General features: G+C 48.4%; 4 long non-coding RNA genes and 1 other non-coding gene across 6 annotated transcripts; 2 read left to right on the top strand and 3 right to left on the bottom strand.

Moving 5' to 3' along the window:
- Positions 1–28,635: 28,635 nt before the first annotated feature.
- Positions 28,636–30,480, bottom strand: LOC123329059. The gene is made up of 3 exons (XR_006544200.2): positions 29,929–30,480; positions 29,511–29,607; positions 28,636–29,129 (listed from the first exon to the last, which is right to left on the bottom strand). It is a non-coding gene; the product is annotated as an uncharacterized LOC123329059 (long non-coding RNA).
- Positions 30,481–91,521: 61,041 nt separating this feature from the next.
- LOC123329136 lies at positions 91,522–110,634 on the bottom strand. The gene is made up of 2 exons (XR_006544319.2): positions 110,506–110,634; positions 91,522–91,960 (listed from the first exon to the last, which is right to left on the bottom strand). It is a non-coding gene; the product is annotated as an uncharacterized LOC123329136 (long non-coding RNA).
- A 326-nt stretch (positions 110,635–110,960) lies between these two features.
- On the top strand, positions 110,961–115,275 carry LOC123329135. 2 transcript variants are annotated; one of them, XR_006544318.2, is made up of 3 exons: positions 110,961–111,093; positions 111,560–111,761; positions 114,738–115,275. It is a non-coding gene; the product is annotated as an uncharacterized LOC123329135 (long non-coding RNA). The 2 variants fall into 2 exon arrangements; XR_006544317.2 differs by lacking the exon at positions 110,961–111,093 and having other exon boundaries at positions 111,296–111,761.
- Positions 115,276–135,595: 20,320 nt separating this feature from the next.
- On the top strand, positions 135,596–142,390 carry LOC123329134. Its single transcript, XR_006544316.2, has 2 exons — positions 135,596–136,029; positions 141,806–142,390. It is a non-coding gene; the product is annotated as an uncharacterized LOC123329134 (long non-coding RNA).
- On the bottom strand, positions 137,247–137,318 carry TRNAC-GCA. The gene has a single exon. It is a non-coding gene; the product is annotated as a tRNA-Cys (tRNA).
- Positions 142,391–144,179: the final 1,789 nt, after the last annotated feature.

Genomic DNA, 144,179 nt, shown 5'->3' with positions numbered 1-144,179 from the left:
GCCCCTGGATCCATCTGCACCTGAAGCTTTATCTCTGAGTTGTTCAATTACAAGAGCCAACTCATTTTCTTTTTGCTACTTTTATTATGGTTAGGTTTCTCTCACAATTTAATACATCAAAATGTATAGCTTCTGTATAACAAAGGATTGCCTCAACAAAGATAAGGAGGAGGTATCTGGCTTATACACAACAAAGGATTAATTTGATATGCTTCCATAAAATAATAAGAAAAATATAAATAGTTTGCTAAAAAAATTGACTCAGGGATATGAATGAATAGTGTACAGAAGAGATATGCAAATGATCAATAAACATATGAAAAGATGAGAACTTGATCTTTAATTAGACAAAGGAAAATTACAAATATCCTTTTTTTTTTTTTGCACTTGTCAGATGGGCAAAGCAAAGCTTGCCAGGCTGTAAACAGATACACTTACTCCTATTGGTCTGACCAAATAAGAATAGGCACTTTGGCAGGTATTTGGCAATAGTTATCAAATTAAAATAAGAATGCTCATACTTTTTGTGTAAATCAGGGTCCAAGCAGGAAAAGAGAAACCATTCTAATGTGAAAAACAAACAGCAAGAATCAGTTAGCGATATAAATAAAAATTGTAAAGTTCCAAAAATGACATAAAGGGAAAGTCATTTACATCATATCCTTTGGGGGCAGGAGAGAGGGGGAGAGTTATATGAATTTAGCATGGCCAGACTTACTGCCACGATTGCCTCCTGGGGTCAGACCTGGGACCCCAGGCCACGGCGCTGAGTGGGAACTCAGAGCCCCGCCAACCCCATCAGGCTTGCCAAGAGATCCTCACAGCCACGGGCATGTCCCCTGGGCAGCCTAAGGCAGGACAGGCTGGCACTCCCCACCCTGCATGGCCTGGGCCTCAGTGACCCCTTTCAGGTCCCCTTTTGTGACTCCCGAGACACAGCCAGCATGTAGGGGCTGTCACAGAAAGAGCCCCCACGCCACAGGACTGGCGGGTCCCCTCCTGCCTTGGAGTAAAGCCCCCATTTCACCTTTGTTTGTCAATGGCCGGGACCCTCACAGTGAACAGGCCAGCTGCTGTTGGCTTGAAACCACAGCCCCTTCCCTGTCTGTGATCCGCGTCCAGCAGGGCCTTGGCTCGGTGCACAGACAGCCCTGGGGAGCCGGTGTCCTGGACCAGATGCAGCTGCAGGTCCCCACGTGGCCAGCCGCGGTTTAAGTTTCTCTGGTTGAGCTACACCTGTAAATAAATATCCAAGTACATGCATGGACCCTTGCTTGCTTTGGATCCTACCCACAACTAGTCTGTCCAAAGTAACTGAGACTGGAATCATTAAGATGGGGGTAGACCTCTGACTGTGGGCCACTTGCATGAGGGCAAAAGTCCTCACTGAGACAGTCACTGTATAGCTTCTTCATTGCATTTATCCTGTGCCTGTCTCATTCCCCTGCCCAGCTCCAGGCTCTGTAAGAACTAAACTGGGTGCTTTCAATTTATCCTCATTCTTATCCCTTCCCATTCCACACAAAGGTTATTGTCCCTCAAAGACAGGCGGGTCTGAGTCTTATTAAAAATGTAGCTTCTCAAATCACACCCCTAAATATTAAAGTCAGCCTGGGGAATCAGATATTCCCATGAGCTCTTCAAGTAATTCACAAGTATGTCTATTTGAAATACTTCTCAGTAGGTAAGAAACAGATCCGTGTTTTACCACCCATGAAAACTAAGACTGGTCCTTCTCTTTGGGAATTTAATCTGTTTACTTTGACACAATTATTCCTATGTGTGCTAAGTCACTTCAGTCATGTCCAACTCTTTGTGATCCTGTGAACTATAGCCCACCAGGTTTCTCTGACCATGGGATTTCCCAGGCAAGAATACTGGAGTGAGTTGCCATTTCCCTCTCCAGGGGATCTTCCTGACCCAGGGTTTGAATCTGTGTCTCTTATTGTATTGTCTCCTGTATTGGCAGGTGGGTACTTTAGCACTAGTGCCTCTTATGATCCAACCTTATCTTCTTATTAGAGGATTTCCCTGCTTCCTGAAAATAGAGCCTTCTCATGAAATGGCACAAAGTGAAGAAGCGATTACGTTAGAGCCCATCTTGCTAACTGGTGCACAAAATAATTTGAAATAAAGCAGAGATTCTCACAGACAGTTCAAGGCTACTGGGCTTGATACTGAGATTCTGAAAATGCTTCCTAGGCTTCTCTCTCCCTGCTCTGGGTGTGCCCTGACTCTATCAAGGTTTGCTGCAGGACATAGTATTTTGGCTATTCTCATTTTACACTATTTTTGTAAGAGTGAAGATCCTCGTTGGATTTCTTTCAGTAAGCAAAAAACAGGTAGGTCTTTTGTAAAAAAAAAAAAAAAAAAAAGTGGCATAAATCAAACTTTCTAAAAGTGGGGGATACTTGTATTGATTTTCTAATTCTTTCTCTTTTTTTTTCCTCTTCTTTCCTACCGTATTTTATTTATTTTGGCCATGTTGCCTGGCTTGTGGGATCTTAGTTCCCTAACCACTGAACCACCAAGGAGTTTCCTCTTGCCTTCTTTTATATTAATCAGTAACAATTATTACTATTATATGCAATTGTCAACTTTACAGCATTCTTTAGTGGATAACCTATGCTGCTGCTGCTGCTGCTAAGTCGCTTCAGTTGTGTCCAACTCTGTGTGACCCCGTAGATGGCAGCCCACCAGGCTCCCCCGTCCCTGGGATTCTCCAGGCAAGAACACTGGAGTGGGTTGCCATTTCCTGCTCCAGTGCATGAAAGTGAAAAGTGAAAGTGAAGTCGCTCAGTCGTGTCTGATTCCTAGCGACCCCGTGGACTGCAGCCCACCAGGCCCCTCCATCCATGGGATTTTCCAGGCAAGAGTACTGGAGTGGGGTGCCATTGCCCTCTCTGGATAACCTATAGATGACAACATATTTTCTCAACTTACTGGGGTCTACATTAAATTACATCCTTAACACTTGGACAGTGGGAAACTTTGAGAATGCTTTAAAACCATTTAATCTCCTCTGGCTGTTGTGTCATCCATGGCAAGTACTTTAATGTGACATACACTGTAGACCTCCATAGGTTATTATTATTATTGGTATTTTATGTACTCATGGTTAAAATAAAGTTTCCAACATATTTACCCTTTCTACTGTTCTTTATTTTTCTGTAGTCTTCATTTAAAAGTATTTTCCTTCTTCCTAAAGAACTCCATTTAATATTTATTTTAAAGCAGATCCACAGGGGCCCAGGGTGTACATCTATCTGCTAGTTGTGTAATTAAAAATTAATTATAAAATTTCAAAAATGGTGAAAACAGAAAGATCTGCTGACAGTGAAGTAGCTGCTTTTGCTTCTATGAGAATATTTATTTATATTCACCTTCAAAGGATAATTTTAATGACATAAAGTTCTAGACTGGCAGTTGTTTTCTTTCAGATATGTATTTCTTTCTGCCTAGCATGCCAGGGGTTCTGTGACTTTAATCTCTCATCAACTTTGAGGAATCCTCCAGCTATATATCTTCGCATAGCACTTCTGATTTTCTCTTCCTTCTCTTATTAGGATTTAAGTTGTACGTATGTTGGAACCACTCCCATGTTCCTTGTGGCTTCATGCCCTTTTGTGTACAAGCATACCTCAGAGATATTGTGGTTCTGGTTTCCAGACCACCACAATGAATCAAATATCACAATAAAGCTAGTCACACAAATTTTTGGCTTCTCGGTGCGTATCAAAGGGAATGTTGGGCTGGTTTGATCTTCTATTCAGACCACTAAAAATCTCTCCATATCCGCCATCAGCTTCTTTCATTTTCTTATCACTCGTGTGTTCACTGAAGTAGCACTTTAAACCTTCCTTTGAGCACTTCTCCTTTGCATTCACAACTGAGATAATGGGCACAAGAGGCCAAGATTCCAGCCTGTGTAGGCTTTTGACATGCCTTCCTCACTAAGCTTAATCATTTCTAGCTTCCCACTTAAAGTGAGAGACACGCGGCTCTACTTTGCACTCAGAGGCCCTTCTAGGATTATTAATCAGCCTAATTTCAGTGTCGTTCCAGAGGAGAGGGAGGAAGTCAAGGGAAAGATCCAGCAGCAGAGCAGCCAGAGCACACACATGTACCAAGTTCCTCACCTTTCGTGGGCACAGTTCACAGGGCCCTAAGACAGTTACAATAAAGCCCCCGCAATCACTGATCACAGACCACAACAGCAGATGTAATAGTGAAAAGCTTTGAAATATTGTGAGAATTACCAAAATGTGACACAGAGATGTGAAGTGAGCGAATATTGTTGGAAAAATGGTGCCAACAGACTTGCTTGAAGTGGGGTTATCACAAACCTTCAATTTGTGAAAAATGCAATATCTGCAAGGCACAGTAAAACTAGTTGTGCCTGTATATGCAATCCTTTTTTGTCTCCATGCTTCAAAAAGGATATTTTCAAAAAACCTATCAAAATCTTTGCCTGACACACCAATCTATTATATTTTTCATTTTAATTATTATATTTTCTAGTTAGCAAATACTCATGTGAGTCCTTCTTAGATATTCCATTTCTCTAATAAAATTCTCCATCGTTTGAGCTTTTTATTGAATATGTTGATAATAAATGTTTTACAGTTTATCTCTGATAGACTCTGATAATCCATCAACTGTGATTTTTTTCCTTGTTTATCATTTTTTCTTCTTGGTTTTTGGTTATTAGGTGTTCTTTCTGATATATCTGGTAATATTTTTTTGAATGCTGGCAAGGCATTTTGTTTGAAACATTGTACTATCTATGGATAATGTTCTATTTCCCCAGAGGATTCTAATTTATCTTTTCATTTCTTTTCTCTGATAGCCACTATAGTGAGGACAGATTATTATGACTGTAATGATTCAAGACTGATTTTCTGCTTTATGGTCTGGTTTATTTTGATTTGTCCTTGCTTCCTAGAACAAGTTCTTTGAGAGACTGAATATATACCACTGTTTATTTTCCAAGACTCCACCTATTTGGCAATCACTGAGCTCCAAGTTCTGCTGTATAGCATCATGATATTGGTGAAAGCTTTGCTGAGTTTCTTAGCCTTTCAGCTGCTTACTTTCTGCTTGTATTCTGAGCCCCTTGGTACAGCTTGCTGCTGCTGCTAAATTGCTTCAGTCATGTCTGACTCTGTGCGACCCCAGAGACGGCAGCCCACCAGGCTCCCCCCGTCCCTGGGATTCTCCAGGCAAGAACACTGGAGTGGGTTGCCATTTCCTTCTCCGATGCAGGAAAGTGAAAAGTGAAAGTGAAGTCGCTTAGAAATCTGCAAATGCTTCAAAAGGGAGAGAACGGCAGTAAGGCAGACTCACTGCTAGGGGCTTCTCTGAAATCTTGGGCCCTCAAACCCTGGTTTCCTTGGTAACCCCAAATATCAAAATTTATGTCCCCAGAACCATGAGCTTGTTGGAAAACGCTCAGTTTTCTGTGAATCTTGGCTCCTCTCTACTTACAAATTGGCAAATTCCTCAAAGAGAAAAGAGGTGGACAATGTAAAGCTCAACTCAAAGCATTTCCCTCTGTCTGCATGGTCAGCCCCTAAAATCGTGGCAGCCTCAGTTGCTCTCTAATGTATTCAAATAGGTTTGTCCCCTCGTATATATCTACTTTTTCTCTTGGATTTCTTGAAAGATGGGGTTCTCTTTTTTAATACTACAGGCTTTCTTAAGAGAAAAATTATAAAGCATCTTGTATATGTCTGTGTGTGTGTGTTGGGGGGGTGTGCTCAGTTGCTCAGCCATGTCCATCTCTTTGCAACTCCATGGACTATAGCCTGTGCACCAGGTTCCTCTGTCCATGGAATTTTCCAGGCAAGAATACTGGAGTGGGTCACCATTTCCTACTTCAAGGGATCTTCCCTTCCTGACTCAGGGATCGAACCCGAGTCTCCTCCATCTCCTACATTGGCAGGTGGATTCTTTGCCACTACACCACCTGGGAAGCCCTATAAATCATCTTAGTAACTAGTATCTCATGGAAGCAATAAGAATTAATAATATTCCAAAGATGGATATTCTCAGAGAACATCTAGCCAGCACTTCCAATTTTTAAATATGTATGTTCTATGTTTATGGAAAAAAATACAAATTATTTCAATTTAACTACCTAATTACTTTTGAAACACTGTGTTCAGAAAAAATATTCAAGGATTAAAAAGTTTAAGAAATTGTAACATAGATGTTAAAGCATGGATTTGGACGTCAAACCACTTGGGTTCAAACCCTGCCTTTGCCCCTGCCAAGCAGGTGACCCAGGGTAAGTCATTCAACCCCTTGCGATCAGAATTTCCCAGTTTATAAAATGGATTGCTAAGACAATTAATCTCATAGGGTGGAAGAGAACATTAGAAACATTCATATACAGGAAACACATAGAACTCAAGATCATATGTCTAGAAAAGTGTTCATTAATCAAATAAACAAAACAGTGTGCAGGACAGATTGACTCTCTAAGCTGATTGCAGCCCACAGGCCCCATTTTGAAGCATCTGCCCTGGTCTATCTCCTTACTCTGCAGATGGGGGCATGTTTGAGCACAGAAAGGGGAGGGGCCCTGCAAACACAGAGCTGCTTACTCCTAAGACTGGGTGCAGAGCTGGAATTTCCTCTTGAGCATGTTATCGATTAAATCTGTGCCCTGGAAGCCAAGCAGCTAATTTCCGTAGAAGGCAGAGGTGTCAAAGCCCTCTCAAACTGTGGATAAATCTCTAATTGCCACGTCTGCCCAACTTGGTTGTGATCATTAGCAGAGCCCCTCGTGCTCTGGCTGAGAGAGGAGAGGGAGGCCAGACGTATCACCGCTCATCTAAATTTTTAATAATGCTCCAATCTTCAGATCATCGGGTAATCAAACCCAAATTAGCCTGATACTCAGAGCCAAGAATAACAAGGGGAGTGAAAGAGAAAAATGTTTCTTTAATGAAATTTTCATCGATGCAGATTCCTCATTGCATATTAAGGTCTTGGCTTGAAGCCAGCATCAGAGCCGACTGCTGTGACATTGACCTTTGCCCCTCGGGGGAGACGCAGGGCAGAGTCTGGCTGCCCAGCCCTCGGCCGGAGGGTCTGTGTAAACCACACTCAGAGCACGGCCCTCCTCCGCTCAGACCCGCCAGTGCTCGGGTCACACACAGTGAAGCCAGCATCCCTTTAGGGGTCTGCAAGGCGAACACAGACCCGGCCCGTCTCCTCCCTGATCTCGGGCCCGCCACCTCCCGGCCACCTCCCCGCAGCCACCCTGGCCCCGCCGCCCCTCACACCCGCAGGTGCTGCCCCGTCCGTGCCCTCAGCCTGGAGCCCCCTCCCCAGGATCCAGGAGCCCGGGTTGTGTCTCCGGGACCCCTGTCCCATGTGATCATCTCGGCAGGTCTCCCCTGCAGCCTCTCTGGCTCCTGTCCCTCCCACCCCCGCGGCTCATCCTGCTGTGCTCTCCTCTCTGTGGCGGTCACCCCCAGACTGCACATCCCGGCCATTCTCAGGCTCAGCGTCTCCCGGCTGATGAGGGAGCTCCGGGAACAGGGACCAGGCTTGCTGTCCTTTCCGCTGCCCAGGGGAGAGCTCAGCACAGGGAGGCGTCCCGCATGACTAGCTGGGCGAACGCACACACGAAGGGCAGGGTCTGTCATGCTTTCTAGATCAAGTTCACAGTGTTAATGGAGCAGCCGCCAAGCACGGGGCTGGGTCACGCCCTGGGATGCCCCAGAGAACAAGCGAGAAAGGGCCCTTCCCTGACCTCCAGCATCTGGACGGACATGGAACAAGCCAGCACGTGGGGACCAGGCAGGGCAACAGAGCCCCTGGGCATGTGCTCCTTTGAGGGGCCGTCTGAGCTGAGCTCCAGAGAAGGAGAAAAACCCTTCACATGAAGACTGGGGGAGAAGCAAAGGTTTACAATTTTCCAGAAAGAGGGAGGAGGCCTTGCCCCCCAGCACAGTGATGGCAGGGGGCGGGGAGAGGCCATAGGAGGCCTCACAAGGATGATACAGCTGATGCCCCTGGTTGTACCCCACGAGTCACTTTACACACAGTGTCTCACTGAATCCCCACAAGCACCTGACAAGGCAGGTGCTGATGCCATGAGTCCCCTTTGACAGATGGGGGAACGGAGAGCGCAATTCAGCGCCCAGTGTCACGTGTCTATTTCTCAGCCATTGCCCCGATAACAATCCAAAACTAAACACCCGAACTCAGTGACTCTCCACATCCCACACATCTGAGCCACCCCCTGCAGCCTTGCAGTCAGGGCCACAGAGGATGGACCTGCTCCTGGTGGTGCCTCCTTCATCACAGACACAGGCAGTTGGTCCCCAAGATGCATCCTGACAGCATCCAGGAATGAACATCAGCCTGTGTCTAAGAACCTCGGGCCTTCTTGCTGCAGAGTCATTGTACCTGCTGCTGTTGTTCAGTCGCTGAGTCACAGCCAACTCTTTGCAACCCCATGGTCTGCAGCACACCGGGCTCCTCTGTCCTTCACCATTTCCTGGAGTCTGCTCAGATTTGTTCCTTTGAGTTGGTAATGCTATCTAACCATTTCATCCTCTGCTGTCCCCTTCTCCTTTTGCCTTCGATCTTTCCCAGGGTCTGTCTCTTCCAGTGAGTCAGCTCTTCACATCAGGTGGCCAAAGTATTTGTTGTTTAGTCGCTCAGTCGTGTCTGACTCTTTGCAACCCCATAGACCGCAGCACACCAGGCTTCCCTATTCTTCACCATCTCCCGGAGCTTACTCAAACTCAGGTCCATTGAGTTGGGTGATGCCATCCAACTATCTCATCCTTTGTCATCCCCTTCTCCTCCTGCCTTCAATCTTTCCCAGTATCAGTGTCTTTTCCAATGAGTCAACTCTTTACATCAGGTGGCCAAAATCTTGGAGTTTCAGCACCAGTCCTTACAATGAATATTCAGGGTTGATCTCCATTAGGATTGACTGGTTTGACCTCCTTGCTGTCCAAGGGACTCTCAAGAGTCTTCTCCAACACCACAGTTTGAAAGCATGAATTCTTTGGTGCTCAGCCTTCTATATGAGTCCAACTCACATCCATATATGACTACTAGAAAAACCATAGCTTTGACTATAGGGGCCTTTGTTGGCAAAGTGATGTCTCTGCTTTTTAATACGCTGTCTGGGTTTGTCATAGCTTTTCTTCCAACAAGCAAACATCTAATTTCATGGCTGCAGGCACCATCTGCAGTGATTGTGAAGTCCAAGAAAATAGAGTCTGTCACTGTTTCCATTGTTTCCCCATCTATTTGCCATGAAGTGATGGGACCAGACACCATGATTTTAGTTTTTTGAATATTGAGTTTTAAACCAGCTTTTTCACTCTCCTCTTTCACTTTCACCAAGAGGTGCTTTAGTTCCTCTTCACTTTCTGCCATAAGGGTGGTGTCATCTGCATATCTGAGGTTATTAATATTTTTCCCAGCAATCTTGATTCCAGCTTGTGATTCATTCAGCCCAGCATTTCGCATGATGTAGTCTGCATATAAGTTAAATAAGCAGGGGGACAATATACAGCCTTGTCATATTCCTTTCCTAATTTTGAACCAGTCCATTGTTCCATATCCGGTATTAACTGTTGCTTCTTGACTCGCGTACAGGTTTCTCAGGAGTTAGGTCAGGTGGTCTGGTGTTCCCACCTCTTTAAGAATTTTCCACAGTTTGTTATGATCCACACAGTCAAAGGCTTTAGCATAGTCAATGAAGCAGAAGTTTTTCTGGAACTCTCTTTCCTTTTCTATGATCCAACAGATGTTGGCAATTTGATCTCTGGTTCCTTGGCCTTTTCTAAATCCAGCTTGTACATCTGGAAGTTCTCAGTTCACATACTCTTGAAGCCTAGCTTGGAGGATTTTGAGCATTACCTTGTTAGCATGTGAAGTGAATGCAATTGTGTGATAGTTTGAAAATTCTTTGGCATTGCCTTTCTTTGGGATAGGAATGAAAACTGACCTTTTCCAGTCCTGTGGAACTGGAAAAGCTCCCTGGCAAAAAAAAGAATTACAACCAAAAAAGTGAATATGGACAATGCTGTAGGGCTTTCTTGGAGAAGGTGATGGCACCCCACTCCAGTACTCTTGCCTGGAAAATCCCATGGACAGAGGAGCCTTGTAGGCTGCAGTCCATGGGGTTGAGAAGAGTCGGACACAACTGAGCGACTTCACTTTCACTTTTCACTTTCATGCCTTGAAGGAGGAAATGGCAACCCACTCCAGTGTTCTTGTTGGAGAATCCCAGGGACGGGGGAGCCTGGTGGGCTGCCGTCTATGGGGTTGCACAGAGTCGGACACGACTGAAGCGACTTAGCAGCAGCAGCAGCAGTAGGGCTTCCTTGATACACACACAAAGCAGTGAACCATCACTGTTCACTTTGAGCAGAGCCCCAGCTTCAGTGAAGTCAGTTTTCTACATTCTTCTGAGACTCTTCTTACAACATCTTTGTCTTGCAGGAAAATTGCAATTTTTGCTCTCACAACTCTGCTCCCTAACAGCCCTGGATGGAAAGACAGGAATGCTTGAAGGCATTCCTTCCCTCTGATATGTGCATACAATATATATTTTCAAGGTCCATTTCATTCCTTCTAGAAAAAAATGGATTTCATAATGCAATAGTAGAATTGATAGAGGTTATTGAGGAAGGTGATAGGGATTATTTTTTAAACACTTTTATGCTTCATGGCTACAAACTATGAAGTAAATAAGAAAGGACATGAACATAACTCTAAAACAGAAGGGAAGTCACTGTTTTCTAAGACAATATGTAAACAGTAAGAGAATACAGAACAGTATGTGTTGATGGATTCCGGATCTTGCCAAAATGAAAATGCTTTTTAAGAAACCATTTGAAGCATCGCTCTATATCTTGATACATCATGTTCAGATGTCTTGAGTAGACATGGGACCATAAGGGAATTCAAAGCAATATTTAGGAAGGAATAAAAAAGCTGAACTGGCATCACTTTTTAAAATTCCATAATGAATATGAAGAGAATATTTGGACTGTAAAAAGGAAGCCCAGACAAAACAATACGCATTTTGAAATTTCAAAGAAATTAAGATTTTAATTTTATGTATCTTTTTCTGCCAAACATTAATAATTATGCATGTTGTGTTTCTTCCTCTTATAGGAAAAGATAAAGAGCAATGTATTTCAGACTTGGGTCAGCCTATGAAGTTTCCATTTTCACAGGAAGCCTCTGCCAGATTTCCACAGCATGCAGAGCTCAGCCACCACACCAGGACCCAAACAAGTGTTATTTAAATAAGGGTTTACCCTGAATATTCATTGGAAGGACTGATGCTGAAGCTCCAGTACTTTGGTCACTTGATGCGAAGAGCTAACTCATTGGAAAAGACCCTGATGCTGGGAAAGATTGGTGGCAGGAGGAGAAGGGGACAACAGAGGATGAGATGGTTGGATGGCATCACTGACTCAATGGATCTGAGTCTGAGCAAACTCCAGGAGATGATGAAGGATGGGGAAGCCATGGGGTCTCAAAGAGCTGGGCATGAACTAGTGACTCAACAACAATACAATACATAACATTAGAAAACTGAAAACGGGGAACCAAAAACCAGCTTGTTACTTCACATGGCATTGGGCAGTTGTTGGTAGTTAAGTTGCAAGCTCTACAGCTAAATGACTGATATTGGTTTAAAATTTGTTGGGATGTAACAGCAAAAACCAGCCCTCAGATTCAAGGCTAGGGGCCACAGACCCCACCCCTCATGGGAGGAGCATCCAAAAAGCATGCTTCCCTCACGGCTCAGATGGTAAAGAGTCTGTCTGCAGTGCGGGAGACCCTGGTTCGATCCCTGGGTCAGGTAGATCCCCTGGAGAAGGAAATTGGAACCCACTCCAGTACTCGTGCCCGGAAAATCCCATGGATAGAAGAGCCTGGCGGGCTACAGTCCATGGAGTCGCACAGAGTCGGACATGACTGAGTGATTTCACTTTCACTTTTCATGTTTTAAGACCATCATACGTGACAATCAGCTTTGCATCCTAAGATTGGCTTTTCCTCTTTTCCCACTTCACTCTTTCCAGTCCACTGACCCCTGCCCTAAATAAGCTACCTGCCTACAAGCTTGCATCTCCAGCTGTGCTTAAGGGGGAAACCCAAGCAAACACCCAGTCCGTAACCTCGGAGGGTCTCCAGGCTTATCAGATGAAATTTAGTGCAGATACACATGTGTTTTAAGTTGAATTTTCTTCAGTTAGAGTGTGAGGTCGTCTTTGGGAGAAAAGCAAGCTCCCCCAGGAGTCAATTTCCACCTTAACACATCTACCGCTTTCTTCCATAAGACAACTTTATCTTGCACTTTTAAAATCTCTCCTGTTCCAGGCTGTGTGCATTCCCTGAAATTCACATCATTTAGAAGAGCTTTTTAATGACCTTTTAATTCTTTCTCAACTTCCTGATGCATCAGCATGTGTAAAGGGAATGTGAAAAACTGCTCCCTCTTCCTGATTCAGATTCATAGTCCCTTCGTCACCACGCAGCAGAGTCTGGTTTGACTCAAACCTCTCCATAGCTGAGTGGCCCCACTACAAAGAAATCCCCTGGGAGCAGGAATTTGCTTTCTCTGCTGTTGATTCACTTCACCCCTGTCTACATGGAACATGAACAGTTCAGAACTCGGTCAAACACAGAACTGGTTTATTTCAAAGTATTCACCGTTTACTTGGGGCCTGGTCTTCTCAGCCTCTGTTCTCCCCCCTCTCCTCTAAAAGCAGCAACCTGTGAATTTTCAGCTCTAAAGAACAGTTTAAACATGCTTAAGATCCTCAGTGATTTAGAAGTCATTTCAAAGAAAGCCTCTGCTTGATTTATTTGATCTTACTTAGGGGAAGCACGTTTTAAAATGGGTATGTCAGGGAATTCCCTAGTGGTTCAGTGGTTAGGGCTCCACGCGTTCACTGCCAGGGCCTGGGTTCAATCCCTGGTCAGGGAACTAAGATCCCACAAGCTATGTGGTATGGCCAAAAATAAACGTGTATGTCATAAGCTAGCGGTAGTGTGAGGACACCCCAGGACACGAAGACCCCCAACTCACCAGGTGGATACGTGAGGCGCAGGACAGTGTCCCCATGCTGACTGGACTCCTATAGAGCCACCAAAAGGCACCGTGGGTTGAGAGGATTCTGCCTGATCTCAACACTAGGAAACCTGAACCAACAGCATCATTGGGGGAGGCATAAATTAGGAATTTGGGATTAACATATACACACCATATATATAAACTAGATAACCAACAAGGCCCTACCGTATAGCACAGGGAACTACACTATCTTGTAATAATCTATATGGGAAAAGAATCAGAAAATATAAATATATGTGTGTGTGTGTGTGTGTGTGTGTGTGCGTGTGTGTGTGTGTGTACACATATATAGTGGTGTAGTGATAGCTCAGTCAGTAAAGAATCTGCCTGCAATGCAGGAGACCCGAGTTCGATTCCTGGGTCGGGAAGATCTCCTGGAGAAGGAAATGGCAACCCACTCCAGTATTCTTACCTGGAAAATCCCATGGAAGAGGAGCCTGGCAAGCTACAGTCCCTGGGGTCGCAAGAGTCGAACACGCCTTAGTGACTAAACCACCACCAGAGGTAAAAAATCCACCTGACAATGCAGGACATGCAAGAGACACGGGTTTGATCCCTGAGTCAAGAATATTCCCTGGAGAAGGGAATGGCTACCCACTCCAGTATTTTTGCCTGGAGAATTCCATGGGCAGAGGAGCCTGGTGGGCTACAGTCCATGGGGCCTCAAGAGTCAGACACAACTTAGCAACTAAACCACCACAACCATGTACCAAATACTGAGTGGTTCTGAATTTTATCTAGCAACCTTGCTGCTAAGTTGCTTCAGTCAGGTCCGACTCTGTGCAACCCCATAGACGGAAGCCTACCAGGCTCCCCCATCCCTGGGATTCTCCAGGCAAGAACACTGGAGTAGGTTGCCATTTCCTTCTCCAATGCATGAAAGTGAAAAGTGAAAGTGAAGTCGCTCAGTCGCATCCGACTCTTAGCGACCCCATGGACTGCAGCCTACCAGGCTTTGCCATCCATGGGACTTTCCAGGCAAGAGAACTAGAGTGGGGTGCCATTGCCTTCTCCGATCTAGCAACCTTAGACTCTGTCAGCCAGAAAGAAGGGGTACAGCTGTTGGAGAGACATGTGACTGAATCTCCAGTGCTGAGAACATGGCCTGGCACTAACTGCCAGAGAGGACCTGGGATGAATCAATGGCGTGGCTGGAGGGACTCATTTCGTCACCATGGAGACCTGTAAATAGTATGATGGAGCAAGACCAAGAGGACAGAAAGAACTGCTTGAATCATGTGACTACTTCTAGAAACAAAGCAGTGACCAGTGTCCTAATGAGGGCACTGGTCACCTAAATCCATGCTCCAGAGTGGTCCTTCCCACCACAAATGGACGAAAGCTCTGGGTAGTAGGCATCTTACCAGGAGGGTTTGCTCTTGACATCCATGGGACAAACTGGAGGTCCTCTCAAGTTTTCTCAATCCTTCTACCCAAAGCAAGTCAGCTGGGTTCACAAACTTTCTCTTGGGGCAGGCAGTGTCTAGCAACCTTCTCCCACACTGGATGACCCAAGAAGAAAAAGATGGAGGAGAGGCTATTCCCCAGGTCACTCCATCCCCATCTTCTTTGTCTTTGCTCCCAAAATAAATAACTCAGGACCATTTTCACCCTGATCATCTGAGACAAGACAGAGAAGGGTGTAGACATGAATGTATCGATTTAGGCGCTGTTCACAGACCTGCTTCCTTTTTCTGCGAGCAGCTGTAATTAGACCGCTGTGATTTTCAAGTCAGGAAAATGCTAAATGGAAGCACGTCAGCTGGTTATAAAAGAGCTACCCAAAATAACATCACAGGGAATGGATCTTTTGATAAAATATTCCTAAAGGGTTTTAAGCTATAAAATATTTTCTCCCCCAAATTGGCAGTTTTTGCCTCCCATTTCCAGATTTGACATTCCAGATTGTGTTTTTTTTTTATGTTGCAAAATCTGCTTACTTGCCCCTCTGCAAAAAGTGTCTCTTTTATGTTTTTTACTTAATTTTAAACCTGAGACTGATAACTTTTTTAATGCTGAGTCACTGATATAGGAATGGCCCCGTTGTCAGCTCTCCAGGCAGAGATAGGGGCCTGGAACCAGTTAAAAAAAAAAAAGCAACTCTCAGCATATCCCCTAAGAGACTAACAAACCCTGCTGGTCAATGCTCTCTGAGGAAGATTCTCCTTGTGTAGCTTTTCCTGTTGGCAGAGGAAGAGTGTCTTCCTGGCCACCTGTCTGAATTTTAATGAGTCAAGAAATATTTCTTAAGTGTCCAGGGAACATTTTAGGGATTATGAAAGAAACATGGGAGAAATCTCTCTCTTCAAGGAACCCATAAGATTTAGATGAAGTTGAGATTTTAAGACCTACAAGAAGGATGTGTGCATGTGTTGTATTTGTGCCAGAGGAACACAAAAATTCAGCTTCCCATCGCTTGACCTCCAGAAAAGTGCTTCCGTTATGAATAGTGCTTTAATGAAGTGTCCTTACTTCCCCAACTGGACCACAGATGCTGAAACTTCAGGGTCTAATGTGTGGTGGTCTTAACAGCATCTACTACCTCTTGGGGGCATCCCCAGTGATTCAAATCCACCTACAATGCAGGAAACATGGGTTCAATCCCTGGGTCGGGAAGATGCCCTGGAGAAGGAAATTGCAACGCACTCCAGTATTCTTGCCTGGAAAATCTCACAGACAGAGGAGCCTGGCGGGTTACAGTCCATGGGGTCACAAAGAGTCAGACACGAATGAGCATCTAAACAATGACGACAATCTCTTGAATCCAAGAATAAGACATCCTGTCAGTTCTGGCTGGCAACTTAATGAGCAATTCTAGAGAGCCCGAGAAGACAGAACACCATGTGGACTGCAAGAGTTTTAAAGGAGGAGAAGTCTTCATTTCAGGAGGAATCATAATGTTCCCTTGCACGGGGTTTTATTTCCTCAGAAGCTGACATGACTTTTAGGCATGAGACCCAGGAGTGAAATATGATGTATGTTTCCTGTTGAATCCAAGAGTGACCCAAGTGAAAACTCAAGCTGGGCCATCAGTTTGTGCCTGGTCAGATGCAACTGCTTGAAAACGCCCCGACCCTACCAGTCGGAAATGATTTGTAGTCTCACTTAGAGGAAAAAGTGGAGTGATCTTTCAATATTAACATTTGGAGACCCTACACATACACACACCCACACACACATGCACGCACATGCGTGCTTTTGGACACATCTCCACCCTGAACTGATCTGAGCAGGAATTTCAGGCTCCAAAGCGAAGCCCCATGAGCACAGGTAAATCGGACAGTTGCCAACTCTCTCATTTATACTGTACAGGAGACCTGGCAACAAAAAAACGTAAACTGACCAAGGAAATTAATAAAGAAAAAGGTGGTGGTTTAGTCGCTAAGTCGCATTTGGCTCTCGTGACCTCGAATGGACTGTAGCCTGCCGGGCTCCTCTGTCCATGGGATTCTCCAGGCGAGAATACTGGAGTGGGTTGCCATTTCCTTCTCCAAAAGGAAAAAGCGAAAACCTGAGAATGACGCGTGTTTCGTTGGCGCTGAGTGTGGCACCAAGTCAACATGCCTACATCACTGCCCTCATCTTCTCCCCTCCCTGTTCACAAACCTCCAGACCACCTGAAATCTCCCTCTTAAGGCACCGCCTGCTTTCCCAGGCTCCCCAAAGCCTGCCTCCATCCGCCCAGGGGCGGCCTCTCCCGTGTGGGTCCCAAGGCCGGGGGAAGAGCCTGGAAGGGATGGAGTTGTCTGCACTCCTGGCTGTAGGTTGGGGCACCGGCCGTGGGTGGAGCCACAGGTTCCATGAGCCAGTTGGTCTGCATCTTCCCCCCCCTCCACTGCTTTTCCTGGGTCCTGACCACCAAGGACCGCCTCTCCCAGGCTCCCTGCCCCCTGGGGTCTGGTCATGGTCAGTCTGCAGGAGACACTCTGGAGGGGAAGGAGGACTCGTGTCCTTTCTCCACGTGCTCCCTGCTGTGCCCAGGGTGCAGCTCCCGTGGGCAGCCTGTGCCCTGCACGGCTCTCCCTCCCCAGACACCCTGCTCCCCTCCCTTGCTCCATCAGCCCCAGGGACGCCAGCACCTCCCCTCTAGCTGTTCTCTGGTGCTTCCATCCCGGAGGGAGTTCCTTTCATTCTTCTTGAAGCCCCCCAGCCCCATCCAGAGTAAGCCTGTCTTTCCTGCTGGGGCTGTACCCCATAGAAACCTCTGGACAAGAGCCCTGAAGACCACCAGTAGCAGAGATGCTTGTCTGATCTTGGGGGCTCGGCGCAGAGCAGAAGCCTGAGTCTGTAGCAGAAGCCAGCGGCGCCCCAGCTCCTCCTGCTGCCCAAACACACAGGACCCCAGGGACCACTGCTGGTCACTTTCTCTGTTGCTAAAGCAAGGGGCGGTGAGCATCTGGTCTTCAGCCCAGGAACGTGCTTGTCATGGAGCAAATGTTTGTTGAGTGAATTGAGGAGTTATTTCATCTGTCTCATCTCCCCAGCTGGATCGTGAGCTTGGGGAAGAGGCCTGGGGGTCATATTCTCTGTGTTGCCCACGCCCCTCAGCTCACGGCCAGCGCACATTCAATTAAGTGACCAATCCGGTCAGCCCCCTGCCGTGTCTGCATTGATCTTGGTGAAAATAAAAATGCAAAAGCAGAAAATCCAGACAGAAAAGGAATATAGGAGGGACATTCAGGGGACAAATGGCTGAGCGGGTTTGATCACAGCCTGACGTCATCATTGAATCCTGTCAAAATTAGAGGGATTGAAGAGTTGGGGGCATTTGGGCAAATGCCTCTGCCTGTGGGCATTTCCTCAGGTCAGCGCTCCAGAAAGACGGCGATGCTGCCAAATGGCAACCCACTCCAGTATTCCTGCCTAGTGAATCCTGTGGACAGGGGAGCCTGGTAGGCTGCTGTCTATGGGGTCGCACAGAGTCGGACACGACTGAAGCGACTTAGCAGCAGCAGCAGCAGCAGCCCTTCTGAATGAGTTGCAAAAAGGCAGCCCAGTCAGAGAAAAAACTGCCTCTCTCTACATCTTCTCCGATGTTGATTGGATTACGAAGAGATGATTGTTGGGTGGAGAGGAGCAGGGAGGGGCCCAGAAGTCAGCCAAGCCCGAGGCCTGTTCAAAAACACATTAGTCACTCAAGTCCTGGAGGTGATGGGTATTGATTTCTCCTCCGGCTGATGTGCTGGGACTCAGAGCCCTGACTCCAGAGGGCTTAACCCGAGCCACCCCGAGTGCCCTGGCGAGGCTCTGACTGCTCCACGGACCTGCTGAAATCTGGGCCTGGGTCTTCCTCGGCCTGCCAGGGGCCCTCGCTGCAGATGGGGACGAGGGCTGACTCAGTGGGCAGGTGGGCACGGAAGCAGAGGGTGATGGCCGATTGTCATCATCTGAGCTTATGCCTGCAGCTCAGCCTCCACTTGGGGTTGACTCAAGCCTCATCCTGTCCCTGGAGCTCAGTCTCCCCATTAGCCAATCTGGGGTCCTAGGGTTCCACACTCAACACCTGCATCACCACTCTTCTGTGACCCCAGCTGCGTCCTGGAGTCAGAGCCAGGTGAGGTCACCTCTATTCGCACTTCAAAACAGGTCAAGGGGAGAAACTCAGTGGAAAAACGGGGACCTCTCACCCATCGTTTGACTCTCAGTCTAGGGGTGTTTCTGATAAACTGTGAATGTGCATCAAAAACTTCAGGGCCAGGATTTCTTCGATCATTCCATTTCAACATGGACAGAAGGTCCTGGTTAACACAGGCATACCTCTCTCTATCGTGCTTTGCAGATATTACAGCTTTTGCTGTTGTTGTTGCTAACTGAAGGCTTGTGGCTACCGTGCAGAGTGCAAGTCTGTTCGCGCTATTTTCACAAGACCATTGCTGCTGCTTGTCTCTGTCACGTTCTGGTAATCCCCACAATATTTCAAACCCTCCGCCAGTTGAAAGATTACAACTAGCTGAAGGCTCAGATGATGGTCAGCATTTTTAGCAATAAAGTACTTATAATTAAGGTATGTAGTTATTTTTCAACATAATGCTATTGTACACTTAATAGACTATAGTATAGTGTAAACGTAACTTTTATATGCACTGGGAAACCAAAGAATTTGTGACTGGCTTTATTGAGATATTCATTTTATTGCAGGTGGCCTGGAACCAAACCTACAATATCGTCAAAATCTGCTTGTAACAATAATAGCAGTGATAACTGTCTTAGCCCAAGTTCCCCAGAAAAGAGATGAGTAAAAAGTTGATGTGCTAAAACTTGGGGGAGGGCAATCCCAAGAGGCAGGAGAATGAGGCAGGGAAGGAAGATAAGAAAATACAAACAGTGGTTAAGACTTCCACCTTCCAATGCAGGGGGTGCAGCTTTGATCCCTGGTCAGGGAGCCAAGATCCCACATGCCTCACGGCCAAAAAATCAAAATATAAAACAGAAGCAGTATTGTAACAAATTCAATAAAGACTTTAAAAATGGTCCACATCAAAAAAAAAAGGTTGGGGGGAGCGGGGAGAAATTACAAATGTTTCACCCAGCTGGATGCAGATCCGGGCCAGCCTCTCTTCTGGGTCTTTTTGGCCATGCTTGGAGCTCCTGCGTGTGCTGCTATAAAGGATCCTTGGGGTGGGACAAGGAAGGGTAACAAGTAGGGATAACCACCTCTTTGGGCAACCTCATGGGCACGGCTCCCACAGAGTACAATGTCAGTGATCCCACCAGAGCCATCCAACACGGTGACCCCATGATGGTGCCCTCGGGGACCACGTGACAACATGAAGAAATGAATGCGGGGAGGGGAAGGGAGGGGACGGAGACAAACTGAGGGTTCCCAGGCCCCCTTTAAAGAAGTACTTACCCCTCAGCTGGAGAAGGAAATGGCACCCCACTCCAGGACTCTTGCCTGGAAACTGCAGTCCATGGGGTCGCTAAGAGTCAGACACAACTGAAGTGACTTAGCAGCAGTACCCCTCAGCGGCTGCCCATGGTTGCACAGAAAGAGCCTGGGCCCACCTTCTACAATATTACCCTTTTTTAATGTGTCTGAAATTGGGACTTTCCCCCTTTTAACTTGATATATGTCTTGACTGTGTGCCACTAGATTACTTTTTCTCGTGCAATTTTAATCGAGATAGAATTCATACACCATAAAATTCAACATTTTAAAGTGTAATGTTTAGTGACTTTTAATATTTTCCCAAAGTTGCACAGTAATCACCTCTATTTGATTCCGGAACATATAAAATCACCCCCCCCAAATAAACCCCATACCCATTGGCAGTCATTTCCTACTCCCATCTCCCCCCACCCAGCCAGCCTGGCAACCACTGATCTATTGTCTGTCTCTATGAGCAAGCCTATTCTGGACAGGAACTCATGCTACATGTGGCCTTTTTTGACTTGCTTCTTTCACTTAGCGTAATGTTTTCGGGGTTCATTTATGTCATAGTAGTAATACTTCATTCATTTTCGTGGCTGAATATTATATAGAATGGATTTGCTTATTCATTCATCAATCAATGGACAGTACTAAATTCCTTAAAGAGAGTTTCTGAAACAAATTCAGCTGTCCCTTCCATACGAGTGTGAGGCTGGCTTCACACTACGGCTGTCACCGAGTGCAGAGGGGGACGGCCACAAGTATTCATCAGCATTGGCTGATCTCGGGAGGGCAGAGGTGGAGACGGCTACAGAGTTTATCGGTGATGCTAAAGTGACTTTGGTGCCATTTCAAAGACCTGTGTCTTGGTCATGACTTTTGCAGAGTGATTTACAGGAACCGTTTCATTGGCCCCCTCTGTCCCCTTCCAGGGACAGTGTAGGTGAGTTGCAGCCCCCACAAGAGAGGCGACTCCCAGGCACAAAGTAGCACTATCAACTGAGGGGTGGAGTCCTGAGCGTGAACTCTGAAAGTCAGCACGGGGGCTGTGACGTTAAGCCCACCCATTACTGAAGACAGAGGGGTGGGGGTGCCTGCTGCTCTCACAGCCCTAAATCTTCTCTGAAAGGGGCAGAATCCCCCTAGTCTTTCCCGCTGATTTAATCTGACTCAGAGGCACAGGGTGGGTCGAACAGGGGTTGAGTGGGCTGCAGGTGGTCAGGGTAGCACCTGAGTCTTTGGAGGCTGGTGAATGAGTGGGCATGCACCCAGCCACTTCTTCCACCTCTAGCACGATGCTGGAGACATTTATTTATGCCACCCTCTCAAAAGCCCTTTCGTCACTGCCTTACCTGTACTCACAACAGCATATCACCTTCAGAACACTGTCACAGGGGCAGCCTTTTTGGAGAATGGCCTCAGGGAAAGAAGTGATCCCATCTTCTCCTGCTTCTCAGCTCTATTTCCCTCAGTTCAGCTCAAAGCAACGTGTGCTAAGATACCCAGAAGTCTCACCAGGGATAAATACAAGCGAATATCTTAGAAGCAGGACCGTTTGGAAATCGGGAGGACAAATGTCTTACTCTCTGAGGGCTGAAGACAGTTTTCCACCTTGTCCCACAACACTCAGAGAGCTAACAGATAGAGCTGCCAACTGGCAGAAAATAGGTGATCCCTCCGGACCGGGAACTCAGCACTCGCCGAGCTCAGCACCATTCATCACGGCGAGCCTGTCTCTCGGGTGTCACAGCCAAGCTGGCCGCTCAACTTTCCACTCCTCGGTTATCTCCCTGAAACAAATTCCCTAAAACTGACTCTGTTGAGTCCCGTTCCAGAACTTGCCATCATTTCTCAAGAACACAAGTCTCCTTAAGAATTTTTAAAATTGGCCACCAGCGTCACGGTTTCACAGCTGCCCCCATGACAAATTTCACAGGTTTCCAGACCTTCATTGATGGAAACTGAAAAGATCTGAGCTTAAAATCGAAAGAACCAAATCATCATGCTCTCTGAAGCTCAGAGAAGCATTTAATTGGGATAATGGTTGTAGAGAAAGAAATGCACCTTTGAGGTCTTTTTAATTTTATGCACTTGTAGAGGAAAATTGAAAAGGAATTAATTGATCAGTTATACAGTCATTCTGCAAGCATTTGTTAAACAACTACTCTGTGCAAAATGCTGCTAGGTGTGATGAAGTGTGCCAAGAAGTATAATGAGATTCCATTAAATGAGGCAAATAATGATGAGTTCCTGCCATGCACTGAGAATCCTGCTAGACTCTGAGACACACACAGATCTGATCAATGTAGGGATGATGGAGCAAAGCAGTGCATCCACTAAGCGACCCTAATGTAATAAAGGCTTCGTGGAGAGTAGGAGATGAGGTCACGCTGGATGCAGGTGAAGGTGGGAAGTGCCTTCATTTCCTGCAGGTTGGCTCAAGGGACTGCGGTCCGGGTGTGAACGTCATGGGTGAGCACGGGCCCTGGTTCAGAGCCCTCAGGACAAAGCCAGCTCTGCCCACGTGAACAGGACGTAGAAACGCTCCATTCCTCGGGTGCCCAGTCTCCGAGAACTGGGCACTCGGACCTCGCACTGAGACACTGCGAGTCCAGAGATGCTGAGAGCTGTGCCTGGAGCACAGAGGGGAGGTGTGGCTGTCACTCCTGCAGGGTCACAGCAGGTGTCCACCAAGCAGGACCCCCTCCTGGTGAGAGGGTCCCCCCGGGAGGCCCGGTGTCTGCAGCTGAGGCCCCCTCTGTGACCAGGAGGTGGAAATCAAGGGTGGAGCTGGGAAGCGCGTCCTGGGCCCTGACAAGCCTGGGCTGCCCAGAGAGCTGCCCGGCCCCTCCTGCATCCGAACCCCTGACCCGGGACCACCAGCCCCTGGTCAGCACCGCTCCCATAGCTGGGTCTTCATTTCCTGCCCCAGAACCCCTGATGTCCCCAGCTCATCGCTACTTGCCCCTCAGGTCTCAGCTCGGATGCTGCCTCCTCAGGGACCCCTTCCTGGGTTCCTCAGGTGAGAGACACCTTCCTGAGTGACCATCACCCTGGGTCATGCTCTGTTGTGGACAAGCCCAGAGGACAGGGAAAGGAACGATTCCCCACTGTGTCCCCCATGCCCAGTACATGGGAAGGCTTGGGGAGTCAGGGCTGAAGGGCCAGGGACGGGGGGACGCAGTGCTGGGCCGGGGTGAGGTGATGGCAGGGGCGTGTCCTGCCCCTCAGCCCCTGGCAGGGCCCAAACTCTGTTGATTTTCAATTTGTTGAGTTTCTGTCACTAACAAGTTCTAATTAGGCCCCTTGGACCATCTGTCCACTTCCCTCACTCACAGATGACAAGCCCTCCCACCCCGAAAATCACATCTCACCAGAGAAACCCCAAAGGAGGTCCCAGGAAAGCAGGTATGCAGCCCCCACCTGACCGTTTTCCTGGGATCATTTTCCATCTTTCTCCCGGGTGACCCCCTGGTCCCTCCGACAGTCCAACCGTTACTGCCTCGGTCTGCAGACTGGAGCCAGGGGTCCAGCACGACTTGAGTTTCTCAGGTGCTAGCAAGACTCTGGACCCACTGAGGGGCTTGTTAAAACTCAGATGCTGGCCCAGCTCAGAGGTTCTGACTGAGCGAGTCTGGGGTGATGATGAGAACTGGCAATTCTAACAGGGTCCCAGGAGGCTGATGCTGCTGACCTTGGAATGACACCCTGAGAACCACGCTCTCCACTAAGCCTGTCTACCCCAGATGGTGACCACTGGGTCAAGACTCACCTTCTCTCTGCCTCACTTGGGACCCCTCCTGTTTGCAAGGCCCTGCAGGGTGGGGTAACTTGGTGCCCAGGCTCCGCCACTCTCAGCCCCCTTCACTCCTCCAGCTGCACAGCCTCCTTGCTGCTCCTCCCCAAGGATCAGGGTCTCTCCTGCCTCAGGCCCTTTGCACCTGCTCTTCCTTCTGCTTGGTGTACTCTTCCCAGGGCTCGCTCACCTCCTCCGAGAGGCCATCCCTGCCCACTTATATGAGCTTGTCCATCAGCTCTGTTTCCTGTCTAGCAGCTATCACCTCCCTACATGCCTTACAATGGTTGATTCAGTGGCTATTGCTTGTCCTCCAGACTAGACAGTGACTTCCATGAGAATGGGGATTTTGCTCAGTTCCCAGCACCCAGAGCAGGGCCAGGTGCTCAATACATACCCGTTAACTCAGTGACTTGGAGGAGTCCTTCCGTCTAATCTCATAGGCCGCCCTTCTCTTGTCAGTTTTGAATGGGGTTTCCTGCATCACCACTTTCCTTGTTGATTCTTAGATCGTAGAGCCTCAGAGAGCTGCTGGGCAAAAAACACACGTTTTCAAAATGGAATCTAGAAGGTGGCTTCCCTTGCGAGGGGACGAGTAAGAAAGGCCCCTCCCCCTCCTGAGAAGGGGTGTCAACCCATGGGGTTCAGGCTCCATACAGGGCCCCGCGGTGTCTGCTCTCATTCGTTTATTTTTCCCTTTTCTGGTTCTCAGCAAGGCGGCAGCTCTCTCCTGGCTTTCATTTCCATCCATTTAAGTTGGAGGAAAATTAAAAAGAAATGAAACGCACTTAAGAGAACGCCTTGAAAGGTTAGCAGACCACCCAGGGGAAGAGAAGGGGCTCCTTCTGGTGTCTTTGTGATGATCAATTATTTATTGAGCCCTGATTATGTTCCTTGCATCACCAAAACAGAAGATAGGATCCCTGCCAAGGTGGGGGGGGAGGGTTTCCAGGGGAAAAGGGCAGTTCTTCGGGGCTTAAAAATTTATCATCGAAACAGATTCATTTTGCCCAATGCATAGCAAGCCAAACTGCTAAGATGCTGAGGTTTGCATCAAAGATGGTGTAGTCAAAGGCAGTCAAACGCTGAGAGGTGAGAACAAATCTCATAATCTATCTTCCTGAAGGCCAGGAGCTTGTGGGTATTTATGGGATAACGAAAAAAGCAGGAGGGCAGTCTGAGCGTGGGGAGCACGGGAAAGGATGATTGGGAAAAGGTGTAGTAATTGTCATTCTTTGCAGGTGTAACTAAGCTACCGGCCTCTGCAGCACCTGAGGGTGGGGTTTTGGCCCTCTGACATCAAAAGGTCACAAAGTAGGGACACTCACGCATGCCCAGTTGGAAATCAGGGGTCCCATCCAGTCTTAACCAGCTCAGCTTAAACTATGTACAGCCAACTCCAAGCTCCTGGAAAACAACTTGGGCAAACATCTTATTGCTTAGGCTATGTGCCGCGTGGAGGACATGCCGGGCTTAAAATGACCTTGATTAGTGAAGGCAGGTGAAATGGATTTGACTAATCTTGCAGCATGATTTCAAAATGTTCCAGCTGAAAAGACAGTGACATATTATGGCTCAAGGCTGCTCTATGCCTTTATTATATTTTTTATTTTTAAATATGTCTTTTTTCTGACATTAAAGGTAATTGAAAGTTCATAAAACAGTTCTATAAAATAGAGAAAAAACTCAACTCCAGTATTTACTGCATGTACAGAAAGTCTACTTGGTTTATAAAATTAGAATTTAAATATGCAGCCTTCAGATCCTGCCTTGATTTCTCCCTCACAGTATATTGTATACGTTTCTCTGTAACATAAAGTCCTCTTCAGGGACCTCAGTGCTTAGAATTTGGAATATTCCATCATGTTTATGAACAATGATTCTTCTATTGCTGGACTGTAAGGTTGGTTTTCTCATTTCTTTTACCTTTTTTGTATGGAGTTAGTGTAAATAACACAGCCATGAACGTTCTTAGTTAGGAATCTTGAGTTACTCTGGAGATAATTTAAGTCCCTAATGGCGAAGAAGGAAAACCCAGGTTGGATGTAATCCAGGTGCTCTCAGGGCTCCGTTTATGGAGAGGCATGAAGGCATGTCTGGATGCCCAGGAGCCTCACCTGGGCCCTCCCCGAGGACGTCACCCGGGGCTGCGTCTCAAGTGCAAACCAGCAGGGTGCAGGTGCCTGCTAGACTTGACCTTCCAGTCCAGGAACCACTGGGCCATGGGAAATTCGAAATAATTTGGTGCAAATTTATCTTTTAAAACGGTGCATCTCACAGGACTTTTCAGGAGATCCCATGGTTAAGATTCCACACTTCCACTGCAGGGGGAGCAATTTTGATCTCTGGGCGCACTTCCCAGGTGGCACTAGCCGTGAAGAATACACCTGTCAGTGCAGGAGACGTAGAGATGCAGGTTCCAGCCCTAGGTCGGGAAGGCCTCTGGAGGACAGCATGGCAAGCCCTGGCAGTATTCTTGCCTGGACAATCCCCAGGGACAGAGGAGCCTGGCAGGCTACAGCCCATAGGGCCACACAGAAGAGGACATGAGTGAAGCAACTTAGCGTGCGTGAGGAACGAAGATTCCACATGCCACGCAGTGTGGCCAGAAAGTAAAGTAAATAAACAATTTTTAAATAAAATGAAACATCCAGGGGTGTTCTTATTTTCTCACTCAATACAACAGAGTATCTTTGGGGGACCAAGTCCACGAGGCTGAGCTCCACCCGAGCACAGAAGGTCCACTGAAGCGGAAATGAGCCTCCATTCTTGTATTTCCACCAAGAGAGGATGGAGGGGACATGGGACGCCTCAGCATCGCTGGTCAGGAGTCTGCCTCACCAGGGACGTTTCTCTTGCCCACTTCTTCATAGCAGACTGAAGAGTGGCAGGGTATTGGACATCTCCAGGTTATAGTTGACACGGAACTAAAAAGCCTCTTGATGAAAGTGAGAGAGTGAAAAAGTTGGCTTAAAGCTCAACATTCAGAAAACTAAGATCATGGCATCCGGTCCCATCACTTCATGGGAAGTAGATGGGGAAACAGTGGAAACAGTGTCAGACTTTATTTTGAGGGGCTCCAAAATCACTGCAGATGGTGACTGCAGCCATGAAATTAAAAGGCGCTTACTCCTTGGAAGAAAAGTTATGACCAACCTAGACAGCATATTGAAAAGCAGAGACATTACTTTGCCAACAAAGGTCCGTCTAGTCAAGGCTATGGTTTTTCCAGTGGTCATGTATGGATGTGACAGTTGGACTGTGAAGAAAGCTGAGCTCCGAAGAACTGATGCTTTTGAACTGTGGTGTTGGAGAAGACTCTTGAGAGTCCCTTGGACTGCAAGGAGAGCCAACCAGTCCATTCTAAAGGAGATCAGCCCTGGGTGTTCTTTGGAAGGAATGATGCTAAAGCTGAAACTCCAGTACTTTGGCCACCTCATGCGAAGAGTTGACTCATTGGAAAAGACTCTGATGCAGGGAAGGATTGGAGGCAGGAGGAAAAGGGGATGACAGAGGATGAGATGGCTGGATGGCATCACTGACTCGATGGACATGAGTTTGACTGAACTCTGGGAGTTGGTGATGGACAGGGAGGCCTGGCATGCTGCAATTCATGGGTTGCAAAGAGTCAGACACGACTGAGCGTCTGAACTGAACTGAAGGCTCTTTGTTCTATGAAGCTAGCTTATATATTTTGAATCTCATTTTGATTTAATATAAAAGTTCAAACTTTCAGCCTGAGAGCTTAAAATTGTCTCTTCTATAGAATTATCCATGAATGCCTCTTCATAAGTTGTCTTTCCCCTTTCAAAAGCTGCTCTGGCCCTGGCTCTGCACCATCTTCACCACAATTTCTACTTCTAGGAGGAAAAAATGGTTCTCCAAGACTTTATAGTCCTTAGGTCCTTTGTCATGGATCCTAGGTAGATGAGCCAGGTTGACTGGACACAACATCGTTTTCTTTGATCCATGATTCCAGAAAGTTCAGATGACTATGAGTCAGGAATGAGTATGAGTTAGAAATCTTTGCAAATAATAGGAACACAACCCAGCTTTAAGAAAAAGCTTTTAAAGAAACGCATGGGTTTCATGACACAGACAGAGCAGTCGGCCCCACGGCACCTGTGGAGGAAGCACTTGGTGGTGAGTGTTTTCTGCTGCGTCTCTCGTAATCCTAGCAGGCAGGAATTTTGCCCCCAGCCCCACTTCCACCCCCAAAGATGAGCAACTGCTATTGCTGCTGCTGGTTCCGTAATAATAAGCTCCACGATGAGAAGAGTCATCCGACGGGGACACAGAGTCCCTCCAGCGAAGACCTCAGGGTGAAGGAGAAAGCAGAGTGATGTGTGAGGCCAGTGGGCAGCGCATCCTGCTGTGGGCTGGTCGTGGGGAAGAGGCTGCCCCTGGGGACTGACAAATGCTTAGTGAAAAATGATGGGAAGAGTAGACCGATGAACTGACATCATGATGTTTGAAAGGTTTACTCAGAGTTCCTGGGATTTGATGAGCCTTTGGATACGAGAGGAAAAAAGAAACAAACATGGGCCTATAGTGACAAAGCTCCATGAACAGGGACCAGAAGGTCCTGGTGCCCATCCCCTGGAAAGCGTGCCAGCAAGAGACGGCAGTCAGCGATGTGCAGCTAATGTGAAGATGCCGATGGACAGAGGGACGTGTGGTGTGTGGTGGCCGGGGTGGGGGGGGAGACGGGCTGTTTCCCTGAGGGCAGGTGGTGCGGGCGCTCCGACGGGTGCACTGTGCTCGCTCATGGGGGTCTGTATGTGCTAGCTATTGTCCCAATCAAGCTGTGTAACAAAGCAGCCCACAACTCAGTTGCAAACAATAAGTGTTTACTTCTCATTCTCACGTCTACTGTAGTTCATCACATCTAGGCTGGGCCTGACTTTGCTGGGCTTCAAGCTAAGGCTTGAGTCCAGGTCTGCTCTCGGGTCTCTCATCTTTCCAGGACTGATGACCACCAGAGGCAGATTCTTCTCATAGAGAAGGCAGGAGCACAAGAGGTCAGGACCAGCTGCGTAGGCACCGTCAGGCCTCTGCCCACATCCCACCAGCCAAAGAGAATCACATAACCGAATCCAACCTCAGGGAGACAGAGACTCCACACCTAGAGGAGAAAACTACCAAGTCACGTGACAAAGGGCAAGGATGCAGGGAAGGAGGCTGAAGAATCAGGACAGTGATCCCCAACAGTGGGGCCTCCCACAGGCGTCGAAATTCCCAGCCTGGGCGTACTTCCCAGGAAACAGACTCCTGACCCAGGGTGTGGGAGCAGGTGATTTCTCTTCTCCCTGATGAAGTCTCCCCATCTGTAAAACAGGAGTAGTGATGTCACATCAAGTCCTATCACGTACATTTGCTTAAAGTTTAAACAGCGAATCCCTGAAACATGCTTAAAACAGAGCCAGGCACAGCGGGGCAGATGTTAGTATCAGCTATTAGCATTTCTGTTGATGCTCAAAGTGGTAGAAATTCCTTGAACGTCTCATTAGAGAATCGCCCCCTTGACAATTTACATTCCCTCTTTAATGTGAGGAAACGCTCATTGTCACGGGCTGGATGCTCCCTCTGAGGAGTGTGTAGAAGGGGGCGGGGCCCTGTGGACCACACAGTCCTGGGTTGCAGTCCCATCCCTGCCCCAAGCAGTGAGGATCTTAAGCAGGTCATCAGCCCCTCGAAACCTCACTTACTCATCTGTAGAATGGGTATAATCTCGGGCTCCTGTGTCTGGGTGAAGCACGCTGAGGTTGAAAGGCTGAGAGCGGGCCTGGCCCCTGACGAGTGATGCTGGGGGCAGAGAGGGCGCTGAGGGAGGGGTTGGAGCTGGGACCTCACATGCCGGCGCTGCCACCCATCGCCCGGGGTGGGGGGGCGCAGAGGAGGCCCTCTGCCCCCTGAGCCTCTCCTGCCCCACATACAAGGAGGTGCACCAGTCAGGTGCCCCTGAATCTCTCCTGTGGCCTTTTACCGCACCATCTGGGCACTGTTCACCGTGTCCAATGCAGGACAGACCCTGGACCAGGGCCAGGCTCCCAGCCCCCACCCGACCCCACCGCCTCCCCCCCCCACCACCCCCCCGAGCCTAGGGCAGCCGCATTTAACTGGTACCTGGGGTCGAATTTCTGCAACAAAGGCTGAGATTCACAGACAAGATTTCCAGGGGTTTTCTTTCTTCACTGAGGCCTCCTTCTCTCTTCTGGGGGCAGGTGTTCAGACCTCTGCCTGCAGGGGCCTCTCAGAGAACAAAACAGGGGGATCAACGCTCAGCTGTGGTGAGGCCTCTGTCCTGTGGCCTGGGGCTGCCCTCCCTGAGGGACGTCCCTCCAGGGACCCCGCACCCCAGCCAGGGGAGAGGGGAGCCAGCCAGCCAGGCAGGCAGCGTCAGTTCTTCCCAGGCACCCAGCCCCAGGCTGACAGAAAAAATGCGGAATTGCTGTTTGGGTCTGGCTGAGAGGCTGTTCTCAGGAGGAGAAAACAAACACCCCTGTGCCCCTGCCACCCTGCATCCTGATATTTTTCCAACACTCCCGCTTGTCTGCTCCAGATAAGCCCTCCTGCTGGCCTGTGACATTGAAATCCCAGTCGTTAGAGGGGATGACTGGCCCCTCCGGCTGGAGTTCCCCCGCAGACTCACGCCCCTGGCTTGAAGAGAGGTGGCTGCCTGGCTGCTCTCCCCCAATCAGCTTGTTGGGGGGACCGGCCTGCTCTGAACACGGTGATGGTCAGCACGGCTCTAAGGCGCTCCCGCCTCCTTAGGAGGGAATTTCTAGGTCGACTTGAGACCCATAGCTGTGACTTTGATTTCAACTCAGTGAGAGACACATGTTGGCCCGTTAACCATCTCAGTGGCATCTCTGGTCACCGTTTCCCACGGACCTCATCTCTGGTATTCATGCTGAAACAGTACAGCAATGTGTCCCCAAGTGATGGTAAATGGTCCATTTTAATAATAGCTTCCTGAGCCCCAGATTATGTTTATTACAATTTGCTAGTGAGTCTATTAAGAAGAGGTAGTCAGTTCTGGGGCATCAATGATTCTGGTTTTTAATAACTTTATAATAACTCAGAGGAGGCAGAGATCAGTCCTCAGGAGCGTGAGTCAGAGGAGAGCTGGCCTGGAATAGGCTCTAACTGGATGGTTTGCACACTTCCCCGGGGCATCCCCCACCAAGGCGGTAAATGACAGGTGTCTGCTCACGACACCTGCTACGGCTTCTGGAGGATGTGATGGACCAATTCAGGCTCCACTTGATGCATCGTCAGTAGGTGGTGATGATCCCTGGAATCATGGGCACAGGTGGGGTCCAGACAGTTGGAGCAAAGATTCCAGCCTGGGGTGAATTTGCCCCCAGGGCCTATTTGGTTATTTCTGGAAACATGCTTGGTTGTCACAACCAAAGGAGGGAGGGAGGCTGCTGGTCTCTCGTGGGGAGAGGTCAGGGGTGCTGCTAAACCTCCCATAAAGCTCAGGACAGTCCCCACAACAAAGACCAGTCCCGCCCAGAATGTCAAGCTTGCTGAGGGTGAGACACTTTGATTTACAGCCGCAGTGAACATTTCATTCCATCGTCTGGATGTCGCCAGAAATGATACATGGCTGGAGGCCTGGCTTTTCATCTGGGTATCGCCGGCTTCTCGCAGAACCAAAACCATGCATAAATCAATTCTCCTATTTGCTCTCTGGCTTCTTCCTATTGTAATTTTCTCCTTCCCACTTTAATTATTCTGTTACTGGAGAAAAGGTGAAAAAAAATCAAGTGGGCTAGAGAGTCGCTAAAATTTTCTCTTCTTCAGTTAAAAAGAAATAAATTGGAAGTAACTCATGGAAAGCAAAGAACCAATGAGAAAGAAGACATGGGGTTCATCAAACAGTTAATCATCCTGGAAGAGGAGCAGAGAAAAGTCTCCTGATGAGAGCTGCCCAGTTTCAGGAGAGTCACCCTACTGATAGGAGCTGGAGGCAGGTGGGGATAGGCTGGGAGGCGGGGAGCCCAGAGGAGCAGGTCTGAGCCGGGCTTGCGCCGAGCTTTCCAAAGGGCACATCAAGCCACCCTAGCGGGGACCGACATCTATTCTGTGAGTCTCAACTAGCATTTAAAAACGTGAAACAGCAGAATTGAGTGGAAACTGTCAAAGGGTATTGCTTGTAATGAAATCGATATTGTTTTGTAAAATGTTAGCTCCGCGTATTGCGTATGCAAGTGCATGCATGTATGTACATGTGTGTGTGCCAGGCCTTGTTGTAAAATATATTTTTTTATGATGAGTTATGGCCCAAACAACTTAGAAAACACTGGACTGGATGAAATGATGGAGGATTTGGAGACAACAAAGTATCTGTAAGCAATTTTGTAAGTGGAAGCAAGGAAATGATTAACTCTGGGAAAACAAGAGATGCATAAGAAAGAAAATGTAACCACATCAGAAAAATGGGCTCTGCCGTGAATATTATCCACCTGGTCACATGATGCCCATGATGATTATGACGTAATCATTGTGATTTGCCCTTGGAGGGCGGTGGGAGGTATGGTGGGGGAGGGGAGCTGACCCCTCGTCAGGGGTGCAGACATTTGAAAGAGACCAACCCAGCTTGAAAGCTCCATGACTAACTCACTCTTACAAAAATCTGGAAGAAACTTGCATACACAGCTGAAGAAATAGAATAGAGGTCTCTGGAAAGAGATGGGCAGGGAACAGATTAAATGGTCTTTGATTTGGTGTGGTGATCATGTATCTTTAAAAAGGGGCTCACACACAGGGGAACAGGACCAATGAGGGCCTTGTGGGGCCCCTGAAGAGAGTCTGGGGACCCAGGTGGTTCGGGCTCCATCATTTAAAGCTGTGTCACCTCAAACATGTCCTCTCCCAGCTTTTTGACCCCTCGTGACCTGTCTCTAAAACATAGACGGATGAGGGAAGCTCAGTGTCTATTTGAAAGTTACCAGTAGGGTAGATCTTAAAAGTCCTCATGAGAAGAAGAAAAAAAAAGATGTATCTTTGTGTGGTGATGGATATTAACTAAACTTATTTTGGTGATCATTTCATAATATATACATACAGATTGTACATCTAACTAAAACTAATACAATGTTTCATGTCAATTACATCTCAATAAAATTTTTTTAAAAAGCAAAAAATAAATAAAACACAAGCGGGGCCAAATCATACTGACCTCTCGTTCAGCCCTGTGTCTGCAGCTTGCTGTGAAGAGTCCAGGACGCCGAGCACGCCTCACCTGGTCTCCGGGTCAAGTAACGTTGACTCCATGAGCACGAGGCGCAGGGGAGGAGTCAGGAAACGTGTTGGGTTTCCGCAGGCGCTAGAGGAACCTCAGGCAGCCTCCACTCCCCAGGCTGAGGGAGGTCCCCAGGGTTGCTCACCCCCACCCCCGGAGCAGTGTCAGGAGGAGGCTCTCCTCAAAGGCTTGTTCTCACCACCTGCGGGGTGCATGCCCTGGTGGAGAGGAGATGATCTCAGGGGCCCACAGAAGGGGCAGAGGCTACTGGCCGTCCCCCGTGTCCATCACCTCCTTCCTGGAATGCTGGAAATTCCCGTGTTCAGCTGAGCACACAGCCACCCGGGCTGTAGCTGAACCTCCCATCCTACCTGGCAGTGCATCTTCCCAGGGCGCCCACAGACGATGGGTGCTCCCCGCCCTTCTCCCCTCCCCTCCTGCCTGATGGGACCTGCGCCTGCTTAGGTCAGGTGGACGACAAGAGCATCCAAAGGTGAGGAAGCAGTGGGACAGAAGAAGGTCAAGGTCAACCCCATGCAGCTGTGCGCCCAGGTCTGGGCCTCGATGCCGAGGCTGTTACCCTGTGAGAAGCAGACTTCTGCCTCGCTGAAGCCTCCGGGAGGCTCAGCACCAGTTGGTGAGCTGATACACCAGTAGGTGAGGGAGTAGGCTTTTACTCTAATAGTTACTTATTCACTTTAATGGGATTTAGGGGGAAATTTCAGTTTGCCCTTCAAACCGGTGATTCCATTAAGATGGGGGATGCAGTTAAAGGAAGTGGCACCAAAATGAATGGATTTATTTAAGAAAGCCGGGAATCCATCTGGCTGAAAGGTAAATATCAAATAAGATAATAGCAAGGGCATTACGAGGGCAATGACCATGCATGTGGCCCCCGAGGGACCCAAGCTTGGGAAACGCTGTGCCCGTCAGCTCCTGACTTCTGCTCAGTGGCTCCATGGATGGCCTCTCCCTGGGATCCACGTCCACCTGGGAAAGGTGACGTGAGGGACCTGGGAGCCTCAGGGTCACCAGGTGAGGGGTCAGGGCACAGACGCCGTCTCAGGACAGCACGAGCAAACCTACAGCCCAGGAAACACTGAGGGCCCCGCAGGCACCATCTCAGCTCCTGACACCTTTGGGGGTGCAGGGGGTGCAGCAAAAATCCCCCCGACGCCAGGCTGACCCGACTCCTAGACCAGCATCGCTGACCACCCACCGTACTAGGGAGGTGCTATTCCAGCGCCCGCTTTGCTGTGCTGGGGCCCAGCCCCCCAGGGCCCGTCTCCAAACTGCTCTCAGGCCTTTGCCGCAGACCCTGCAGGGAAGCCTTGTCATGCACCTCCCATCCCCACCCCGCTGGTCCTCCATTCACTGCATCCGCACAAAAGCTTCATTGTCCCCTAGCGCCTGACTCAGAGGCACACTGGCCTTTGGTTTCACAAATGCCCACCTCTGACCTGGGGTCAGAGGTCATCCTAAGCATCCACTGCATCTGGGGTGGCGAGTTTGCTCCAGCGACCCCAAATTCTATGTGATCCAGCAGCCCCAGGAAGCCCAGGCCCCACGGAACCCGAAAGGGTGCAGAAGTGGGCCAGAGGCTCCGCAGGTGGGGGACGGTGGGGCATCTCAGAACAGCGGGGCGGGTGAGCCAGTCCTTTTTACTCCACCTCAGTCCCTCCCCAAGCCTCAGGTGATGCGGGGCCTTTACTGACTGTGTCTGACACTGTCCCGGAGGCGGGGGGCAAAGGGAGTCTCCCTAGGGACAGAGATCTCCACCCTCGCTCCAGCTGGAGATCTGAAACCCCTTCAGGTACGTCCTTTAATCCACAGGCGCCGAGGTATGTGTTACATTGGGCTCCGTGTGACCTGGGCAGTCCCACACTCGTGTCCATCACCTGTGAAGCGGGGGCAGCTGGAAGCCAGGAACCACTGCCCCGGGGGCCAGACTGGATTTCCCTAAAGAGGCTGGTGTTCTGGCAGCAGCATGGGGTGAGCTGATGGTGAGGAAGGGAAGCGAGTTCTCGGGGCCCTGGGGAAGGCCCCCTGGTGCCCAGAGGGCTCTCCTGGGGGCAGGGGCACAGCCCGCCTGGCCTTCCCGCCCCTGGTGAAAGCCCCCGGAACAGTCCCCATCGGGTGAGTCCAGCAGGTGGAGAGAGGACTTCCAGGATCCCTGGCCTTGCTCCTGAAGCTCTGGGTACGTCCCGCCTCCTCCAGTCCGCCTGCCCCTCGTCTCAGGGATGGACTGCGGGCCGGTTTCCACGGTTCCCTGGTGTCACAGGAGCCCGAGCTCCAGCGAAACACGTTCGCCGGGAGCCACCGAGCTCAGGGTGAAGGGAGATGCCCCGAGAGCCCGCCTGCGAGGACGGCACAGCGTGACTTTATTGGATGAAATTAGCAGCCTCAGCGACATGAACGCATTTCTCCCAGGGACTGTGACGTTGTTTGGTAAAAGGGATCATTAGATGTATGCAAACATCCCACGTGCTGCAGAAGGGCCTCAGGCTCTGACAAATGATAAATGAGAAAATTAGAGGCTTCAGGAAAATGCAAATATCATCCTTTGTAAATCTGTCCCTCGGCAGGAAAAAAAGCTGTTTCCCCAAAGTGCTGCGGCCCCTTCTATTCTTTTCCCACCAGGGCAGTGCCGGGGCTGTTTCACATACTTGGACATGTCTGCGTTTGTCTTCCATGTTCCTATCAGGGTCTTGGCAAAATGTGGGAGGAAAAGGCTGCAGTTTCTACTGATTTTCCTCTAATTCAGTGTTTCTCAAACTCTATTTCATGATCACCCCCTGAGGAGCCATTTCAGACTTTTTTTTCTTAATTGCCCCTCATGAAAGTTTAATGTCACAGAAATACCAGACAACGGTATATGTTCTGTAGGTACATCTGTGTTTTTATATAAAGCGGGTAACATCTTTTCAAGCCCATGAACCAAGTTTGCCCCCTGAGGGCAGTATGGCCCCACTGAGAATGCATGATCTCATTCCTTCATTCACCCAAACACACAGCAAGTGTGTGCCCAGCATCTACTCCGGGCACTGGGTACGCAGCCCTGAGCAGAGCAGGTGTCCCCGGTCCCTGAGGAGCTGACACTGTGGTCAGAACAGGGACAATGACAGAACACAGGGGAACACAAGGCAGGTTGTGCCGTGGAGACACTGAAGCAGAACAACCAGAGAGGGGGCACACGGGTGGGTTCCCGGTTGACCAGGTGCTCAGGGAAGGCCGGGTCCTCAGGTGACATTTGAGCTGAAACAGGAAGAGGGCAGGGAGCTGCATGGAGTTTGGCAGGACAGGGTGTTGCCGGCAGAGGGAACTGCTGGTTCCAGATCCATCTCTGCTACAGCTCCAGGCACACTCTGAGAACCCTCAGTCCCTGAGGGTATCGATAAGAGAATATCAGTCTTATTTCCAAACCTTATTTCCATTGCTGTTCTCTGTTTATTTCGGTAATCGCCTCTCTTGTAATTTCTCCTAAGACAAGGACACATGCACTCATCTCTCCTGGTGACCATGAGAGGCTGACTCCAGATTTGGATCCTGTGTGGTGTGGTCAGTGTGCAGCACTCGGGGGCAAAGCAGCCAGGAACCAGGAAGAGACTGCAGCTCTGCTGAGGTTCGTGTCTCATGCGGGTGAGAGCTCTCTCTCTCTCAAGGTCTCAGACCAGGTTGAAACTGCTCATCAAGATAATAGCAGTCCTTTCAAGTCTGCATGGCTCCTACAGTACAGACTCTGTGTTGAATTTTTATGGTAAGACGACTGCAATTTAGGCCTTTTGGTTTCTCCTGAGCTGTTGACAGTGAGAACTTATATGATAGATGTTCAGCATTGACCCTCCTTCCAAAGCCACTTGGACATTCCCTTACCTCTGAATCCAATCAGAACAGCTTAAGTTCTGATTTCATAGTTGAGTCTTTGGGGGAGGGAAAATCATCTTATAACCAGCTTTTAATTAATTAATAAGACAATGATGCCAAATTGACTTAAAGGAAAAATTTAGAAAAATCATCCATTTAGTTACAGGATGGCATCGTTAAGACTGGGAGATTTGGAATCTGGGAGATGGGTATTCAAATCCTGGCTCCATCACACACCTGCCTTGTGACCCTGGGGATGTCACTTAGCTGACCATTCATTCACCTGAGAGGTCACTTACCTTGTCTGAGCTGGTCTCCCTCAGCTCAAAGATTGTCATGAAGGTTCAACATCAAAATCCAAGTGTGGCCTGTAGACCAGCAGCATATTCATTGCCTGGAAGCTAAAAATGCAGACTTTCAGGTCCCATCCATGTCCTACTGAGCTGGAATTTCTAACGAGCTTTCCAGGCGGCTCGTGCGCATGTGAGCGTGAGAGGCAGTGTCTCGGGGTGGTGAGCTGGTGGCCAGGCTCTCAGGGCGGAGCCCGGTGTGGTCTGGACATGGATGGAGGCTCATCCCGCTTTGTACTCGTGTCTCAGGTGGCAGCACTCTCATGCTTCGTTTTACAGTTTCCATGATAGTTCCCTTCACCGTGGTGACGTGTTTGCAGAAGGCAGAGTCTTTGCAGATGTAATCAAGGATTTTGAGGTGAGGTGACTTACTAGATTAACCGGGTGAGCCCTAAACGCCATCACAAATGCTCCTGTAAGACAGAGGCAAAGAGAGCTAACAGCTGGAGGAGGTGGCCAGGTGAGGAGGGAGGCAGAAATGGGGGTGATGTGGCCCCAAGCCCAGGAATTTCCCCAGGCAGCCGCCAGAGGCTGCAGAAAAACGGGAATAGATTCTCCATAGGGAAGATGGCCCTGTGGATTTCTGCCTTCCAGCCTCCAAAACAATGAGAAGAAATACCTGGTGTTTTAAGGTACCGACTTCGTGGTAATTTGTGGCCGTGATAGGAAACAGCTTCCATCAGAAGATAAAGCTGCCTTAACTTGGTCTGATAAATAGGTGAGGCGGGAAGTGAGTGCACAGGCCTCTGCTCCCTGCTAAAGCGGAAAGGGCTTTGCTACTCAGCCCTTGGTGAGGTCCTTCATCCTGAGAGCATCTCGGGGGCAGGTGGTGAGGAAGGCCACTGAGATAGAAAATAAGGCTTCTTACAGGGCCATTTGGAATTTAACCACAAGGGAAACACAAAGAGCCAGGGACCCAGAGGCCCCTCGGGGGTTCAGAACATGAGGTTTCATCTAAGGCTGGCCTCTGTTTCATTCGTCCATTATTTTCTGGGCAAATATCTGCATAGTCACTCAGTCATGTCTGACACTTTGGACTGTAGCCCACCAGGCTCCTCTGTCCATGGGATTTCCCAGGCAAGAACACTGGAGTAGGTTGACATTTCCTCCTCCAGAAGACCTTTCCAATCCAGGGATCAAACCCTTGTCTCCTGTGTCTCCTGCATTGCAGGCAGATTCTTTACCCTCTGAGCCACTGGGGAAGCCTGAGCAAATATCATGGCAGGGGAATATCTAGGTCCTGGAAGACGGCCCTGACCTGATACTTGGCCTTAGAGGGAGAAAGTGAAAGCCGCTCAGTGGTGTCCGACTCTTTGCGACCCCATGGACTATATACAGTCCATGGAATTCTCCAGGCCAGAATACTGGAGTGGGTAGACTTTCCCTTCTCCAGGGGATCTTCCCAACCCAGGGATCGAACCCAGGTCTCCCACACTGCAGGTGGATTCTTTACCAGCTGAGCCACCAGGGAAGCCCTTAGAGGGAGAACCTTCTAATAAACGAAACACAATAAACATGTTAATAAAAAACCAAGATGGATAAGCAGGGCGAAATTTCTGTACAGGAAATAAACTGAGGGTTAAAGTGGGGAATAGAGGCCAAGCTAGACAAGGAGTCCTAATCCATGTCTCACCTGGGAAAGGCAGGCAGTTGATTCATGTAAGTCCACCCAGAACAGAGCTGATAGCAAATGAGGTGGTGATATTTGGGAGCAAAAACCTACTTTGTTAGTTCAACAGAAATCCAGGAAATGTTCTTAAAATGCTCACACACATTCACCTTCTAAAGCAATTGCTGGAAGCTGGCTCCACTGGTCCCATACCCCAGGCTGAATTTATTAGAAACCTGACCTCCCCTGCAAGCTTGCCCAGTGGCAGCCACTTGTCCTTCCAGGAGGAGGGAATTCAGATGTGACACGTGAGGCAGCAGACAAATCCAGAAAGAAGGGCACCCAGGGGGCCACTGATCCTGGAACTAGCCAGGCTGGAGCATGAAAAATCAACTGAAGGGAGCAGTCACGTGAACTGAGAGACTTTGTAGACTTAATCACATTCCGGGCAGCCCTTGTTTGAATTCTGATTCTGGGAAAGCAATGAGAAAACAGCGTCTATGAGACTTGAACTTTAGAGGTGATAAGGGTGTTGTAGCTATGTTAGAAAACACTCACAAGAGGTCTGGGATTTGCTTTAAATATGTTGGCAGAAAGAAGGGAGTGAACTGGAAGGGGTGGAGCAGGGCCTGGTAATTGTTCAATCTGGTGATGGGTAGATGGCAGTTCATCATATTTTGGTTGAAATACTCATAATTGTCTAATTGTACTCAGTTTATTATGTGATCACTGTTTACTTGAGGAAGAATTGCACGATATTGCAAAATGACCAGAAATCTCCATTGTCATTTTGGCACATCCCCACGCTAACCCGCCAGGAACAGGGCTTTTCCTGAGGGCCTGAGCATTGACTGTACACATTCCCACTGCTTCTGCAGACAGAACTCTGTAAATCTTCAGCCAAGCCCCACACACTGGGAAGGGATTTTATTTACCATCTGAAGCTAGCAGCTTGCTCATTACGGAAGTCCACTGGCTGCTGGCGATTTTATGCAGAACTGACCATAACAGGCGGGGCCTGTCACCCCAGCTCTCAAGTGAAGATCCGGGGGTGTTTTCAAGCAGAAATGATGGACCATTGCAGCTTTTTAGAGAGATATGATTTATCTCTGGGACAACATCCAGGCTGGAGCCGCAGGACAACCCCAGGCTCCATGGCCAGCAGCCTGTCTGCAGAGGGGGGCCAGCGAGGCTCTGCCTGCTGGGGTGACCCGGAGTTGGGGTGACCTGTACCAGGCACAGAAACACACCCTCACGGAGAGTGCAGATGTGGGAAATTTCTGTTGAATTTGAACCACATGCTGGCAAACTGGGCGACTCAGTCCAGGTGGAACGTTCGCAGGATCAAGTGGTTTGGGCACCTTCATTACTCTAGAGCAGGAATCTGTGTTTGCAAAGATGCGAACCATGTACATTTGATTGAAAACAGCTGCACACAAATGCAAGCCTTTTTCGCCAGTTAATTGGACTGGGACAGACACTGCCAGGTGTCCACCCAGGGCCCTTCTTTCTCGCTAACTGGACCCTGATGGTTGCATGCTCCCCCAGCCTTGTTCAGCCCCCCAGCTGCTGTGCCCATGACCCCCTTCTAGCCCCAAGGCCGAGGCAGGCAGCTGCAGGGAGAAATCTCTGTCGATGGAACTCTGAGGGGCAGGGATCTCAGGGGACTCTGCTAAACCGAAGCTGCTGCCTCCTTGCAGGGACGAAATGAGCTGAGAGCCCAGAGACAATCCTTTCGCCGAGGTGGCAACAGGAGAGACAGGATCGCCTCCACGACTCGCCTCAAACAAACTGCAAGGATTGGGTCCCAGCGAGGCTGGGCAGGGTGGCTCCTCACAGCCTTTCCGTCCACAGAACAACCTCCATGGACAATGCCCGGCCACTTCTGCAGCTGCTGCTTCGCTGCTTTCTGAGGGCTCCTGTCCACACCAGGCCTTGGGATGAGGTCCACGTTCTAATTCTCCAACTCAGTGCTTTGTGGGCACCAGGCCTCTCCCAGCCTGGCAGCAAGTGGTCCCTCGGGCTTCACGCGCCTCCCCTTTTTGCGGCCTCAACTTATTCCAGGCCCTGTAATTCACGGTCACCCAAAGATGGTATGTTTCCATGAACTAAGGCCTGGCCCTTCCCCTGCACATGCCACGACTGTTACATTTCCTGCTCTGTTTGCTTGCGGCTTCTGTTATTCTCTGAGATTGTCTTGGGCATTGATTTACTTACCTCCTTCGCTGCCGTCTGCTTCCCAGACAAGAACACGCACTCCCTGGGTCGGGCTGCATCTGCCTCCTTCTCTCTCGCTTTCCTGGAGCCCGTGGTGCCCAGGAGGAGCTGAGGGAGTGAGGGATGACTCAGACCAGGGACTGAAGAGTGAACACACGAGTGAGGACGTGCAGACCTTTGTCAAAGCTGGAGTGTTTATTTCTCACTTTCTTCTTGCCTGGCACCTCCTTCCAACCTGATGTCTTGTTGGACTCAAAATCTAGTCTGTCTGGCCAGCATTGTCCAAGAGCTCTGGGAGGATGAAGACGTTGCATATCCATGCTGTCCAATATGGTAACCACTAGTCACATATGACTAGTTCAGTTCAGTTCTGTCGCTCAGTTGTGTCCGACTCTTTGCAACCCCATGAACGGTAGCACACCTGGCCTCCCTGTCCATCACCAACTCCTGGGGTCTACCCAAACTCCTGTCCACTGAGTCGGTAATGCTATCCAACCATCTCATCCTCTGTCATCCCCTTCTCCTCCCGCCTTCAATGTTTCCCAGCATCAGGGTCTTTTCCAATGAGTCAGTTCTTCGCATCAAGTGGCCAAAGTATTGGAGTTTCAGCTTCAACATCAGTCCTTTCAATGAACACCCGGGACTGATCTCCTTTGGGATATACTGGTTGGACCTCCTAGACATATGACTAAGGGCACTTGAAATGAGACCAGTGTGACTTGGGAGCTGAATTTTTAAGTTTATTTAGTTTTATTCAGATGAACTTAAATAGCTATTGTGAAGGACAGCACAGGACTCCATCCTTAGGTTCATTCCTGGCTGTGTTCTCCAGGTCTCATCTCCTGTCTGCCTGCCTGGCCCTCCTAGACTCCCAGTTCTCACCCTCTGTCTTCAGCCTGAGGGTCACAACCTTCTCCCAGGTGGGCAGCTCATTCGCCTTTGGTTCAGGGGCCACAGAGACTGGCACCAGGTCCCAAGCTGATGAGACTCTCCGAGGCCATCTCAGTCTGGACACAGGTCAAAGATTTCCCAAGAGTACAGGATACATAGGAACTTCCTTCTGCCAGCCTGGCCTTCCCTGCAAAAGACCCCCAAAGCTCTAGAAATCTCTGAGACTAAAAGAGGGGCTGAGGGGTGTCAACCAAGACTCTTGATCAAAAGGAACAGAACGCTGTGCAAACCAGCATGAGGTGAAATTAAAACTCTCTGCAGGAGTGGCGTGGCCCATCACTACCAGGCTATAGGCATGGCTGGATCCCAAGGCAAAACGGTGTGATCAGGAAGACGGCTCTTCCATCCTTCAGGTCCCTTCCTGCTGGGTCAACTCCATTCTCAGTCACGAAGTGTTTCTCACAAGATGGCAAAGAAGCCCCACATTCCAGACTTCCATCCCACTGGCCCAGCAAGGACGGCAGAAAGAGAAGCCTCTTTCTGAATATTCCAGCAAAAGTCCGGGACTGACTCAGATCAGACAAGCTGGCCTAAGAGGCCCCCCTCCTGACAGTAAACATCCCTCCTCCGCCTGTTCATCATTTCCTGCTCCCCTTCCCTGATCCCCTAGGACTGGTGCCATCATCCTAACCACAGAGGACAAAAGGGGAGTGAAGCCAGGAGGGTGTTTCCACCCACAGGCCCTTCTGCTAACAGTCCATGGGTATTTCTTGCCACGTGTTGGGAGAAAGAAGGTCAGATCCTAACAGCTCTTGGGAGGCAGTGTGTTTATGTCCAAGCCCACCAGGGGACCACTGGTCCACTTCTCAGCCTGGGTGAGAGTGAGAAGCAGGACCGCTCGCATTCCTGGGGCCTCTGAAGGCCAAATCCTGTACTCTGGGCTTGACAGACGGTAAATGAACTTCGAAGGTCAAAGTGGTTGAACACAGGCAACTTCACCCAGAACCCTCGATGTGACCGCCCTCACTTCTCTAAACCCCTCCCGTGGCCTCCCGCTCCTGCCACAGGTATTTACTTAGCTGCTGCCAGGGCTGGGCTGGCCCTGGAGGTGGTAGAGTGACCGACAGACACGGCCCGACCTCCCCTCCCGGGGCTCGGAAGGAAGGAAGCAGGTCAACGGCAACTCCATGCCCAGGTGATCCAGGCTCCCTTCACGGAGCCCACAGTCAAGGCACGGAGACACCCTCTGCTGTGCGCATCTTATAAACCTCGATGACTTAAAAGCAACACAGAGGGACTTCCCAGGAGGTCCAAGGGTTAAGACTTTGCCTTCTAATGCAGGACGTGCAGGTTCAATCCCTCGTCAGGAAGATAAGATCCCACATGCCTCACAGCCAAAAAACCATAAGACACAAGCAATGTCATAACAAATTCAACAAAGACTTTGAAAACGGTCCACATAAACATTTTTCTAAATAAATAAATGTAACATGTAACCAACAGTGGTGGGGTGGGGCAAGGGGAAAGGATTGTGAAGAAAGACCAAGAACAGGTCGGAGACACCAATCTCCCCACCAAGAGCTGTGGGCAGATGGTCCTCAGGTCTACGCTTAGTGGACGGGGAAAGAGGGCCTTCCATTTCCCAAGGTTCTAGAGCTGGCCAACAGAAGAACTTAGAATAAAAATGTACTTAATACATCACAGGATGGTGAAAGAAGGGTGAGCTGCCACAGAGGAATGAAAATTTTCATCTTTCATAGCAGAAGAGCCAATATATATTATCCAGAGATGGCAAAGCTAGAAATCGGCATATGTATCATGGAGAATTGTGGCAATAAATGCCAGACAGCCCCCAAGCAGCAGAGGTTACCGGGAATAAAAAGCCTGCAAGGAAGGAAGAATTTCACTTCTCCTTTACTACCACACTCTGCTGTGCAGTTTTTCGTAGTCATTTATTTGCATGTTAGTTTTATAAGTGAACAAAACTGAAAGTGGTACATGTTCTGTGTAAATGCTGAGACTGGTCTACAAGTGTGAGAAGTGGGTAATTCCCATCTCCGGTGCATCTAATACCCCTTCCCCCACCATCCCCACCACGTATCAGCCCACCAAGAGCAATGTGGTGTCTAGTGGGATAGATCAGGCAATAGAGAAACACTGTTCTGTCCTCCATACGCATTTAAGGAGTGACTGCTTTGTGCCCTGAACTGAGTCCAGTCCCCCCACTCCATGTCACCCCCTTCCACCTTGGTACTGAAAGCTAGCAGCTCCCAGGCTCTGCCCATCTTGCTCTTCCACCTTCCTGGGCTGGTGCTTTTATGCCAGCCCCCAGATGGCCTAGCACTGGGTCTGTCTTCTAGCCAGGGGGGAGGGGAAAAGAAGGAAGGGGAAGATTCAGGGTGAGGGGCACAGACTAGAAATCAGACCCAGTGCTCCTCTCTTAGCCCATTGGCCAGAACTCAGACGGGCACCATCCCAACCTGAGGGGCTCTTCCGGGCAGACCTGAGTCCAGGTAAGATCTGAAGTTCTGTCCCTGTAAGAGAAAGGAAGGACTGATGCTGAAGCTGAAGCTCCAATCCTTTGGCCACCTGATGAAAAGAGTCAACTCATTGAAAAAGACCTGATGCTGGGAAAGATTGAGGGCAGGAGAAGGGGACGACAGAGGATGAGATGGTTGGATGGCATCACCGACTCAACCAATAGACATGAGTTTGAGCAATCTCCAGGAGAGACTGAAGGACAGGGACGCCTGGTGTGCTGCAGATCATGGGGTCGCAAGGAGTTGGACATGACTTGGCAGCTGAACAACAAAAACAACCCTATAAAAGAAGGGAGCAGGGACATCGAGGGGCGGGAGGCATCCTGCTCAGAAGCCTTTGGCAAGATAGATGATCTCCCCACAGGACCACCCAGGCCTGGCCAAGTTCAAGGGAAATTAAAACAAACATCCCATGAAGGGTCAAGCCCCTTTCCTGCCCATTTTCAGCTGGAGCCGCGCCTGCGCAGACGCTGTCTCTCCATCCAGGCTGGAACACACTTAGCTCCGCCACTGGCTGCTATGTGACCACAGGAAGGTAACCAAGCCTCTCTGTGCCTGTTTCCTTATCTGTAGAACGCAGATGATAACAACCACAGGCGGTTGTGGTTATGAGTGAGTTCATTCATTTGAAACATTAGAACAGGCCAAACGTTGTTCAGTTCTGAGTGCTCGATCCTAGCGACACAGGCTTCCCTGGGCCAGTGGCAGAGACACTGACGAGGGGGCTCCCTCCCCTTCGATCCCCTCTCAGTTCAGCCCGTGTGAAATGAGGCTGTTGGAGCCTCCTGTTCTGTTTGGCTTGTATAGTTTCCAAACAAGACACAAAGGCAGAACATATGCATAATGCATAATTATGACCCTTGGGTTTGTTTAACTTTATCCCTGCAATTTCTCAAATATTCATGCAGTTAAAAAGCACCTTTGCATAATAAGACTCTCGCAGGACAGTGACAGAATGACGGCCCACAGCAACGAAAGAGGCTTTACCGAGTTATTCGTTCAGTCCTGTGTGCGTATGCACATCTCATCAGTGGGCACACCCGTAACAGCACCACCAGACTCACTGGTCCCCTTGTGTGTTTAGACAACATGTCCTTTGCATCACAAAGAGGCCCAGTGATGTCAGAGGCGCCGGGATCACAGTGCAGGCACTGGGCCTGGTATCCAAGAGCCAGCAGCCTTGGCTGCTGCTAAGTCATCATCCCCGCTGTGAGAACTGGTGGCCGTATTGGAGCCTCCAGCTGAAGGGAACTAAATTACATCTAGAATGACCCACATTGTGCTGCAGCCAATGACCCAGTTAACCTCTGGTTCATTTGCTGCTTCTCCGTGTCCTGGGAACGGGTGGTGTTTACTCGGGTCGGGACAAACCTTCATTACCCGGTGTTACCCGGCCAGCACGCTGGCTGTCCTGGGCCCAGCGCTTCAATAGAACCGGCGGTGGGCCAGGGCCCCGCGGAAGCTGCAGAGTAAGAATGAGTCCTTTTCTTTACCCTCTCTCCTCTGACCTGATTTGCATGACTAAGCTTTCAGGCGTTTTCTTTTTTTTTTAATGTATTTGTTTGTTGATTATTGATCTGTCTCCTATGGAGGAACAAATTATTTGCCCACCGGGCAGTGGCCTAACTTTGGCAGAAGCCTCAACTGTGTCTGCGGCAAACTGGACGGAGCCCAACAGCCCCGCTAGTCCTGGTCGAGGCCATCCCAGGGGCGAGATTTCCAGGGATGTAACCATCAGAATTACATTGGTTTCCAGCTGACTCCTGAAGGGGGATCTTGGCAAAGGAAGGCTTGATGGATAAGGTGGAAAGAAAAGATCCTCTTTTGTGGTTAAAAAAACCATCCAGCTCAATTTAACAGCTCAAAAGTGTCTCTAAAGGAGGCTGCAACTTCCCTGGGGAAAGAGAAGACTTGCTAATTTGTTAAAATGTGGGTCTCAATTCTACCAGAGCCAAGGTCACCTTTTTTAAACAAATATTTTATAATTTCCACTTCAGTATCTTGAAACGAAATTCATAGATAGTATAACCTTACCTACATGTTTTTAAAAAATTCAATGCCCTAACTGTAATATAAAGAGAAATATAAGAAAATGCAATTTATACACAGTGATTTGCAATAAAACAATGCATATTTCAACATGCAAATGCTCTGGCACGACCACACTAGAACTGATGAAGCTGTAAAAGCAGACTGGTATCAAGCGTGTTGAGTGAGCTTCTCAAATGCCGTGAGACACGTCGGAGCGAGTGATGTGATGGTTCAAAGGGATGAACCACCATGGGCAAATATTGTGAACAAAACAAATACAAGCTTCCCTTGATTTACACCCTGGTGGGTGTCCCCAGAAACTCAGGGGATGTGAAAACAATGCCAAAAAAATCATTATTATTGCTTCCATGTAAAATGGATTTCCCTTTGAGGGCTCAGAGCATAATAAATAGGGTTTATTCACATGAGTGTCCAGTGGCACCCTCAAAACTGGTGCAAGAAGCAAGACAGCTCTGCAGGGGGTGGGCCTGGCCTGTGTATTGTGGTCTCCCGATGTGGCCACTCCCACCCACTGAATGCCCATTGCACACAGCCCATCGCGGTGCCACTCACACCAACTCTTAGGGAGCGACACTCCTGTTTGGTAACCATGGCCTCACAGGTCAGCACACACATATCAGAGGCTGAAACCTACTGTTGTCCCATCTGAAGTGCTCCTTGTGTATGGCCTTCCCCTGGCTGGCTGTCCACCCCTCCCAGAAGGAGTCAGGCAACCCAAGGCACCTCAGCTACCTCAGGGCTCCCGCCCCGACCCCAGCAAAGAGAAGCAAGGTCCTTAAACCCTGTCCCTACAAGAGGGAGCTGCCTCTTGGTGTCTGAGGGTTCAAGAACAAGCTTCCCTCAGTATCTGCAGGGCATTTGTTCCAGGCCCCTTGGCAGAGACTAGAACCCCAGGATGCTCAAGTTCTCTGCAGACCATCCTCCATATCCACGGGTTCCATCCAAGGTGGGCTGAACTCACCAATTCCAAGAGAGGGGCCTGAAAAACCTCCCTCCCATAAACACTGACTTGGGAAACCCCTCAACACCAATTGTGCCTGCCATGCAGGTCCTAAGGATCTCTACCAAGGGGCCACTTTCTAATTATTTATCAGTTTATATGCATGCTTATTTTTATTACCAAAACTTTATCACAATAACTGCACATGTCAAGGTAAGCATCAACCCAGCCACACCCTCACCGACACGGTGCATTCCCATGAACGGGGTCAGTTTTCAGAAGCAGACTCTGATTGTCCACCATTTTTTCCCAATATTCAGCCTTTCCCAGTCTGCGCCCATGTTCACCCACCATGCCCGTCCTCTCCCTGCCCCACTCCCAGAGTGAGCAGCCAACCTGCCCTCTTCCCCAGCCTCCTACACATGCCCACATTCACATCCAAATGCATACACACTGCTAGAGGTTCTCTGACCTCTTTTTGTAAAGATCTGGGGCGGGTCTCCTCCAAATACAATTTCACTACATAAATTACTCTACATTGTGCTTTCTCAGTTCTAATATATTGTGGCCCTTTTCTGGACCAACAGCTCAAAGTTCAACTCAACACGTTGAACCAGCTGTCCAAGAGCCCATAGTGTGAATGTGCTACACTTGAATTAGGTGGTTTGTGGGGCTTCCCCAAAGGCTTAGAAGGTAAAGAATACCCCTGCAATACAGGAGACACAGGAAACGCGGGTTCAATCCCTGGGTCTGCAAGATGGTTGCATGGCAACCCACTCCAGTATTCTTGCTTGGAAGATTCCATGGACAGAGGAGCCTGGCGGAGTACAGTCCAAAGGGTCACAAAGAGTTGGACATGACTTAGACTAAGCAAGCATGCTCAGAGTCTGTGATCAACTGTAATCAATGGTCAGGATTGTAATAACTATCTTAGAATACACAACCTTGTACCGGGGAGCGTTTGTTTCTACGGGCCTCGTTCCTAATCCACTGGGTGAAAGAATATGCACGTGTTTAAGTCAGACGTGATGGAATGATGTGTTCTTCTGGGCGGCAGGACACGGTAGGGTTGGTGTTGGAAAAGGTTCTGAGGCTGGCTTATGAAGGACAAAGAAGGCGTGTGGCCTGGAGAGAGTGGCCCCTAAGGCAGGTGACAGAAGCCCACTGTGCAGTAAATGAGATTCACAAAGAGCCTTCTGAACCAGTTCCAGGGTGGAAACAGCACTTTTTTGGAAACTGGAAGAACTGGATTCCAGCTCATCGTCTGCAATTACCTGTCTGGTGATCTTGGGTGCATCCTCTCCCCCTCTGGATTCCAGTTTCCTCATCAAATGAAGCAGCTGGACCAGATGACCCTTTAGACATCTTCCTTGTGAACTTTCTATGATGAAATGAGAACCGTGTGTGTGATAGTTTTCTGGACCCTAAAGTATGTGGTTATAATGGATTCTTCCTTGATGATGACCTACATCCATTGGGTTAAATCTGACGCTGCTCTTCCTTAGGCTCCCCTGACCTTCCCTGCCTTCCTCCTCCCTCCCATCTTCTCTTCATTTCTTCCTTCTTTCCTTCTACAAACATTTGTGGGATGCCTCCTATAAGTGAAGAAATGTCCAGGAAGCTGTGTGAAAAAACAGATGTACTTCTGCCATCATGAGCATGGAGACCACCCATCTGAGAGCTTTCTCTTGGTCTGTGGTGCATGGGAATCGGGAAATAATGATCAGGACTCTGCCCTAGCTGCCCCAGTGGGAAAGCCCCGGCTCCTCCCCTCTCCTGGTGTGCTTCCTGGGACCACCCCACACATGGACAACTTACACTAAAACCCCTGTCTGGGGGTTGGTCTGCTTCTGGGAAACCCAACTGAAGCCACAAAGAAATCAAATGGGAACCCAGGACAAGATGATAGAGAGGAAGCCAGGTGAGTGGGGAGCTGTCAGCGAGGACTGTCCCCAGGGCACACGGAAGCTGCAGGGTGAAGATCTGGGAGAAGGGTGCTCTAAGCTGAGGGGTCTGCAAGGGCGAAGACCCTGAGGCTGGGACGAGGTTAGCGTATTGGCCAATTCTCGTGCAAAATGCATCTAGACAGGACAGACACTAATAATAACAGCAGACGGTGCACACAAGGCACGGACTGCAGGCCTGTCACTGTTCTAAGCTCTTCTGGTGTGTCCTCCTGACAGCCTCATGGAGGAAGTGCCATTATCGTCCCATTATCTGGAGGAGAAAACTGAGGCACAGAGAGGTTGAGGGCTGGGAACAACTGAGCCCAGATTCCAGTCTAAGAAAATCTGACTCGAGAGACCTTGCTTATAACTGCTGTACATACACACACGTGTGTGCACATACACGTTGGAGCACACACACATGAGTGAATGTGAGGCATGCACACACACGTGTACACACAGAAGATGAGGGAATTAAATCCCAAGGGCTCAAGGGTTCTTCAGCTGGTTACGTAGTTCTTTAAGCAGAACCAGAATTTAGTCCTAGTGAGGTAATTGGGGAGGGACCCCATTTGGAGCAGAATAAAACAACTAATCAAGCACTGAAATGATAAATATCAGGCTTCTGTGATCCTCTCCTCCATACTCATATGTGAATGTAAATCAAAGAACTGAAATCCAATCAGGCACCATCATCACAAAGCAGGCTCACAGATCTTACTGGTGATGCTCTGAACAGGTTGGAGGTCAATGCTCTTCTCAGTGGTGTTTGCTTGCTCAGTGTCCTCATCTGTGAAATGGGGCCAAGAGCACCCTCCGCACCCAGGGCTGCTGTGAGAATTTAATGAGCTGACACCTGTGAGTGCCTAGAGCCAGGCATGGCACACAGTAGGTGCTCGACACCTGCTGGCTGATATAATTATTGCCCCGAGGCTAAGCGGGCCCCTCCCGACACCCCCGCTGCCCTTCCTGAAAGAGAGTCACACTGGTCACTGTTTCACAGCCTCCTGGCTCCAAGCACCCAATGAACCATCACAACCAGAGACTCGCCAGGCTTTATCTCACTGGTCTGGGCTGATGTGACCCAGCACCCTTATTCTTTCCTTTGCCTGTTCCTTTCCTGTGAGGATCAACAGTAAGATAACAGCTGCACCTGGATCTTGTGTTTTCCCAATTTTAATAACGCACAGGATATTGGGTGGCTTAGGGACGCGGCATCAGAGGGCAAGCTGTCACTGTGTGGACAGACCAGGTGGAAGACAGAGGGTCAAGGGCAGGAAGGAGAAGGACCCTCTGGGATGGGAACAGGATAACTTGATAGGTTCCAAGGGCCCAAATTAAATTAAATTCTGCGAGTGCTTTCTCCTTGTCAGCAGTTCCCAGTAAGAGGAGGCACCAGCACCTCCCAGCAGTGATTTGGAAACAAAGGATTTGGCCCCTTGTTTTCCCTTTGGGGACAGAGCGTCTCCCCATGGGGGCTGCGAGCCTGATCCAGCCCCACCGCCTCCCAGACTGACTGCGGCTGTACCCTGAGACACACCCAGGGGACATCCCCTCCCCAGACTCTGTCCTTGCTGCCCCCCCAGCCCCATCTCCACGTGCCAGGCTTTGCCTCCACTCCTTGCCTCAGCTCTAACAGTGGGTCAGAGGGACACAGTGTCTTAGGGGTCCCACTTTGCGGATCCACTGCCCTGCTCTACAGACATCTCAGATGTGACGTGATGTGAACTGTAAGGGGCTTGAAGAGCTGATAATCATTATCTAGAAAGTCTGGTCACTTTGGGGGCATCCCAAACAGAGCACTTTTCCTCTGGTATCAGATCTTTGGTCTTGTATTTTTCCATCACGCATATTTTAAGCCAGTCAAAAAATATAAAGAAGAATATGATGAACGACCAATGGCACCCCACTCCAGTACTCTGGCCTGGAAAATCCCATGGATGGAGGAGCCCGGTGGGCTGCAGTCCATGGGGTCGCTAAGAGTTGGACACGACTGAGCGACTTCACTTTCACTTTTCACTTTCATGCACTGGAGAAGGCAATGGCAACCCACTCCAGTGTTCCTGCCTGGAGAATCCCAGGGACGGGGGAACCTGGTGGGCTGCCGTCTATGCGGTCGCACAGAGTCGGACACGACTGGAGCAACTTAGCAGCAGCAGCAGCATGATTCCATCAGCCAGCTCCGTGAAATCTTATCAGACTGCGTTTGCGTCAGATGTTTTTCTTCTAAAATAAAACGCACAGCTTGATTAAAGCCCCCGGGCCCCTTCCATACCGCAGCCCCTTTTCCCTCTGCCCACAAGACTCCACTTGGTGCTTGTCATTCCCCTGCAGAGCTTTATGACTTACCACATCTCTGTGTCTGCAAATATTGTACCGCATGGTTTGTGTGCTTCAAACAGTGTGTGAGTGCCATGTGGCTTTCTGCAGTTGCTTTGTTGTTTAGACCTAAATACCATAAAGCATTCCCTGGATCTATGTGTAATAAGCACATAAAAATAGACATGCTACATAGCAACAGGACATGAGAAGTAGAATGGAGAGCAATCAAGTGGGCTGCAGGGATTGAGGGGGAATTGGGGGGTGTGATTTTAGAGGGCGATTGGGGAAAGCTCAATTTGAAAAGCAGACATTTAGGCAGACATCTGAATGAAGTGAGGGTGTAAATCCAGCTGACGGCGACCGACTGATCCCAGTTTTCCAGAAACGTTTTCAGCATTGAAAGTCCCAAAAAAACGAGGACTCCAGCATGGAAAGTCCCAAACAAACCAGGCCTCCCTAAGGGAAGAGCACTCCAGGGGAGGGAATAGTGAACGGGAAAAATCAGAAGTGAGCAAGCTTGGCATATTGGAGGAAGAAAAGAGCCCAGGCTGGCTGAGTGGGATAAGGATTTCAGAGAGCGAAGCTGATGAAGTCCAAGGGTGTCCCGGGGGAGCACACAGAGGTCTGCACACATACTTCACATACAGGGACTGACTCCCGGAGACTTTTTTTTCAGATTTTTTTTTTTTTTAATGTGAACCATTTTTAAAGTCTTTATTGAAGTTGTTACAGTACGGTTTCTGTTTCATGATTTGGTTTTTTGGCCACAAGTCATGTGGGATCTTAACTCCCCAACCAGGAATCAAACCCACACCCCATGCATTGGAGGCAAAGTCTTAACCACTGGACCACCAGCAAAGTCCCCTGGAGACTTCGAAAAAATTTTTTTAATTATCATCCAGGAAAATTGATAATTTTTTTCTATGTGTACATTTCTAATAACTTTAACGCATGTAGAGATACATACAACCACCACTTCCATCAGGATCCAAAACAGTTCCATCATCTCCCCAAATTTCCTCCTGCTGGGCCTTTAATGAACCCTTGATAAGTCTTGGTCTGTTTCCCATCACTGTCATTTTGTCTTTCTGGGAACATCAACTAAATGGGACCATCAAAGTTCATAAATTTGGGGGACTGGCTCCTCTGTCCCCAACACAATGCTGATGAGACTCATCTAAATTGCAGTCTGCAGCAATATTTCCTTCCTTTTTACAACTGCATAGTATTCCATGGTTGGTTTATTAATCCCTTGATCCAGTCGAGAATATTCAGGCTGTTTTCAGCTTTTGGATTTTGTATCTGTGGGTTATTTTTGAGAATTTCTCAGCATGTGTACTCTGGATATTATAATGCCTGTGGAAGGTGCATTAGACAGGAGCTCTAATCTGTATTAGAAAAATCTCCTGCATTGATTAAGATCTTAGGGTTACAGGGAGGATATCTTCTCTCCTCTACCTTCTGGTGGCAACCCCCTGATCTGGTAGGAGGTTCACTTTAAATAACAGAGAATAAAATATTTCCAACCCTATTTCTAGCTCTACTGCATACCTTAGGTAATATTTTCTGCCCCACCCTTTTAAAAGGACCAGGGCTATTCAAAAAATAATACATTGTATTATGTAAGGAACCTTAAAATAAGAACAAAATCCGAAGATTAAAGAAGGGTCCCTTGTGCTCCAAGCAGTCCAATCAGAATACCTAGAAAATAAGAAATTCTCCCCACCCCCTGCTATCCGGATGGAAGGATTTGGGGTTACAAAGGGACCCTCAGAATCTCACCACTAAGTCTTTTCTGCTTCTGAGCTTACTCCGTCAGGCCCTGGTGGGTTTGGTTTTGTTTGAGGTTTAACAGGATTTCAGACTTTGGGGGTGGTCTCTTTGGATTTTCTCCTCCTTTTTCCTTTTGATGCTTAAAAATACCCCCTTGACACCAAAGAAACAACCGTGGCTGAGAAGATTGGAATTACACAGAATGTAATTCCCTTTCACATAAATGTCAAAGCGTGTCGCCCCTCGGGGTGTGTGTGTGACTTTCCTGGCTCCAGAGGCAAAAAAAAAAAAGTGAGGTTTGTTTAAATAAAGATGCAGACTTGGCTATGTCTGAGTCCAATAAGTGTGAGTACGTATCTATCTGTCTCCCTGCACTAGGATAAAAGCTGCATGAGGGCAGGACTATGCCTGACTTGCTCATTAGGAGTCCTGATGCCTTGAATGGTGTTGGCGTGTATAGAAACCCCATGGACAGAATTGAGTTACTGATTCTGGATCATGTTGCCATACAAACACATCCATAAATGTAACTGCCATGTAGAAAAATTCCCACGTGCCATCTAACTCATTTCACCAAGCACCAGTGGCAAGCAGATCACGACTTTGGGAAGCATCACCCCAGCCCCAGATCCCTACTTCCGTTCACTTTGGTGGACCCACCCACGCCAGCGAGCCTTATTTCCATCTCAGGCCCCACCCCGCCTTTCCCATCTAGCTGTTTCCAGGTGCAGGACTACTCATTGCCTGAGGCTAAGCCCACCTGGGACCAAATCCAGTTCCCAGGGCTCCTGCCCCTTTCAGTGTGACCCGTCCCTCCTGCTTTCTCAGTCCAGGGCTCTCATCCTGACAGACTCCCTCAGAGCTGGAGATGCTGACATAATTAGCATTCTGCATTTCACCTAGATTTGCATAATCATGCATATTTAGTGACCTCATCTGCACTGTAATTACTGACTTTGATCTGACATTCCAAACTTCAACTTCACGTGCACATGTCTCTTCTCCCTCCTGCATTTACTGCAGTGGGATTTTTACAGTGGTTTTCACAGACCCCTGGCTTTTCCAGACATGATTTTGGCTACAAAAATGCAAAAGGATCAAGACCTCTTTATGCAAGCATTTCCATCTCTAAAATCAGTGGTGAGTGGGGTGAAGTTTGATGCCATCATGTTTAATACCTGTAGGCAGAGAGAAAGAATCCTGTCATATTTTCCATGAAAGCATATGCTCCCTGAAAACACACAAGCCCCTCCTTTCCCCCTGCAGAGAGAGAAGCGTGTCTTGGTCCCAGTGAATCTGATAGGACTCCGTGGCCAAGATTTCCATAATAGCTGAGTCAGAGGAGTTTGCAAGCGATGGTCCTACTGACTTTGAAAAAGATGGGTGGGCAAATTCTCTACAGCAGGCTCTTACACACTTTCCTGACTCTTATGGACCCAACCTAGACAGCATATTAAAAAGCAGAGACATTACTTTGCTGACAAAGGTCCATCTAGTCAAAGCCATAGTTTTTCCAGTAATCATGTATGGATGTGAGAGTTGGACCATAAAGAAAGCTGAGCACCGAAGAATTGATGCTTTTGAACTTCTGTATTGGAGAAGACTCTTAAAAGTCCCTTGGACTGCAAGGAGATCAGATCAGCCAATTGTAAAGGATATCAGTCCTGAATATTCATTGAAAGGACTGATGCTGAAGCTGAAACTTCAATACTTGGGCCACCTGATGTGAAGAACTGACTCATTGGAAAAGACCCTGATGCTGGGAAAGATTGAATGCAGGAGGAGAAGGGGGCAACAGAGGATGAGATGTTTGGACGGCATCACCAACTTGATGGACATGAGTTTGAGTGAGCTCCAGGAGTTGGTGAAGGACAGGGAAGCCTGGCATTCTGCAGTCCATGGGGTCACAAAGAGTCGGACACGACTGAGCGACTGAACTGAACTGATGGACTCAATATTTATGTCCTCTGCAAATTCCTAGGTTGAAATCTTAACTTCCAGTATGGTTGGATTTGGAGAAGGGGGTCCTTAAGAAAGTAATTACGATACAATGAGGTTGTAAGGGTGGAGTCCTGATCTGACAAGATGGTGGTCTGATAAAAAGATACACTAGAAAGCTGGTGAAGAAGGCAATGGCACCCCACTCCAATACTCTTGCCTGATGGAGGAGCCTGGTAGGCTGCAGTCCATGGGGTCGCTAAGAGTCGGACACGACTGAGCGACTTCACTTTCACTTTTCACTTTCATGCATTGGAGAAGGCAATGGCAACCCACTCCAGTGTTCCTGCCTGGAGAATCCCAGGGACGGGGGACCCTGGTGGGCTGCCGTCTATGGGGTTGCACAGAGTCAGACACGACTGAAGCGACTTAGCAGCAGCAGCAGCAGAAAGCACGTTCCTTTTCTCTCCATGTGCACACACAGAGGAAAGGCCGTGTGAGCACACACAGAGAGAAGGTGGCTATCTGCAACTCAGGAGAGCCCTGACCAGACGTCAGCCCTGCCAGAAACTTGATTTTTCACTTCCAGGCCCCAGACCTGTGAGAAAATAAATGTCTCTTGTCCAAGACCCTCCAGCCTGTGGTCCTTTGCTTTGGTAGCTGAGCTGACCAAGGCAGTGACCCACAGTTGGAGATGCGTATTTTCTCACACATGATGCAAGCACACTTATGCATTCTCACACACACACACACACACTGCACGAAACAAGAGCACCTTACCTATACACAGGCACGAGGTATTTTCTGCTGCATCCCATCCCATTCCATTCTGCTATATTCCCTTCCATTTTATATTTTTAAAAGGCTGATTGTTGTTGTTTGGTCGCTAAGTCCTGTCCAACTCTGAGACTCCATGGACTAGAGTTTGCCAGGCTCTTTTGTCCATGGGATTTCACAGGCAAGAATATTGGAGTAGGTTGCTATTTCCTTTTCCAGGGGATCTTCCCCACCCAGGGATCAAATCCAAGTCTCCTGCATTGGCAGGCAGATTGTTTACCACTGAGCTACAAGGGAAGCCCAAAATGCTGATTATGACCAACTAAATTGATTTCACGATCCATTAAGTGGCCGCAATTCCAGTCTGAGAACTTTGCTCTATGATGGCACTGTACTTCTTTTGGTTTCTGAAAGACAAGCCCCTCCAGGGGCTTCCCTGGAAGAGACCCCAGGAGGCAAGCTGAGCACTTTTCCTCCAGACACCTGGCATCAGAACATCGTGCAATAATAGAATTTTTCAATGAAAAGCGCCTACATCCCCAGAGATGCAACTAGCAAACTCCACAGTGCAAGAAATGATTCAATTTTCTTCAAAAAATAAATATCAAGGGGGAAAAAAAGGATGTGATACACTGGTGCTGTCCAATGCAGCGGCCATCAGCCATCTGACCACTGAGCCCTGAAATGTGGCTGGCCTGAACTGAGACATGTTCTAAGTATAAGATACACACTTGATTTTAAAGACTTACTATGAAAAAATTTCATGAGATATCTCAATAATTTTTACATTCATTACATGTTAAAAATAACATTTGGATACATTGGGTTAAATAAAATACATCAGCATTCATTTCACCTGTTTCTTTTTTAAAAATTTGCTATCTATGAAATTCAAAATTACACATGTGGCTTGTCTGGTACTTTTATTGAATGCTGCTTTTATAAACTAAAACAAAGTCAAGCCACATCAACCAAGGGAAATTTGGATCCTAATTCAAAGAAACTGAAAAAAAAAATGAGACAATTGAAAAAATTTGTAAACTGATTGCATACTTGATGATAGTAAAGATATTAAAAATTAAATTTTAGGGGTGACAAATGTGTTACAGAAGAGAGCTTTTTTAAGAAATATGTACAAATGAAGTACTATAATATTTGGGATTTGCTTCCAAATAAATGAGAGGAAAAAACAAGGAGAGGGAGTATAGACGAAATAAGTTTGGCCACAGGTGTTGAGGAGTTTATTACATCATTCTCTTTCACATATGTTTTAAATTTTCCAAACTATGAAAACCTTTAAAGGCTGGAAAAATGTACTACCTAAGAAATTGTAAGCAAAATCAAAGCAAACCCCAGACAGACAGCATATGTATCCCATGTGGTAAACAATGGCTAAAAGGGCAGATTCCAGAAAAGGACTGCCAGGGTTCAGATCTGCACTTCCCCCACCAGTAAGCTGTGTGATCTCGGGCAAGTGACTTAGCCTCTCTGTGCTTCAGGTTCCTCCTTTCTGAATACAGATAAGAGTATCATGATATGGATGTTCATTTCCAATGGCTGCTGTTACTGATGATCACAAATTTGGCGGCATAAAAAGACGCGTTAGTATTTTATGGCTCCAAAGGTCAGATGTCTAGTCCACAGGGCTGCGCTCCTTCCACGGTACAGCAACAACCCGCTTCCTTACCATTTCCACCTTCCACAGGCCCAAGACGCCGTCTTCCATCTTCAAAGCAAGCACCGTGGATCCTCCTCTTTTCCTCAACCTCCTGCCTTCCCTTTGTGAGGATGCTTGTGATTACATTGGGCCCACCTGGGTATTCCAGGCTCATCACCCCATTGCAGAAGCCTTCATCACACCTGCAATGTTTCTTTCACCAGGGGAAATAACATAGTCACAAGTTCTAGGGATTAGAACATGGACATCTCCAGGGAGATACTATTCAGAGACCACAATGGGGCTGCTATGAGAAGGAGAAGGAAATGGCAACCCACTCCAATATTCTTGCCTGGGAAATCTCATGGACAGAGGAGCCTGATGGGCTACAATCCATGGGGTCACAAAGAGTCGGACATGACTGAACACGCATGCATGAGAATGAAATACACTGAGCTTACAAGTGGACCAGGCACATGGTAACCACAAGTTAAGCATTAACTATTAACATATAATGATTATTATTACATGCACGTGTGTGCTTAGTCACTCGGGAAAAAAGCTGCAGCCACAAGCAGTTTGTAACTAAAGGGGTAAAAATGGAAGCTTCCTTAGAAGAATCCTAGAGTGTGCCCTTTGTCCCCATTTGATTCCATCTCCTCCTCTTTCCTGCTGGCCAGGCAGTGGGTATAATGGCTGGAGCTGGAGCCACTATTTTGGGCCATGAGGTAACCCACAGAATGGAGGCCTCTCTTGGCAGGAAAACAAAATGAAGAAATGCGCCTCCTTGAAAGCTTGGCAGAGCACAGCTCCGACACCTAGTCTGTTACACAAGACAAAAATAAATTTGTATTGTGCTTAAGGTTCTTTTATCTGGGGCCCGGGTCACTCATAGCACAGTGTAATCCGACTGCTGCTTTAATTTTAATCTGTTTCCCGTAAATCATAAGAAGGGCCAAAGAAGTGCCTCTGCATGCACAGAGGCCACAAAATGAAATAAGAAAACGGCCTGCGTCTGGAGACCCAGAGGGCTTTGTTGTTCTCTTTCCAATATACTGAAGTGAGAAGGGAGCCAATGCAATCTTCCTGGTTTGTCCCAACTGGGGTTTCATTTATTTCTTCCCTTTTGATCATCTTTTTAAACATCATGATCCTTGATACAGCAAAAGCAATGTGAAAGGGCTGAACTCGGGCTATAAAGTCATGGGTAGAAAGAAATGGATGTTTCAGGTGGAAAGTACCAATGAGTGATGGTTCTGTAGCATGAAGCCCAGTAAATCAGGATGCTGCCTTGGTGCCCCAGCCAGCCCAGATCCCCAGCAGGTGGAGTAGAGTGAGAATAGAGGCTAAAAAAAATGAGGACAGGAGCAAGACAGCCTCATCTCAAAAGTGTTGACCCTGTGGACAGAGAGGAAGAGAAACAAAGATTCATCTTGCAAAGACAAACTCGATTCCGTCCTGCCCATGGATGCCCATGAGAACTAGCGTGATTTTCATTCCCTGCACATCTTTGGAGGAACTCTGCTTTTGAGGAGTGAAAGTGAAAGTGAAGTCGCTCAGTCTGACTCTTTGCGACCCCATGGACTGTAGCCTACCAGGCTCCTCTGTCCATGGGATTTTCCAGGCAATAGTCCTGGAGTGGATTGCCATTTCCTTCTCCAGGGGAATCTTCCCAACCCAGGGATCGAACCTAGGTCTCCTGCATTGTAGACAGACACTTTACCGTCTGAGCCACAAGGGAAATCCCATTCAACACTGTGTTAACTTCATTTGGAATTCCAGCCAGTTCAGCCCAGCACACACATTCAGCATGCGTAGGCTGGTACCTAAGGTGATCGAGATGCCTCTGTGACTGTGCAGGGGTGGGTGACAGATTGCTGACAGCTGATCTGGCATCACCCATCTCTATCCTCACTACTAAATGGTCCTTGGCTTGGTCAGGAATATTCTGCTACCCTCTGCATCCTAGGACCCTCAGAGAGGTGGACCCCACCTCTGCCACAGAGCTGCCCCAACAGCGATCCCACCTTCTTGCCTAGGATTGGATGAAATGTGGACATGTGACCCAACGAAGGCCAAGGGCATTCTAGGAGGCTTTTTCTGGGGCTTTATGAGCAATGCCTCTCTATTCTTCTGGGAGAAAGTCCGAAAATTGCTGCTTTCCCTGCAGAACAGGAGCAAAGAAATGATAGGAAAGAGATGAAACTTGGACTGTGAGCAGAGACAGAAAGAACCTGGGTCCTTGAGGACACCTTCAGGTTGCTGAATTAACTGCGCCTGCAGCCCACCTGCCTCTACCCTTCCAGTGATACAAGCCAACACATGGTGTGACAGACCAGCCTTTGTGAAATCTGGGCAAATGCATCTTACTTCGTATTGAACTGTGTGTGTGTGATGGAGAACTGGAGCTGGCTTTTTAGTTGTCATTGTGTTGTCATTAAGATCATCATCATCATCTGTTTTGCTTGTCTACTTTTAGCAAAAACACCCAGAACCATGTTTGAAAGTTACCTGATACCCACAACTATGGAGATTATGAAGGTAGACCACCAAAAAGAAGTGATTCCTTAATGATCAAGAATGAGTGGAACTTTGAAAATACAATGGTGTTTTTTTAAAAATGAGTAAAAATGATCACAAGGTCTTCCTAAGATGATAAACCAATAAAGATGATTTTCACCTAAGACCCAAGCTTCCTCTGGCTCCATGGGCAGCTACAGTTGACCCTTTAAACAACACAGGGTTCACACGATGGAAAATCCACATGTAACTTACAGTTATCCCTCCCTATATGCCAGTCTTCTGTATCCGCAGTTTCACATCCATGGAGTCAACAAGTCGTAGACTGTGTGAAGTGAAGTGAAAGTCGCTCAGTCGTGTCCAGATCTTGTGGTCCTGGGGATCACAACTTGTGGGTCACAACATGGATCGTGTGGTCCAAGAGTGCCACGTCTTGGATCGACCCGCATTATTTCCAGTTGAAAAAAAATTTGCATATAAGGGGACCAGTGTTGTTCAAGAGTTAACTGTAACTTAAGATAATCTCTTTGGGAAGGACTGACATATATACACTACCATGTGTAAAATAGCTAGCTAGTGGGAAGCTGCTATAAAGCTCAGGGAACTCAGCGTGGTGAGCGTGGTGAGCTGTGATGACCTAGATGGATGGATGGGAGTGGAGGTGGGAAGGAAATCCAAGAGGGAGGGGCTGTATGTATGCATACTGCTGATTCCCTCCATTGTACCGCAGAAAGTAACACCACATTGCAAGGCAATTATATTTCAATTAAAAGACAATACAAAATAGTAATCTCTTTTCCTTGGGACCTTTTCAAGTTGGCCCAGCTGACCATGACTTAGAATGAAAGGGTAGAAAGGTAAAAGCTGTGATTACACTTTCTCTTTGATTGTTGTTCACATGTGCACAACATGAGTGTGCAAATGATACCTGGAAAGACAGATTGAGAAAGTGCAACTCTTCTCCAAATTCATCATGTCCCAATTATTTTTTAATCTGTTGAACTTCCTGTTAAGCTCCACTCCCGGATGTGGTGACAGAGACCCAGACCAGGAGAATTCTTCGGGAAGATTTTAATGTTTAACATTTTAAAAATTTTATATTGGAGTATAGTTGATGCTTTTGAACTGTGGTGTTGGAGAAGACTCTTGAGAGTCCCTTGGACTGCAAGGAGATCCAACCAGTCCATTCTGAAGGAGATCAGCCCTGGGGTTTCTTTGGAAGGAATGATGCTAAAGCTGAAACTCTAGTACTTTGGCCACCTCATGCGAAGGGTTGACTCACTGGAAAAGACTCTGATGCTGGGAGGGATTGGGGGCAGGAGGAGGAGGGGACGACAGAGGATGAGATGGCTGGATGGCATCACTGACTCAATGGACGTGAGTCTGAGTGAACTCCGGGAGTTGGTGATGGACAGGGAAGCCTGGCGTGCTGCGATTCATGGGGTGGCAAAGAGTCAGACACGACTGAGCGACTGAATTGAACTGAACTGATAGTTGATTTACAATGTTGTGTTAGTTTCAAGTATACAGCAAAGTGATTCAGTTATACATAGACGTATATCCATTCTTCTTCAGATTCTTTTCCTGTATAGGTTATTACAGAATATTGATACTGTGCTATACAGTAGGTCTTGTTGATTATTTTATATATAGTAGTATGTATCTGTTAATCACAAACTCCTAATATATCCCTCCCTTGCTTAATGTTCAACATTTTAACTATAATCCTATTTCCTATAGGTTTGCCAGTATAATTCTCAATGTGATCCACATGCTTTTTCCTTCTGTTAAAAGAAAATAGGAGCTCGGTGAGAATATTAGTCCAGTAGGTGCTCCCTGCCACCCTCCACCCGCCTGCACTCGGCACTAGACTTGCTCCGTAGGAAGGAGAGAGGCTGCGTTCAATATAAATGCAAAGCGCTCCAGACACTCAGGATTATCTGTGCTTTGCATGAATCATGACAGCAGCTTGCAAGTGGGCAGGACTTGGCGGAGTGGCCCCGTCACAAATCCACCAACACGCTCCTCCGAAGTGCCTGTGAAATCTGCCTTCAGTCGCTAATTTCACACTCCAGGGACAGAGCTACAAGCAGCTCTGGGCACAGAATTCCCGTTTTTCACAACAGTTTACTTACCCTCACACCCCCTTTTATGGGCTTTTTTTCCTGCCACCTTTTAAAAATCAAAGTTCTTGGTTCCTTTAAGTATTGGGTTTGCTTTTCTTAATCATCTCTTTAATTTCACGACTTTACAAATCTCAGAGATATTGTTTCGTCTTTAGATATTTTGCAAAGCTCTCGCTGGCTGGGTTGCATTTTTGAAAAATCAAAATGAATCGCTTGCATATTCTGCATTCATTATGCCCTCTCCTGCAGCTTTCTAAATAATGTAGGGACTGTTGATACTTCTGTGATGAGCAGGAATGCATTTGAAATGTGCTGTTGAGATATGCCTTTCATCTCCCTTCAGATCATAAAATGAGGTTTTTTCTCTGGGTTTCCGCAGACCTGAGAAGCACTCTTTTCATCTAGAATGAGTTGCAAGACATGGGGAGGGTCCTTTGAAACAGCCGGGGCGGGGTGGGGGAGGTGGGGGGAGGCGGAGTCTGAACTGATGAGATTGATGGACAGGAAGTCATCACCAAAGAGGGGAATTTGTAAGACTCTTGTGACCATATTTATAAACCCCAGGCAGGCTTGTACTGGAGATCAGTTCAGTTCAGTTCAGTCACTCAGTCGTGTCTGACTCTTTGTGACCCCATGGACTGCAGCATGCCAGGCCTCCCTGTCCATCACCAACTCCCAGAGCCTACTCAAACTTATGTCCATCACGTCAGTGATGCCATTCAACCATCTTATCCTCTGTCGTCCCTTCTCCTCCTGCCTTCGATCTTTCCCAGAATCAGGGTTTTTTTCCAATGAGTCGGTTCTTCACATCAGGTGGCCAAAGTATTGGAGTTTCACCTTCAACATCAGCTTCCAATGAATATTAAGGACTAATTTCCTTTAGGATGGACTGCTTGGATCTCCTTGCAGTCCAAGGGACTCTCAAGAGTCTTCTCCAACATCACAGTTTAAAAGCATCAATTCTTTGGCTCTCAGCTTTCTTTTTAGTCCAACTCTCACAACCATACATGACTACTGGAAAAACCATAGCCTTGACTAGACAGACCTTTGTTGGTAAAGTAACGTCTCTGCTTTTCAGTATGCTGTAGAATGATCATAGCTTATCTTCCAAGGAGTAAGTGTCTTTTAATTTCAAGGCTGCAGCCACCATCTACAGTGATTTTGGAGCCCAGAAAAATAAAGTCTGACACTGTTTCCATTGTTTCTCCATTTATTTGTCATGAAGTGATGGGACCAGACACCATGATCTTAGTTTTCTGAATGTTGAGTTTTAAGCCAACTTTTTCACTCTCTTCTTTCACTTTCATCAAGAGGCTCTTTAGTTCTTCTTCATTTTCTGCCATAAGGGTGGTATCATCTGCATATCTGAGGTTATTGATATTTCTCCCAGCAATCTTGATTCCAGCTTGTGCTTTATCCAGCCTGGCATTTCTCATGATGTACTCTGCAAATAAGTTAAATAGGCAGGGTGACAATACACAGCCCTGATGTACTCCTTTCCCTATTTGGAACCAATCTGTTGTTCCATGTCCAGTTCTAACCATTGCTTCTTGACCTGCATAGAGATTTCTCAGGAGGCAGGTCAGGTGGTCTGGTAGTCCCATCTCTTTCAGAATTTTCCACAGTTTATTGTGATCCACACAGTCAAAGGCTTTGGCATAATGAATAAAGCAAAAGTAGGTGTTTTTCTGGAACTCTCTTGCTTCAATGATCCAGCGGATGCTGGCAATTTGATCTCCGGTTCCTCTGCCTTTTCTAAATCCAGCTTGAACATCTGGATGTTCATGGTTCATGTATTGCTGAAGCCTGGCTTGGAGAATTTTGAGCATTACTTTACTAGCGTGTGAAATGAGTGCAATTGTGCAGTAGTTTGAACATTCCTTGGCATTGCCTTTCTTTGGGATTGGAATGAAAACTGACCTTTTCCAGTCCTGTGGACACTGCTGACTTTTCCAGATTTGCTGGCATATTGAGTGCAGCACTTTCACAGCATCATCTTTCAGGATTTGAAAGAGCTCAACTGGAATTCCATCACCTCCACTAGCTTTGTTTGTAGTGATGCTTCCTAAGGCCCGCTTGACTTCACATTCCAGGATATCTGGCTCTAGGTGAGTGATCACACCATCATGATTATCTGGGTCATGAAGCTCTTTTTTGTACAGTTCTTCTGTGTATTCTTGCCACCTCTTCTTAACATCTTCTGCTTCTGTTAGGTCCATACCATTTCTGTCCTTTATCATGCCCATCTTTGCATGAAATGTTCCCTTGGTATCTCTAATTTTCCTGAAGAGATCTCTAGTCTTTCCCATTCTATTGTTTTCCTCTATTTCTTTGCACTGATCACTAAGGAAGGCTTTCTTATCTCTCCTTGCTATTCTTTGGAACTCTGCATTCAAATGGGAATATCTTTCCTTTTCTCCTTTGCCTTTAGCTTCTCTTCTTTTCTCAACTATTTGTAGGGACTCATCAGACAACTGTTTTGCCTTTTTTCATTTCTTTTTCTTGGGGATGGTCTTGATCACTGCCTCCTGTACAATGTCATGAACCTCTGTCCACAGTTCTTCAGGCACTCTGTCGATCAGATGTAATCCTCTGAATCTATTTGTTACTTCCACTGTATAATCATAAGGGATTTGATGTAGGTCATACCTGAATGGTCTAGTGGTTTCCCCTACTTTCTTCAATTTAAGTCTGAATTTGGCAATAAGAAGTTCATGATATAAGCCACAGTCAGCTCCTGGTCTTGTTTTTGCTGACTGTATAGAGCTTCTCCATCTTTGGCTGCAAAGAATATAATCAGTCTGATTTCAGTATTGACCATCTGGTGATGTCCATGTGTAGAGTCTTCTCTTGTGTTGTTGGAAAAGGGTGTTTTCTATGACCAGTGTGTACTCTTGGCAAAACTCTATTAGCCTTTGACCTGCTTCGTTTTGTACTCCAAGGCCAAATTTGCCTGTTACTTCAGGTATTTCTTGACTTCCTACTTTTGCATTCCAGTCCCTATAATGAAAAGGACATCTTTTGGGGGTGTTAGTTCTAGAAGGTCTTATAGGTCTTCATAGAACCATTCAACTTCAGCTTCTTCAGAATTACTGGCCAGGGCATAGACTTGGATTACTGTGATATTGAATGGTTTGCCTTGGAAATGAACAGAGATCATTCCATCATTTTTGAGTTTGCATCCAAGTGCTGCACTTCAGACTCTTTGGTTGACTATGATGGCTACTCCATTTCTTCTAAGGGATTCTTGCCCACAGTAATAGATATAATGGTCATCTGAGTTAAATTCACCCATTCCAGTCCATTTTAGTTCACTGATTCCTAAAATGTCAATGTTCATTCTTGCCATCTCCTGTTTGACCACGTCCAATTTGCCTCGATTCATGCACCTAACATTCCAGGTTCCTATGCAATATTGCTCTTTACATCCTCAGACTTTACTTCCATCACCAGTCACATCCACTACTGGGCATTGTGTTTGCTTTGAGGATCGGGGTTTGATTATTTCTCTTGTCTGCTGTCTTGGTTGTGTTTTTCCATTGGTGACTCAGTCCAGACGAGGCGACTGTTTTTCAGATCATGCTCAGGGTTTTCCCCTCCTGTCACACTTCCCACTCCCTGCTGCTCCTAGGAATCCTTCAAGATCAGCTCATATCCCACCTCCTCTGGGAAGGCTTCCCTATACATGAGCACTCCTTTGGATCTTTTCTTCTCCTGACTGCCTATGGTGCCTGCAACTTGAATGTCTCATTTGTCCTTTATCCATAACCCATCTGATGTCCCTAAATGAATGAATGTCTCATTTGTTCTTTATCCATAAGCCATCTGATGTCCCTAGAATTCAGGAGTTCCCTCTCCTCATAGAGAATTCAAAGACTTAGTCTTGATACCCCCTACCCACTCAAAGGTGCAGTTCCCCTTTGGGCAGAAGCAGCTGCAGGCATGGCTGGATCAAGTAGCTCAAGTCATGTCAGGGTTCCGTTTCTTTTCCTTTTTTTTTTTTTGGCTGTGCTGTGTCTTTGTTGCTGCTTGTGAGCTTTCTCTAGTTGTGGCAAGCAGGGGCTACTCTCCATTGTGGTGTGGTGGCTTCTCCTGCTGCAGAGCATGGGTTCCAGGGCACGCCAGCTTCAGTAGCTCTGGCTCATGGGCTTAGTTGTTTGGTGGCATGTGGAATCTCCCCAGACCCTGGATTGAACCTGTGTCCTCTGCACTGACAAGCAGATTCTCAACCACTGAATCACCAAGGAAGTCCACAGTTCCATTTCTTGGTGTTTTCCTCTGTGTTGCCCGGACACACAGGCAAGCCCTTCTTAGCTTGGGGCCCAGTTTTATATCCTGACAGTAACGGGTGCTGGTTTCTTTTTCCAGGTAGCTCTTATTAGCCTGGCTTGGGTCACATAACCATCGTGACTGACTTCAGCCAAGGAGAGGAGGGAGTGAAAAACACTGATTGGCGAGGCCCAGATCCTGACTAGGCCCAGATCTATGACTGGTTCTAGTCTTAGTCTAGAAGCTAGTGCATTTAATTCTTTCATGTGGAGTAACAGAGGATGGAGGAGAAACTGGTCACCAAAAAGAAAATCAGGCTGGACTTCCAGGAGAGGAAGGAACAGATGCTGGGCAGACAAAAACAACCACAGTCCCTTTGTGAGTGAAACAGGCAGGAAGGAAACTCACACAGCATTGAGCACACTGTGAGAAATGAGAGGACGCAATTGGAGACAGGGAAAGAATGCCTTTATGAGAAAATCAGCAGGACTACAGGCATTTTGTTATTGTTGTTGGGTTGAGAAAAGAACTGTAATGATGTGTAACACATCAGTACTTATTAATGGAGGAAAATGTACAAAGTAATGCGTGTTAAAGTATGACATATTATACAAGCAAAAGGCAGTGTGAAAATTACTGCTGAAGACTAAATCCAGTAAATCCTTACTTCCCTCAGGATCCCCAGTTTCTATGGAGAGATTAAGTTTTATTTACCTGTTTTTAAATATTAAACTGGCAGTTTAGGGCCCTCATTCCTTAGCCAAGAGAAAGACTGTATATTTTTGTTTAATGAGGATCACTGGCTCCACTTTGTCTAATGTTCTGTCTAAATCTTCAACCTGATCTGGAGCTTGGCTGATAAACTTTGATGTGTCTGTTCTTAGCCTCTGTTAAACAAAGGATAATACCACAAGCAGCTACTGGCTAAAGAGGCTGGGCTTCAGTAGTGGTAGAAAGACAAGAGAGAAAATTAGGGTGACCTTGAGGGAAAACATTCCCCATGTGTGTGTCTCAGCCCTAGTGAAATGATGAGCCCCCTGAGGGGGGTCAGCCTCCTGTGTGACGCCAGAATTCCTCAGTCTGAGCACTACTGACATCTTGAGCCAGGTAATCTTGGTTGTGGGGCCATCTTGCGCATTGTGGGAGGTTCACCCGCCTCCCTGGCCTCTACCCATAGAGGCGGTAGCACTCCACACCAACCATTACAATCAAAACGGCCTGCACGCACTGGGGAGGGGTGAGCAAAAATGCCCCCAGTAGGAAACCCCTATGTTACACCAATGCCAAGGTCAGTGCCAAGTGAAGCCCTCATTACCCTTGTTAGCTGCAGAAGTAAAATTCAGTTTGACCTCCTTTGAGGGTTTTAGACCATTGCTTTTTTAAAATCCCCACTCAAACCCCTTCAGTATCTCCCCCATCACGTCTAGAACAAGCTCCTTTACTCTGGCTATTAATCTCCACCCAGGTCATCCACTCCAGCCACCCAATGACTTCTGTGCAGAAAAAGGTGACCAAGCCATCCTGGTTTGCCTGGGACTTTCTGGCTTTAGAACCCGAAGTCTTAAAACCTGAGAACCCGCTCAATCCAAGGCACACCAGGACTGGTGGTCTTCAGACTAGCTGATGAACTGATTAGACAGAAAGCAAGGAATCAGGGCATTGACCAGACTGTCACTCGTGGGGGAGGAGGGCTGACTGTGCTGAGGACACCTCGGAGGACCCAGCTCACCCGCCTTCAAAGCCCAGCTTGAAGCAGGAAGTAGAGTTAAGGCTTTTCACTCCCCGTTTCCTGGGACACTGCTCCCAGACCCGGCTTGTACAGGGAGGGAAGATGGCTCCTCATGGTTGGGAAGCATTTAGAAAGCATCCCAGGCTGTGCCTGCAGCAGATTTACTCAAGAGAGGTGTGGTTCCTTCCCCCCACCACAATTAGAGCCTCCAGCACATGCATTCCATCCACTGGGGCCTGGGAGCTTGGTGTCAGGACTCCAGGACTCGCTGCCTCTAACTCGGCTGGCAGGCTTGTGGAGGCCAGGTGGGTCTCTGAAACGTGCCCCCTCGCTGTCCCAGGGCCAGCTTTTCTGGGTGTAGTAAACCTTAAAGATTCTGACATTTGGAAAGCAAGAAAATAGGGGTGGGGAGTTGGGGAGATGAAATAAACTCTCCTATGACCTTCTCAATTTCCAAACTTTTCAAGTCTCACTCAGAGCATCTCAACTGTGGGTGCCATTGGTATTTTGTGCGGGGCAGTTTTCATTGTGTGCAACTGTCAGAGATACTACAGGACATTTAGTGTCCTTGGCTTATGCCCAATAGATGTCAAGAGATCACCCCTTTCCCCCACCATTGTGACAATCCAAACACCCTCGCTTATATCCATTCACTTGGGTTTACATGCAAATCTGACACTCAAAATGCCTTTGGAACTCAGTGTAGGGGGTGGAGATGGGCTGGGGGACACAGTGGCGGGGGCATTACTGCCTGGGGGAGGCTCTTTACACAGTCCCAAGCCATTCAGTTCTTAGCACTGAAGCCTGTCAGAGAATCCCATTAAATCCTCACTGTTTCTGCAAAGAGAAGGGGATGCTATTTACTGAGCACTCAGCATCCCCAAATTTGACAGTTGTTAACAAAATGGGAGCCAAGGAGAGAAGCATTTACGGTTTCGAGCCAGCAAGCAGCTGCCAGTCACAGTGCCCAGTGTGGGCAATGCAAAGAATCAAGGTCCCTGCCCGGAGTCAGGAGAGAAATCACCCAAGGCAGCAACAGCTGTGAGAGAGCGCCCCGCAACAAGGTGGTGTTTTGAAATAGGCAGGTAGCAAGCTACTGTGGGTCCTTACCTCTATTGAGTGCATCTTGGACAATAATTTGAAGTTGGAAAAAAATGGAATGGGATAAAATGGAGTAGAATATTATCATATAGTAAATGTGTTCTTATTTTGGCTCAGATATGTAAACTTGAGCATATATTGGCTTGTGATACAAAATAAGGGACTTCCCTGGTAGTCCAGCAGCTAAGACTCTGCACTCCCAATGCAGGGGGTCCGGGTTCGATCCCTGGTCAGGAAACTAGATCCTGCATGCCACAACTAAAGATCCCACATGCCACAACTATGACCCAGAGAATAAGTAAATAAATAAATGTTTTAAAATATATTTTATACTGTGGATCATGGACGAAAAAGCCTTAGGAACACATAGTAAGAAATTGCAATATAAGGGGCTACTTTTGTAATAACTGATCTTAAAACAGGTACTAAAACATGTTATGAACTGGAAACTCAGATCAGAGTTTGGAATAATTTGTGGGCATCGAGCCACTGTACATGGAGCCGTGGTCCATCAGTTTAGAGGATGCCCCAACAAGCCTGAGAGAATGCAGGACAGGATGGCTCTTCTGGTCCCAAAGATGGGAAAAGGAACTTAAGCAAGGCTGAGACACTCCCCAGAGGTCACCCAGGTGAGAGCCAGAGCCCCAGGCCTGCAGCCCCAGACTCTGACCCGGGAAAGCCCCACCCCACCGGCTGCCACCCAGGATGAAGCTTCACCCACATCCACCAGGGTCCCCACTGCCTGCCACACACACACACACACCCCACCACACCGTCTCCAGGCGCCTCTTCAATTAAAGCCATGAGCAGGTACAGAGGACTGAACTAGGTTTTAAGAAAGACTCCCTGCCAAGACTTTATGGGCACAAACTCCCCCAAAGCCCCATCCTGGGTGAAGAGCTTCCTACTGTGATTATGGCATTTTTCTTCACCACCGACTGCTGGCTCCTAAGGATGCCACCTGGTACGAGCCCAGGATGTGACGAGCTTGCAAATCTTCCAGGTTTTTATTCCAGCACAGCCCATGGCCCATCATCACTCCTCAGACTTCAAGAGCCAACAAAAAAATAAAGAAATGTCAGGATTTTTTCCAGAAGAGAAAAGCCACATGAAATGGGGTGGGTTGAACACCGTCCCGGCTCGGGGTGGTGAGCCATGCCCATCCCTATTTCTGCTCCGTCCCCCTGGTGTGTGTGGAGGGATCCTGTCCACGGGCCACCTGCCCTCTCAGCATCCCTCCAAGGGACGCAGGGCTGAGGTTGCGGTTTGGGGTGTCCACATGCAGTGGTTCTCAGGGCTGAGCTGAATCTCGGGCACAGACAGTTTCCCCCTTGCAGGATGGGCCAAGGCTCCATGACACCCCCTGTCCTGTGAGCCTTGTCCCGCTCAGGACATGTGCCCATGTGGCAGTTCAGCCAGCCTCGGTCTAGTGAGCAGGTTGGATGGGTGACCTTGGGGGTCTCTCCCTGCCCACGACAATCACCCCACAGGCACCGTGGAGCCCAGGCTCAATGCCGGGCACAGTTCCAGGCCCTGCAGAGGCAGCCGTGACCTTGCCCTCAAGACAGGAGACAGACAGTGAGCAAGAAATCAAAGCAACACAGCAGACAATTCCAGAGAATAAGATGCATACTGGGAAGGACTTTAACCAGCCCAAAGTGATGGAGCGGCGGGCAGGGGTGGACCTGAATAGGGACTCAGGGATGAGGAGGGGACACCAGACCTGAGTCCTAAAGGAGGAGAAGGAGCGGACTGTGGGAGCGATCAGGGACGGGGCCCGGGCAGAGACAGTCACGGCCCACCCGCCATCCCAGCGGGCCCAGCAGGACCCGTGGAGATCCGGCCTTGACCTGCCCCCGCACAAAGTCCCTGCACTTGCAGTCTGGGGCTTTTTGGGACAGGGGGGCGGGGGGCACACAGAATGGTAGTTAGAAGCCTAGACTCCGGCACCAGGCACTCTGGGTTCAGACCTCAGCCCCATCAGCTGAGCTGATCACCACTCTGCGCCTGTTTCCCAGTTTAGAAATAGAACAGGACCAGCGTGAGGAGCAAATGAGTAAGTCCTCACGCAGCACGGAGCCCAGGAAGGCACTCGGTGGGGTTCGAATTGCTGGACGGCCAACGAGCAGACATCCTCGGAGGTCAGAGGAGGACCTTTTAAACCAGACCACATTCAGATCAGACCTCTGGGGAATCTTTAATGAGAAAATTGTGCCTTTTCAGAATGACCAGGAAAATTAGTGCCCAGACTCCCGAACGTCTGTATTCTGCCTTGAAACCAAATGATCCTCTAGAAAAACCTGTGTTTGCCCTCAGACTGGGGATAGCAAGGGCCGGGCTTGTCTCTGCTGGGGATGTGGGTAGGGGAATAACATAATTGTCTTCACGGGGATCTGGGAAGGGGCCAGTGAACCAGAGACCCTAAAGACAGGAAGGACCTCAGGACTGTGGCAGTAGTTACAAGTCAGGGCTCTGGGGCCAGACCTGGGTTCAGACCCCAACCCCACCATTTCCAGTTGTGTGACCTTGAGCAAGCTGCTTTCCCTGTCTAAGCCTGTTCCCTCACCTGTAGAATGAAGATAATCGCAGAGTGGTTGTAAGGCACAAATTTCCTAAATGCACACATCCATCTATATATTCAAGCTTCCCCCTTGACTCAGAGGGTAAAGAATCCACCTGCAATATAGGAGACACAGATTCGATCCCTGGGTTGGGAAGATCCCTTGGAGAAGGAAATGGCAATCCACTCCAGTATTCTTGCCCGGAGAATCCCATGGACAGAGGAGCCTGGTGGGGTACAGTCCATGGGGTCCCAAAGAGTCGGACACGACTGAGCGCCTAAGCATGCACGTAAGTAGCATCATAGGGATGTGAGTTGTCATCGTTCATCCTATGGTCGTCACCCAGGGTGAGGGCAGTCTGAAATCCTCAATGCTGGTGAGGTTTGCAGACAGGCCCTCGGAGCTGGAGGGACCAGACTAAGTGTATTAATCCCAGGGGCCCAGAGAGAAGTCACTATGCCCCAGAGCCCCGTCCAACGCCCGTGACTGGGATGGACGCATAGTTCCGTGTTCTGGTTGCATAGCACTGGCGTGGGGCTCAGCCCTCCGCTGCTGTGACCAGAGTCTCCCAACCCCATAGACTCCAGAGATTGCCAACAGCCTTTGGCAATGTTGCTTTGTTAATGTCTCCTTCACTGTGATGGGGGAATAATAATAATAATAATAATGTGCTCTTGTCCTGCTGGAGTCCTCATTTCCAATCCCAGGGCAAGGTCCTCCGCAAACCTGGAAAATCAACCTCTCGCGCTAGGACCTTCACATCCCTACTTCACAGAAACGCAGCCGAGCCGGGAGGCAGCCAGCTGAGTGCTGTCTTGGGTCCCATCCACAAACTCCTGGAGACGTAGAAAAGCCCCGCAAATGGCACAAGGATTCCACAACAGCAGTGAAATAGCCTGTGATTAAACCGAGATGCCAAAATCAATATGCAAAGAGTGTGATTAAAAGACAAGCATGGTTGGCACCAGAGCCTCGCTTTTAATTGAGCCTGTGCCTACATTTTTACAGGCGACAAGGAAATTAATGACAGCGTGATAAACCTTCAAGAAAAATTAATTACCCCTGCCGCATGCCCCTCCTCTGTGCTCTGGGTTTAACCTGCACGTTCCCTCCCCACACCCCCACCCCTCGAAGGGCCCTGGGTTGCTGATTATATTACTATACCCAAGGCTGCAGCATTCAGACAGCCCCAGCTCCTCTGGAGGCTCTGTGTGAGTGTTTTCTGGCCCCCTCTGCACAGATGCAGCCCCAGGAAGAAAGAGCCAACAGGTGTTTACTGCAGAAGGAGCAGAAAGAAACAGACAGGATGGGGGTCTGCACAGAGTGGGAACAGGGCTGGTGCATTGTGTGGTCTGCCACGTGGCTTCCCCTGGGGCTAGACTGTTTTCCCAGAGGACTAGGGAGCGGGGAAGGGAGAAGGGGTGAAGGTGGGGTGTCAGCAGAGGCAGAGCTAAGCAGGGCGTGCTGGCCTTTGAAGCGACATGTAGATAGAGGGTGGGATGTCACCAGGGGCTTCCAGAGTCCTTGGGTTCAGGGCAGAGGCTCCAAGAAAAGAGATGATGAGAACACAGGGGAAACAGAGGGGATAAAAATTCATCAGCACCCCACCCCCACCCCCAGGCAGTGCGGGGTGGACATTCTGTGGGAGAAGGACACCAGCCCTGCGAGCAAGTCTAGGCCGTAACTGCTGGACAGACACCGAGAACCAAGAGTGGGGGATACAGGGCGTGGGGAGAGGATGTGAGCACGCAGCAGGCTGTGAGCGTTCTCTGCAGCGACCAAAGGGAGACCAAGTGACAGAGACCCACGGGTTCCTGCGTGCTGGCTCTGAAGGAGGAAACAGAACAGGCTCTATCTTGACAGCGGGACTCCATCTTGGGCCGGACTGTGGACTTTGAGCTCTATGCCCAGTATCTATGGAAACGACATACCAACTGGAAAACCAGGCCCCCTGGATGGAAGAGTCCCAGGGCTCGTACCTAGACTCTCCGTCGCCTAAAAGAATACCCTAACTGTCTGTGTAACTGAATAGAATCATAAATTCTATTATGCTTATTGGGGTATGACCACAGGCCTATTCATAATTGTCCACTGTTAACTACCTAGGCTTGGGACATATGAATCACGGGTTAACTCTGATTGTGTCTTTCTTTTCTTTTATTCAGACTAGTTTCGGGGAATTTGGGGAGTTGGGTTTGGGCACGTACACTTAGGGTATATAAGGTTTTCACAAAAACTGGCTGGGGTCCTTGGCTAAGAGGAGACTCTGCCTTGGGCCCGCCGGTGTAACAAACTGCACCCCACTATCTGCATTGTCCTTCTGAGTGAGCTCATTTCCCGGAACACAGGGCTACAACAGCTCCCCTCCCAGGAGGTCACTGTGGACCGCACGTCTGGGGAAGCAGAAGGCAGGGGGGCTGTCTCTGGGTGGCCACCTCAGGCTTGCTTGTCTCTGACATCTGCAGGCCAGTGGGCCGCCCTGGGACCCCATGTCTCAGCCTCTATGACGGGGCATCTGCCTCCCTCCTTTCTCCGTCTTTGGGGACTTGTCTGAGCACCGACATCTCCCTCCAGCCTTTGAGCCCTTGATGCCCACAACCTGGCCCTGTTGTCTGACTGCCCTCTGTCGTGTTCCACACACCTGAGCCCCCTTTGTGCCCATGCACGGCCTCAGACGGGTGCCCCTTACCCCTCTGAATGGGGAGGGCCCAGACAACGCCTGTGGAAACGGTGCTTGAATTGCTCCATCACACCTGACACCTGAGCTCCGGGAGACACAGGAGAAGAAGATGCCGAGGCCTCCTCCCGCCCAGAGCCATCTTCTATCAGGGGACAAGAAGCAGAAGAGGAGGCGCTGGCCGATCCCAGCAGCGGCCACAGTTTCCAGAGAATCTTCCCCCGCAGATGAGCACCCTGCCCTCAGATGCGCCCGGGCGCCTGGAAGCAGCAGATAATAGATGCCCCTGAACTTGCAGAGTCCTGCCCAGATTTCAGTTTTAAGGAGTAATTTGCAAGAAGTAATTTGCTGTATTGAGCAGCCACCAGGAATCTGGGCTAATTGGCGTTGTCTCTTGGCCACTGTGGACTCTGGAGTCAGGGCTGGGGCTGGGGGCTCCCCCTTGGCCTCGTAACGGGGCGGGGGGCCTTGCAGGCTGCAGGGAGTAACAGAGTGCACGGGCCAACTTAATGGACGTGTATGCAGCCCTGTAGGAGGCCACAGCTTAGCGTGTCCCCTCCTGATTAAAGCACAGGGGTCAGTTGTCCCCATCAGAGCCGACAAAAGAGGATCGCTTTGGTCCCAGGGAGCTCAGGGAGCTCCTCCAATGCCAAAACCCGGCCCCTGGTGTTCTTAAGGTGACCCTTCCAGGAGGGGGAGACGGTTCTGTGGGGCTTGCAGCCAGCCTCTGGGGAGGGGGCAGAAGGGCAATGTCCTGAACCTGACCCTGCCCTGGCCTGAGGGGAAGGGTGGTGGTCTGCCTGGAGGCGGAGCTACAGAGGCAAATGCCCACAGGACTGGGGGTCCTAGGACTCCCCCAGAGGCTGGGGGAGGGGCAGGGCCCACAGGATGACGTCTCCCCGGCACGGAGGCTGCGTGGAAACAGGACCAGCCTCACTTGGCCTTCCAGCCGCCAGGGCAACCCTGGGAAAGTGGAGGTCGTGTCCACCTCAGGACTGTGGGCTGCCTCAGGACAGGGCCTGGCCCAGCGTTCCTGTAACCCTGGGCCCCACCCCTCCCCTGCAGAGATCCCCCCTGGGCCCCCAGGGGGATGGAGCAGAGGTCCCTCCGAGCAGCATAGCTTGCTGGGCAGTGCCCCCTGAACACCACTCAGTCTTGGGGGAAAAGCCCTCATGTCACACCACCCAGCCCAGCACCAACATGCCCTGATGCTCACGACTTTCCAGAATGATTTTCTGTGAGTCAGAGTTTACACCATGGACCAAAACCAGCCAGGAAGGTGTCTAGTTCATCCCTCCTGTGTTTTTGGGAAAAAGTGAATCTATTGTCAACATGCGAAAACCTTGAGATTTCCCTTGGGAATCTGATTCTCTTAAGGTCTCAGGAGAGGGGCCACACAGGCCCAGACCCTCCCCTGGCAGCATGTGGCGGCCCCAAGTCCAGGCCCCCAGACAGGCTCGTGCTCTGCAGCTTGCCCCAGTCCCCACCCCTCCCTCTCGCCCCCACATGGAGACCCGGGACCTGCCCCCCAGACCCCTGAGCTGCTCTGTCCACAGGCCGCTTGCTGGCTGTGTGTCCTGCAGTCTCCTCCCTCCCTGGGTATCCCCCTCCACGGGAAGCTGTAACAGCACCCACCCTGCAGGGCGGGGGGATTGGCTGAGTCAATATCCGCGACCTGTTTGGAACATGTCTGGCAAGTGGGATCCCTTCGGAAGTGCTGGCTGCTGGCTGATTGGGTCAAGCCCTCGTCACTCCTGTGTCACCTGCGGGACATCAGGTTGAGACCTGCTGTAGACAGAGGAACCACACGTGGCCATTTCTCTCCAGCTTTCTCCATTGCCACCACTTTCTCCCCAGCCCCACCTCCCACCCCGTCCCACACCCAGAGGGCGAGGACACAGACCTCGAGTCCCGCCACGTGGGTCCCGGGTTCTCCACCACCCTGATCCCCACTTGTACTGGCAACCTCTTTGGACTTGGTGGGATTTTCTCCCACATCTCATACCTGGATGTGAATCCCCTCACCAGCGATTTCAGGACCACAGGGGAGATCTGATCAGATTTACAATGGTGTTCTTTCTTTTGACAGCCCACATTCTATCAGCGAGACACTCCAGAAGTCACCAGATGTAATATTAATACACCACGGTAAGGACTTTGAAAGCAATCAACCACCGTAATCCAATTACTACCGGCTATATTTGTAATGCTATTTTGCCCTCAAACCCTCATCCTAACTGTGCACCAGACTCACCTCCCCTCACACACAGACACCTACACACAAACACCTACACACACACACACACACACCCCCCTACACACACACACACACACACACACGCCAATTGTGCACCCCGCTGCCTCACTTAACAGTGGGAGCCCTGACTAGTGAACAGCTGATCTGCATGAATTAACATGAGAGCTCCTGTAAGCCTGGAGCTTTTAAACTTGCAAACAGGTAGCTTGGTTGCCATGGAGAGCCGTGGCCCGATGCCAGGGCTCACCCTCTGGACCCGTGGTCTCCTCTGATCGGCGGCGTCACATGGGCTCTGCAAGGAGGTAGAGGCAGGGCCTCGCATCTTAATGACCTGACTTGCTGTGTCTGAGTGACCCATGTGAGGGGGTGAGAGAAGGCATGTATGTACGAGTGTGCACACATGTGTGTAAGTCTGTACGCACATGTGCCCAGGCCCCACACAAATGGAATGAAAACTGAATGGCCACAAGGATCTGCTGGCCACCTGTCCTGTTCTAACAGAGACCGAGAGCTCAGAGGGGTCCCTGCATGGACGGCTCATGCTTCTGAGTCAGGGCAGCTGCTGACCCAGTGCTGAGGAAGCTGCCCCGTCCCTGTCAAGACCCTCTCGTTCTGTCTCTCTCACACACCCATCCCCCCGTCCCCGCCTCCCCTCCGTCCACCCTCCTCCCCTCCCGCTGCCCTCATTTTGTCCTGCAGGCCCCCTCCCCCCACCCCATTATGGATGATGAGATGAGAATTGCATCCTTGCCGCCTGCCTTATAAACTCCTTGACGCTGGTTTGTACCCACTTTTTGTCTTGTAAATCCACCTCAATTCAGGGAAGATATTCACATTCATACATATGCCACACCTTCAGATGCAGACAGACCAGAAGCAAGGCCTCCACCCTATGGGTCAGTTCTGGTTTCGCCAGCAGCTGACCCTGAGACAAGGCTTCGAGTCCAAGAGTTTTATCTGGGGGGTGACCCCAAACAATACCGGTCGGGGGTGCCGGGCAGGGAGACTGGGAAGGATGGAGGCGATGAGCATTCTGCCCGTTTCTCTGGGAACCAGCAGAGGGCCTGTCTGCAGCCTCTGAAGCCTGTCCCCTGGAGCCACAAAGACCTAGTGCAGCTAAAAATAAATAAATAAATAAAAATTAAAAAAAAAAAGAAAGTGGGGACACGAGGTGTTGGGGGGTGGGGAGGCACTCACCGCTGCACCAGCCCCAGTGCAGTCTCCATGGCCCATTCTTCACCACCTGCATCTCCCAGGCTTTACAGTCTCCTCCCAGATTCAACAGAGCCCAGACCCCCTGGGCCCCCGGGATGACTTACCTGTCATGTGACCCTAAGGCGGTGAGCATTGGTCAAGCACATTTTAATAACAACCGCAGTGAGGAACACATTCCCACGGTGCCCCCCCCCGCCACACACACACCCCTGTCTGTGTGACAACAGAGGAGAAGTTTCCCCAGCAGCCTCCCCTCACTGCACACCACACCCTCTGCTGTCTCCGCATCTTGTCTACCTCACTCCAGTGCAGACTTCAAGTGCAGGCTCCACCCTCTGAACTGATTTCAAGACCCACTAATGCGTCACAACCTGCAGTTCAATCACTTCAGCACCAGACACATCTGCTTGTGGGTGTGTTGGGCCAGAAGCCATTTGTCCTACAGTGTGGGGTGGGGGGGGAGGGGGTGTTCACCCTCTTTCTCCGTCTGCAGTCAGGGGCGGGGCAGGAGGGCTGCGCCCACTGGGCCCTGAGCGGTCACTGCTCCAGGGTTTGCCCAGCAGCTGACAAGGTGGGCCTGGGGTTGGGGGCACAGACCAGAAGGCAGAACCCTGGCCTGTGGCCGCTCAGCCCTACAACCTCCTGAGCCTACCAGGAGCAGCCCCCGAGACAGCGATGGGGGACGGGCCCCCAAGGGAGGCCTGAGCTGGGCCCGGCCACCTCTTCCCAAGAACCCGGGACCCATACCCTGACCTACACTCGGGACCAGGCTCATGGGATCCGGCAGACAACCCCTCACCCGGAGGAGCAGGCGGTTACCCGCTGTGACATCCTCAGCAAGAGCCACTCTGACCCCGCCAAGTGGGTGCCGTCAGCTGACTTTGCCGCAGCAGGTGCCCTGGGCTCCACGTGCCTGCCCTCGCTTCCTGCCCGTGACGGCCCTTGGAGGCAGAGGCAGTGGCTTCTCTCCTGGCACGTGTGGGCAGCAGGTGTGATGATCGCAGACTGCTCCTGACATTCCCGAGCCCCTGCCAGCTCACCAGCTTGGTGCCAGGGGTGCGCTGCATCCTCACTATTCTGGAGTCCAGGCGCAGGGTGCATCTGTGTGACCCCAGGTAAAGGACTTAACCCCTCTGTGCCTCTGTTTTCATGGCTGTAAATGAGGGTAATGAAGCCCTTGTCCCTTAAAGATGCCTACCTAGGGCCTCCCACCATCAGGCAGTTGATATAAGTTAATAGTAGCCCCACTTGACAGCCGGAGAAACTGAGGCTCATGGTCACTGGCCTGGCAGGAAGTGGGACTCGCATCCCAGTCTGTCCGATGCTGAGCTCTTTGCCTTCCCTCCCTTATGGTCACCTTCAGAGGGACAGGGCAGGGGGCCATCACCCCCTCAAAGGGGCTGAGCCTCTGAGGACCCCACCATCTGGCTAAGACTCCCCTGCAGCTCCCAGGGGACCACCAGTCACCCCCATGAGCCAGGCATTCCAGCCTCAAACCACACACTACCCTCCGGGGGCGTCTCCCCATCCTGGGCCAGTTCTCTGAGGGACGATGTGTCTGCTGGGGGCAGGCCTGTCCCCCTTCCATCCCCCACAACGGTCCCTCCTCTCATCCCTCTGGACGGACATTGTCTCTCTCTCTCCATCATTCCCACTTGGCTGACAGCGACAGCCTCCCTAATTATGCTTGTGCCACGGCCTTTTGGTTTCTGATAGGCTAATTTACAGCCAGATTTCACCTGATTCCAGCTACAAGGGCAGGTTTTCCTTCCAGTCTCAACTGGATGGTTACGGAAGACAGCAGCCTCTGTCTTGCCAGAAGACTTCCCCTTTGGCTAAATTTGAGCAGGAAAGTTACCATGTTGGGAGGAACTCCACTGGCAAGGAATTGAGGGTGGCCCCCAGCAAAATGACCCCAAAAGAACCAAATCCTGTCAACCACCACATAAATGAGCCTGGTCATGGGTCATTCCCAGTCAAGCATTCAGATGAGACCCCAATTCTGCAGACACCTTGATTATAGCTATAAGACCCCTGAGCAGAGGACCCAGCAAAGCAGTGACCAGATGACCAATCCACAGAAACTATGAAATAATGAATGAGTGCTGTTTAAGCTGTTAAATTTGCCAAGGTTTGTTACTCAGCAATGGGTAACTAATACAGAGAGTGCGTGCTCAGTGGCTGAGTCCTGTCTCTTTGGGACCCCATGGACTGTAGCCCGCCCGGCTCCTCTGTTCATGGGAATTTCCAGGCAAAGAATACTAGAGTGGGTTGCCTTTCCCTTCTCCAGGGGAATCTTCCTGACCCAGGGATTGAACCTGCATCTGGGTTTGCAATAACTCAATACTGAATGGCTGAAATAATTGAGCAGGAAACACTGTGTGAGTTTAGGAAGGCATGAAGAGAGCACTTGGATCAATTTCCTTCCTTGCCACGGAGCAGAACCCATCACCTAACAGCAGCCCCACACCTGCACACCTGCTGTGGCCAGACATTTGCCAGGCCCCGGCACGATGACCCGAGACCAGCCCTTACCCTGCCCTCCCGGGGCTTCCGGGCCAGCTGGCGGAAGCCTCCAGAACCACCCCTCCATTCACAGAGCTCCCCTGTGGGAGCGGGCGGAGGAGCGGGGTGATCTGACCCTTCCTCGCCTGGGAGTCACCTCTGCAAAGCGCCTGTGGCTCACCTGGCCTGACGGTTCCAGCCTCGAGACACCCCGCGGCCGCCTTGGCTGCTTGGTGCTCAGACCAGGTACCTGTGAGGAGACACGCCTCCCGTTTTCACTTAATTGAAAACTCCACATCATCAAAGAGGCGGAGATGCGCAGAGGCCCTTTGTTCCCTCGCCAGTGACCATTAACCTTTAAAAAGATGCTTCATGAGCCGTTGGCGGAGCCTCATTCTCCGCGCCCGGTGTAATGAGGCCCTTACACGGGCCAGACTGGGGAGCGGGTGGACGTGAGAAATGCCGCGAACGCGAGGCCGGGCAGAGGGGGCCCCGGGCCAGCAGCCCCCGGGCCTGGAGCGGGCGGCCAGCAGCCCGCCGGAGCCCGGCCTGGGATCCGGGACCGCGGAGGCCCATCATGTCCAAGACGCGCATGCTGCTGAGGCTCCGGAGGAGAAACGCAGAGCCAGGCGCTGCCACCCTCTGCTCTAAACCCTCGGCGGCTCCACCGACAGAGGAGAAGCCACGTCCTTCCCTTGACGCAGGCCCTTCCGGACCCGGCCCCTCCTCACGGCTCTGGTTCCCCTGACCCGGACCCCGTCCTCCCTCCTCTCTGGTGACGCTGAAACCCAGCTCCACGCCCACCCAGGGGTCTTCGCATGAAAACTCCTCCCCAGAGAGTCTCGGGGCTGCTCCCTCTCTGCCGCTTTCTCAGAGGGCCTCCCTCACCCCACTTTAAAATAACACCCCCACCCTCAGCATCCACCTCCCTGCCGTATTTCTCACCAAAGCACCAAACAGCCCTTGACACATCAGCCCTTTTACCGATTGACATCAGCCTTCGTCTCTGTATTAGGATGGATGTTCCTCCAGGAGGGACTTTCTGTTTTGTTCACGGGCTTTGTTCCCAGTGCTTAGAGCTGGTCAGACACACAGCAGACCCTCCATAGACACCTGTGGAATGAATGAGTGAGTGAGCCAGCGAGTGAATGCGTGAATGAATAGAAGCATACCTGAACGACAAAGCCCTGGGACTTGGAGGAACTTGTTGATAAGAGGGATGAAGCTTTAGAATCCACATCCCTCTGCTGAAGGGAGAGACTGAGAAATACAATTACTGAGTCACAGCCTGGTGCCCGGGGCCTGAGTGGGCAGCTGACTGGCTGTTGAAGCGACACCCTCCACTCACAGGGCAGAGACTCGGGGGAAGGAAGCAGAGACCTCTGAGCGGCGGCTGCTCCCCCAGAACCACGTGCCCCTGGTGTCATACTCCGGTGCCTGCTCTGCCTGAGTCCTCCCCCACAGTCCTCCCCAGGCAGCTCCCCGCTGCCCCTTGTCGTCCAGGGCTCAGCTCACATCCACCTCCTCAGAGAGCCCCCTCCCCACCCTTTCCCGGATCTAGCAGGACAGCCCCCTGCCAATCACGCCCCATGCTTTCTTTTCCTCCTTGCTCATCAGTCTCTGGGGTTCTCTGGTTTCCCGATGTGTGCGCTGGCTTATTCTTCATCAACCCCCATTAGAACATCCGCTTCATTTGGGAGGGGACCTTGCCTGCCCTGTTCACTGCTGAACCCCCGCCCCCGCCCCATGCAGGGCCCAGCACACAGTAGGTGCTCAATAAACATTTGTAAAATGAACGGTTAGAGGAAACCAAGTGTGTATACACTTTGGGAACTTATAAAGTCAAACTGGAAATGTTCATTCCTTAAAGCACTTACCAGTCCCGTTTGCTGTCCTCTCTGTGAGTGAGATGTGGCCTGATGTGAAACAGTTAAGAAGACAGAAGAGTGGCCCAATTAGCTTCCCCACACCCCCTCAGGCTTTTCTAGACTTCAATAAAAATGTTACGTTTCCTCCTGAGTCTCTGTTCTTTGAAGCACCCAGTAAAGATGGAGGAGAGCAATTACTGGCTCTTACTTTTTCCCCCTTTAGCACACAACATGATTCTTTTACAGTTGGTTCAGTATCTGAGCCCCCTCCTCCATTCTGGGAGGACCACTGTGTCATATTCAGGGGATTGTCCACCGTAGTGGGCAAACCAGGACTCTAGTGCCCCTCTGCGCCTGCTCCCTGCCCAGGTCACATCGCGCCCCAGCCTCAGTGCTGCTGCCGCCTGTGGGATGAAAACTATGAAATGACCCCCAAGGTTCCACCAGCTTGAATCTGCTTTACTCAACCGGTCTCTGACAGGGTTGGGGAGGAATCAGGCTAGGGACCGGCTCCTGGAGCAGACATTGGAGCTCTGGCCCTGTTCTCTCCTATGGATAAGGGCCTGTCGATCCTCCTTGGAGGATTTAATTCACTCTGATTCCCACCTGTCTGCGCAGACCCAAGGAGGCCCTGCCCCTCCGAGGCCCAGTGCTCTGCTCCCATTTCCTTCGGGTCACTGACCTCAGAATCCGACCTGCAACCTCAGAACCCAAGTGACACAACTACCACCTTTTACCGGGACAGGTTCTGAGTCTTCAGGCTCCTGAGAGGCCTTCCTGGCCCATCGCAGCTGTGAGAGCATCTCCAAGGAATGCAGGACCTTAAATCCCTAGGAAGCATCAAGAGCTTCAGGGGAGTCCACCGTGGAGACCTCAGGGTTTGGGGGACAGACCAGGTGGGGGCACCGCTCAGGGCTCAGCATGTTGATTCAGGCCCTGGCTTCCATTCCCCTCCTTCGAGTTTCCCACCAGCAGACCAGCCCCCTCTCCCGCTCACACCCTATGTCGCCTGTTTGACCTGAGGGTGCCCAGGCGTCCTCACTGCCCCCCACGAGGAGGAGGATGCGGGAAGGGGAGGCTAATGATCTGCACGTAAATACGGGTATGAGAAAGGTCAGAAGCTTGAAGACATCTGGGGCTAAAACTGCTCTGGGAATAAGGGTTCATCTGGCCTTCCCCGATAGCTCAGCTGGTAAAGAATCTGCCTGCAATGCAGGAGACCCCGGTTCAATTCCTGGGTCAGGAAGATCTACTGGAGAAGGGATAGGCTACCCACTCCAGTATTCTTGGGCTTCCCTGGTGGCTCAGATGGCAAAGAATCCACCTGCAATGTGGGAGACCTGGGTTCAATCCCTGGGTTGGGAAGATCCCCTGGAGAAGGGCATGGCAACCCACATCAGTATTCTTGCCTGGAGAATCCCCACGGAGAGAGGAGCCTGGCGGGCTGCAATCCATTGGGTCACAAAGAGTAGGACATGACTGAGCAACTAAGCAAACACACTGAACATTTAATTGGACATTTATCAGATGTGTTTTCACGGGGCTCCAGCTTCAGGGGGGACTGGAGCCCATCACTCACTGTGAGTGTCACCTCACACGTGAAATGATCAGATACACTCTGCTCCCCTCCCCTTCTGGCCCCCAGACCTCTGACCAGAGGTCGCCTTGGGCCCAGCCGTGCAACTTCTGTTGGGGCCAAACACAGAGCTTTATGGGGTCTGGGTAGTTTCATCAGAATACAAATTAAAAATGACCCAGGAACCAGACCACGCTGATGCCATGGTGACCAAGTCCCTTGGGAATTAAATCGTTTGGCAGGTGAAATGGAAGCATCCTCCTCATTTTCCTCTTGAATGAGCTGTGAAATAGGCCCTGGAACCAGCCTCCAGGGTGAAGTGGTCGACCGGGCCTGGCGCCCAGGGGTGTCAAGAGATGGGGCACCAGCGGGACACGGTGCTTGGGAGACCCTGGCACCACGCGCAGTTGATGAACTGGCGTCCAGGGCACCCCTGCTTCGAGAGGATGGAAGGGGCGAGTCTCGGGTTCTGAGGGGTGCCCACTGACCACGTGCTAACCAGCAGACCCTCGCTGGGTGACCGAGCCCCACAGCTGAACTCCTCGGCCTCCCATCAGGGAGCGGGTTTGGATTCAGGTCAGAGAAGCTCCGGTCTACACCCTGGGTCACTGACACGGTTCTTCTCCCAGTGCAGGGCTGCCGGGCACAGATGACTCTCGGTCGGGCGGGGACTTGGTTTCTTCGTTGACTCCAAGGTGGTTCCTATCCGACCCTGAGAAGGTGGGACCCAGGACTAGCCGGTCCAGGCAGTGAACGCTGTACAGATTAGGAGAACAATGAAACACATTGAATCAGATTTGCAATCAGATTTGCACAGCTCTCAGTATGTACCAGTCTGTTCCTATGGGGACAGTTGCTGGACACAGGACGCCCACCAGCAGGGGTGACCACTCCCCGCACAGGATCTGAGCACCAGAGCCGAGGGGCTGCGCTCTCAGGTGACACCCACGCCCCCTGCTGACCAGCTTCCCTGCAGGGTCACATCTCCCATGTCCAGCAGCAGCTCTTCTGCAGACTCAGCCAGGGCGGGACCCGTCCACCTCTGCAGGTTTCAGTTGTGATGCCAGCCCTAACTTTCCTTGAGCCATCAAGAGTCGATTCCTATCCCTCATTCATCAAAAACGGTTCCTAATTAATTGCGAAATAGTGATTAAAAGTAATGAAATCCTTCAGAATGTTCTTCTGAAATGAATGTCTTAATAAAAAATGTGGACACTCCTTGGCTATCCAGTGACCCATGAGTCATCCAAGAGACAGACGGCACCCTTGGGGTCTATTTCGTTCCTTTAAAGAATGACGTGGAATTAAAATTACATGGGTTTTTAAACGGAAAAGGAATTTGATAAAGAATAGATACATGTATATGTATACCCAAATCGCTTTACTGTATACCTGAAACTAAAATTGTTAATCAACTATGCCCCAATATAAGATAAAAAACAATTTAATTTGTTAGAAACCTTTATCTTCCACAGAATTTTTCTAACAATTTTTATTTATTTAGCTTGTTATTCTTGGCTGTGCTGGGTCTTCATTGCTGCACGGGCTTTTCTCTAGATGCAGAGAGCTGGGGCTACTCTCTAGCTGCAGTGAAGACTTCTTGCCATGCTGGCTTCTCTTGTTGCAGGGCACAGGCTCAATAGTTGTGGCGCGTGAGCCTGGTTACTCCACGGCACATGGGATCTTCCTGGGCCAGGGATCGAACCCGTGTCTCCTGCATTGACAGGCAGATTCTTTACCACTGAGCCACCAGGGAAGCCCCTATGTTCCAAGGAATTTGACAACATTCTTAGCACCAGCATATATGTGGTGCTAAGAGTTGAAAAGTTTTTTAAAAGTTAAAAAAAAAAAACCTGTGTTTTGAAACCAGACTGCCTTGGATTCAAATCCCAACTCTGATTCTTACTGTGTGACTTTGGGCAAATTATTTAACTCATCTGGACTTTGTTTTCCTCATCCATAAAATCGGTATGATACCTAACTCACAGGTCGACAAAATAGTAAAGGAAATAGCACAGGGAGAATCCTCACCCCATACCTGGCACATAAGTTCCCTTCTTTTATGCTCCATTGTGAGTGAAAGTTGCTCAGTCTTGTCCGACTCTTTGCAACCCTGCGGACTATACAGTCCATGGAATTCTCCAGGCCAGAATACTGGAGTGGACTGCCATTTCTTTCTCCAGGGGATCTTCCCAACCCAGGGATTGAACCCAGGTCTCCCACATTGCAGGCAGATTCTTTAGTGTCTGAGCCACCAGGGAAGCCCAAGAATACTGGAGTGGGTAGCCTATCCCTTCTCCAGCAGATCTTCCCCACCCAGGAATCAAACCAGGATCTCCTGCATTGCAGGTGGATTCTTTACCAGCTGAGCTACCAGGGAAGCCCTATGCTCTGCTGTGAAGCCACCAAACATACTTTCACTGTGCATTTGGTAGTCATTAAATCAGGTGGTGCTGTCAGGAGCCTCCGAGGAGGGCGTTAAATGCAAGTCATCTTTGATAATCTACTTTTTCTCCTTTATTCCTGACATTGGTGATTTAGAGCCAGGCACCAAGGGAGGTGTCTGTGAGAGGTGCAAGTGCTTCGTGTCACACGTTCCCAATCTTGGAAATGGATGTAAATTGTAACTCTCTCAGGGGAAGCGCACCATCAGATGGTGCGGCGGCAGGTAATACTCACTGAGCACTGACTGTGTGCTCTAGGGGCACACATTAGCTCATTTAATCCTCGCAACCACACTTACAGGTCAATACATATTATCTGACCTATTTTAAATGTGAAGAAACAGAAGCAGAACCTAAGTGACGTAGCCAAGACCACAGAACTGTAACTGGCAGAGCTGAGATGCAAACCTTTGAAGTCTGACTCCAGAAGCCTCTATTTCTCCTCTGGGCTCCACAAAAGCTGGCTCGATAACCACACTTCTGCAAGGTGACCTGGCCCCTGAGTTGATCTTCATTCCAGCCACACTGTGTCATCCTCACATGAGTCTCAAAGACCCACAGCATGTTCCCAGAAAGGGTTAGGAAGAGTGTGCCAGGGCCGTGGAGGGTGAAGAGCTGCCCTGTGGTGGGGCGCTCAGAGCAGGGACACCTCAGGGTGTCTGGCAGGGGGCACCCTTGCCCCTTCAACTTCCATTCTCTGAAAGTATTCTTTCTCAGGGGAGGCAGGCTTGGAGCCAGCAGTAGGAGAGAATGAGGGCTGAGTCCTCCACACCAGAGGGTCGCCACATATACAACCTCTATGAGCAACGAGAGAGACAGGCATGGGTGAGTTTAGGACTTCATAGGCTTGTTCCCCAGCATCTGTCACTCCTTCTTCTGGCTCCTGATTCTCCTTTGGAAAAGCTACCTCTCCCAACTTTTAGTCTCTGGCGTCTGAGTAGACACACTCCAGGCCTGGTCCATCAGTATCTACTTTTCCCTTGTTGTTGTTCAGCCGCTAAGTCATATCCGACTCTTTGTGACCCCATGGACTGTAGCATGTCAGGCTCCTCTGCCTCCACTATCTCCTGGAGTTCACTCAAATTCACATCCTTTGAATCAATGATGCTATCTAACCATCTCATCCTCTGTTGCCCCCTTCTCCTTTTGCCTTCAACCGTTCCCAGCATCAGAGTCTTTTCCAAAGAGTCAGCTCTTTGCATCTGGTGGCCAAAGTATTGAAGCTTCAGTTTGGCAACAGTCCTTCCAATGAATATTCAGAGTTGATTTCCTTTAGGATTGACTCGTTTGATCTCTTTGCAGTCCAAGGAACTCTCAAGAGTCTTCTCTAGCACCACAGTTCGAAAGCTAGCCACTGCAACTGGTTCAAGGAGGAGCACATGAGAATAATTGTTCAAATGAAACTCAATCAAAAGGTTGCTCTAGTATGAAATAAAAAGGGGGGGTGGGGAAGCCCCCTTTCCACCAGTATGACTCAGCCGGGAGAAGGTAAGCCCAGACCCTGCCTGACTTCATTTGAAGCCAGTACCAAAGAACATTAGACTTAAGAAATGCAGAGAAACTGGGTTCAGATGACATTTTGTGAGCACCTGGATACAGCCATACCTGAAGTCAGTCTGTCTCTGAGCTCTTCAGTTACATGAGCCCTTAATTCTGTGTTTTTCATTTGTTTGTTTGTTTAAGCTGATTTGAATTGAGCTTCTTCATTTAACAGCAAGAATCCTGACTCAAACAAAGACCAGGGAAATCATGGATCAGTCTGGTTTGGAGTAGCCAGGCTCATTCATACCATTGCTATACAAGCGTGAGGTTTTAATTATGGAAGTCATCCCAGAACTCAATTTCTCAAGCTCTACAATTCCTTGGGGTGGAGCAGAGGTGGGAAAAGGAAGAAAAGTATTTTTTAATTCTTATGTTATTGAAAGTTGGCTGGGCACATGCTTATAAAAACTCTTGTTCAAATTGCATATAATTTGATTGGATTGTGAAAGAAATCCTTCTGGAGGTTGGTCTGGATGCTGCTCTTTCCACAAAAGTAATATTAATGACCTCTGATGAATGTTATGAATTTCAATTATCACCAAAGGAGAAAGACCCTCACAGTAAAAGTACCAGCTCCCCTGCCCCAAAGAGAGCCCACTTATTAAAAAGGCATTGAATTTTCCAACCCATTCAGGGTTGCAGTTTCAAAGGCGGGATCCTGGTAAGAGATGGCACCAGCAGGTTATCGTTTCTCCGGGCAGCAGGAGGGTGGGGGGTGAGGGTGATCTCACCTGAATGGCCAGATGGATCACAAGGGTAATTAGGGTTCTTGGTTGCAAACTGTAGAGACCCACGTGGGTGATGAGAGGACAGTGGGCTTTCCCTGCAGGATCTTGAGCCCTACAGATTAGAAGAGACAGGGAGGACCAGGCAGGGACCACAGGACTCCATGGGGCCAAGAAAGAGCATCTCACAGCGACACTGCCTGGGAGAAGGGATCTCCCTTTATTTTTTTTTTTTTAATTTTATTTTATTTTTAAACTTTACATAACTGTATTAGATTTGCCAAATATCAAAATGAATCCGCCACAGGTATACATGTGTTCCCCATCCCGAACCCCCTCCCTTTAATTCCTCTTCTTTCCTTCAGTTACTCAAAACAAAGTCCTAGGAAAGAGTGTTGAGGGGTCAGGCTAAGTGCCCACCTTTCAGGAAAGACAGGTGGAGAGGGCAGGCCTCGCCCCTCAGCTTTCAGGAGGGACGTTGTCACCGAAGTCACCAGGGCTTAGCCAGCACCCCTCCTACATGGGGGAGGGGCGATTCCCTAAAGGACGTCGGGCAGCTTCAGAGAGGGGAGTGGATCACAGGCAGCCGGAAATGATCCCTGTCCCCAGGCGTCACTTGTGGCCAGACCAGAGTGAGCCTGGGGAGCCTCAGCTCCCCTCTAGGAGCACTGGGGGGGGACACAGGGGACACGGCAGATCCTTATGGAAAACGCAGCTCTTGGAACTGTTGACTCCAACAGAAATGCTACAACGCTGTACTCGTGGGGTTAATTCTTTGCACAATGAATATTTATCACTTTCACGATAAAAATGATTTTTCATTTAGAAAATAAAAAAGCTACAGTTTCTGCAAGCCGCAAACCAGAAGCTGAGGCTCATAGGTACAGATGCTTGCAATCAAGCCATCAGCGCTTGCGGTCCCCCCCGTGGCTCCAGCGCTGTGGTCAGTACCCGGGTGGGGGTGGGGGTGTCAGAACATCGCGTCTCCTGGAGACACCTGCCTCCAGGTACCCTGCTGGGCAGACCCTCCCTTAAATTGCCCTAATGAGATTAGCTCAGGAACAAATTACTTGCTGCTTTTGCCTTGTGGAGACACGGCCAACACACACACACACACGTACGTTCCTCCTGACCTTCTCTGGGGGACAATGTCCTTGTTAGATTTCCATTTGCTCTGCAGGGGCCTCTCTCCCTAAGGCCCCTCGGGCTGTGCACCAAGCAGCACGTGCTCAGGGCCTCTCCCCCCACTCCCTGAAGAGCAGCACTGAGGCCATGTGATAGGGGACGTGTTCCCTGCACACCTCCAGGGGGCCCCGTTCCCACCGTGGTGGGCGTAAGCGGTGCCCCGGAGTGTGCATTGCCGGCCTCTACCTCTGCCCTCTCCTCAAGTCCTCAGGAAGACCCTCACCCATCCTAGAATGTCAGATCTGGAAGGTCCCTCAGAGACATCTCATCTGGGGCTTTCATCTCCATTCATCCAGGAGAATTCTGCTCAAAGTGGCCAGGCCTGGCCTTGGGTTTGTTGAGACATCACCCAGCAGAGAAAATCTTACCATCCCGGGTCCACCATCCTCAATGAAAGAACGAGGAGCTTGAGGTTTGGAGAAGAGGCACGTTACGTCTGCCAAGGATGCTCCTTAGAGCTGAGAGGCATTTTATAATTTGCAAAGGCTTCTCCTCCCCACACGGTCACATTTGACCTTCATGAGAGCTGGTCAATGTCAGATGATGCTGCATTTCACACATCGAAGACAACATTGACCAGATGATGCATCATTGTTTTACGTGTCACTCAGAAATAAAACACTGACAAGTAGATTACGATGCAACAATGAGACTCCATCAGTTATGTGACACCACCAGACTCAACAGATATGAACGAGGTGCACCTTAGAGTCAGTGCGATTCAGTTCTTTCCATTTTATAGACTTTATTTTATGGGATCTGAAACTGACTCCAAGGTCTGGTCTGTTCACACACACACAGCTGGCCAGAGGAAAAGCCTGGGATGCAACCTTAGCCCCTGGTGCCCGTCTCCAGTCTGGTCCAGGGCAAGGAGACGTGCTGTCCCAATCTCCCTTCAAGGATGGATCTGCCGCCCAGTGTGGGATGCAGGGTCAGCAGAGAGTCCCCCACTTCTTTACCATGATCCCCCAAGCTCACTGAAGAACAGATAAATTGTATACTGCTAGTTGCTCAGTCGTGTCTGACTCTGCTACACCATGGACTGCAGCACACCAGGCTTTTCTATCCTTCACTATCTTCCAGAGTTTGCTCAAATTCATGTCACTGAGTCTATGATGCTGTCCAACCATCTCATCCTCTATCGTCCCCTTCTCCTCCTGCCCCCATCTTTCCCAGCATTAGGATCTTTTCCAATGAGTTGGCTCTTCACACCAGGTGGCCAAAGTATTGTAGCTTTAGCATCCGTCCTTCCAGTGAATATTCAGGGTTGATTACCTTTAGGATTGACTGGTTTGATCACCTTGCTGTCCAAGGGAATCTCAAGAGTCTTCTCCAGTACCACAGTTCCAAAGCATCAATTCTTCGAGGGAAGAACTGAGATGCACCAAGTGAGTTGTTTGAATAAGTCCACAGGCTGGCAGGGAAGTGAAACCACAGGCGTTGGCAGGGCTGGAACCTGAACACTTGTCCTTGGCTTAAGGAACTTCAGTGATGCTTTGACATTTCCACTAAATGTTGGCATGACCCCTGAGGTTCTTCCAGAAGAAGAAAGGAGAGATAAACTCTACAAGGTGTTCCTGGATGCCTATGACGCTTCCAATAAAAGTCTTTTTAACCTGAATTTTCTGGGACATCTACCCATCTTTCCCTTTCTCAGTCTATGATGCTTTCATGAATCCTTGGACATGAATTCACACTTGCAACTAAGCCTTCTGTTGTTTTATTCTTTCTGTTGGAAGGAAAGCAAAGTAGAGGACATTTAATAACCTGTTTCCACTCTCTAGTTCTAGTGTTAGTCACTCAGTCGTGTTCGACTCTTTGTGACTGTAGCTTGCCGGTCCCCTCAGTCCATGGAATTCTCTAGGCAAGGATATTGGTGTAGGTTGCCATTCCCTTCTCCAGGGGATCTTCCCAACCCAGGGACTGAACCTGGGTCTCCTGCCTTGCAGGCAGATTCTTTATCATCTGAGCTACCAGGGAAGCCCTTCCACTCTCTGGCTCCATAATATTAATTTGACTACACAGGATCTTTAATGCTTCACCATCACAAAGACTCAATTTCATACATGAATGAGTCGATGTCAAACGGGAGGAGGAGGGGGAGGGTGTGTGCCATGTTTTCCTATCTTCTCTTAAATGGTTTCTTACTTCATATTGATACAGATCAGGGACTATGGATTATGCTGACAAGCTCATAAATTATCTGCTACTCACCAACAATACCAAGGTCCTGTTTTCTTGATGGGGCACTTAATGTTGCTTGCAAAGGATGTCCGTGAACTCAAAATTGTTTTGATTGCTATTTACCGACCAGGAACCTTGAACTTGAGACCCTCCTACTCCACAGAGGTACAGATGACATGCATGGAGGGAGGATTATCCAGGGACATAAATTAGAGCAATTAGAGTGAGATGGAGAAAGGGAAGAATACATTACTAATTGGGCATCATTACAGAGCATCTGAGAAGCTGAGCGAGATACAGTGTCAGCATCGAAGCCCCAGAAGTGATGGGCAGAAGGGACCACGTTTAGAGCCAGAGGTCATTAACACGGGCAATTGACAGGCTTAATGACTCTGAGGGGGAGGCGAAACCACTCCGACAAGTGACAATATGTTAAAGTGGGCATTTTACTATTTTTCAGAAGCTGTAATTTTCAGATGATGACTTCGGGGATCCTTTAAGGAGGATAATTGATTACCTGACAAAGAACTTATAGCATTTCCTCTCACAATAGGAGAGAGACAGGCAGACAGCCCGGCTCTGTCAAGCCGAAAAGGAGCATTTTTCAGAGAAAACACTGTAAAGTTTATAACAATGAGAGCCAGAGGAAACACAAATACATCTCGCCTTCTTGACAAATAAGATTTAATTAAGAGACTCTTCATGCTCAAAAACAAAGCCATGCCTGTGCCGTGATGGGGAGGCAACAGGCGGAGGGGGAGGGCCTCACTGGCGAGCAGCCCTGTGTCGGCCCCTTAATTATCCATAAACGTCCCCGTGATGGAATTCTACTGCTTCCCCTCTTTTTAGTTAATTCTCTTTTTTTTACTGCAAATACTACTTGTGTTAATTAATGAAATAGGTAATTCAGCCACAATAAGCACAGATGAAACAGACAGGCAGGGGTTTATCCCCTCGAGGAATTGTAATAACTTCACACTTTTGTTGTTGTTCAGTGGCTAAGTCGTGTCTGACTCTTTGCGACCCCATGGACTTCGGAGATGTGAACCGTGGGCACCAAAGGTATTCGCACAGAGATCACCTGTGTCTCCCGGGTCCCCGTGTAAACCTGCAGCCCTGGCGGGATCTGACCTTCCCAGCCAGCCGGTGCTCACCAGCCGACACTCCCAAAGCCAGGGGCTTCCATCCTGACCCTTCACTGGTCCCTCCATGGCCCCTGTGACTGCAGATGGTCCTGAGGCTTCTCCTCAAACCCATCATCAGGCTGGGTCCAGACAAGTCCCATTGCAGACTGAGTCTCAGACCTCTGCTGGCCACACCAAGGGTTCCTGCTGCATATTTCCTGATCGTCTCTTCAACTTTCTCCTGAGATGTGACCGAGGCCCTAAAACTGAGCTCTGCCATCCCACCCAGATTCTGAGCTATGAACCAGGCTGTGATGAGGAATCAGGTGGACAATAATAGCCCTAGACAAGAACTTCCTGTTATAACTGGAAACATCTGAAGGGCAAATCTGACCTGAATCATCATACCCCTGCTTCAAACCTTCCAGAGGTTTCTACAGCTCCCTTAGGTTAGAGCCCTGACTCCCCAGGTCCCTGCCCCTTGCCAGTCTCACCTCCCACCTCTGTGTGCTCTTGGTCCTGGCAGGACATACCGGGCTCCCAGCACTCAGGGCCTTTGCACATGCTATCCACCCCCAACTCCTGGAATGTTCCCCTCCCCAACCCGAGTTCCTCACCTAGTCACCTGCAGCTCCCCTGTCCTGTCTCAGATGAAACATTACCTCCTTGGGGGATTCTTCTGTGTCTCACATCATCCTCCCATCCTGGCCCAGGGTCTAGATCAGGCCCCCAGGCTCCTCTTATGACACCATGGTCCCTTTCCTTCCCAGCAAGGACCACATGTAATGGCTTGAGGTCTTTATTATCTGCTGCTGCTACTGCTGCTAAGTCGCTTCAGTCGTGTCCGACTCTGTGCGACCCCATAGACGGCAGCCCACCAGGCTTCCCTGTCCCTGGGATTCTCCAGGCAAGAACACTGGAGTGGGTTGCCATTTCCTTCTCCAATGCATGAAAGTGAAAAGTGAAAGTGAAGTCGCGCAGTCGTGTCCGACTCTTCGCGACCCCATGGACTGCAGCCCACCAGGCTCCTCCGTCCATGGGATTTTCCAGGCAAGAGTACTGGAGTGGGGTGCCATCGCCTTCCCCACTTTATTATCTGAGGATGATGCAAACGGGTAAAAGGCCATCTGAGGCAAATCCAACTGAACTGAGTACCAAAGCTTCACAGCACAGTTTGCAATTTAACAAACATGTTCCTGGGAGTTACTTTTGGGCAAGTGCTGTTCTCAGTACCCTACACGTATTAAATTTCTCAGTCCTCCATGGATCCTGGTACTACTTATCCCCATTTTACAGATGAGAGCATGGAGGCACAGGAAGGCTGCCCAGCCAGTAACTGGCACCGTCAGAGTTCCTGCTCTCAACCACCTCTTTGAACTAAAAGCTTTTTCTAGAAAAAGCAAAACTAAATTCTGCTCCACCTCTGCTCCTCAATACCTGTCCGCTAGCCAACCCTTCCTTGGCCTTGTTCTGGAGCACATGGTCAGTCTTTACAGGGATGTGCTCACTGAGTGCTAGGAGGTGGCCCAAGACTGTTACGATGCATGCAGTTTCCACATTCTTCTGTATTATTAATACAATGCAGTGGCTGGCACATGAGAATCAGCATGTTTTATTTGGGATGAACGGGTGGGGATAACGGAGGAGGAAATGACAACCCACTGCAGTATCCTTGCCTGGAAAACACCATGGACAGAGGAGCCTGGCTGATTTGCCTCGGGAGCAATCAGACGCTGAGCTGTTCACCGATCTCGGACTTCCAGTTGAATTCACCTCTTACACGAGGAAAGGGGATGTTAGTTTGTAATAAACAGGCCTATTCTTTGAGGGCCAAGCACACACAAAAAGACAAGAGTGAAGAGTCAAAACTTCAATTCAAGCGACAGATCCCACCCCATGCCGAATCATCTCTGTAGCTGAAAAGCGGATGGGATGGGGCTCCTCTGGTCACTTGCTCCCCAAGCTGTCCATGGCAACATGCCCTCAGTGCGGGGCCGGGGGAGGGTGAAATACAGCCCCACCCGTGTGCATGCGCAGTTGCAGTGTCTGACTCTGTGACCCCCGTGGACTGTAGCCCGTAAGGCTCCTCTGTCCATGGAGTTTTCCAGGCAAGAATACTGGAGAGGGTTCTCATTTCCTACTCCAGTATCCCCACCCGTTCACCGCAAATAAAACATCCTAATTCTCACACGCCAGCCACTGCATCGTATTACAATAGAAACCAGAAACCTGCGTGCCTCGTAACAGTCTTACGAGCTTTTCAAACGGAGGAAGCAGCCCGTTAGTTTCTGCTCATGGAGCTTTGACTCCCATGCAGCACTGGGCAGGGGCCTGGAGGCCGTCCAAGCCAGACCCACTATCCACCCATGGGCTCAGCCCAGCAGGCTGTGTCCCCACGGGCCTCTTTTCCCGCTGTAAAGTGAAGGGGAGGAGCTACCTGCTGAAGAAGGTGCACCAGGGCAGCACCCAAACTGTTTATCCGGCAGAGAGGACGTTACCGCTTTCCCAGCCCTGCCCTCGGAGTCCAGGATCAGCCTCAGTGAGAGCTCCAGGTGTCACCACAGATGTTTCAGCCCAAAGGACCCAACCCTTCCTGCTACAAAGATAGCAAAACAGATAAACTCCAGTCTTTAAAAATCTCTATTCAGGAAGCTTTTGTTTCTTTCTCCTTATGATCAAATTAATTAATTAGATTTCTCTACTGGCACCTTTATCTGAGATGATGGGGTTTTACCAGGAACAAGTTTGTGACTTCTCTATGTCTTGATTTTCTTGTCTGTTGGACCTATATAAGTAACGTAAGAGGAAATAACCAACCACAGTGCCAGGTTCAGACATCCAATTAACAAATTCCTGCCTTTAGTTAAAGCTTCACCCACTCCGTCCCACCCTACCTCTTTTCCTTGTTAGCTCTTTTTAAAAAAATAATTTCATTTACTTATTTTATCTTTCGGCTGCTCTAGTCTTCGTTGCTGCGCTCAGGCTTTGCCTAGTTGCGGTGAGCAGGGGCTATCCTAGTTGCTGTGCTCGGGCTTCTCATCGCAGTGGCTTCCCTTGCTGTGGAGCACAGGCTTTAGGACACATGGGCTTCAGTAGTTGCGGCACGTGGGCTCTATAGCGCACAGGCTCAAGAGTTGTGGCGCACAGGCTTAGTTGCCTCATGGTGCGTGGAATCTTCCCAGACAAGTGGCCAATGCAGGAAATACTGGTTTGATCCCAGTGAATACTTTACCACTGAGTCACCTGAGAAGCACCCTCATTAGCTCTTTCTGTTCAATAAGAGAGAGAATTGTTCTTCAAATCTGTCTAGATGTAATATTTGGAGGTTAAAAAAAACCTGGCTAGTTCCTCATGTCATAGCATCAGCTCCAGCCTAGGACATGGTGGCTACCCACGATCCTGACCACAATCCCTTCTGAATTTTTTTTTTTTTGCTTTATTTTTCCCCTAACTTATTTCTTTCAACGTCAAACCTATAAAAAATAGTTTACAGTCATACAGTTAACATCCACATACCCTTCATCGAGATTCACCAGCTGGCAATACCAGGTGACACATTGGTCTTCTCTTTCTGTGAGCATTATTTATAGAGTGTGGATGCTTGTGTGTATGTGTGCATGTGTGTGTAGTCTGTCTTTTCTGTCTAAACCATTTGAGACACTGGTGCAGAGACCACAATATTTCATTCCTAAACACTAAGGAGTGTTTAGGAATACTAAATACTAAACAGTATCTAAGGAGAAAGACATTTTCCTACATAATATCAATACCATTTTCACACTCAAGACAGTTAATGTTGACACAGTACTATACTCTAGACAGTCCAAATTTAGTGCTTTTTTTTTTTTCATTTCAGGATCACACACTGTATTTGGTTGTCATGATTCTTTCGTTCTCTTTAATATGGAACAATGTGTATTTGGTCTCATATAATGTTGACATTTTTGAAGATTCCAGACAGTTGCTTTGTACCATAGAGCCAGGAAGTGCTCAGAGATGATGGGAAGGGGTCAAAGGAAACAGAAACTATGACAAAGGGCTTCTCCTAGACAATGTCAAAACATCTGAGCATAAAAAAAGCATGGAAATGGATAGGAACACATTGAATATTTTTTCTATAAATCTATGAGTTCATAGTGATATTAAAAGATGACTGGGACTTCCTTAGTGGTCCAGAGGTTAAGAATCCACCTGCCAATGCAAGGAGCATGGGTTCGATTCCTGGTCTGGGAAGACCCCACGGGCCTTGAGGTAATTAAACCAGCGCTACAGCTACTGAAGCCTGTGCACCTGGAGCCCTTGCTCTGCAACGAGAAGCCATTACAATGAGAAGGCCCACGCTGTACAGTGAAGAGCAGCCCCCACGCACCACAGTTAGAGAAGGCCCAGGCAGCGACGAAGACTCAGCACAACCAAAACTAGTTATTTTTAAAAAAGATGACTGAGGGCCAGGGGCCATTTGTTCTGAATAATGCCAACTGATGTGTCTAAGGAAAGATAGAATTGGAAAATGTAATAATTGATTCAGGTGCAGGCCATCCGTGAACCCTAAAACCATTGAGGGAAACCACTTTGGGGAACACAAGATCCCAAAGTATCACCCTACATGTTACTTAGCAATTATAAAGGGGGAGAAAAGATCCTTTACAAAAGAAAAATATGGTAAACACCACTTTAACTAAGAATTAACATCGAGATGACAGATGAACAGACATGACAAGTCTCCCTGACTACGATGGGCTGAGCAGAGCCTCCGTTTGCAGAAATCCTGGCCTTAATCTCTCGGGAAACAGTCACACTCACCCATCCTGTGGGACGTCCTACAGGCTCCTGTCTGACCTCACCTGGGCTGCCAACACACACTCCCTGCTCTGAGCTCTGCCTCACGCCGGGCCCTGTGCTGGTGCTAGGGATGCAGAGATGAACCCTGGCCTTCAAGGATGGAGACAATGCTCAGGATTCTGGGTCCTCAGGGTCTCCGGCATTTGGGTGACCATCAGATGACTTCTAGATGATTGCAATTTCTCCACCAAGAGGAAAAAAGAAAAGTACATAGATGTGCTGTTTTCTTCTCTGGATCAAACTAGGTGGGCTGGTTTCAGAATAATCTGTCACTAGAGAGGCACACTCAGGAGCAATTTGTGGGCTCTTGGTGGTCCCATCAAGCAAGACAGCCAGGGTAATTGTACTATTACCATCAGGGCTGCCATCAGCATTTGTGGTTACGACAACATCAAAGGGCATCCGCCAAGCACCTGCTGGAACAGGAGCTTTTATCCATGAGTCAGAGTCACTCTGTAGCGGCGCTGCTGTTGAGAAAGCAGACCCAGCCAAGAAAGCGACGGGAGGAAGGTCTGCAAGATGGCGAAGTCAGATCATTCGGTCTAGAGTTGGGGACTTTTAAGGATGCTCAACCTCCTGCTCTACAGCCTAAGATGCAGATCTCAGAACTTTGACTCATTCATTCTGCACATATGTCAGGAGGACCAACTATGTGTCAGACACAGCTGTGGTTCCTGAGATGCAGCAGAAAACAGAAACAGGCCCCAGCTTCAAGAGCATAAAAATTTTACAAGAAAATCTGAGATTCTGCAATTACAACTTGGAGAGGCTGGCAAGACTTTACAAAGCAAGACAGATAACCCTGAAAGCACAAAAAGGCAGGGGGCGGGGTGGGGGGAAGACATATTGAAAATACTAAAATTTGGAACTTTTGTATGTAAAATGATTACACAAAGTCTCTATATATGTCTGTAAAAGTATTTGCAAGTCAATAATAGATGAAGAATTCACTTAATATAGTTCAATATACAAAAGAACTCTTATAAATTGACAAGAAAAAGAGGCAACGGCTATAAAGAGAAAATCCATGGGAAAATAAACCTCTTCTGAGCTCACAACTTGTTGGCAATACATCCCATAGAAGTAAAACTAAACTACACCTTGTAGCAATAGACATAAGGATGTCACAACAGTATAGTTTTAAGTGGCCTGGATCCAGAAAAAAACATTAATTCTCTTTAATAATGGAGTGGCTGAATGCTTTGCAAGTATATCCACCTGGTGGAATGTTGCACAGCCGTTGTAAAGAACTGCTTTAATTTAGAGCTATTGAAGGTGATTTTAAGTATTTCTACCAGGAATTGAGTGATAAAACCAAGATGCAGAAAAATGTTAGTTATGGGTTTATCAATTCTGCAATCTTCTTTTTAAATTTTTATTGGAGTATAGTTGCTTTATAATGTTATTTTCTACTGTACAGCAAAGTGAATCTGCTATACATATACATACATCCCCTCTTTTTTGGATTTCCTTCCTATTTAGGTCACCACTGAGCACTGAGTAGGGCTTCCTGTGCTATGCTGGCAGTTCTCATTAGTGACCTATTTTATACATAGTAGTGTATACACGTCAATCCCAATCTCCCAGTTCATCCCACGTCCCACTTTCCCCTCTTGGTGTCCATATGTTTGTTCTCTAAGTCTGTGTATCTATTTCAGCTTTGCAAATAGGTTCATCTGTACCATTTTTCTAGATTTCACATATATGCATTAATATATAATACTTGTTTCTTTTTCTGACTTACTCACTCTGTATGACAGCCTCTAGGTCCATCCATGTCTCTGCAAATGGCACAATTTCATTTCTTTTTAGTGGCTGGGAGCTGAGTAATATTCCATTGTGTGTATGTGCCATATCGCTTTTGAACTTTCGGCTTTGTTAATTTCCTCTATTAACTTCTGTTTTCTATTTTATTGGCTTTAGTTCCTTATCTTACTTAATTTTACTTATCTAGTGCTTGCTTTCATCTTTTTTTCTTAAGGTGGAATCTTAAGTCATTGATTTTTTTATCTTCTTTTATAACATCTGCATTTTAAACTATAAATTCTCCTCTTTGCATTCCTTTACTTGCATCCCTCCAATTTTGATGTTGTATTTTCATTATCATTCACCAAAATTTCTTTTTAAAATAAATTTATTTTGAAAAAATATTGCGTCAACTTAGAATAAAATATAAAGCAAATAATAATTCAGTTGATACACAGTGTGTCCAAAATCATGAAGGAAAAACAGAAGTTACTGAGATTTGGGACATAATATTGAAGCACTAAGTTGAAAACAAAAAAACTAATCTCCATTGGTCAGAAATAAAACTGAAAGCTAATTGAGAATGTCAGTTACGATATTAGGATCTTGTTTGTTTGTTTTACACTGAGTTGGCCACCTTATCTGCTTACAGTAACTACCCTCATTATCTGTACAACCCTTCTTCCTTTAGTAACAGAAACACTTGGCAGCACAGACTTAGGACTACAACTTTAAGCCTGTCTTGCAGTGATTTGCTTTTTGGCTTTTTGTTGTTGTTGTTTGTTTTTCTTTTTCCTTTTTTGACCACACCACACAGCATGTGGGCTCTTCGTTCCATGACCAGGGATGGAACCTATGCCCCTTGCATTGGAAGCATGGAGTCTTAACCACTGAGCCACCAGCAAAGTCTGCTTCCCTTGCAGTGATTTGTGGTCAGGTAAATACAGCTTATTTAACTTATATGCAGAGTACATCATGAAAAACGCTGGGCTGAATGAATCACAAGCTGGAATCAAGATTACCAGGAGAAATATCAACAACCTCAGGTATGCAGATGATACCACTCTAATGGAAGAAAGGGAAGAGGAACTAAAGAAACTCTTGATGAGGGTGAAAGAGGAAAGTGAAAAAATGACTTGAAACTCAACATTCAAAAAACTAAGATCATGGCATCTGGTCCTATCACTTCATGGCAAATAGAAGGGGAAAGAGTGGAAACAGTGACAGATTTATTTTCTTGGGCTCCAAAATCACTGTAGACAGTGACTGCAGTCATGAAATTAAAAGAAGCTTGCTCCTTGGAAGGAAAGCTGTGACAAACCTAGACAGCATATTAAAAAGCAAAGACATCATTTTGTCAACAAACGTCTGTACAGTCAAAGCTATGGTTTTTCCAGTAGTCATGTACGGATATGAGAGTTGGACCATAAAGAAGGCTAAGTGCCAAAGAATTGATGCTTTTGAATTGTGGTGCTGGAGAAGACTCCTGAAAGTTCCCTGGACTGCAAGGAGATCCAACCAGTCAATCCTGAAGGAAATCAGCCCTGAACATTCATTGGAAGGACTGTTGCTAAAGCTGAAGCTCCAATACTTTGTCCATCTGATTCGAAGAGCCAACTTATTGGAAAAGACCCTGATGCTAGGAAAGACTGAGGGCAGAAGGAGAAGGGGGCAACAGAGGATTAGATGGTTGGATGGCATCACTGGCTCAATGGATATGAGTTTGAGCAAACTCTGGGAGACAGTGGAGAGCAGCAGAGCCTGACGTGCTGCAGTCCATGGGGTCTCAAAGAGTGGGACATGACTGAGCAGCTGAACGAGTGCCAGTGGAACATGAATACAGGTGAGGGGTACCCCTGCCAATCTGTGCCCATGAAGGGAATTATGTACCCTATTCTTTTCCTTTCCTCTCTTCTCAGTGTTGAAATGCAGGCAAGTGTGGGGCATCTGGACCAAATGGGTCAAACCAGCGGTCTTGGTGTAACAGAGCAAAAAGATAGAAGAAGCCCAGTCCCCCGACAGCTTCATGGGCCAAAACTGCTATACCAGCTCAGCTGTTCATGAATGATAAATAAACTTCTATCTTGTACAGACTTCCTAGGTGGTATAGTGGTAAAGAACCTGCCTGCCAGTGCAGGAGACACAAGAAACATGGGTTCAATCCCTAGGTGGGGAAGACCTACTGGAGTAGGAAATGGCAACCTGCTCCAGTATTCTTGCTTGGAAAGTTCCATGAATAGAGGAGCCTGGCAGCCTATAGTACCTGGGGTCACAAAGAGCTGGACACGACTGAGCCACTGAGCAGGCACACTTGTATAAGCCAAAGTCTCTATCAGAGTAGCCAAAGCTAACTCCTAATTAAGTCAGAGCCCACAGACATTGGATAAAGATCTTACAGACATTCTGATTAGGGCTGTTGAGATATTTCCCACACAAACCAAACCTACAGAATAAAGGAGTCAGATTGACTAAGACTCTCTGCTCCTATTGCAAGGGGCCAGGATACTAGATCCCACATGCCTTAACTAAGATCAAAGATCTCACATGCCACAATGATTAAATAAGACCCAGTACAATCAAATAAATAAAAAATAAAATATTAAACATAACCCATGGCAGCTGATTTTGTGGGTGGAAAAATTGAGTCCAAGACAGATGAAATGAATCATTCACCAAAGTTAGACGCAAATTTTGCTACTAAAGCATGCAGGTGATCAGTCTACCCCAGCCAGCAAGTGACCAACCTGAGGCTACATCCTGCCGAGAGACCTGTTTGAGCAGTCCTCAATTCACTGATCTGTGCAATTGGTTCTTAACATTAAAAATGAGACGATTCCACAATATATGTATATCAGATAATTACACTGTACACTTCAAATATCTTGAAATTTCAGTTGTCAATTGTACCTCAATAAAGCTGGGGAAAAATAAGCACGATTTCACATTAAAATCTAGATTTCATTTCCTCTGAAAACTCAAGGCAAAGCAGGCTGGATGCACCTTCTATCAGGCAACTTAAGAGCTGAGCAGGTCACGGCTGCCCTCAATGGGCTGAGCGCGCAGCTGAACTTGACACAGTGCCCAACACTGTCTGTTGGCCCTAACAGTCATTATTACTTATATTCTCTGACAGCTGGGCTTTTTTTTTTTTTTTGTAAACAAACCTCTCTACCCGTCTCTTTCTTTGCTAAAAACAACAAAAGACGAATCGAAAAAGCCAAGTGTTTCAAGAAAAATGAGAGCTCTGATTTACTATGCAAGCAAAACACAATTGTGTTGAAAAAACACACTGAACCAGCTACCCTCATGGACACCTCCTCCCTGGGAGGAGCCTTCTATAGACATGTGAGTTTTGATCCCATACGCACAATCTCTGGATACAAGCCCCCTTCTCCTCTCACAGCTCTTCTAACCAGAGCAGGACTCCAGGGCCCCTGCATTCAGGGAACCCGCTCGCTTTTTCCAGATGACGTCATCGCGTCTGGAGCCAAGTCCCTATTTGGAGGTGTTTTCTTTGACTTTTTGCTTTTTCCTTCTTGGACCCAGGAAGCAGCTCAAGCCAGGCTTGCTTCCCCAGCACGTTAACACAAACAGCCTGCTTCAGAAACTCAAGAGGCACATGCTACCTTAATTACATGGTTGCTATTGAAACACTCGCATGTTAGACAAAACCCTTCATTTGGGAGGAAAATTAGTTGTACACAAACAAGAACACATTTCATCTTCAATTAAAATCTGCAACATTCCCTTGGCAGAGAATTCTGGCTATTTCTTTTCTTTTCTGCATTCCACCTCCTCCCTCCCATGAGGGATTTTCTTGGCAATAGGGCCAGTCTTTGTGGCCTCAAGAGGGTCCCTCCTGTAATCTTCTTCATCAGCCATTCCCTGGCCTCTGTTGAAGCTTCAGTTGACCCAGCCCACCCTCTCTCCCAGCCCTGTTTCCTCTTGTGCCTGGCCCCTCCCCACACCCCCTAAAAAGTAAAAACTGTCAAGTCAGGGACAGCTGCCCTGCCCAGCGCCCGGCTCCTGGAGGGAGACCAATGATTAAACGTGATGGATAACAGTGAGCGGAAGGGGAAGTGCCCAAACTCCCAGATTGATTGCTGAGTGCCACAAATAATGAAATCGTCCATCTTCCACCCACTAAAGAGGAATCTGCTGCGGCTCGTTGGAAAAGGGCAGTGAGGAAAGTCCTCCCTCCTTCTTGGAGTGATTCTCGCTCCGTGATGCTCCTGCTCCCACAGCCCAGCCAATGCCCGGACCCCTGGGGACTGTGCAGGTGCCCTGCCCCCTGGAGGTCTTCCCCGAGGAGGAGAGGGGTCTCCAGCACCCTCACCCACTACTCACAGGGGCCAGGTGGTCCTTGATCCCACAACCTGCTAACTCACATGATTTACCTTCAGTCCCCACAAGGAAAGGAAGCCAGTCAGCCCCTGCTTCCTCAGTCATGGCCACACTCGTGTTACTGACCTAAAGCAACTCAATTTTCATCATTTCACTGGGAACATCTCAATAACACTTTCCCAGGGATGTGGGATGGAAGTACATTTCAAGGCTGCCAGAATCCAGGACATGCTTCCAGAACTTTCTATCATCCTAATGACCAAACTTTAGGACGAGCATCAGAGTCCCAGCGTTAGCAGCCAAAGACGGCCCCCACCTCACCTCCACTGTCCACCGCAAAATACACCTCACTGTTTTCTTCCTCTTCACTAGTTATTACCTGAAGTACTCAAGAATTTCATCAAATCTAAAGTGCCTGGGGAAGAAAACATGGGGATGTCAGACAGCAAAGAAGCACAGACCAAACCAGGAGACCCCAGAGGGAACGCTCCCAGCAGAGACAAGAGGGGGTTGTGGGACGGGGTGGAGATGAGGTTTTGAGTTCGGGGCAGTGTAAGGAAGGACACCTGAAACTACCAACACAGTTAAGATCGCCACACGCAAGGAAAACACACAAGGCATTTATCAAGGACGCAAAGAGCAGAAGGTCACTAAATTAAGGGCTTCCACAAGACAGTCATTTCATAAACGGCCCTGACGTTGCAGAAAAATCTAAATTAATTCTTTGTTTGGCTGTTCATGGAAGAAGATGAGGAGGTAGTTGCTGGAAATAAAAGATAACCAAAATATGTGATTTTTCTTTTTGAAAAAAGAGGCAAAATATATGTGTGTAAATATACAAATATAGGTGGAGAAGGAAATAGCAACCCACTCCAGTGTTCTTGCCTGGAGAATCCCAGGGATGCGGGAGCCTGGTGGGCTGCCGTCTATGGGGTCACACAGAGTCGAACATGACAGAAGTGACTTAGTAGTAGTAGTATACAAATATAGGAGAAAGTAAGCAAGAGCAAGATGAAGTATAAAAATGAGAAGGAAAAGGAGCCATGATGAAGGGAAATCAAGGTTACTCATTTCTTGCTGTTGTAGAGGGAATTCCTCTGGCAGAAGAAAACTTAAAAGCCACCTTCACCCTGCCCTTGGATCAGAAGCTGATAGCTGTATACCCGAGGGTGCCGGCTCTGGCTGGGACCACAGTGGCCCCACAGAGCTCCGGGAGCCAGCTCTGAGGCCACATCCACTGTCCTGTGAGTCCCGCACCCCCCAGCTGCCGGCATAGGGTCCCCCGACTCACTGCTTCCCACCCCTCCCAGCTCCCCTCTCCAGCTTTAGAGCTTCACAAACGGCAACGCAAGGGGTCATTTCACGAGACAAACACTGCCTCCTGTACGGACTCTTCTCACCTCTTCCAGTGACTTCAAAGACAACATCTTGATTTGGTGCTAAGATGTCTTCAGCACATCTCTAAGCCTCTCTTATCATCCTTTGGAACAGCAACAACAACAAAAAAACAACAGGCCCTGGGCTTAGTGCAGAACGCAGCCCCTCTGTTTAGGTGTATTTTTATTTCTATGGTTACCGTCCTCCTGCAGCAAAGCATGCTGGCTTTCCATTTACACTGGGATATGGTTTCCCTTTCAAATCAAAGTCTTTTAGTGAAAACAAACATGGGCTTAAAGCAAAACATTCAGTGAATATTCAGCAAACTACCTGTTTGTGTAAATGAAACATTACTGGAACACTGCCATGCTGGTTTATTTACATGTTGTCTCCAGCGGAGAAGAGTGAAGAAGCCACAATAGAAACCAGGTGCCTCACCCAGCCTCAGAGTTACTCTCGGACCCTTCCTAGAACACATGTGCCCACCCCTGGAGTAAGGGATTTTCCTGGTGATGTGTGGGTGTGGCAAAGTGGAGATGGTATCTCGGTGATGATTTCAATTGGTTGACCAGTGAGCAACGGTTAGGAGCTTGGGCTGCAGGATGAGATGGCACCAGGCAAATTCCAATTCCCTCACTTACCATCAAGTCCCTTCTCCTGAACCATCTTCAGCTTCCTCATCTGTAAAATGGGAAAACAGGCCCCACCTCATGGAGTTCTGGTGCAGAATAATGAGATCATAAGGAAAAGACACAAGCCCAAAGCCTGGCATAGAGCAGACACTCAGGAGGTGCCCATGGTAATGATCACAAGTGCTGATGGGGAGAAAATACATCTCTTACCAGTTGTGCAGGCGATCCCTGGGTCAGGAAGATGCCCTGGAATAGGAAATGGCAACCCACTCCAGTATTCTTGCCTGAGAAATTCCATGGGCAGAAGAGCCTGGCAGGCTAAAGTCCATGGAGCCACAAAGAGTCAGATACGACTGAGTGACTGAGCACGCACCAGTGGGATGAGAATTGCTCAGAGTAGCAGAACTTCCACAACTGTGGGAAAATTATACTGAGAAGCCAGTTGGGCTTGGAAAATGGAGCTACCAAACTGGGGGGAAGACCTCAATAAAATAACTACTCAGACAGAAGTCTTGATATGGAGCTAGATCGGGCGGGAGAAGGTAGGAGGAAATTTGATTGCTAAGCAACACATCCTGACGCTGGGGTTGGCAAAACGACAGGCCAGAAGGAGAACGGTGGGGAGCATTCGTGGGAAGCACCACCCACAAATGACTTTGCCCTCTTCCCGGGACTCCTGGGGACCCGGGCCTTCCCTCTGTGCAGCGGGCTCTGTCCCACATCACACACCAGGGCCGGATGCTGAGCTGAGGGGACTCCCCCAGGGCAGTAACTCTCCGCATTGGGTTGGAAACTCCACCCTTTGAATGAGGTGCTAATTATAGTTCGATGTGTGCAGTCTGTCACTTGCTAAAAATAGACTGTCTTGTGTTTCTATCTCTACAGGTGCAGCTGAGTTTGGGGAAATAACACAATTTTTAGCTCTGACGCAAGTAGGTGACTGATCCTAGACTCTGGGAACCAGGTCAGTCTGCGGGGGGGACTTCTTCCCAGGAGTGTGACCCACGGCCTGGGTCAATCGGAAGAGGTTCTGCAACCCCCCGGGCTCAGCAGGGGGCGAGTGACATGGGCGGACAGGGCTCCTGGTCAGCCTCGCACATGGAGGTGGCTGCAGAGCTGGAGCATCGGCGCTTGGCCACCAAGGCTGAGAGTCACCCATCATCCAGGCAGGAGGGAGGTGGTCAGACCAGGGCCATGGAGGGGGGTGTGGGACCCAAATCCAGCAAGAAGGTCAGGAAACAGGTGCTGGAGTGAGACGGGAGGGGTGACTGGAAGACAATAGAGATGCAGGGGGAGAGAAGATTGAGAAGTTTCATTCATTCACTCATTCAACTGAAAATGTTTATGCCATGGGCTTCCCAGGTGGCTCTGGTAGTAAAGAATCCGTCTACCAAGGCAGGAGACACAGGAGATGTGGGTTTGATCTCTAGGTTGGGAAGATCCCCTGGAGGAGGGCATGGCAACCCACTCCAGTATTCTTGCCTAGAGAATCCCATGGACAGAGGAGCCTGGTGGGCTAGAGTTCATGGGGTCACAAAGAATCAGACATGACTGAAGCCACTGAGCACGTATGCACACACTGAGTGCCAGGCTTTCTGCCAGGCTCTGGGTTGAAAGGAGCAGACAGGATCCCTCATTCACTTACTAATATTCCAGCAGACACACACTGAGCCAGACCCTGCCCTAGGGATACAACGGCGAGCAGAGCCCCTTCCCTCTTGGGGGAATGGGATCATGGGATGGGCAGTCCAATACCCTCCTGCCCAAAAGCAAATGAACAAACATCATGACCAGTGATTTGAGCAAAGGAAAAACCCACTTCCTGGGAGACCAGAGCTCGCCAGGCACTAAGAAAGGGGTGGGAACTGGAGAAACAGGCGTGGTCTCTACCATGAGGCACCTTCCTGATCCCCAGGGAAACCCGACGTTGGCTGCAGCACAAGTAAAGGACCCAGGGCTCCGGGGCCCCGAGTTCCCCTCAGAGGAGCCCCTCCCAGCACCCGAGGGGCGGCGCCAGACCAAGAAAACTCCCGCACTGGCCCGCCCCATGTGCAGCGAACCCCGAAAGCCAGAGGGGTCTCAGACAGGATGCGGGCTTACTCAGGATGTGCGACTTTGTGAATGGAGCGGCGGGGTGGGGGGTGGGGCGCATAGTCATAAACTCCTCAGAATTCCAAGGAGGACCCAGCTCTCCAGCCAGCTTAGACTCCGGGAGCAGCTGCTGGGCTCCGTGTGGTCAGAATGGTTTGCCGGGCTGTGTAGACACACTGTGTAGACACAGCACCAGCAGCCTGAGTGTGCAGACGGCAGGATTCCACACAGCTCAGACAGACTTCACTTGAATATCTAACAGCCTGGACCCTGGACATTATTTCCATCTTTACTGCTCTGGGACTGAACCTCCGCCGAGCTCCTCCCCACCCCAGCAGGCATTTCTGTGAGGGGGTCATGGACCAGCCTCAGGAAGCCACTTTAGCCCAGCGGGGCCGGGTGTCCCCCAGACACAGAGTGGGGCTCGGGTTCAGCTGCTCCCTGACCCCTGAGAGGGGCCATTGTTGCCTCTCTGGTCTCTCGTGAGAGCCGAGAAACCTCTCAATCCAGCAATCACCGCTCAAAGCCCCTCGTTTTCCCTGCTGCAGGTGGATCCCAGCGTGTAGCATGAACTGGAGCACAGACCATCCAGGTTGTAAAGACCATCTGGGTCGTAAAGCGACAGATCCTGCTCATTCTCACCTGGAGGTGGTGGCCCGGACCCCCTGACGATTCTGCAGCCCCGCCCCGCAGGCTCTGGGGGTCAGGGTTTGCCTGTTCTGAGCCAGGAGCAGAGAGTAGGAGGTCACAGAAGGGGAGGATGGAGTCTGGAAAGGAGGAAACACCTGGGGGAAGTGTTTCCATTTTGCCTCTTTGGAGGCCAGGTGTCGGAATGCCAAGAAATATGACCCAAAAAGGTCACAGAGTAAAACAGTTCCCGAGTCTTTTCTGTGCAGGAAGACAGCGCATCCCAACAGTCAGCGTGCTGAGAGCACGGCCTCTGCAGGCGGCTTCTCTGGGTCCAAATCCCAGCCCACCACTCACCAGCTGTGTGACCTCGGGCTTTATGTAACCTCTCTGTGCCTCAGTTTCCTCGTCTGAAGAGCAAGGATAATGACAGTCCCTGTGGCACAGGACCACGGGGCAGATGAGGGCAGGAAGGTGCAGTGAAGTGCTCAGCAGGGTCGGCCCGTAGGACGCAGGGCTTAAAGTGTCAGATGACATCATCGTCACCATCACCAACACAAATGCATTTGAGGACACTCTGGTGACCTTCATTCCTCACCTTATCAGCTCCATGTGGTTTTTTTGCTGGGATCCCCTGGTTCAGACCTTTATCCTGCAGAAATGCAGGTGGAGAAAGATGCTCTGAGGTCATCCCTCTCATTGCCATCACATGAGCAGCCTCAGTCATCACTGAGGGCACAGCCAGTGCTTGCCCATTGTCCCACAGATGGCAGCACTCAACCATTTGCAGAGCACGTGACTTCTCATCCCCCCCTCCCAGCATCAGCTGACCCTCAATGCCCCTCCCTCAACCTAGCCTTCCTGCCTTCCCTGCCTGGTCAGGAGCCCCCCTCCTCCACAGGGGCACAGTGAGAAGAACCCTTTCAATGCCTGAATCAGATCATAGCGCCTCTTTGCATAAAACCCTTCAGTGCCCCTCACACAGGGCATGGGGCTGACGGGCCAGGCCCTGCCTCCTCTCAGACCCTGTCTCTGCCCACGCTCCCCGCAGGCCAGCTGCCCGGCCCATCATTGCTGCACCCCCACATCCCCCAGGCTTGTCCCAGGTCAGGTCCCAACTTCAGGAATGACCTTCCCTGAATGCCTGCTGTCAGCTGCCTCCTCCTCAAGACAAGGCAGTTCAAGTGGCCCCTCCTCAAAACGCCTCCCATATCCTCAGTCCGAAGCCAGCCACCCCTCCCACGTGTCATGTCAGCCCTCCTTCCCGTCATGAGACTCATCGCAGTCTGACTCCACCCCACACTTACTTCATGCACACATTCACTATCTCCCCCATTCAAATGCACGTTCCAGGAGGACAGAGACACTGGCCAGCACCGTGTCCCCGGCATCCAGTAGGCGCTCAGTAACATTTATGAGCAAATGATGACTCACAGCGGCCCAAGTTGGCGGGAGGGGGCAGTGTGCCGTTATTATAATGGATGGTCGTAATAACAACATCACCTCGTGTTTACAACCTGCTTTACAGCCTGCAGGTACTTAAGCATCTGCCAGCCCTGAAGGGGAAAGAGAACACAAATCTCGACATTTAGCCAGAATAGGGAGGAAGCGGAGATTTAAGAATGTGTGAGGGATGCATTTTCCGGCATGGAGAGGGAGCATATGTTTCTTCCTGGTCTCAACATAAAAGAGGGTGCTCAGAGGAGGAAAAACCCTGAAAAGTTGATGCTTTTACCTGAAGATTAGCCCACAGCAGAGTCTCAGGGAATCTGCAGTAATGGAAGCTTTAGGATACTTATTTATTTTTTTAGAAGCAGGATGAGAAAGAGCAGTGGGCCCTGAGCCCAGAGCTTAGGAAGGTCTGTCTGCATCTGGCCGCCTGACAGCAGCTCGAGGTGGGAGCATCCCAGGGATCCAGGCCCCACAGCCCTTTCTGCTCTCAGCTTAAAGATAAGCAACCTTATATGGCTTGTCTCTCGAGAGCTATTGGAAGCAAAGCTGCCGATTACAGGCTAAATCTCCAAGCGTCCCTACAGAAATCTCTCCTCCTAAACCCAAACACCTGTTTCCAGGGAGGCCTCTTGACCAGACTCACCTGTGACCCTGATTAGTGACCCGCTGACGACAATAGGCTGACCTCGCAGGGCACTTATCACCTGGTGCCTGGGGTCCCGAGTTCTCCGGTGCATTAGCTCGTTTAATCCTCACCTGGACGCAGTCACATGGCCCCTTCAGGAGCCCAGGGGCAGAGTGGGGCTGGGCAGGGACAACTCCCCTGGGGCCCCAGCGCTGGCCCCTGACCAAGCCGAGCACTGGCTATGTAGGTGCTTCTGACTCCTCTTCCCTGGATCTCTCCTCCAGTGGACTGGTGACTTCCCTGGAGGACTTGGAATTTTGGCTGAAGTCCTAAAGCTAGCAGTATTGGACCCCAATCATTCTAAAGAGAGTGCGGGAAACACCCATGGGAGCCAGTGATCATCACCCCCATGGGAGAGAAGAAGGACGTGTGTAAGGAGACTCCCAGGAGGGGATTTGCAACAGGAGACACTCCAGCCCAGAGCAAGTGAGGGGGCTGTGAGAGACCCGGGGACTGTGAGACACCCAGGGGGCTGTGAGAGACCAGGGAGGACTGTGAGACACCCTGGGGGGCTGGGAGAGACCAGGGAGGACTGTGAGAGACTGGGGGGATTGTGAGACACCCTGGGGGGCTGTGAGAGACCCAGGGGACTGTCAGAGACCAGGGAGGGCTGTGAGAGACCAGGGTGGGGGGGCCTGTGAGAGACCCGGGGGTGCTGAGAGAGACCCGGGGGGCTGTGAGAGACCTGAGGGGACTGAGAGAAACCCAAGGACTACCCCCCTCTCCACCAGCAATGCCTCCCATCTATAAACCTCAGAGCCTTGTCCCATGCCAACCCACCCACCCTGTGTGCTATTCATGTCCGTGTTCACCTCCTCCACCAGTCAGGGGTGTCCTGAGAACAAAATCTGATTCATTTCTCTCCTATTTAACCAGGGCCCTGCACTTAGTAGGTGCTTTATAGATTTTATTGCACAAAGGAGTGAATAATTAGAAGATGGGTATTTCTGTTTTCATTTTAAAAGCTAGATAAATGAGTTTTCTTTTTAAAGAAATACATCAGTGTCACATAAACTGCTCTTTCAGAAGGTACTGCAGTATGTTGAAGCCAATAGTAATGGATATTAAGATGTGTTTATTGTGATAAACTGGGACCTCCCTGGTGACTCAGTGGTAAAGAATCTGCCTACAATGCAGGAGATTCGGGTTCGATCCCTGGGTCGGGAAGAACCCCTGGAGAAGGAAATGACAACCCACTCCAGTATTCTCGCCTGGGAAATCCCATGAACAGAGGAGCCTGGTGGGCTACAGTCCATGAGTCAGCTTGCGACTCTTTATAGAGACTGACAACAACAACATTGTGATAAACTACAGGTCCACAGAAGCTCCTCCCTCTTTTATGCCAGGTGACAGCATATGAAGATGCAGGAATTTCCCTCTAGCAAATGCCCCTCTGTAAAGTTCACACTCCCCTTCAGAGAGGTAGCACCTCTGACAAATGCATCTGGACAGCTGACTCCAGAGATAAAGCTCTGTAATGGGCCCAGGAGACTCGGGACCACTGATGGGAGTTTCAACAATCCATCCCCTCCTTAACTGTGAGGGCTGTTCATTCTTATCAGGAATAAGCCTCAACATCCAGGATTCAGTGCAAGCTAGGCTCCCCAGGAAACCCTGGAGCTGGGAAATCAGGAAGGGCTGTGATGAGTGGGCTTTCTGGGACCCACCGTGCAAATGGAAAAAGGCCGTGGGAACGGCCCCCAGTCTCAGGACCTTGAAATGCAGGTTTCAGAAATCTCCATCTCCCCAGAGCCTGCCCCTCCCATGGTCTTCCTCAGCACAGTAAATGACAACTCGGTCCTTCCAGCAGTCCAGCCGCATCCACCCCAACACCAAACATCCTGCAGCTCTTCACTGAACTATTACAGGCGCCTCTTCAGTGGCCCTGCTTCCACTGCTGCTCTCGTACAGTCAATCCCCCACCACAGCCAGGGGGAGCTGCCATCAAGTCCTCTATCCAAACCCCTTCTGTTCTACCTCATCAGACTATAATCCGAATGTATCATGTATCATCTAGGTTTTCCCAGGGCTTTCCCAGAGATTTGAAAGTCCAGCTTCCTCGCAGGCCAAGGCACCTTCCTAATGCAAGTTTCTCAGAGCCTTGGCCTCGATCTGTTCTCTCATCACTCCTGGTGAGTCAATGGGGCAGGGTTATTAGAGTCCAACTTGACAAGTGAGGAAAACTGAGGCACGGCCAAGGTAAGTGATTCACCTTTCTTCAAAGGGCTCATTACCGAGGGGGTGATTACAGGTGGTTACAGTGTGGGCCTGTGCCAGAAATCTGGGCTGGGTCCTGGCTTGGCCGCTTTCAAGGTGAGAAATCACTAACCTCTGTGTGCCTTGGTGTTTCCATCTGTAAAATGGGTAATGAGCATAATTGGCCCTCGACTTTTTATGAACATGAGGAAACGCAGGCATCACCATGGGGAAGAGCCTGACTCTGGGACTTGGACTAGACAGTGGATCAACCCACTAGACAACTGGTCAACCCACCAGCCCCTCTACTTGCTCCAAGACCTTGGACACATCACCAACTACCATCTGCTGATGGAGATGATGGCATCACACACACAGTCTCTCTCTCTCTCTCTCTCTCCCCTGTCTCAGGGACTGAGCTCCTGACCCAGATGGTCTGTGCCAACTCTGGGTAGTTACTATCAGAGTTGAATTGTTGGCCACCCAGTTGGAGAATTGGTGACTCGTGTTTCCGAAACACATCACACATAGGAAGTGAAATCAACAGGCATTCGATTACATGATAGAAATGAGGAAGAGGATATTTCTGACTTAGACAAACAGATGGGTGAAGGTGCCATTCTCTGAGAAGACAGACATAAGAGGGGAGCATGAATGGGACGGGGAAAGGCGATCACGGGTGGCATCTCACACTGAGCCTGAGATACATTTGGAACATGTCAGAAAGCCGAACAAACTGTACCTAACTAGGTCTGGAACCCAGAGAGGCATGAGCTATTGAGGCCACCTGCCTAGAGATGGTAAATGAAGTGAAAGGATCTTTAATTATGGATAGGGAAACTGAGGCCAGACCAGGAAAGAGGTCTGGCAAGGTTCACACTACGAGTAATAGGTTTGTTGTTGTTTAGTCACTCAGTCGGGTCCGACTCCTTTGCGACCCCATGCCCTCCAGGCTCCTCTATCCATGGGATTCTCCAGGCAAGAATACTGAAGTAGGTTGCCATTTCCTCCTCCAGGGAATCTTCCCAAATCAGGGATCAAACCTGAGTCTCCTATACTGGCAGGCAGATTCTTTACCACTAAACCACCTGGGAAGCCCTAACGGGTAGGTTAGGGGCACAGTATCTTTGTATTGATAGGCTGAATGAAGACCCTCCAAAGATGCTCACATCCTAATCCCTAGAATTTGTCAATATTTCCGTACAGGGTGAAAAAGGACTTTGCAGGTGTGATCAAGCTAAGGATCTTAGCTGGGGAGATGATCCTGGATTATCTGGGTGGGTCCAGTGTAATCCCTGACTCCTTATAAAAGGGAGAAGGCCAAGTGAGAAGGGCTGCAGAGGTTAGACTGATGCCGCCAAGAGATGCAGACAGCCTCTAGAAGCTGCAAGAGGCAAGAAAGAGATTCTCCATAGAGCCTTCTGGAGGAACCCGCCCGGAGACACCTGGATTTTAGCCCCACAAGACTCATTTCCAGTTTCTGCCCTCCAGAACTATAGGAGAGTAAATGTGTGTTGCTTTAAGCCACTAAAGTTGTGGTAATTAACTACAGCTGCCTCGGAACACTAATACCATTGAACTTATCCCTTACCATTGAGAGCATGAACTTGGCTCTCCTGGGGATTCTTCTGGCCAGAAGTAATACTGCTCTGAGGACATTTACTGTTCCCTTAACAAGAGTTTCTGGGGCTGATTCAGCAGCTCAGGCTGTTTCCCTCTTTCTCATTCTTCAGGATAGTAAAGTCTCTGCCCAGAATCAAAATAGGGCTGTTGTGGGACTGCCCCCATGATCCAGTGGTAAAGAATCCACCTTCCAATGCAGGGGATGAGGTTCAATTCCTGGCTGGGGAGCTAATATCCCACCTGCAGCAGAGCAACTAAGCCCACACACCCCAACTCGAGAGCCTGTGCACCCCAATGAGAAGCCCTGGCGCTGCAACTCGAGAAAGTCCACGCACCAGGGCAAAGACCCAACACAGCCAAAAAAAAAAAGGAATGTAGCGGGCTTCCTCATGAGGGAAATGGAAATAAAAAACCACAATGAGATGTCACTTCAAACCCACTAGGGTGGCGATAATAATAATACTTTTTAAAAACAAAAAAAAACGAAAATAGGGACTTCTCTGGCAGTTCCATGGCTAAGATTACAAAATCCCAGTGCAGGGGATCAGGTTCAATCTCTGGTCAGAGAACTAGATCCCACATGTCACAACTAAGAGTTCAAACTCCACAACTAAAACCCTATGTGGCCAAATAAATAAATATGAAAAACTAGGACTGTCATAACCCCAAGTATCATGACCTCAAATGACAGCCCCTAAAGCAAAGAAGGGGACAGGAGGCTGGGGTCTCCACATTTTGATGACCTCTTGATTTAATGGAAAGAAAAATATTTCTGCAAAGCCCCAGGAGACTCTCTTTTCCACCTCCTTGGGCAGAACCACTCCCACGCTCCTCCTGGGATGACACTGATTGGCTTACAGCAGTGATGATCTGTTCCTTTAAACAGGAGCCACTGATGTCCAGGGGAAGGAAATGATCCTCGGAGTAATGCTCTGAGCTTACTTCCAAGGTCCTGGGAGACTAACCTCCACCCCCTGGATTCCTGCTGTGAGTCCGTGGTTCTGAGAACAGGACATAGTGGATAGAGACTGGCCACCTCACAAGAAAGTTCCTTTCCACAGGGTTACAACACCTGTCTGGTCAGAGCCCACAAAGATGCAGCTGACACTCCCCGGATCCAGTTTCCTTCCCTTATGAGCCCGATCATCCCTGTGTTTAGAGAGGATCTCCTTTTGAGGAGTTGCAACATCTATTCCATTGCAGTTGGAGTCTCAAAGAGCTTTTGAAAGTTCAACACGCACCCCTCAAAAGTAGATTTCTATTAGAAGGAAGAGGGGGAACTGGATATTGGGAAAGTGACCAGTGGTTGCTGCCACAAACTCTTTGTACTGCTCACTTATTACATTCATTTTAGCACTGTGCGTGCTAAGTCGCTTCAGTTGTGTCCGACTCTTTGTGACCCTATGGACTATAGCTCGGCAGGCTCCTCTGTCCACGGGAGTGTCCAAGCAAGAATACTGGAGTGGGTTGCCACGCCCTCCTCCAGGAAATCTTCCTGACCCAGGGATCGAACCCGAGTCTCTTACATCTCCTGCACTGGCAGGCGGGTTCTTTACCACTAGTGCCCCTTGGGAAGCCCCCGTTTTACCTACTAGACTTTAATCCAGTAGTGCTCAGCCAAGGACGACTCTATCCTTTAAAAGACATTGACAATCTCTGGGTCATATCTGATTATCACAGCTTGAGAGATGTTGCTATCAAAGCATTTTCCTCAGCAGCTCCAAAGCACAGGGCCCAGCCCCTCCCCACCAGGTTCAGTGATGAGGCTCCCTGCAAAGCAGCTCACGTCTTCCCTCTAAAAATCTCCTCCCAGGGAAGAAGGCCTGGCTTCCTGCTCTGAAATGCACTGTGTGACTAGGACTCAGCCAGTGGGTAACCCCAAGAGCAATGGCTGTTTGAGGGTTGCCTACATCCAGGCTGAGGCAGACAGTCTATGGCCTTTGGTTCAAGACAAAGTTTGTGGACCCTGGGGGTGTGGTCCCTGTCCAGAGAAAACAAACGAGCCCTCAACCCACTTACTGTCTAAACAGAGGAAAGCCAGAGGCCCTATGGCCTGGCTTGTGATTCCTTAGGAGCCTGAGTGAATGCAGCTGTGCTCAGGCCATACCAATTCCTTATCCACAGGGGAAACTTTTACAAGGCTGATAGTGAGAAATGAGATTCATGTGGACCAACAGCCCTGGATTTTCAGTCCAGTTTTGCAGACTCCCGGGTAGTCTCTCAGGGCCTATAACAAACCATTTCCAATTCTGATTCAATGAACATTCGTGGTGCACTGTCCATGACCCAGACATTGTGCGTGTTTTTATCCTTGTTAATCTCACCTAGTTCACACGCCAACCTGCAGTGTCCTCAGTATCATCCCCATTTTCAAGATAAGGAAAGTGAGGCCCAGGGAGGTCAGCTAAGGCATTGCCAACCAGTGGGATCAGGGTTCAGGTGGGTTAGAACCTCAGTCCTGGGGCTGCTCTGCTTTTATTAAACACCACCACCATTAATCATCTCACAAGTGCATTTTCTGAAAGGTGATTGGAAAAAGAAGTGTGCTATCAAGAGAGACTAAATTGAATTGCCCGTATGGTCAAATGGACCCTGCTTTTCCCCTTCAGAAAACTATCGACCCACAAGCTCTGCCTTATCCACAGAGACCTGCAGCTGTGCTCATGCTAATACTGCAGTGCTCATGTTAACACTTAGCTAGGGCTTCCCTGGTCAGGGGGTTAAGAATCCGCCAGCCAGGGCAGGAGACACAGGTTTGATCCCTAGTCCGAGAGGATCCCACAGGCCCTGGAGTAACTAAGCCCGTGCACCACAACGATTGAGCCTGTGCTCTAGAGCTCGGAAGCCATAATTACTGAGGTCCTCGTGACCTAGAGCCCGTGGCCCGCAACAAGAGAAGCCACCACAGTGAACAGCCCATGCAGTACAACTAGGGAACAGCCCCTCCTCACCACAGCAACAGAAAAGCCCACACTGCAACAAAGACCCAGCACAGCCAAAGAGAAATAAAAAAATTATTTTAATAAATGCTATGCAGGGACCAAACCTGTTTGGTGTCTATTTCATCACATAGGAAAATTCACGTGTTCTACCGCTCACATCCACTTACAAAAGCGAACTCGTGGTGGACAGTTAAGCAGCTGGACAAATCGTCACGGGTATCTGTATTCTTAAACAGTGTTCTAACTGGAAGCTGCCCCTCTGTCTTTCACTGATAAGAAGTTTGATTAAATCTCATTGGCCTCCAGCCCTCAGGAGGCTGCAATTATTCCTGTTTATAATTTTCCACCTCCCAAACTAACCCTCTATTCCTGAACACGCATTTTTAGGCATCAGGCAGTAGTATAAATTACACTATACAATTATTTGTAATTAAGGGAGAAAATGTGTACCGTGCTGCAAAGATGAGCCCTGTTTGGCTGTAGTTAATCATGTCTGTGCCAGAGCACTGGCCCAGGGAGGCAGCATGAAACACGATTAACTTTCATCTGACTTAATGGAGGTTTATGTTGCTGTTTTTCATAATCGTAATATCTTGAGACATATAAACAGTTTTTCTCCAATGTAATTGCATTTCTACCAAAAAGACAGCTTGGGTTTAACTGAGAGTTTGGGCATATGCTATGGCTGATACTAGAATTTTGTTATAAAACCCGGGCAGGACTGTCCCCGTTCAGGAGCTGAAAAACTCATCACAACCCCCAGCGGGAGACCCTGCAGCCTCTTCTGTTCTCCTGGAAACATGTTCAGGCCCAATTCTGCGAACCATTAAAGCCCCATGCTCGAGTTCTATGCCCTTGTGCTCCGGAGCCCCCAAATGCATCCCAGGCCATATTTTTTCCTACTTTCAACATTTCTCCTTCATACGTCAATTTGTTTGAGACACATTAAAAGCTCAACTTTTACAACCCTCATAAAATCCCATCTGATCCAAGCTCAGACCCACACTTAGCCAGAAAGTGCTCAGACAAAAATGGCTCAGATTGTATTTCAGCCTCCTGATGGAAAGATACACATGCAGCACGGGGTGTAAGTCAGGTTTTCTCCACAAAAATGCCTCCAAGAAGGACACAGAGGAAGAAATGAGGCTTATACACATCGAGGGAAAGGTCCCCTCGAGGTTAAACCAACAAGGAGGTGGGGAGTGGTATGTGGAGCCTGAAAAGCCCAATTATCCAGCCAGGATCAGGACGATCACAGAGAGAAGCCATCGGGTGAGCAGGGACACAGAGGAGAAAGGCCATCCTAGAGAACGGGGCTGAAGACAGCAGGGCCTGTAGAATCAGGAGCTGGGAGGTTCTGAGAATTATCCTGAGCCCCCACCCAGGTCCCTGCCCAGTCATGGCTGAGCAACTTCCCAGGCTGGGGGGCATCTGAGCCCCTGAGGCCCCTCATGTTCCCCAGGAGGAACCTGCGCTCCCAAATGGGGCCAGGAGTCCCCACCTGCCTGCAGGGAACCTGGGAAACTTAGGCCGAGGCCTTGGACCCAGAGAACTGTGAAGTGAGCTACGGGGAAGAAACATGAGCGGAGGACACTCTGCAGATCCTCCGATCCCGTGAGTGTCTGAGCTGGTGAGTTAAGTCCTGACCTCAGGCCTGATCCACAGCATCTGCCTGCAGTGGACACACATATGTGCTTACACGTGAGAATATACATACACACAAGTACATGCCTACACACGCAAACACACACATGGACATGAGCATACACACACAGGAACATATGGCATCACTCAAAAAAGAAATCTTCCCCTCCTCCCTAAGAAAAGAAAAGAAGCAAAACACAGACATCACCATGTTTGGTCTTTGAATGACAACAGTGGAAAAAGTCATCAAGTGACACCAGCTCAGCCCAACCCAGGGCCCCCACTACTACTGTGCGTCTATTTGCCCTGCCTCCATCCTCAGGTTTCCTGGACAGAGAGAAAGCGACAGGGCGGAAAACTGTGGGCAGGGCTCAGCCTGAGGAAGGAGCCTGAGGCCTGAAGGCAGGGAGCGTGCAGAAACAAAAAAAGGAAATTCTATGAGAACTATCTGACTCCTTTAGGGAGGACGACATCAGGGTAGTGTGTATCCCAGAAGAGGAAGAGGGGGAGAAAGGAGCAGAGAGTTTGTTTAAAGAAATAATAGCTAAGAACTTCCCAAACCTCGTAAAAGAACTGGATACATACGTCCTTGAAGCTAAGAGAACGCCTAATTACCTCAGTGCGAAAAGATCTTAAACACACATGATATTAAAATGGTAAAAGCCAATGACAAAGAATTTTAAGACTGCCCTGGTGGCACAGTGGATAAGAATCTGCCTGCCGATGCAGGGGACATGTTCAATCCCTGATCCTGGAAGATCCCATATGGCCACAGGCACCTAAGCCCATGCGCCACAACTGCTGAGCCCGCTCTGCAACTACTGAAGCCTGCACGCCTAGAGTCTACGCTCTACAAAAAGAGACGCCACAGCAAAAAGAAGGCCACGCACCGCAACAGAGTAGCCCCCGCGTGCCACAACGAGAGAGAGCCCCACACAAAGCAACAAGGACCAAGCGCGGCCAAAATAATAATAATTTCAAAGGTAGCCAGGGAAAAAGGAATGGTAACCTACCAAAACAACAACAAAAACCCTTATTTTTGTTGTTATTAGCAGGATTTCACCAGAAACTCTACGGGCCAGGAGGAAGTGGAATGACATTCTCAAAAGACTGCAAGGTAAAAACTGTCACCCAAGAATTCTCTATCCAGCAAAGTTATCATTCAGACGTGAAGGAGAAATACTTTCCCAGACAAATCATAATCATCCTAAATGTAAATGGATTGAATTCACCAATCAAAAGACAAAGAATGCTGGATGAATAAAAAAACACAAGATCCAACTAAATGCTGCCTCCTAGAGACTCATATCAGTTCTAAAAACAAATATAGGTTCAAAGTGAAGGGATGGAAAATGCTACTTAAAGCAAATAGCATCCAGAAGAAAGTGCGTGCAGCCATACTTACCTCAGACAAAATAGACTTCAAGCCAAAAAAGGTAACAAGAGACAAAAATAGAGAGTATACAAAGGGAACAATTCATCAAGAAGACATAATGGTTATTAATATATATATACCTAATGGAGGTGCATCAACTTATATAAAATAGTTATTATCAGATCTAAAGGGAGAAACTGACAGAAATACAAGAGGACTTTAAAACCTACCTCACTTACATCAGTGGATAGATCATTCAGATAGAAAGTTAACAAGGAAAACAATGTCCTTAAGTGAAATACTAGACCAGATGGATTTGATACATTTGTATAGAACATTCCATCCAAATACAAAAAAATACACATTCTTCCTAAGTGCACACAGAACTTTCTCAATGACAGATCATATATTGGAACACAAAACAAATCTCAATAGATTAAGAAGGTTGACATCATATCAAGAATCTTTTCTAAATGCAATGGTATGAAACTAGAAATCAACTCCAAGAGGAAAGCTGGAAAAAATCACAGATCTGTGAAGACTGAATATCATGCTATTGAACAAGCTATTGGGTGAACTAAGAAATCAAAGGAGAAATTGAAAATTACTCAAAGAAAAATGAAAATACAACATACAAAATCTACAGGATACAGCAAAAGTGGTACTAAGAGGGAAGTTTCTAGCAATACAGGAGTACCTAGAGAAACAAGAAAAATCTTGAACAATCTAACCTTATATCTAAAAGAGCTAGAAAAAGAAAAAGAAAGAAATCCCAAAGTCATTAAGAGGAAGGAAATAATAAAGATCAGAGTAGAAATAAATGGAATAGAGACTAAAAAGACAATAAGAAGGATCAATGAAACCAAGAGCTCGTTCTCTGAGAAGATAAAATTTACAAACCCTTAGCTAAACTTGCTAAGAAACAAGAGAGAAGTGAAAGTGAAAGCGAAGTTGCTCAGTCATGTCCGACTCTTTGCGACCCCGTGGACTGTAGCCTACCAGGCTTCTCCATCCATGGGATTCTCCAGGCAAGAATACTGGAGTGGGTTACCATTTCCAAACTCACTAAGAAACAAGAGAGAATGCTCTGATAAATAAAATCATACATGCAAGATAAGGAACAAAAACAGATACCACAGAAACACAATGTATTTTAAGAGAATACCATGAACAGCTATATACTAACAAGTTGAACAACCTAGAATAAATGGACAAGTTCCTAGAATCATACAACCTTCTATGACTCAATCATGAAATAATAGAAAACCTGACTAGACTGGATCACTAATACAGAGATTGAAACAGTAAAAGCAAACAAACAAAGAAATAAAAACTCCCCCCAAAATAAAAATACAGAACTAGATGCTTCACAGGTGAATTCTACCAAACATTCAAAAAGATTTAATACCTACCTTCTCATATTGCTGCAAATAAATGAAGAGGAAGGAATGCTTTCTAACTCATTTTATGAGGCCAACATCACGCTGCTTCTGAAACCAAACAAAAAGAACATGCAAAAAAGAAAATTATAGGCCAATATCTCTGATTCGCATAGATGCAAAAACCCTTAACAAAATACTAGCAAACCAAATACAACAATACACTAAAAGAATCATATACCACAATAAAATGGGATTTATTCCAGAGATTTAATGATGGTTTAACATCCACTAATCAATCAATGTGATACAAAACAGTTTTTTAAAATGAAGGATAAAAACCATATAGTCATCTCAATAGATGCATAAAAGCATTTGGCAAGATTCAACACCCATTTATGATAAAACCTCTCAATAATGTAGGTACAAAAGGAATGTATTCCAACATAATGAAGGACATATATGACAAACCCACAGCTAACATCATACTTAATGGTGAAAAACTGAAAACTACCCCTTTCAAATCAGGAACAAGACAAAGTTGTTCATTTACATGATACTAATCCAAGATGGTATAGTATTGGAAGTCCTAGTAAGAGCAACTGGGCACTAAAAAGAAATAAAGACATCCAAATTAGAAAGGAAAAAGTGAAACTGTCACTCTTTACAGACAACATGATTTTATATATAGAAAACACCAAAGACTCCACCAAAGGAAAAAAAAAAAAAAAACTACTGTAAATAATAAATGAGGACAGTGAAGAATGAAGATTAAAACATGCAGAAATCTGTTGCTTTTCTATACACTAGTAATTAACTATGAGAAAGATAAATTAAGAAAACAATCCCATTTACAATCACAACAAAAATAAAACACCTAGGAATAGATTTAACCAAGGAGGTGAAAGATCTGTACATTGAAAACTTTAAGACATTTTTGAAGGAAACTGAAGATGACACAAATCAGAGGAAAGATATCCCAAGCCCATGGATTGGAAGAGATAATATTGTGAAAATGTGCATATTACGTAAAGCAATCTACAGATTCAGTGCAATTCCTACCAAAATCCCAAGGTCATTTTTCATAGAAATAGAACAACAACAAAAAAAATTCTAAAATTTGTATGGCACCATAAGACCCCAAATAGCCAAAGCAATCCTGAGAAAAAAAAAAGAGCAAAGCTGGAGGTATCATACTTCTGCTTTCAAATGGTATTCAGTTCAGTCACTCAATCGTGTCCAGCTCTTTGCGACCCCATGGACTGCAGCACACCAGGCTTCCCTGCCCATCACCGTTAGTCTAACTGTATGAGTCACAGTAATGAAAACAACATGGTAAGGGCTTCCCTGGTGAGTCAGTGGTTAAGAAACCACCTTTGATGCAAGAGACACCAGTTTGACCCCTGGTCCGGGAAGATCTGACATGCCAGACAGCAACTAAGCCCATGTGCCACAGTACTGAGCCCACGTGCCACAGGTACTGACGCCCACGCCTCTAGAGCCCATCCTGCCCAACAAGAGAAGCCACCGCAATGAGTCCACGCACCGCAATTAGAGAAATCCTGTGTACAGCAACACAGACCCGCCACAGGTAATAAATGAATCAATTAAAAAAAACACAGCATGGTACTAGTAGAGAAACAGTTACATAGAGCAATGGAATTGAATTAAGAGCCCAGAAATAGACTCACACACATATGGACAATTAATTTGCAAGAAAGGAGTGAAGAACGATGGAGAACGGACAGTCTCTTCAACACATGATGTTTCGAGAAGCAGGCAGCTACGTTCGAAAAGGCAAAATGAGCACTACCATACACACAAGTCAGTTCAAAATGGTTTAGGCTTGAAGATAAGACGTGAAGCCATTAAACTCCTAGAAGAAAACGTAGGTAGTATGCTCTTGGACATAAGTCTTAATGATATCTTTCCAGACATGTCTCCTCAGGCAAGGAAAACAAAAGCAAAATGGATCAAGCTATAAACTTCTGCACAGGAAAGGAAACCATCAGAAAAAGGAAAGACAACTTACTGAATGGGAGAAGATGCTTATAAATGGTATATCCAATGAGGGGTTAACATCCAAAATATATAAAGAACTCATACAAGTCAACAACAACAAAAAACAAACAACCCAATTTAAACACAGGCAGAAAGGCTGAATAGACACATTTCCAAAGAAGACAGACAGATGGCCAACAGGCACAGGAAAACATGCACAGCATCACGCGTCATCAGGGAAATGCAAATCAAAACCACAATGAGACATCACCTCATGCCTATAGAAGAGCTGCTATCAAAAAGGCAAGAAATAACACACGTTGGTGAGGTTGTGGAGAAAATGAAGCTGTCATACACTGCCGGTGGGAATGTAAGTTGGTGCAGCCACTGTGGAAAACAATATGGAGGTTCCTCAAAAAATTAAGAATAGAACTACTATTTGCTGCTGCTGCTCACTCGCTAAGTTGTATCTGACTCTTTGTGACCTCAAGGACTGCAGCACGCCAGGCTTCCCTGTCCTTCACTACCTTCTGGAGTTTGCTCAAACTCATGTCCAGCTATCCCACTTCTGGGTGTTTATCCAAAGAATACAACAATACTAATTTGAAAAGGTATAGCCACCTCTATGTTCATCACGGCATTATTTACAATAGCCAAGATATGGAAGCAAGCTAAGTGCCCATCAATAGATGAATGGATAAAGAAGAATATGAAATGTATACAATAGAATACTACTCAGACTTTTTAAAAAAGATAAAATCTTGCCATTTTCTACAACATGGATGGACTTTGAGGGCATCATGGTAGTTGAAGTAAGTCAGGGTAAGACAAATATTGTGTGATTTCACTCATATATGGGATATTTAAAAAATAAAAAAACAAAATGAATAACCAAATCAAAAACAAACACATGGATACAGAGAATAGTGATTACCAGAGAGGAAGGGATTGGGGGAGGATGAAATGGGTAAAGGAGATCAACTGTATGGTGATGGATGGAACCTAAATTTTTGATGGTCAGCACATTTGTGGCTCAGCTGGTAAAGAATTCACCTGCAATGCGGGAGACCTGGGTTCCATCCCTGGGTTGGGAAGATCCCCTAAAGAAGGGAATGGCTACCCACTCCAGTATTCTGGCCTGGAGAATTCATGGGGTTGCAAAGAGTCAGACACAACTGAGCGACTCTCACTTTCACTTTTTCATGTTGTAGGATATACAGAAGTAGAAATATAATACTGTACACATGAAACTCATATCATGTTATAATCCAATGTTACAGCAATAAAAAAACAAAATGAAAAAGGCCAAGACCTGTTAAGCTTTCAAACTTACTGGCTGAGTGATGAATTGACTAGTAAAAGCCTAGGTTAGTGGATGAATGTATGTTATGTATTTGTGTGTGTTTGTCCAAATAAGCCTTTGTATGTCTGCCCAGAATGTGGTTCACATCCAATGATGTTGCAGATCCAATTCATGTATTTATCAGTTCAGTTCAGTTCAGTTGCTCAGTCGTGTCTGACTCTTTGCACCCCCATGGCCTGCAGCACACCAGGCTTCCCTGTCCATCACCAATTCCCAGAGCTCGCTCAAACTCATGTCCATCAAGTCAGTGATGCCATCCAGCCATCTCATCCTCTGTAGACCCCTTCTCCTTCTGCCTTCAATCTATCCCAGCATTGGGGTCTTTTCTAAGGAGTCAGTTCTTCTCATCAGGTAGCCAAAGTTTTGTAGTTTCAGCTTCAGTATCGATCCTTTCAATGAATATTCAGGACTGATTTCCTTTAGGATTGACTGATTTGATCTCCTTGAAGCCCAAGAAATTCTCAAGAGTCTTCTCCAACACCACAGTTCAAAAGCATCAATTCTTCAGTGCTCAGCTTTCTTTATAGTCCAACTCTCACATCCATACATGACTACTGGAAAAACCATAGGTTTGACTAGACAGATCTTTGTTGGCAAAGTAATGTCTCTACTTTTTAATATGCTGTCTAGGTTGGTCATAGCTTTTCTTCCAAGGAGCAACTGTCTTTTAATTTCATGGCTGCAGTCACCATCTGCAGTGATTTTGGAGCCCAAGAAAATAAAGTCTGTCACTGTTTCCATTGTTTCCCTGTCTATTTGCCATGAAGTGATGAGACTGGATGTCATGATTTTAGTTTTTTGAATGTTAAGTTTTAAGCCAACTTTTTCACTCTTTTCTTTCACTTTCATCGAGAAGCTTTTTAGTTCCTCTTCACTCTGCCATAACGTGTCATCTGCATATCTGAGGTTATTGATATTTCTCCCGGCAATCTTGATTCCAGCTTGTGCTTCATCCAGCCCAGCATTTCACATAATGTACTGTGCATGTAAGTTAAATAAGCAGGGTGACAATATACAGCCTTGATGTACTCCTTTCCCAATTTGGAACCAGTCCATTGTTCCATGTCCTGTTCTAACTGTTCTAACATGAATTTATATGTGTATATACGTCCGGTTCTAACATGTATTTATAAAGGCAAATAAATAACAAGGACTTCCACTGATATACAGAGGTCACTCGCCTTAATCTGAGGATAACTCTTCTCTCCACTGAAAATGTAAGCTCATTACAAGGATGGACTAAATGGGGAGTATTCCCAGCCCATCCTGTCCAAGGACAGACATTACCTGTTCTTAGACCTCATTTCCCAGAGAAGCAGGGACTTCTTTCCACCCAGAGACCACTCCGTCTTGGATGTTTCATGCTCTCTTGCTGACTTTGAAACACAAGTCCACATCCCTCAGTGGCCCTGCCTGCTGACCCACAGCTTCATCTTATGAAAACCCTGGCCCATAGCTTTGCCTATCATGTCCCTGCTTGTGACTCAGCTGCATTCTATCCCAGCCCTAGAATCGCTTTATGAGCGGCTCCCACGTGTGCGAGTTGATTGGCTGGGCCATTCCCCTGGGGACCAAGAAAAGTACCCAAGTGGTGTTTGGCCACGTGGAAGCCAGATGTGTTAGGGTGGCCAACAGCCTTCCTCATTGGCTCCCAGTAAGTGCCTCGCGGGTGACCTGACCCACTTTGGTGGCCGCAGGAAGGGAGCTTTTTGGCTAAAAGGTTGCACAGAAGTTCAGGAGAGGTTCATGCTCTGGTGAAAATCAGATCAGCCAAAAAGCTGTGTGTATCCTGCGTTAGAGGTGGAGACTGTCCAGAAGACACCAAACCTCTGAGTGCAGTGCATCTGGCTGTTTCAGAGCACAGGGAACCCTTGTCAGGTGGGGATTCTGAGTGCCTTGGAGTCCTGACTATTTGAACAGGAATCGGGATTTGTTCAGCTGCAAGGCAGTAAATAATTAACAGTGGTTTAAGCCAGTGCTTTCCAAATTTTAATGTGCAGACAAATCTCTTGGGTTCCTTGTTAAACAGCTGCTTCTAATTGATTAGGTCTGGGTTCGTGGCTGTAAGAGCCTCCCAGGAGAAGCCCAAGCTTCGAGTCCAGAGACCACACTCTGAGTAGCAAGGGGTTGCACACTACAATCACCTGGGGAGCTTTAAAAACCCACCAATGCCTGAGTCCTAACCTCAGAAATTATGACTACTATGGAGTACAGCATTGACATCCATGTATTTAAATTCTCCCCAAGTGCTTCTAATATGTAGCCAAGATTGAGAACTGCTTGCTTAAGCAAGACAGACATTTAATTATCTCACATAAAAATAAGTACAGAGAGAGGCATTCCTGAGGTTGGATTTGGAAGTACAATGTTGTAATTAAGGAGCTCAAATATCCTTATCTGTTCTCAAACTTGATGCCTAATGGTTTCAAGATGGCTGCACAGTTCCAGACATCACATCCTAACACAGAGGAGAAATGAACAGTAGACTCTTTGCTGTCTCTCTCTTAAGCAGGGATTAAAATCTCTCATAGAACCCAGCAGCCCCACCCATGCCCCCTTAGACATCTCATTATGTTTTGTTTTGTTTTTTATTCCCAGAGAGGGTTCTAATAAGGTTGCCAGATTTAGCAAATAAACATAGTCTGTCCTGAATTTAAATTGTGACATACTTATAGTAAAAAACTATTCATTGCTTATCTGAAATTCAAATATCAATATAGCAGGACACCCAGTATTTTACCTGGCTCTAAGCACGCACCCAACCATTAACCAATCACTGACAAAAGGAAATAGGAGTATCCCACTTAGCTGAGCCTCCAGCACCCCCAAGTGACCCATCCCTACATCTTTTTCTCAGCCTGAGCACTTCTCTCTCTTTGGTCAGATCTGGGTCAATTGCTGGCCTTAGTGGAATGGAATGTGCTGACTGGCTCTGCTTGGGTCACATACTCCACCCTTCACAAGGGAATAGGGAGAAGCCCTCAAAGCACAGTTGGGAGTGCCGTCAGCAGGAGAAGGGTGAACTAACCCTGTCTTTTACTTTCTATATTCTGGGGCCTTGCTAACCCTGGAGGGACTGCCCCTCCCAGGGATGGCCAATTCCTAGAGATAATAAACAGCTTGCCTGTGAGTGTACTTTTCAGCTACATGACGACCAGTACAGAGCCTACATCCCAACCATTTTTTCAGGCCTTCACATTCTAAGCCACTATCCACCTGCCCTCGTCACCCCAGGGACAGCATCAAACAACCTGAGACAGCTCCTTTGCCCCCAGACCCGCTTGCCAATCCAAAGCCTGCTTGCCCTGCTGCTTCTACTCCTTCCCACGGAAACCACAGGCCCCTGTCCACAGCGCCCCTCTTTGTCTGCCTCTGCCCCACTGGGCACTTCCCACTGCGGCCCCCAGTGGGTGGCAAGCAGGCAAGGAGGGCCTTACTGAGAAGGTGACATCTGAGGAGAGACCTGAAGGAGGGAAAGGAGAGAGCCGCTCAGATAACTGCGAGAAGAGCAGTCCAGGCACAGGGAACAGCAAGTGCAAAGGCCCTGAGGTCAGGCGGGGTTTTAACTGGCTCACCTTGGCTGTTGGACGGAGCAAAGGATTTCAAGGGAGAAAAGCGACAGTGGTCATCTGGGCAGGACTCTGCTCTTCCCAGCACCCACCGCCCGGTCCTACAGTCAAAGAGTTGGGGAGAGTCATCACATTAGAAAAAGAATACATGCAATCATTTCAAAGAGAAAAAAATTGCTAAATATGACACAAAGGGAGGGAGGGATGTCAGACAGCAAAGGTGGGAGAGGCTGCCACAGATGGGCAATCTAGAAAGATTGAGCAAGGCCACGGTGAGGATTTTATTCTATTTAGATACTTATTTTTTACTTATTTAGATTTTGATATACTTATTTTATTCTAAATGAGTGAAAACAGGGGTAGAGACTTCAAAGGGGAAGGGACGCGAGCTCTCATGGTTTCCACCAGGATCCCTGGCTGCATGTGAAGAGCGAGCTACAGGGACAAGGGTGGAAGCAGGGAGACCACATATGAAGCTGGTGTCATTGACAGGCAGGAGCTAATAAAGTCTGGACCAGGGTGTGCAGGGCAGCTGGTGAGAAGCATCACTGTACAGACTCCATCTGTACTTGGGGGACAGGAGGTGTGGCTTGAGGCAGAGAGAAGAACAAGGGTAACACCCAGCTTTCAACTTGAACCACCAGGTTAATGGCTGAGCACCAGCTCTTCTCTCTTGAAAGGAATAAACATTTGCTGTAGGATCCGTGATTCCAATAAGCTAGTATGTGGCTCTGATTGTAATTTTGCATCCGTGACTCTTGATGAAAACCAACAGAATGTCCTGGCTTAAGAAAGTGTAATGGGGACAGTGGGGAGAGCTAAACAAAGAAAGCTATGAGAGCCTTAAAATACATTGATATTTTTTCTCTCCTTATAAAAATGGAGAAACTGAGGCCCAGTAAGGCAAAGAAACTTGTTCGAGGTCACACAGCCAGTAAGTATAAAGCCACGATTTGATCCCAGAGCCATGTTCTTAACCACTGCATTCAACAACAACAACAACAAAAATTTTAAGGGACTTCCCTGGTGGTCCAGTCGTTAAGATTCCACACTTTCAATGCAGAGTGGATGGGTTCTACCCCCCCATCAGGGAACTAAGATACCACATGCCATGGGGCATGGCCAAAAAATTAATAAAAATTTAATTACTGCAGTATTTATCCAGTCTCCTGGTAGAGGATATTGAGTTGTTCCAATCTGAAAGGTTATTTTTCATTGTTATAAATAACGTTGCTGACAACATCTATATAATCGTTTCTCTGCATCCTTGAGCAGGAGTCTCTGAAGATGAGTTCCAGACAGTAGATGCAGTGGTCTTGGGGTCCTACACATTCTGTGGCATCGGTCAGCCCCCACCTGATAACTCTCCATTGTTAGATCAGGGCCTGAAAGTCTTTCCCCCTATTAATACGAAGGAACTGGCACTTCCTCCCAGTCGCTGAACTGGCCCCAGAAGAGGCTGAGCACCTGAACACAGCAAGATCAGCACTATCCATCCCCAAAGCCCAGCACATTATCTCAGAGTTGGTTACAGCCATTGCACAAAGGGGCCCCTGGAAAATGCGCCATTCTTTTCTGCTCGTCCATGTGGCAACTCTGACAGTTCTCTGGGCTGGAGATCTCTTGGCTGAGATAATCCCAGGCTCCCTTCCAGTCCCAGGGTGCAGAACAGCCGTTCATCCTAATGAGGCTCTGCTTGAGAGGACTGCTGCCAGGACACAGCAAGAAGAGGGACTTGTCCTGTTTCCCCTTTGCAAGGTGGTGGTCTGGGGACTGTAAACCACGAATGGCTCTGCCTCTCCCTCCATGGAGCGGTCACGCCTCCCTGAGTGTCACGTACTGAGTGCTCAGAGGAACCAGTCCATGAGCTTATTGGTCCATAAGTGGCCTAAGTGTCACCAAATCTTTGAACTGATTACAAAAATCCTTTTGTTTCAGTGACACTTGGAGACCTTAGGGTTTTGTCACCAGGAACTTCAAAGAGGGAAGTGTGGATGCTGGGGCCTTTGGTGGACACTGTCTGGGTGTTGCTGGCTTAATTCACTCCAGGAAAAGCTGCGTTGAGTCTCCCTGGGTGCACGGCTCTCCCAGGCCCAGGGGAAACTCAGGTGAGCATGGCCTTCACCTTGAGGAACGAATTATTCATCTCTGGTCCTACCAACACCAGCCATCCGTCTCCGACCTCCTGACTTTGCAGCATGCCAGTGACATCTGAGAACAAAAGGATGCTTGCTGACGTCAGTACTCGGTACCCCCTTCCCTGGGGTGCCCATGAACCTAGCCTTCAAGGGCAGGGGTGGTCTGTGACGAAAGCAAGCAGGAATCCCTCGGGAGAGCAAGACAAGGACTGCTCAGTTCTCACTCAGACTTTTCCCCATGTGTGCATCAGCTACCCAAGGGAAGCAGGTCAAAACATGCAGCAGATGCCAAATCCCAATACACGGTGCTTGTCTGGACTCAGTCCTTTAGAATCCTGAGTTAATTCAGCATTTCCACAAGTAGGTGACCTGCGGGGCACTGCAGCACACAAGGTAATTTTACACGCCGAGTCCATAAACGTTATTTATTTTTAAGGGATGGATTTATTTCAAAGTATATTAGAAGAAATAGAAAACGTGAAGACGAACTCCATGATTTCACATCCATAACTGCATGGGCTGAGGTTTAATTTTTTAAAATGTTTCCATTTAAAGAGGAATGTTAAATAATAGTACAGGTAGTAGTACTTCGAGATGGCCCAGAACAATTGTGGGGTGATTGGGAAATGCTGAGTTCCTGGCAGGCTGGTGTTTGATCCCTGGAGTTCAAGTCCCATTGGTCTGGGGAGGCCCCACCTCAGCCCATTAAAGTCACAGAGAGAGGTGTCAGGGTGACCTCACCCCTGGCCCAGTGAAATAGGAAGGTTTGCTCATGGAACAAAATTGGGTCTGTTTTTCTGCACGTGACCCCAGGCTAATACTGGAGAAAATGAATTTGGGTTGACTGGTCTGGCTTCACTTAAAATATGTGAAACTGGCTTCCTTTGCCCTTCCGGGCGACAGCTTTCAGCTGCTTTACCTCCCTTCTAACCTGTCTGCCTGCAGCAGGGCAGGGCTGCAGAAAGGGTTTAGCTCAAATGTTTTTGTGGAAGAGATGCTGATTTATAAAGCCTCTCCATTAACCACTGTTTTAATGAAGCAGATTACCATCCCCAAGGGGAGACTTAACATCCAGTGTGACTTACGCATAGATGCTGCTGTCATTTAAAAGGATCGCTAAAACTGTATTTTAATAGTGAGCTGACATAAACCTTCCACCCACCTGTGTGGACAGGGGTGAGTGCATCTAACAAGTAAGTGTGCAAAGGCACTTACAGACAAAGACACCCGACAGGTAATTGCCTCTTAAATGAGTAGGCTGGAAACAAGCACCCAAGACCCTGGTTTTATGTCTGGTAGAAATCAGAAATGGTTCTGCAGGCTGCTTGCTCTTTGCCCACATAGCACTTAGAGCGGCTGACTGCAGCACGTGAATTATTCACCAGGTGGTGGCTCTCCCTGCGCTCGGGGAGACAGGTCTAACCGGTGGATGGCAGCCAGGTTTTGCTTCTCACGTTGTCTCTAGAGACTCACAGAGGAAGCGTTCTCAGCACGAACTGCTTCATTATGATTTGTGAAGAGCAAGCAAAAGGTCGGTTCTGCCCGAGGTGCCCTGGATTCCACATTCGATAAGTACTTATTGAGCACCTACTATGTGCCAGGCACTGTGCTTGACCAGGCTTTTAGTGGAGAGATAACATGGACTGAAATCCCCCCTGGCTGCGGGGTGGTGCCTGGGAGACAGAGGGTAGAGTGGACGCGATGAGGCGGGTCTGGTGGTTGCTATGTCTGCTGCCTCCTCCAACAAGTAACTAAAGTTTAGCTCACTTTTGCAGAGTCCTGTCCCCCACCGTAGGTGAGGTGTGGTTCTAAGCCATCCACCTATGTGAATCACTTTATTTAACCCTCACAGCCCAAGAGGTGCAGAGCGTTACTAGCTTCATTTTACAGGCAAGGGGACTGAGGCACACAGGCATTAAGTAATTTACTCCAGTGGATAAATGGCACAGTTAGAATTCGAACCATAGTTCAAAGAGTTTCACAATCTATTTCCATCACTCTGCCATGATGCCACGATTGCATCAAGGAAATGCAATGGCTAAAAAACAGATGCTGAGCCCTAACATTCAATAGGGCTTCCCACCTGGCTCAGTGGTAAAGAATCAGCCTGCCAAGCAGGAGACACGAGTTTGATTCCTGGGTCAGGAAGACCCCCTGGAGAAGGAAATGGCAACTCACTCCAGTATTCTCGCCTGGGAAACCCACGGGCAGAGGAGACTGGCGGGCTGCCGTCCATGGGGTCGCAAAGAGTCAGACACGACTTAATGACTAAACAACAACAAAATTTAATAATCAGGACCCTGGCAGGATTCTGCCAAGACAGTATGACAAAAAACAGACAGGAACCGACTGCTAAGCAACCCACTTGTTGTCAATGAGCAACTCCTGAGAGCTGGGTCAATGTTATCAGGTGATCAAGATCTGACCAATCAGAGCACCTCATTCTCCAGACTGTGGCGACTGGCTCTGGATGTGAGCCCCAGGGTTGCTCCAGAGGCAGTGAGCCTGGGACTTTTCAGTGATGTTGGGAAAGAGGCATCTTCATCTGCTGGGGTGGGTAAGCTAGGAGGATATCAACCCAGAGCTGCGGGGCGTAATCCCTGATGCTTCCAGGAGAAGGCCTGCCTTAGCATAAAGCCACTATGGAGATAGAGTCCAGACGGCATTGTCAATGTTGGGATTAAGCTGAGTTTTATGTGATCCAATAAATCCTCTTTGGGCTTAAGCCATCTTAAGTTGGCTTTTCCATCACTTGCAACCAAAAGTGTCATGACAGATATTGTAGGAAAAGCATTAGTGCTCCCATTTGACAGGTAATAAAACTGAGGCTTCAAGCAGAAGACAAGGGAAGGAACTGACAGTTACTATTTGCTACTTGCAGTCCACTCTCCCGTTGCTTTATTTAATAATATGAGGCTGGGTCGCAAACCCTAGTATGTGTGACACGACCTCACAGTGAGACACTGCAAGTCATTCCAAGCCTCAGTTCTTTATCCATGCAATAACTGAGCACGGTTCTATCAGCTTATCCCCAAGGATGCTCCCTGTGGTGTTAGCACCTTATAAAGCTCTGCTCTGGAAAGGTTCCATGGTCAATAGATCCAGGAAAAGCTGCACCCTCTGGCTTCCTCTTTAGAACATTAGTGCATTAGATAGAGGCTCTGAAAAGCCCTGAAGTCAAGACACATGTGTAGTTAACCTAGCATTTCCAAAATGTATGAGTTTGGCTCTGAATTCATCATGGATGTTAAAACCACGAATAGGAAGAAAGAAAAGATGATACCCAATAAATAAAATCCTGTTGTCTTGTCAAAAACTGTCATAAGGACTGAATTTTTTGATTCACTCTGGAAAAGCTCATTTCGAGTCTCTCAAAGGCTGAATAAGTGGGAAGTCATCAAGCTGCAGCCCGTGAGCCACAGGTTAGACAAAGGAAGAACTGTCCTACACAGCAAGCTGTCAACCTAGACATGGAGTGGTTAGCCCTTGATAGGGAGATGTCCATCTGTGATGGTCCAAGGACTAGATGACCTCCCCTTGAGATAGAAGGCAGAAAACAAACAGGACATTCTTGTTTTATCAACATAATGCAGAGCACAGAGGGTTGACCTACGGAAGACCATGTAATCGAGACACTCCCATGTCTGCCCATTCCAATTATCTGAGGTTTCTCAGTATTATTATCCCAAGTGATTAACCCCGGATGGAGCTGGACAGGGCAATACTCCCAGGGGTAACCTTTCCCTTACCCTTGCTCCATGTCCACCATGTATGAAGTTGAATCTCCTCTGATCTCATACCAGCAGCTGCAGCAGTTCCTATCCCAGGCTGGGTCCTAGCGGGAAACAGATGGCAAATCTCAAGAGGGAAATTGAGGAGGGTGTGATGGATGAAGTGTTCACAAGATGACTACAGGTTAAGGAAACCAAGAAAGGGGCTTTCCCTGGTGGTCCAGTGGTTAAGAATCTGCCTGCCAATGTGAGGGACACGGGTTCGATCCCTGGTCCGGGAAGATCCCACGTGCCACTGAGCAACTAAGCCTGTGCACCAGAACTACTCAAGGCCGCCCTCTAAAGTCGGCAAGACACATCTACTGAGCCCACCTGCTGCAACTAATCAAGCCCACCCGCCCTGGAGCTCATGCTCTACGAGAGAAGTCACTGCAGCGTGACGTCCACACGCCGCAGCCAGAGGGTAGCCCCCGCTCTCTGCAGCTAGAGAAAGCTCGAGCACAGCAACAAAGACCTAAAATTTATATTCTAAAAAAAGAAAACCAAGAACGGACAGTGAGGGCCCTGAGGATTAGCATCAGAGGACAACAATGACCTCCGTAGGCCTGAAGACAAAGGAAGAAGCTGACGCAGAGCCCAGGGAGGGCTGTGGTTGCAGGAGAACGTGGTTGGCCCAAGCAAGGGAAAAGAAGCTTGGCCTTTGCCAAACTCTGCATTGCAAGTCCTTTCCCAGGTATATTTTGGGGGGTGGAGTTTTTATTTTTATGAAGTCCAATTTACCTTTGTAATTGTTATTACTAGGTATGTCCTGTCTAAGGAATATTTGATTTAATCAATATATCAAAGATTTCCATCTATGTTCTCTTCAAGAGTTTCAGCTGTTACGTTTAAGTCTACAATCCATTTGAATCCATTTGAAGTTCATTTTTATAGGGTATGAGTAAGGGGTTGAAGTTCATTTTTCTCTAAATAAATATTCATTTATTTCTGAACCATTTGTCAAAAAGACTTTCTTTTCCCCATTGAATTACTTGGGCATGTCTGTTGAGTATTATTTGAATATATGTGAGTCGTGTATTTGTGGACTTTCTCTTCTGCTCCACTGGCCTCCATGTTTTTCCTTATGCCAATATCACCCTATCTTGATTATTGTAGCTTTATAATAAGTCTTGAAATCAGATAGTGAAAGTTTCTGAACTTAGTTATATTTATTTATTTTTAATGATTTCAGATCCTTTGTGTTTTCATTTAAATCTTACAATCAGCTCATCAATTTCTCAAAATGTCTCCTGGAATTTCAGTTGGGATGCCATTAAATCTATAAATCAGTTTGGGGAGAATTGCCATCTTAACAATAATAGTAAGTCTTCTAAATCCAGAAACTAGGTATATCTTTGCATTTCTTTCAGTGTTTTGTGTGTGTGTGTGTGTGTGTGTTATTTTTAGAACACAGGTCTTGTGTATATCTGGTTAAATATATCCCAAGGTATTTTAACCTTTTCTGATGGTATTGCAAATGGCATTTTAAAATTTCATTTCCCAATTGTTCATTGCTGGTATATAGAATTTAAATTGATTTTTTTATTGATTTTCTACCCTGTGATCTTTCTAAATTCACTTATTACTTCTTGTCAGTTATTTTGCTGACTCCTTAGAACAAATGTCTCTGTTGTCCAGCCTTGGTCCCCTCCTTCAGAGTAACCTCTGTGATGTGTTAAATGCATTTTTCTAGATCCTTTTTCCATATATTTCCCCCATATAAGTATGGGCCCACACAAAAGACATAATATTTTTATCTTAACTCATGTGAAAAGAAAGTGAAAGTGAAGTCGCTCAGTCATGTTGGACTCTTTGCAATCCTGTGGACTGTAGCCTACCAGGCTCCTCCATCCATGGGATTCTCCAGGCAAGAATACTAGAGTGGGTTGCCATTTCCTTCTCCAGGGTATCTTCCCAACCCAGGGATCGAACCCGGGTCTCCTGCATTGCAGGCAGATGCTTTAACCTCTGAGCCACCAGGGAAGCCCCTTACCTCATGTAAGTGGTATCAAATTGTGTTATCACTCTTCAACTCATTTTCACTCAACACTACGTCTTGAAGATGACAGTAATAAAGATCTACAATTTCTGTCAGGTCTCTGTGTTATTTAGATTGGAGAAAATCATAAAATTTATTATCTGTTCTTCTGTTGCGGGACATTCAGGTCAATTGTAATTTTTTGCTATTATGAGCTCTACTGCAATAAGCATCTTCAGACGCATCTCCTGGCCCATGTGGGTAAGACTTCCCCAGGACGGACTGTGACTGAGGTTGGACTAGCAGGTCCTGAGGTACACACAGCTGACATTCTCAGGGATGACGACCTCCCTCTGCCTGGGGCTCCCGGTGAGACTCAGACCTGCAGGGCATTGTGTTGAGCCTGAGAGGGAGGGGGTGGAGGGGCTTGCCCTGCAGCAGAGAAGAGGGATACATGTGTGTGTGGCGAGTGATGAGTACGCATGAGTACGTGTCTTTTGCACAGGGGACACAGATTATGGTATGCATGCATGCATGGAGATGCATGTATATACAGTGTGCATGGGTATATATAGGTATGCATATGAACATAAGCGTGGCACACAGGGTCTGTGTGTGGGTGCTGATTTTCAGGAGTAATAGGCAAGCGTGCAGCCCGGACTTGCTATGCTTGTGTACATGTGAACACACATCGCCATGGATATGCTGCCAGGCCGGTGTCCGTGCAGCTGTGGGAGGTGCAGGTGCCTGCGTGTGGGTGCTCATTGTGGGCGCACATGCGGAAGTGTGTGGACACGTGCAGGGGGCTGTGATTACGACTGGCCTCTGTTAAGAGCCCCCCTTCTTCGCCAGACATGCTTCTAGCACTTTCCATGCACTGACTCGTAGAAGCCTCACAACAGCTTCACTGAAATACGTTCTTAGGTGTAAGGAAACCGAGGCACAGAAGGCTTTAATCATGCAACCCAGATCACAGTTTGGTGCTGGGATCTGGACCCAGAGTCTAGCCTCAGACTCAGTGATTCAATCCCCTATATGTGAGGGTGTATATTCACAGTAGGGTGCTGTGCATACCACTATACAAGCAGTGTCCACAAGTGTGTGTAAGACAGTGAGAAAATGGTCTTCATGTGTGTGTACGTGCACACGCATTGTTCCATGAATGTGCATGTACAGGGGAGTATACATGTGTTCAAACACATGCATGTGCTATAGACAAGCTTTGTACAAGCGTGGATACACGCTCACACGTGTGTATCCACAGCATGCCTGTGGGTATGTGTTCAGGCAGACACGATCATTTGGAGACGAGGTGTAGATTTGCACTCAGGCGTTGTGGAGGCATCTCAGGGCCCAGGAGGCACTCTGAGGGAAGCTGACGGCCTCCCTTCCCTCTCCCCCTCTCCCTCCTCCCCACACTCCTCACCCAGAGGCTTCTCCTCCTCCTCCTGCTGTGTCCCTGCGGGTCCTCTCAGCTGGAGAAGAGGAAGGCAGCCTGACGGCTGAGTCTGCATTAGACATTGCTGCTTTGTGTTCCCCAGGCTGCGGGTGCAGCACCAGCAGGGAGTCAGCAGCCCCTGGGGAGGAGGGTGGGCTTCCTGGAGTTGCTCCTAGGTCACAGGGTGCTTTGGGGGTGCACATGTGAGGCTTGCCCTCATGATCAAGGGGTGTGGTTCCAGAGAGAGGCTTCCACCCACGACTGAGTGTCTCCTGGGAAGTTCACAGGGGTCATGGATGGAAAAGTGTGAGGACGCCACTCCCCCAGGCACCGCTGCACGTGAGAACCGAAGCTGAAAACCCTCCTCTGGATGGCTGGAGCATCTTGACCTTGGCTGAGGCATGTCCCACCGCTCAGACTCATTCTGCTCTGAGCTAAGGAACCTCACTGACATCCATGATTTCCGTGTCTATGTCCACCTTTGATTTCCCTTAAAACTCATACAACCAGAGGGGTAGAGTTCACCTAGAGTCAAAGGGTAATATTCAAGAGAGAGGTGATAGACTATTAAAAAGATGATCTCTGACCAAGCAAGGGAGAAGAGGGCCTCAGATGAATAGGATTCAACCCCTGGTTAGCTTCATACATGACTGTCCATAAGTAGGGAGACCAGGATTAAGAGCCACAGCTTAGTCTGAGAGCAGACTCAGAACTGGATTCTGCTTCTAGAAGAGGAGTGCACAGATTCACCAAAGTGAAAGAGCCGGTAGCCAAGGTTGAGGCCAAAGCCGGGGTTGACCTACTGCAGAGCTCTAGATTGAGTGACTGTAGCCTCTGATAGCAGTAAAACTGACAGATGTCTAATTGACTTTTTTAAGGAGCAAAGGAAAACAAAATTTGGATAAACTGACATAGCTTTTAAACATCAGTAGACACTGAAGCCAAAATTTACTGGTAAATTTATAGCATGGTAAATGGTGATCCTTAAATGGCGTCAAAATATTAGATTAGTTCATTAGACTGTTCTAATGCTCATGACCACATTTTAACAAGAAAAGTAATTCTCTGCAGGGGTATTCTGTTAGCAATTTGTCACTTAAGAACACGTGGGGTGTTAGCCCTGAGCTTAATATAAAAATGAAAATAGGGTTGTAGTGAATTTTGGGGGGACTTAAACCTATAAGTTATAATGCTAAATTCAAGCTTTGTGCTCCATATTAATGTTCTTGTTTTCCTCTATGTATTCCTATAGATGAGCCATAACATCAATGTAGACAGTACCTCAACTACATCCTGAGGACCTATGAAGGAGTCTAGGGCCCTGGCCAGGTGCTGGGACTTAAATACTAAATCCAGTAGGTGGGCTATATGCTAACTCTTCTAGTAACACATGGCAGCCCTTGGAGGGGCTTTATGGAGGGCCTAAGCTGAACCCGGACTGATGTCTGAGTGGAAGGCAGGCAACTGAGGCAAACAGGGACACCCCTGTTCTGCTCAAGGAATGATTGCACAGTGACAAGGTAAGAATCCAATCGATAGGATTCAGACTTTAATTTTTCTGTTCTTTGATGTTTCTCTTTTTTTCTGCTACTGTTTTATCTGTTCTAGTGATGCCTTATTTGAAACTGGGCTTTAAGAACTGCGAAAAGGAAGAAATTAGATCTAGAAAACTTTTAGGCTATGAACTAATTAGGCTTTTTTTTTTTTCTTGTGGTATAAAGATTTTAGAAATCATGAATGGAATCATTCAAGTGCTAATAACAAGAATGAAAATTATAATGCAGTAGGCCAAAATAATCGGAGAAGGCAATGGCACCCCACTCCAATACTCTTGCCTGGAAAATCCCATGGACAGAGGAGCCTGGTAGGCTGCAGTCCATGGGGTCGCTAAGAGTCGGACATGACTGAGCGACTTCCCTTTCACTTTTCACTTTCATTCACTGGAGAAGGAAATGGCAACCCACTCTGGTGTTCTTGCCTGGAGAATCCCAGGGACGGGGGAGCCTGGTGGGCTGCCGTCTATGGGGTCACACAGAGTCAGACACGACTGAAGTGACTTAGCAGCAGTAGCAGCAGCAGCAGGACCAGGCCTCCCTCACACTGAGCCATAGTGTGTACTGGGTGGGACTGACCCCAACCTGAAACACTGAGGTGGGGGTGGGACCTGGGTGTGGCCAAGCAGACCCACCCATCCTCTTGGATGATATTATTGGCTGTGGGATGGACATGTGACCCAGAATGGGCCAATGAGGGCCTGTGCTGGGGTTTTTGGTGGATCTGGTGGGAAGGGACTCTGTGCTATGGGGGGAAGTCTGCTGGGCTGGTGGGACGGAAGCTGGGAGCTGCTGGTGGTCATCTTGGCCACCCCCCAGTAGAGACAAACTGCTTGAGAGTGAAGCCCAGACATGGAGAGAGATCGAGTCATGATTGGGTTGTTGGAGTCCCTGGATGCAGCTGGGTCAGAAACCCAGTACACCCGACTTTAATTCCCTGAGACAATAAATTTTCTTTTTTCACGTAAGCCTGCTTGGATTGAGTTCTGCCACTTGCAACCAGAAGAATCCCTAATAGTAGAGCCCAGAGTTTGCCCTGGGGACATCTAAGCGGTGGGTCCAGGCAGACCCGCAGAAAGGGGACTACTTCAGGGAGGCTGTGTGCTTGGTGTCTGAGGACCAGGCGGGCTTAGGACAGGGCGGTGCTGAGAACCCTCACCCACCCCAGGATGGCCCCGGGGCCCAGGGGATCACAGGGAGCCGAGCACCCAGCTCACAGCCCTCTTTCCATGGGCTGCATTGGTCCTGCCAAGTTGGCTGCGCCAGGCCCAGTCGGGTGGCACTGGGCAAAGACAGTCAGAGGCGGCTTCCTGGAGGACAGAATCTGAGTGAGAGGAAGGAGGAGAGGTCCACGGGACCCGTGCCTGCTTGAACAATGAACGGCTGCCCCATCTGACGCTGCACACCGTCCTGCGTCCTGCATCCTTTTCTCCACAGCTCTGCAGTCATGAGTACAGATAACTAATACATTCATGCATTTCTGTTTTGTCTCTGCCCCCAGACTAGGCTGGACGTTCCATGACGGCAGGGATTTTCATTCATGGTCCTCACTGCACAGCCCTGGCACAGGTGGATGCTTTCTACAAATATGTTAACTGAAGGAACGAAGTCTCCCTTCTGGGCACAGCACCCCCGATTGTCCTTTGGAGAACCTCCATCCTGCACTCTCTACTCACAAGCTATGAATGAGGGAAGCCCACATCCATTGCACAGGGGCCCATTACTCAGGCTTGGCAGTCCGCATATCCAAGACCACTGGCTACACCTGGGCAGGTGGTACCCACACAAGGGGCTGAAATCCCTGCCCCTCAAGCTCGAGTCCTGGCACAAGAGAAAGGGGCTTCTCCCAAGAGAAAGGGGCACCCTTCCTAACTGACACAGAAGCACCTCAGGGGGCAGCCCTGGCCAGGAGCAAATCTCGTCACCTTGGCCCCAGTGTTTGGGTCAGAGACGGGCATGTAACCAGACTGGTCCAGCCAGGTGAATCCTAGAAATCCGCAGGTGCCACTGTTACTGGAAGGCCTATTAACAATTCTTGGGAAATAAAACTAGAAATAGAAATCTGGGTAATAAAGTCTAACCTTTTTCTTTTCCTTGGTGCTTCGTCTGGTTTTGCTTGCTCACAGGGTGCCTCATGCAGATGTCTCGCAACTCGCCCGTCAGACCAGAGCTCCTGGTAGGAAAGGGCTGCGTGGGCACCCCAGCCCCATGGTGTGCAGGAGCACCGCCCACGATACTCAATCCAAGATGGCGGCGGTGGGCCATGTGCAGAGATGCTCCGACTCTGCGACCCCATGGACTGCAGCATGCCAGGCTCCTCTGTCATCCACTATCTCCTGGAGTTTGCTCAAATTCTTGTCCACTGAGTTGGTGATGCTATCTAACCATCTCATCCTCCACCGCCATCTTCTCCTTTTGCCTTCAATCTCTCCCAGCAAAAGCGTCTTTTCTAATGAGTCGGTTCTTTGCATCAGGTGGCCAAAGTATTGGAGTTTCAGCTTCAGGAACAGTCTTTGCAATGAACATTCAGGGTTGATCTCCTTTAGGATTGATTGGTTTGATCTCCATACAGTCCAACGGCCTCTAAAGAGTCTTCTCTGACGCCACAATGCAAAGCATCAATACTTCGGTCCTCAGCCTTCTTTATAGATTAACTCTCCCATCTGTACATGACTACTGGTAAAACCATAGCTTTGACGAGACGGACCTCTGTCCTCCCCACTAACAAGACCCTATAAAGCAGCCTTGCCCATGGCCTATGAGGGGTGGAGCATGGGCTTTAGAGTGGGACTGCACACCCCTCCATTCTTTAATCAAAAAATAAAGCTTTCCTTTGCTTCTGAACTGAATTCTGTCTCCCTCTATTGGCTTAAACAAAACCAGGCATGAGGCCCCTTGTTCAGAATGGACACAGGGGTAGAAGGAAGAGAACATCTTCCTTCTAGGGTTGCTGCACCGGTAGTGATTTCTTCCCCCAGAGAGGGAAGAGGAGGGGGAAACTGCTAGAGCCCCTGGATCCAGCCCTACCTGAGGCCAGATCTATCCTCGAGCCTTTTCAGTTCTATAAGCACAACCATACATTCCTCTTTTGTTCACATCTATCGGCACTAGATTTCCTGTCCCTGACATCTGCTGGAGACATATGTCTGATGCAGGAGGAGGGGCAAAGACACCCTGCAGGGCAACTGTGCGGCTAGAGGAGACCCAGTCCTTGAAAAGTCCTTTTTAAGCACTTCATATAGGAAGGGCTCCTGAAGGTGCTGGCAGACTGTGACCTCATCCCCCTCAGCCCTCCTCTCCCCACCAGGTTGCCCCTTTCAGGAGTCCAGGCCCCTCCCCAGGGAAGCCACTGCCCCCCTCCTCCAGAATGAATTTCAGGTACTCATGGCTCCTCTCTTTCAGCCCAGTGATTTTCTTCTTTCCCATTTTGTCATCTGGAAAGATGGCAAATTGAAGCACTTAATTTTCCTCCTTCAAACCAATTAATATGAAAGTGCATAGCCCTGAAGTACAACAGCGAAGGCAAGTCATTTATATCAATTAGCAAAAATAAACATGAGCTTTGTGCAAACTCAAAGAACAACCTCAGAAGCATGAAGCCCAGCAGGGAAGCCTAGGAATCAGGGCCTCTGGAGCCTCGTGGAGGAAGCAGGGATTTGAGGGTGCTATTAAAATTGCATCTCATCCCATCATCCCACCATGTGCCGAGGTAAATACGTCCAGGAATCAAGAGAATTTCCAGGCAAAGTAACACCTCACTGTTCCCAAATTTCCGCTCGGCCAAGCTGGAATGCTGAGTCCATCTCCAAAGCGTGCCCTCTGTTCACCCACACCTCTCCATGGCCACGGCCTCCCTGGGCTGAGTTCCATCGCCC

Source organism: Bubalus bubalis, chromosome 14, assembly GCF_019923935.1.
Source record: "Bubalus bubalis isolate 160015118507 breed Murrah chromosome 14, NDDB_SH_1, whole genome shotgun sequence".
Lineage (NCBI taxonomy): Eukaryota > Metazoa > Chordata > Mammalia > Artiodactyla > Bovidae > Bubalus > Bubalus bubalis.
Note: the sequence above shows the minus strand (reverse complement) of the source record. Positions and strands in the feature narration are given on the sequence as shown.